At 40.4% G+C, this 144,179-nt stretch overlaps 4 protein-coding genes across 8 annotated transcripts in view; 3 read left to right on the plus strand and 1 right to left on the minus strand.

Moving 5' to 3' along the window:
• Positions 1-11,518: 11,518 nt before the first annotated feature.
• Positions 11,519-64,622, minus strand: LOC143032357 (mitochondrial potassium channel ATP-binding subunit-like). 3 transcript variants are annotated; one of them, XM_076196974.1, is made up of 17 exons: positions 64,560-64,622; positions 62,234-62,384; positions 54,095-54,167; positions 53,898-54,008; positions 51,098-51,277; positions 48,418-48,582; positions 38,545-38,690; positions 38,341-38,416; positions 35,502-35,642; positions 35,119-35,277; positions 32,707-32,910; positions 32,464-32,583; positions 31,330-31,433; positions 25,288-25,462; positions 23,850-24,028; positions 20,826-20,973; positions 11,519-20,663 (listed from the first exon to the last, which is right to left on the minus strand). In XM_076196974.1, exons 2-17 carry the CDS (start codon positions 62,290-62,292, stop codon positions 20,556-20,558), a joined length of 2,148 nt encoding a protein of 715 aa, XP_076053089.1. In that variant the 5' UTR covers positions 62,293-62,384; positions 64,560-64,622; the 3' UTR covers positions 11,519-20,555. The 3 variants fall into 3 exon arrangements, with proteins under 3 accessions (XP_076053089.1, XP_076053097.1, XP_076053108.1); XM_076196982.1 differs by having other exon boundaries at positions 64,488-64,597; XM_076196993.1 differs by lacking the exon at positions 64,560-64,622 and adding an exon at positions 64,135-64,289.
• A 156-nt stretch (positions 64,623-64,778) lies between these two features.
• Positions 64,779-73,470, plus strand: RpS18 (ribosomal protein S18). Its single transcript, XM_076197006.1, has 4 exons — positions 64,779-64,825; positions 65,057-65,242; positions 72,914-73,015; positions 73,273-73,470. Exons 1-4 carry the CDS (start codon positions 64,823-64,825, stop codon positions 73,438-73,440), a joined length of 459 nt encoding a protein of 152 aa, XP_076053121.1. The 5' UTR covers positions 64,779-64,822; the 3' UTR covers positions 73,441-73,470.
• Positions 73,471-93,921: 20,451 nt separating this feature from the next.
• On the plus strand, positions 93,922-94,347 carry LOC143027634 (protein GVQW3-like). Its single transcript, XM_076189024.1, has one exon. It carries the CDS (start codon positions 93,922-93,924, stop codon positions 94,345-94,347), a length of 426 nt encoding a protein of 141 aa, XP_076045139.1.
• Positions 94,348-98,198: 3,851 nt separating this feature from the next.
• Positions 98,199-144,179, plus strand: part of Ptpmeg2 (Protein tyrosine phosphatase Meg2) — a 520,977-nt gene continuing 474,996 nt past the window's right edge. Inside the window, exon 1 of one of the 3 annotated variants that reach the window (XM_076197078.1) lies at positions 98,199-98,335. In XM_076197078.1, the coding sequence (XP_076053193.1) occupies positions 98,303-98,335 (33 nt within the window). In that variant the 5' untranslated portion in view covers positions 98,199-98,302. Of the gene's footprint in view, positions 98,336-98,912; positions 99,190-144,179 lie in introns of those variants that run through there. The other 2 variants (XM_076197115.1, XM_076197125.1) reach the window with 2 other exon arrangements.

The following is a 144,179-nucleotide window of genomic DNA, read 5'->3' on the forward strand; positions in this document are numbered from 1 at the left end:
TCTCAAAACTATCATATGAAGAGAGACTAGAAAAACTTGAACTACAGACACTAGAGCAAAGAAGAGAGAGAGGAGAATTGATAGCTATTTACAGAATCATGAAAGGCATAGAAATTACTGATAGAGAGAATCTGATAAAATGGGATGACAGAAATACAAGAGGACACGGAAAGAAAATAAAAAAAGACAGCTATAGAAGAGATTTGAAAAAGAACAGCTTTCCTCACAGAGTAATAGACAGTTGGAACAAGTTAGATGAGAAAGTGGTGTGTGCAAAAACAATACATGAATTTAAAAATAGTTTAGATAAAATGATATATGAAGACGGGACCCCACGAGCATAGCTCCCCTTCCCGTAAAATACAACTAGGTACAACTAGGTAAATACACACACTTTTGTCAGAGGGACGGCGAGGATTAGAGCTCTGAAGAAAAAGTGAAATTTTCGTGGACCTCAACGCAAAGGAAGTACCTATTGTATTTACAGAGAAGGGGATAACTCGTGGTGTCGTGGGAAAGTGAGGAAAAAGGAGAAGGGGAGGGATTACTGAGGGAAATGGAAGGAAATGAGGAGGGGGGAAGACTTGGTCCAAGAGGACAGACGTCTTGTAAACAAACGGAGGACCGATGATTCTGGTGGGATTAACAAAATTGTAAAGATTAGAAATATAGATAAAAGCAGCACAATGGAAGGTGAAGATAATAATTTCCAGGGATTTAATGAGGGTGGGGGGGATACCAACCTCCCCCGATTGAAAAGACTAGAGGAGAAACTTGATAACATGATCGAACATTGAGAAGACAGGTTCGGTAACGTAACCAACATTGCAGAGAGTTGAAAATTAGGAAGAACTAGGGAAGGCGAACAAAAATTTAACTAATGAAATAGAAGAATTAAAAATACAGTTAAAAGAAGTAAAAGAGGAGAATGAAGAATTAAAGAGGAATAATAAAGACATAACAAAAGAAGCACAGGGTTGGAAAAAAAACAGGAAAACAGTAAAGTTGCATTTACTGACATAATCAAACACCAAATGAAAGAATAAACTGAAGACTCAGTTATCAAAGTGATGAGACAGAAGGAGAATATAGTAAGAGACTTAGCAGATAAAAAGAAATGTATAATTATATTGGGAATGGAAGAGAAACATAACCTAGATAGAGCTTCAAGAATCGTGAGGAAAAAGAAAAAGTAAACAGTTTACTAGAATTAGTTCAGGAAGATGAACCTGAAATAATGAAACAAATTGAAGAGATGTTTAATCTCGGAAAATATAGTACAGGTAAGACCAGACCAATTAAGATTAAATTCAGGTCACAAACAACAGCAGAGAATATCTTAGCAAAAACAGGGAAGCTAGCAGCAAGTGAACAATATAAAAAGGTACGGATAAAAAGATAAATGAGTAAAGAGGAAAGAGAGGAAGAAAAAATGAAAAGGCAAGAAGCTAAAGAAAAAAACGAGACCAGAACGGAGTCAGAAAAAGAGGAATTCTACTGGAGAGTAGTGAATATGAAAGTGAGGAAATGGACCATAACAGAGAGAAACAAAAAAGAAACAGAGAATACAATGGATATAACAGAAAGTTAAGAGTGTCTTACACATATATAGATGGATTTATAACAGGACTGAATGAACTGAATGAGTATCTGAAGGAAAAAGAACCGGACATAATGGGAATTGTAGAGACAAGATTAAAAGGTCCACTACCACCCAACAGCATAGGACACAATGCATATAATTATTGGAGTTATGTTCCTGAATAAGAAGGATATAAACGTGAGGTGTGTCACATATGGAAAGAATACAGTAGAGATGATTATGATAGAAATAGAAGACAGAGATAAGAAGAGCAGAAAGTTTGTAATAAACTACGTGCCCCCAAAAACAGCCTCGTGGAAAGAGAGTGAACATAAAAGTATGTTAGAAGACACAAGAATAACATTAAACAAGATAATGGAAGATGGAGGAAGAATAGTTATGATGGGCGACTTTAATTGCAAAGAAATCTGCTGGGAAGAAAAGACAGTAAAGGGTGGAGAAGACTCATGTGGAAATGTTCTACTTGAGATGATTATTGACCACACAATGACACAATGGATTCAGGAGAACACTAGGTATAGAAATGAAGAAGAGCCATCGAGACTAGACCTAATAATCACATCAGAACCTAATATAGTGGAAAATATAGAATACCAGGCACCAATAAGTAAAAGTGACCACATATTGATAGAACTAGAACTAAATGAGAAAAAATACATGAAAAGAAATGAACAATATAGAAAAGGAAGATTGATGTATGAATAAACAAATTTTGATCAAATAAGAGAATTCTTTCAAAATGAAAACTGGGAAAGAATACACAAAGAAGATACAACAGTAGAAGAGAAATTGAATATTTTGACAAAAATATATGAAAAAGGAGTGGAGAAGTATGTCCCAAGACAAAAACAAGAAAAAGAATATGTAAAGTGCTGGTGCAACAAAAGTTGTAGGGAGTTAAAAGACAAAAGAGAAAAAGCTTGGACCAAATGAAGAAAAATAAAAGACCTGAAAAATGGAAAATATATACTTGTTATAGAAATGAATATCTACAAGCGTGCAGAGAGGAAAAGAGAAAATATGAAAAAGATGTCATAGAAAAATGTAAAGATCAACCAAAACTATTTTATAGGTATGTAAACAACAAACTGAAAAACAAACAAGAATTAGAGAAACTACGACAAGGAGGAGTTGAATACACTGAGGAAATGGAAATGGCAGAAATTATGAACAAGCATTTTAAATCAATGTTTACAAGGGAGAATATACAACCGGAAGAGATCGATTGGAAGGAGAAAGTCCGCCCTATGAAAGAAATAGAAGTAACAAAGAATGAAATAATGAAACACTTGAGTAATCTTGATGTTAGAAAATCGCATGGACCAGATGAAATAGCAAGCTGGATTTTGAAAGAATGCAGAAATGAACTCGCAGACAAAATACATAGCATAATAAATAGTTCCTTGAAAGAAGGAAAAGTTCCAGAAGATTGGAAAAAAGCAAATATAGTACCTATATATAAAGGAGGAAATAAAGAAGACCCTACTAACTATAGACCAGTCTCTCTAACAAGTACAATAGCAAAAATTTGTGAAAGAATTATCAAAAGTAGATGGGTAAAATATTTAGAAAAAACAGCGTGCTAAATCCAAGGCAATTTGGATTCAGACAAGGACGATCATGCGTCACTATTTTAATATGTTTCTATTCAAGGCTAATAGATATAATACAAGAAAGAGATGGATGGGCTGATTGCGCATTTCTAGACCTAAAAAAAGCTTTTGACAAAGTACCACATAAGAAGTTGCTTAAGAAATTAGAAACTGAAGGAGGAATACAGGACAAACTGCTTAAATGGATGGAAGACTTCTTGCAAGAAAAAAAATGAGAGTAGTGATAAGAGACAAACACTCAAAATGGGATGAAGTAATAAGCGGTGTTCCACAAGGAACAGTTCTGGTCCCAATAATGTTTGCTATATATATTAATGATATGGATGAAGAAATTGAAAGTTATATGAGCTTCTTTGCAGATGATGCAAAACTATTAAAAAAAAAGTGAACACGGAAGAAAATTGTGAGTCACTACAGAGTGATCTAAATAAAGTATGGGAATGGAGTAGGAAGTGGGAGATGGAGTTCAACACTAAAAAGTGTATTATAATGGAATTTGGAAAAAGCAAAATGAGAATAACAGGATCATATAAATTGGGAGAAGAAGGAATAAAAAAAAGTAGAAAATGAGAAGGACCTGGGAGTCATTGTTATGAATAATATGTCACCTGAGAAACATATAAATAAGATTTTTGGAGAAACTTATCATTTAATAAGAACAATCAAAGTGGCATTTACATACCTGGATGAAGAAATGGTGAAGAAAATTCTAACCACTCTGATAAGACCAAGATTGGAATATGCAGCAACGATGTGGTCACCAAGTACAAAAAAAAATGTATAAAAAAACTTGAAAGAATACAAAGAGCAATTACAAAATTGGCACCAACACTCTCAAAACTATCATATGAAGAGAGACTAGAAAAACTTGAACTACAGACACAAGAGCAAAGAAGAGAGAGAGGAGATTTTATATCTATTTACAGAATCATGAAAGGCATAGAAATTATTGATAGAGAGAATCTGATAAAATGGGATGACAGAAATACAAGAGGGCACGGAAAGAAAATCAAGAAAGACAGCTATAGAAGAGATTTGAAAAAGAACAGTTTTCCTCACAGAGTAATAGACTGTTGGAACAAGTTAGATGAGAAAGTGGTGTGTGCAAAAACAATACATGAATTTAAAAATAGTTTAGATAAATACAACAAGGAAGTACCTTTTTATATTTATAGGGAAGGGGAAAGATCGTGGTGTAGTGGGAAGGTGATGGAAAAGGAGAAGGGGAGGGATTACTGAGGGAAATGGAAGGAAATGAGGAGGGAGGCGCACGGGCGCCACCTCACGGAAAAAAGAATATCAACAAGAGATCCTCAGCGGACGTGGGAGAAGTGAATAATTTCAGTAAAATCATTAAGTGTAGAAATATAAATAAGAACAACAAAATGGAAAGTGAAGATAATAATTTCAGTGGATTTAATGAAGGGAGGGATGCCAACCTCCCCCGATTGGCAAGGCTAGAGGAAAGACTAGAAAAAATGGCTCAATACTGGGAAAGTAGGCGAGGTCAACTCACACAGATTGCACAGCGAGTTGATAAATTGGAACAATTAAAGAAGGAAAACCAAAACCTAACAAAAGAAGTAGAAGAATTGAAAAAACAGTTAAATGAAGTAAAAGATGAGAATGAGGAATTAAAGAGGAATAATAGAGAGAATAAAGAGTCCATAGCAAACGAAGTACAGGGTTGGAAGAAAGTCCATGGGAACAATAAAATTTTATTTAACGATGTAGTGACACAGCAGATGAAAGAACAAACTGAAAATAGAGTTATTAAAGTAATGAGGGAGAAGGAGAATATAGTAAGAGACTTAGCAGATAAAAAGAAATATATAATTATATTAGGGATGGAAGAGAAGTATAACTTAAACAGGACTACGAGAATTGAGTAGGAAAAAGAAAAAGTAAACAATATATTAGAATTAGTTCAGGAAGATGAACCTGAAATAGGGAAACAAATTGAAGAGATGTTTAGGCTCGGGAAATATATTTCAGATAAGACCAGACCAATTAAGATCAAATTCAGGTCACAAACGATAGCAGAGAATATCTTAGCAAAAATAGCGAAACTAACAGACAGTGAACAATATAAACAGGTATGGATAAAAAGAGAAATGAATAAAGAGGAAAGAGAGGAGGAAAAAAATAAAAGACAAGAAGCTAAGGAAAAAACGAGAACAGAACAGAGTCAGAAAAAGAGGAATTCTATTGGAGAGTAGTGAATATGAAAGTGAGGAAATGGGTCATAACAGAGAAAAACAAAAGGGAAACAGAAAATACAATGGAAGTAGCAGAAAATTAAGAGTGTCTTACACAAATATAGATGGATTAATAACAGGCTTGAACGAATTGAATGATTATCTGAAGGAAAAAGAACCGGACATAATGGGAATTGTAGAGACAAAATTAAAAGGTCCACTACCACCCAACAGTGTAGGACATGATGCATATAATTATTGGATTAGAAACAGAGAGACAAAACAAGGGGGTGGAGTTATGTTCCTGACTAAGAAGGATATAAACGTGAGGAATGTCACATATGGAAAGAATAGAGTAGAGATGATTATGATCGAAGTGGAAAACAAAGATAGGAAGAGCACAAAGTTTGTAATATTTTATGTGCCTCTTAAAACGGCCTCGTGGGAAGAGAGAGAACATAAAAGTATGTTAGAAGACACAAGGATAACATTGAATAAGATAATGGAAGATGGAGGAAGAATAGTTATAATGGGTGACTTTAATTGCAAAGAAGTCTGCTAGGGAAGAGATGACAGTAAAGGGTGGAGACGACTCATGGGGAAATGTTCTACTTGAGATGATTATTGACCATACAATGACGCAATGGATTCAAGAGAACACTATGTATAGATATGAAGAAGAACCATCGAGACTAGACCTAATAATCACATCAGAACCTGAAATAGTGGAAAAGATTGAATATAAAACACCAATAAGTAAAAGTGACCACATATTGATTGAACTGGAACTAAACGAGGAAAAATACATGAAAAAATAAACAATGCAGAAAAGGAAGATTGATGTATGGAAAAGCAAATTTGAAAAAATAAGAGAATTCTTTCAAAAAGAAGAATAGGAAATAATATACAATGAGGAAACAACAGTGGAAGAGAAATGGAATATCTTGACAAAAATTTATTTAAAAAAAAAAAAAAAAAAGTGGAAAAGTATGTCCTAAGACAAAAACAAGAAAAAGAATATCTAAAGTGCTGGTGCAACAAAAGTTGTAGGGAGTTCAAAGACAAAAGATAAAGCTTGGACAAAATGAAAAAAAAAAAACTGAAAAATGGAAAATATATACTAGTTATAGAAATCAATATGTACAAGTGTACAGAGAAGAAAAGAGAAAATATGAAAAAGATGTCATAGAAAAATGTAAAGATCAACCAAAACTATTTTATAGGTATGTAAACAATAAACTGAAAAACAAACAAGAATTAGAGAAACTACGACAAGGAGGAGTTGAATACACAGAGGAAATAGAAATGGCAGAAATTATGAACAAGCATTTTCAATCGGTGTTTACAAGGAGGAACATACAACCTGGAGATATCGAATGGGAAGAGAAAGTCCGCCCTATAAGAAATAGAATTAACAAGGAATGAAATAATGAAACACTTGAGTAATCTTGATGTCAGAAAATCGCATGGACCAGATGAAATAGCAAACTGGATTTTGAAAGAATGCAGAAATGAACTCGCAGACAAAATACATAGCATAATAAATAGTTCCTTGAAAGAAGGAAAAGTTCCAGAAGATTGGAAAATAGCAAATATAGCACCTATATATAAAGGAAATAAAGAAGACCCTACTAACTATAGACCAGTCTCTCTAACAAGTACAATAGCAAAAATTTGTGAAAGAATTATCAGAAGTAGATGGGTAAGGTATTTAGAAAAAAAAATATGTGCTAAATCCAAGGCAATTTGGATTCAGACAAGGACGATCATGCGTCACAAACTTAATGTGTTTCTGTTCAAGGCTAACAGATGTAATACAAGAAAGAGATGGATGGGCTGATTGTGCATTTCTATACCTAAAAAAAGCTTTTGATAAGGTGCCACATAAGAAGCTACTTTAGAAATTAGAAACTGAAGGAGGAATACAGGACAAACTGCTGAAGTGGATGGAAGACTTCTTGCATGAAAGAAAAATGAGAGTAGTGATAAGAGACAAACACTCTAACCGGGATGAAGTAATAAGTGGTGTTCCACAAGGAACAGTTCTGGCCCCAATAATGTTTGCTATATATATTAATGATATGGATGAAGGAATTGAAAGTTATATGAGTTTCTTTATGGACGATGCAAAAATGTTGAAAAAAGTGAACAATGAAGAAGACTGTGAGTCACTACAGAGTGATCTCAATAAAGTATGGGAATGGAGTAGGAAGAGGGAGATGGAATTCAATGTTAAGAAGTGTAGTATAATGGAATTTGGAAGAAGCAAAAAAGAATAGTAGGATCATATAAATTGGGAGAAGAAGAAAAAAAGTAGAATACGAGAAAGACGTAGGAGTCATTATTATGAATATGTCACCTGAGAAATATACAAACAAAAATTTTGGAGAATCTTATAATCTAATAAGAACAATCAAAGTGGCATTTACATACCTGGATGAAGAAATGGTGAAGAACATACTAATCACTCTGATAAGACCAAGATTGGAGTATGCAGCAACTACATGGTCACCAAGTACAAAAAATATATAACAAAACTTGAAAGAATGCAAAGAGCAATTACAAAATTGGCACCAACACTCTCAGAACTATCATATGAAGAGAGACTAGCAAAACTTGAGCTACAGACATTAGAGCAAAGAAGAAGAGAGAGGAGATTTGAGAACTATTTATAGAATCATGAAAGGCATAGAAACTATTGATAGAGAGGATCTAATCAAATGGGATAGTAGAAATACAAGAGGACACGGAAAGAGAATCAAGAAAGACAGCTATAGAAGAGATCTGAAAAAGAACAGCTTTCCCCACAGAGTAATAGACATTTGGAACAAGTTAGATGAGAAAGTGGTGTGTGCAAAAACGATACATGAATAAAAAAACAGTCTAGATAAAATGAGATATGAAGACGGGACACCACGAGCATAGCTCCCCTTCCCGTAAAATACAACTAGGTAAATACACATACACATGCTAAGAAATTAAAATCTTGAAACAAGAGAAGATATGAAATGGGAAATTAATGAATAGCTAAAGCAAACCAGAAAAAGGATTTAGGTATTTTAATCAAGGATGATGTATTTTCAGAAATTCCTATAGGAAAAATAGCTGAATATAAGAGCAGGACTTCATTATATGGAATAGATATGATGATGATTATCGAAAGTTTGATTTGTTCAAGACTGGAATATGCAGCATTGGTGAGGTCAACATAGCTAAAGAAAGATATGTAAGGGAAATAGAATGCAATTTTCCGGCAACCAAGATGTTCTAAGTCTAAGCAACAAGAAATATGAAGAAACACTGGGAAAACTGGGTTTTCCCACATTGGAAGAGTGAAGAGAGAGAAACGACATCCTGATATTCAGATAAGGGAAAGTTATAAGGAAATGGGCAGAGAAAATTTGCTGGCATGGGATGAAAGACCAACAAAAGTTCATACTAAAAAGAAAAGAAAAGAAAAAAATATAGGGAGTATAGCTTTCCACACAATAGATGTGTAGATTTATGAAACAAATTGAGTGAATAAATAATCCAGACCAACAACATAAAACGACTTTAAAGATGCACATGTTCTAAGGGGAGAGAGTACAATAGCAGATCATTTTTTGGTGAAAGATAAGTTGAGTGAAGAATAGGTGGAAAAAGAGGAAAAGGGCAGAAGGTAGGGAGGTACTTAGAGTGAACTACTTAAATGAGAAAAAAAAGGAGGAGTATATGAAGAAGCTGAGAGAGGAGTGGGAGTGAGTGAAGGATAGAGTAGAACTAGGAGTGGAGGAGGAATGGGGAGGGTTGAAGGAGGGAGTCATAAGGTGTGCAAAGATGGTGTGTGGAAAAAGGAGGACAGGAGGAAATAGAAGGAAGGGTAGTGAGTAGTGGGATGAGGAAGCAAAGAAGGATGTAGAAGAGAAGCAGGTTTTTATAGATTGGTTACAAATTAGGACGAGGGAATCATATGAGAGGTACAAAGTAAAGAAAATAGAAGTAAAGCATAAGATAAAGGAGGCAAAGAGGAGAGCAGATGTGAAATGGGGTAAGAGTATGACAGAAAAATTTTAAAGTAAAAAAAAATGGAAAGGAATTGAAAGAGGAAGAGGAGGCAAATCAAGTAGAGAAGAAAAGGTAAAAGTTGCAGCTGGAGAGATGATAATGGAAGAGAAGGCAGTGAGAGGAAGGTGGGCAGAGTATTTTAGGGAGTTGCTAAATGTAAAGGAGGATAGGGAGGGAAAAGTAGTTGCAGTGGGAAGTGCTAAGAAAATGACCGTGATGGGTGAGGAAAATGGAGGAGAAATAAGGAAAGATGAAGTTGGAAGCAGCTATTAAGATGATGAGAGCAGGTAAGGCATCTGGGTTGGATGGATACCATGCAGAATGTCTGAAAAAAAGGAGGTACAGTTATGGTGGACTGGCTGGTGAGGTTATCTAATGTTTGTTGGGGAGAGGATAGAGTGCCGGAGGAGTGGAGGAGTGCCTGTATAGTTCCACTTTACAAGGAAAAGGGGTACAAGTGTGAGTGTAGTAGTTTCAGAGGGATTAGCTTGTTAAGTGTAGTTGGGAAGGCTTATGGGAGGGTCTTGATTAAGTTGATTAGGAGAGGAAAAGAGGGAGTATTTGGTGAGTAACAGTGTGGGTTTAGGACAGGTAGGGGATGTGTAGATCAGATTTCTGTGGTAAGATAGATATGTGAGAGTGCTATAGGGAAAGGTAAGGATGTTTTTTTGGCTTTTATGGAAAAGGCTTATAACAGGGTAGACATGAAGGCACTGTGGGAGGTATTGCAGATATATGGGATAGGAGGAAAGCTGTTAAGAGCCATTAAGAGTTTTTACGAGAGTAGTAGAGCTTGTGTTAGGATTAGGAATGGAGAGAGTGAGTGGGTTTGAGGTAAAGGTAGGACTTCATCAGTGATGTGTTATGTCACCCTGGCTGTTCAATTTATACATAGATGGGGTGGTGTGAGAGATGAATGCAATGGTAGTGGGTCAGGGATTGGAGATGGTTAAAGATAATGAAGAAAAGTGGAAGATAAGCCAGTTATTGTTTGCTAACGACACTGTACTTATGGCAGGATCAGAGGAGGGATTGAGTTAGTGACAGAGTTTGGGAAGGTGTGTGAAAGAAGGAAGTTGAAGATAAATGTGGGAAAAAGTAAGGTGATGAGATGTATGAGTACAAGGGGAGAAAGTGGCAGCAAACTGGAAGTGAGTATTAAGGGAGACTAGAGGAAGTGGATAGTTTTAGATACTTGGGTGTGAATGTGGCAGGAAAGGGAGGAGTGGGGGTAGAAGTAGAATGTAGATTGAGAGAAGCGAGTAAATGTCTTGGGGGAGTTTGAATGTGTTTGATAGATAGAGTGAGAAATGAGGAGATGAGGAGGAGAACAGGGGTGGAAAGGGAGTTGGGAGATAGGGTTGATGAAAGAGTATTGGCATGGTTTGGACACATGGAAAGAATGAGTGAAGAAAGATTAGTAAAAGAGGTGTGGAAGGCAGAGGTGGAAGGAGTGAAAATGAGGGGGCGAACTAGGATGAGATGGATGGATGGGGTAAAAGGGGTATTGGGAAAGAGGGAAATGTCTGTTGAGGAAGGACAGGAGAGGGCAGAAGATAGGGGTGAATGGAGAAAGGTTGTGTATGGATGTTGCTGTGACGCATGAGGTGGAGTGGGTGGGGGATGGGGGGTGAGGGAGTATGTATGAGAAATAAATTGACACACCCTGAAGGGATTTCTCCCTGTCTTCTACTTTTCTGCATGAGGGGACGGAGAGGGGGGGTCACCTAATTAATGAAGCAGCCTTGCTGTGGATGTGTTGTGTCTTGCAACACTGCTTCTGACCCAGGGCAGTGGACAAGATGCAGGGATGACCTGTCATCCAGGAGGTGCCAAGATAAGAGGGAGGGAAGAGGGCGGAAGGGAGTGGAGTATGTAGGGGATAGAATGGGTGGGAGTGGTTTCTATGCCTTTGTCTTTTGGCTACCTCCCGTGTAAGGGGGAAAAGAGCCTTTGGTAATTGTCTGTATGTATATAGATATAAATAATAAATTTTCATTCCATTATTTTTTTCATATTTTCTGTAGAAACTGAAAGGTTTTAATAAAAATTATACAGATACTTCACGAATTTTATTCCCTGATTTATCATCTTATTCTTTTATAAAATAATTAAACTACCTCTGAAAATTTGGCTATTCTCTTCTGCCCCAGGGCATGATAAATAGTTTTTTCTTCAAAGACAAGTACTATAAAATATTCACATTTGCATTCATACAGCTATACACTTCTTAGTGTTACTGGGAACATTAGCTAAGACCTGTAGTAAATTTTTATTCTTCAAATAGTTTGACAAGGCTTTTCAAGATGCATTTTAATCATGTTTTTTTAGAGTGTAATATAACAGCATGGGGATGATGATAATGATAATGGTTGCCTCAAGTTTCATTGGCTGGAAACCCATAACCCCACAATGGTTGGCAGTAGTCCCAAGGGTCTCCCAAAGATTTCTGGAAGAAGTTTTAGAATGTCCATGTGTTAATGTAAGACAGTTCCTGTCACTGGTTTATGGTAGGATTTTAGTTAAGCTACCAGAGTGAGTGTAAGACTAATACAACATGCTCTATATCTTCAATAAAATGGCTGCAATAATATCTATTGCTAGATCAATTCTGTACCGATACTGTTTCAACATAGGACAATGAGTTGAATGTATGCCAGAGAGCATGAGCCCACAGCCATATCATTGTCCACTTAAACATGAATAGACCTAGGAACTAGTGTGTAAGGACTGCAGTGGTTTGAAACAATTACCTTAAATTGTCAAATACTTGACAAGGTTAGCCCAAAGCCCTCATTTTTATGAAATTCCTCTTATAACTCCCAAGTTCTACTCCTTTATCTGTAATATAAGTTTCTTCTCTTTATTATGTACCAGTACAACAATGACAACCATGTGGTGTAGAGCACATATTGCCACCCATGTGACTAGACCCTGCTTGACTCGATCTAATCTAATCCAGTGCAATTATGTAATTATACATCACGGGTGACTACCTGCACTGTATATGTATCAGCTCCTGGCCACATGTAAAATCAATTCACTCTTACTTTACAATAAAGAAGATGAACTCACAAAACCTCTTTCTCTTCTCGCAGTAGCATCGCTACAAGTATAAGAACTATAATGAGCAATGTTCAGCAGGGTTTGCATCATATACTGTATATCTCCATTTAAATGTGAGGACCAACAACAGATACCTGTTACGAGGTAATCCTGCAAAATGGATATCAGAGAAAATCATTTCCCTGCCAGCCATCTTCAAGAACTTTCAACACTTTCCTCTATCTTAGGGTTAACACTCAGTCTCTGGATGAGGCCCAAGATCTTTATCAGCCTCAACTATTTGCCACAACCTTTTTTTCATATGGAAACCTGACAACTGGTGGCTACTCCCCTCTTCTTTGTGCTAGACAGTGACATAGAAACAAACCTACACTTATACAACTCAGGCATCAATCCAAAAAAAATTTCCTAGAGGGATCTATAGAGGACCCAAGGCCCATTACTGGTTAATGTGCTGGTTTCTAGTCATTGGAACTTGAGGCAACAATTACTATTATTCCAAATGCACCTATGTAACACAGTATGTATTTTGAAATCTTGCCAGCAATTGGATGTTAGATGTCATGAAGTTCATTGATAATTACACAACACTCAGGGATAACATATTGCACAACTAGAATAACCACTAGTCATGGCATGAATAGGTGTTGCTTATTTTTAATATCAGTTATAGATAGCAGAAGGTAAAGCAGCAAATAGTATGGAGGCACAAAATAGCCATTATTCTTAACATAATAGAATCTGAAGGGACCCTTTTTAATTTTTGTACTGTCTGACACTATATTATTCTATTCCATTGCAAGTCAGAATTGGGGCAAAATGGCATTCCAGTTTACTAAAATGCCATTTTGTCATAAGGTTGCATAAAACTGTGCATCAGTCGATCAGACCATTGCTCCTGGTCTCTCTTAAAGACTTACACCTTTCAGCTGACCAGCAACAGCCTGTGTGTATCATGGAACAAAATATGTAAAGGATGCTATTGTGGCAAAAAAGCACATTAGCTAATTCATTTAAAGGGACACTTGTTACCACTCCTTAGCATTTTCTGCATATTTAATAACAATGACATTTGTATGCCAGACCATTGCCATTTCTTCAAGCTACTGTGAGCCATTGACATAAAAACTGCTTTACACTAATGTAACACAACCATTCAAAATTTCTTATTAGAGATATATGAGAGAGCCTGAGGACTATTGCTAGCCACTTTGGGACTGCAGGTTTCCAGTCAGTGAAACTAAAGACAATAGTTATCATAAAATACAGTATTTCCTAAGAAATGGGGCATTAAATATCCTTAATCTAATATTCAACAATATATCATCTTGTAGAGTTAAATAAATTTCCCACAACTGTTTACTTAAACAAACAGTATCACTTTCAGTGTATCACTCATCATTCAATCTGGCTATGGTTCTCTCCTCCACGAGACCTGCACCCTTAAGGTATCCAGCTAGGCAGCCACAGCCCATCAATCACTGAGAAAAAGTTTGTATTTTCTGTACTGTGTGAATGTTAAACAGTATAAGATAATGTTCTGTCTTCTGAACTTCTTTGTTTCCAGGCCAATTAGGTTTTGATCCTGTTATATGCTGTATGGTGACCCGAGTGTAAGTTAATATAATTCTTGTGTCTTGAGAATATATTTTTTGAAGGTATGCATCTGAGGGTACTTAATTTATTATATTGTTTAGTTTCAAGAGAAATAAGCTGTTGTTGCTGTTATGGTCTGTACAGCAGTAGACAAACTTGCACTATCAGGGTATAGTATGTTGTATTTCACATATTGGTCTAGTTAGTCAAAGAATTTTATGGTTTGGCTAGGATCTCTCTCTCTTTTTGAAGATGTAGAAGAATGATGAAAATATTGGTGTTCTATCATCCAAGATTTGATGTAGTGCCTCTGTTATTGAAGGTAGATAGATGACAGAGTAGATGGTTACTATAGTGTTGTGTGGATTGGACATTCTAGTAATATATATAGTATTGTGAGAAGAGCCTCACATTGACAAATGAGAAGGTTATCTCTTGTCATGGACTGGCATTGTGTGAGGTGTGTGTCTATTTCTTAGGTGCACTAATGCTGTTTCAAAATCTCAGTTACATTGATATGAAGATACCCATGAATATATGGGTTTGTTTTTAGATGGTGTGCTGGGTGTTGTTCCCAGCATCTTTGATATATGTTCAGCATTGTGGATTGGAGAACTGGGTAGTGGAGTACAAGCATTGAAAGGGGTGGATGCTGGCTCTTGATCCATCTTGTCAACCTTTTATACTGATGGGGATGCCAACATTAGATGGTACTTAGTAAAAGGGTAGATTTGAAGTGGGTGGTGATTTGGATGATCCATAAATGAATTTGGTTGACCAGCAGGTGCCAGAAGTTGGAGGTGGACACTTCATGAATTTGAGATTATTATATTGGATGTCAGGGTTAGTTGTGGATAATAGGTGGGGTGGCAAGGTTGACAAGTTCAGTGGTAACCATGGAGGCAATGGGAGGGAGGGATCCAAATCTTGTTTCAGTTGGGGATACTGCTTTGTAACTTGCTCAATAGTTGGAATAGGATTTAAATGACTCAATAGGTGGAAGATATTCCTGTTAGATTCACTTGTCACTTGGGGAGGCAGAGATGTATTCAAAGAAGTAGCCAGAAGGCTCAGGTAGTGTTGTCATAGAAAGGACTTTGTCAACTATTTCAATATTAATAGTTCTGTCATTGTCTTATTATATGGATAAAGCATTATGTGGGTATCTGTCAGTTTTCTGAGGGGATGTAGAGGCTTAAATGATATGGAAGACTGGGTTAGTAGAGGTGCTCTTGATGTGGTAGAGAAATTTTAGTGATGGGAACTTTGGATGTCAAGGGGAGCCCACTTTGTAAAAATTTTTTAGTGGAGTGCTGTGAAAGGTACCTGTGCTAAAGTGCAGGCTAAAAAATCATATGGTATTTAGAGGACTGTGAGTGTGGCAGAGTAGATTTGACATGCATCTGCTTTGTATGAAGGCTTGGTATGAGTTCCAAAGTCTGTTTGCCCCTCATATTGTGTGGGGCAGCAGTTTCAGATCACAAGTTTGGAAGCAAGATGCTTTTAAATATCTAAGATGGAGAGTCCAGGTGGGTCTATTGGTGAGGATCAGACCCAGAAAATCAGAAAATAGGTTGGTTCTACTACTAGGAGGGTGGTATTTCCTATCTATGTTGATGGACAATCTTTGTAGCAATGTCATCTTCAAAAGTACACGGTGACAGATAGTGTTGTCTACAAAAATGCATGACTGTCTTAGAGGCAGAGAAATAGAATCCACGGTCTTTAGCCCATTGGCTTACTTGTGTTACAGCTTTTTGGAGAAGGCTGCTGGTATGAGTAGTTTGGTTCTGATACAGAACAAGGCTAGGTCATCTAAGTATAAGCTGACACTCAGTTTGGGAGGATCTGTTTAGATATGTTATTACATACATACATATACCAAGGACTTTTTCCCCCTTACATGGGAGGTAGCCAAAGTCAAAGGCCTAAATTCACTACCACCCATTTCATCCCCACATACTCCACTCCCTCCCTCTTTTCTTTGCTTCTCCTGGATAACAGGTTATCCCTGCATCTCCCTCACTGCCCTGGGTCAGAAGCAATGTAGCAAGACACAGCACATCCACAGCAAGGTCACTTCTTTTAGTCAGTGAGCCCACTCTCCATCCCCTCATGCAGAAAAAAAGAAGATGGGGAGAAATCCCTTTGGGATGCACCAAAATATCATTCATACATACTCCCTCACTCCCCCATCCCCCCACCCATTCCCTTCCATGCATCACAGCATCATCCATATACAACCACTCTCCACTCACCCCTATCTTCTATCTTTTCCCTTCTTTCCTCAACAGACATTCCCATTTCCCAATGCCCCTTTTACCCCATCCATCCATTTCATCGTTGGTCACCTCATATTCACACCCTCCACCTCTGCCTTCCACACCTCTTTCTTCACTCATTCTTTTGATGTATCCAAACCATCCCAACACTCTTTTATCCACCTTATCTCCCAATTCCCTTTCCACCTCTTTGTTTCTCACTCTATCCAGCCTTGTACCCCCTACCATACTTCTCAGGCATTTTACCTTAAACACATTTACTCTTCCTCTCTAATGTTCCATGTTTCTGCCCCATACAGTGCCATCAACACAATCACCCCTTTATACAATCTCCTCTTAGCATCTATTTCCAAATGTCTATTTCTCATTATACTTTTTAACCCCCAAGGCATCAGATCAGATCAAATATGTTATTGATTACCATAATAAAAAGAATACTAAAGACATTTCTTTAATGGACTCTTTCTTGTTGGATATGTGGAAGAAGTTTAGTGTAAAGAATGTTGCAGTTAGGTGTAGGTCATATATTATAGTGTATATCATCTAGGCCTGGAGATGTCTTAAAGCTAGCTGGAGAGAGAGGTATGGTATTCTTTTTTTTCTTAAGAATATTGTAAAATGGCTGTGGTTATGATTCAAGGTCTTGGAATATTAATCTAGATCCATCTTCTCCTTCATGTGGAGTTGCAGCCCTATGGTGCTGACATTTGGTGTCTGGACCAGGTCCAGAATACCTCTCTTATTAACTTCAGCTGTATTCCTCCACCTTTTCAAATAAACAGAGCTAACAGCCAGTGAAGGCTCCCATTTTTATATTATGTACTATGGTGTGTGATACAGAAAGTCACTCACTAGAATCAGTGGAGAGGAGAATGACCAAAATGATACATGGGCTCAGAAATTTATCTTACATAGACAGGCTTAGGCACCTTAACTTACACCCTCTGGAAAGATGTATAGTGCAGGGTGATCTAGTAGAGGTATTCAAATGGGTCGAGGGCTTTAACCAGGGTGATCCAGACTTCATCATATTAAGACAACGGGGCAGAACTCGCATCAATGGATTTAAATTAGACAAATTTAGATTTAACCACTTCAATACGACTCAAATTCTTGTGCACAGCATCGGCAGCCATATGTATTGCTTCACACTACTCCCATTATAAAATATAAAGTCACTGCTGTATTACTCTTTCTCTTTTACCCTGAGTAATAATAAACACAGAAAATGTGATCAAACTAGTTTACAGAATCCAGGGACAACTCATGCACCGCTACAAAAAAATATATATATAATCAAGACGCCGATGCCAGCATCCTTGTGTACCCACTTGCGCTCATGACGCCTATGTAGGCATCATCATACCGAAGTGGTTAAGAAGGAAATGGGAAAAATTGATTTATCATTAGTACTTAATGAATGGAATAGACTTAGTATTAAGTGCAGAAACTATTGGTTGTTTTAAGAGAAGGTTAGAAAACTTTATGGATGGGGATGATAGGTGGTAATGGACATGGAGCTGCCTAGTGTAGGCCTTATGGTCTCTTGCAATCTCTTTCATTCTTATGTTCTTAAATTCACTAATACAAAATAGACAACAGTGCAATGTTTAATTGCAGGTTTCCAGTTAAAGAAACTCAAGACAGCAATTATTATTATTCTGGGTCACACACATGAAGAGGGTGATCAGAGTTGTTGATACTATAGTTGCCTACAGGATAGATTCATCACGGTAAACAGAAATTATATAACTGTAAGAAATGGACAACACAGTCAGTGCATTTATTTACAAAGATGTCCAACCTTTGCTAGTCTCAACAGCAGCACAAAGCACCCTTTTCATTAAATTGTTCAAAAGGAAAAACTAATGGGTGTGGAATAGGTGAAGGGTGAGTGCATCCTTTGGCAGGCTAACCCCCCTGTAAGGGTGAAGGGGCATTGTATTATCTGTTGGTTTATATTTTTCAGCATATATGATAAAAAAACATAAGTACACAAACATACATATATATATATATATAAGTATTTGTGTTTAAAAAAAGAGTGGGATTCTTGTATGCCAGATAACTGTTCAGTCCATGATGTAAAATCTGGAGAACTGAAAGACTATGTGCAACTATGAGTACAGTTTTGTATGCATATATTAGGCTCACTTTACTACTGTATTTTACTTTGGGTGCCTTTTGCCTGATGCGTCATATCACCCTGTTAGAGTTGATTGATACCCACCAATAGAGAAAACATACAATTCAGTTTTGGTTTAACATCACAGAACATCCTCTCAAAGAGGACTCAAACATACTAGTTAAAACATTCAAATAAAATCTATTACCCATACAAATAATATGAAGAGTGAGGGGTTGAGAGAAGTAGTGACTTTTAGGTATTTGGTGGGGTATGTGTCAATGAACAGTGGAGTGGATGTAGAGATGAATTACAGAATAAAAAGGCAAGTAAAAATCTGAGTTTTGGCAGAGTTAAACACCATTTGAGGCTGAAGCCATTATTGGTTGTACAATGTTTTACTCTGAACTTTTTCACATTTACCTCAAAAAATTTGTTCTTGAAAAGGCTTTAATGAGTGAAATGTTATACAACAAATGAGGTGTTCAGAAACAGAGGGTCATCCTTGCCACTTTTACTGGTTTTAAGTTAAGTATGGATCATGAAAAGCCTATATATATGAAAAGCCTATATATACCCGTGCTTAACTCAAAACCAGTAAAAGTGATGGATGCCCCTCCATTTCTGGACACCTTTCATAAAGGCTTTGTCTTCAAAACTGCTGGCAGTTACCATCTTCAAACAAGTCTCAGTGGAATGAAGTATTACGAGAAACTGGTATTAGTGGATGAATGCAAAGTGAAGATTGTACGAGGGAAAGATTGCATCCTTGGCACTGTACAGAGCAGAGACTTGAAATATAAGGAGGGCAAAAAAGAAGAGTCTAAATGTTTCTGAAATAAAGTGTTTGAGAAACATGATATGTGTTACAAGAATGTACAAATTGTGGAGGTGTAAAAATGTACAAACTGTGGAGGTACAAAATGTGGAAATGGGTGGGAAGAGAGCTGCTGAAAAGAGCAGGTTGAAGAGTGTTGAGAAAGTTTGGGCATATGGAAAGAATAAATAAGAAAAGACTAGCAAAAAGTGTGAAATGAAAGAATGAATGAGGAAAATCAAACTAAAAGTATGTGGTAAGCAGAAGAATGAGCTTGAAAGGAAAAGAAAAATGAGGTTGATAGATGTAGTAAGGGATGAACATGGAATTTCTGTTCAGCAGGGAAAAAGGTGAGCAAAAAATAGGAGTAAATGGAAGGAGATTTAGAATGGATGAAAGGATGACTGGCCCAAAAGGATACTCTTCTCATCTGCTTTTTAAATTATTTTGCATTGATGAGGAGTAAGGGTTGTCTCAGTGGGGCCAGCTCCAGCTACTGGGTTCTGCTATGGAAGTGTTGTGCCTCTGTGCATTGTTCTTAATCCAAGTGATGTGACAAGGGACATGGTTGACTTCATCCGCAAGGTGCAGAGATGGGAGGAGTATTAAATGGGTTCTAACTGTGTATGTAATGGGTGTGTGCTTTGACTTGGCCACCCCCCTTATAAGGGGAAAAGGCCTTTGGTATATGTATGTAAACTGCACTCATATCTTTGATAAAAATAGGTAATAAATTACTCGTCAATATCCTCTATCTCATCAATGCATCTGATATTTTATGAGATTTTCTTATGTACAATATATACATTATTCCTGGGACTAAAGATGAGTACCTGCATGTGGTAGTCCTGCATGATAGACAGCAAAGCTGCCTATTTTCAAAACTTGTCAACCCCTTCACCTTCATCAGGAGGTATAAGGGGTGGACCTAAGATCTTTCCCTATCAACTTCAACTATATTTCTAACACTTTTTCACACATAGGGGGGCTGACAACTGACTGCTCCCCTCCTCCTACCAGTTTCAGCTGATGATAAAAAAAAAAAAATTGTCCCACACTAATACAGCACAGGCAACAATCAAAATTTGCTCCCTAGAGAGATTTGTGGGAGGGCCCAAGGACTGTTACTAGCCAGTGTGGGGGCTGCGGCCTTTCCACTTGGTGAAATTCAAGGTAACAATTAATCAATTGATTATACATCATCATTATTAATGCCCCCATGTCTTTCTTTTTTCCAACTGTTCTTCTTGCTGCTGCTGTTTAATCAGTGATGCATAAACACCCCCAAGCTTCTTGAGGCCTTCATGGGTTCCAAGCTGTCAAACAATACCCAGAGAGAAAGAGAGGGGGAAAAAATTAATAACAGAGCTCCCTGAGGCAACACACATTACACCATGATAAAATCTAAATGACTAAAAGAAAAGTACTTTTTATGTATACTTTATATCTGTATGCAATAATATTATCTCAAATATTACCTCCACCAATTTTCCTTTGGCCATGACTGCAATGACATCAGCATTCTGCACAGTTGAGAGACGATGGGCAATAATTAACACAGTTCGACCCACAACACATTTCTCCAGTGCCTCTTGAACCACTGCCTCAGACTCAGCATCTAAAGCACTGTGACCAAAGAAAACAGTGTTATAATTTCAATTCATCAGTGTATGGATGAGGTACACAAGGAAGTAATAGAATGCTGGAAGAATAAATATATGGCTTGGAAACTTAACTTCACACGAATTAGTGTAAACATTTAATGAACCATCAATGTACAGTAGTCCTAAATAACTGTTAACAGCGACTAGATTATAGCTGAGTTGGCGGACAGACTGAAGCAATTATGGGTGAGGTTTGGGAAGGTATGTAAGAGGAATTTGAAAGTAAACGTGGGTAAGAGAAAGGTGATGAGATGTACAAGGGGTGATGGTGGCAGTGAGTTCGTGATTTTAAGGGCAAGAGGCCAGAGGAACATGAGAGTTTTAAGTATTTAGGATCACATGTAACAAGGAGTGGAGATAATGAATTATAGAATAAGGAAAGCAAATAAATGTTGGTGGGAGATGAAAAGTGTCATGAGAAACAAGTATCAGGAGATAAATCTAAAGAGAAGATTGTACAAGGGAGTAATTTTGCCCACAGCACTGTATGGAGCTGAGACTTGGAATCTGAAAGAAGAGGGGGAAAAAAAAAAAAGCCAAGCCATGTATAAGATGAGGTACTAAACATATGTGGTAGAGGTTACAAAGACGGTTGGAGTGACAAATGAAATGTAGAGGTGAGGTGGAGAGCAAGGATAGAAAGAGAACTGGCAGATAAAGTTGATCAGAAAATGCTTGGATCATTTGAGTACATGGAAAGAATGAGTGAGGAAAAACTAGCAAAATGAAAGTAGAAGACAGAGGTAGGTGGAAGGAACATGGGAAGACCAAGAATGAGGTGGATGAATGGAGTGAAAAGGACACTGGATGCAAGATGAATGTCTTTCAGTCAGGGGAGGGAGAGGGCAAGAGATAGATACAAGTGGAGATTAACTGTGAATGAATGAGGAAATGGTGCAGCCTGAAGGGAATTCTTGTCTTCTCTATATATTTCTCAAGCAGATGAGGCAAGGGAGAGATGAAAGGTAAACCAGCTTTGGCTGTCAGGCCCTGCTGTGAAAGTGTTGGTGTCTTGTTGCATTGATTCTGAACTAAGCAGTGACTGGAGGGACAGAGTTGACCTTTCATCCATGGGGAACTATGATGGGAAGGAACAATGACTGGTTTTGGATAGGTGTAGGGTGGATGTGTGCTTTGATTTAGCCAACCCTTTTATAAGGGGGAAAGGCACTGTGGCGTATGTGTGTGTACATACATACATATATACACACGAGGGTTTGGCAGAAGTTCTAAGAGGATTATCTGTTGGCTCTCCTATTTACATGAAACAGTAAATTGAGGTCACAGGTTCAAAAAAAGTTTTTTGAGGTTATAGGTGAATATTTAGAACTAGAAATTGGATCTATTCAACCCCCCTCTCTCTCTCTCTCTCTCTCTCTCTCTCTCTCTCTCTCTCTCTCTCTCTCTCTCTCTCTCTCTCTCTCTCTCTTTCTCTCTCTCTCTCTCTCTCTCTCTCTCTCTCTCTCTCTCTCTCTCTCTCTCTCTCTCTCTCTCTCTCTCTCTCTCTCTCTCCTCTAACTCACTCCCTCCCTCTGTCTTTAACTGACTCATTCCTTCTCTCTCTCTCTCTCTCTCTCTCTCTCTCTCTCTCTCTCTTTAACTCCCTCCCCCTCTCTCTCTCTCTCTCTCTCTCTCTCTCTCTCTCTCTCTCTCTCTCTCTCTCTCTCTCTCTCTCTCTCTCTCTCTCTCTCTCTCTCTCTCTCTCTCTCTCTCTCTCTCTCTCCTGCCTTCCCCTCTCACTCTCTCTCTCTCCTTCCTTCCCCTCCCTCCTTCTTTCCTTCCCCTCCCTCTCTCTCCCTCCTTCCTTCCTTCCCCTCCCTCTCTCTCCCTCCTTCCTTCCTTCCCCTCCCTCTCTCTCCCTCCTTCTTTTCCTCCCTCTCTCTCTCCCTCCTTCTTTTCCCACCTCTCTCCCTCCTTCTTTCCCCCCCTCTCTCCCTCATTCTTTCCCCCCTCTCTCCCTCCTTATTTCCCCCCTCTCTCTCCCTCATTCTTTCCCCCCTCTTTTCACCCCTCTCTCCCTCCTTCTTTCGCCCCCCACTCTCTCCCTCCTTCCCCTCCCTCTCACACTCACCTTCCCCTCCCTCTCGCTCCCACCTTCCCCTCCCTCACTCTCCTTCCTTCCCCTCCCTCTCTCTCACTTCCTTCCCCTCCCTCTCTCTCACTTCCTTCCCCATCCCCTCTCTCTCACTTCCTTCCCCATCACCTCTCTCACTTCCTTCCCCATCACCTCACTCCTTCATTCCCCATTCCCTCTCTCCTTCTTTCCCCATTCCCTCTCTCCTTTCTTTCCCATTCCCTCTCTCTTTCCTTCCCCATCCCCTCTCTCCTTCCTTTCCCTCCCTCTCTCTCCTTCCTTCCTTCCACATCACCTCTCTCCTTCCTTCCCCATTCCCTCTCTCCTTCCTTCCCCATTCCCTCTCTCCTTCCTTCCCCATTCCCTCTCTCCTTCCTTCCCCATCCCCTCTCTCCTTCATTCCCCATCCCCTCTCTCCTTCATTCCCTATCCCCTCTCTCCTTCCTTCCCTTCCCTTCCTCTTTCTCTTTCCTTCCTTTTCTCTTCTCTCCTCTCCTTCCTTCCATTTCCTCTCTCTCCTTCTTTCCCCTCCCTCTCTCTCCTTCTTTCCCCTCCCTCTCTCTCTTTCTTTCCCCTCCCTCTCTCTCTTTCTTTCCCCTCCCTCTCTCTCCTCTCCTTTCTTCCCCTCCCCCTCTCCTTCTTTTCCCTCCCTCTCTCTTTCCTTCCCCCTCTCTCTCTCTCTCTCTCTCTCTCTCTCTCTCTCTCTCTCTCTCTCTCTCTCTCTCTCTCTCTCTCTTTCTCATTGTGTCTCAAGATCAAATTACCTGGTAGCTTCATCCAAAATCAGTATATTGGGGTTCTTCAGAAGAGCTCTGGCAATTGCTATTCGCTGTTTCTGCCCACCAGAAACAGTTACTCCTCTCTCCCCAACCACTGTACTGTATCCTTCTGGGAAGCTGGAGATGAAGTTGTGTGCATTTGCTTGTCTGGCTGCTTCCTGTACCTTCAGTTCCAGAAATAAAAATGGGTTAATCATAAGTTTAACAGCGTTAAGAACGTTAAACTGTTTGAGTCAGTGATGCCTACTTATGAATTTCTTCTGGTTAATTTCTGATGATTTTACTCAGCAGGCCTCTTGAAAGAGAGAACCAGGGCACCTGATTAACTCTGCTGAAGTTAGATATATCAAAGTGTAAGAGAAATGATAAAGAGGAACATCTTCTAGTATATTTTCATGCAGACCAGCAACAATGTAGGAAGTATTAATACATTTAGCCAGAATGTCAAATAAGGTCACTTCTCTTTCTAAAACTATGACACACCACAATGAGCTCTAAAGCAACTCTCATGATTTAAAACTAAAGTCCTGAAGAGTTGTTCTTGTTAGCGGCTGTAGTTTACCAAAACTTATCTTTGTGGATAATCTCCCACCATTGTAAAGAGTAGAATAGTGTCCCTCATCCCTTGAACCTAATGCAAGGTTTAACAAATTTGGTCTGGCAAAGTTTTATAAAATTTCATTTAGCTTAGGGATAGTGCTTGGACTTTAACCCAATAAGTTTCTTCAACTTATACATTTTAGGGGTTACATTCTGGCTAACACCAGACAATTTCATTTACCTGGACAGAGGGTAACACTGTAACTGCATAATTTGTTAGGACCATCAAAGGGCATTTACTTTTGGTGGTTCTGCAGAATGAATGTCAGAGACTTGTCTCTTTACCATCAATGAATCAATCTGTTGCCCTCATTCTCCCCTGCCACCTGCGGTCCCAGGGAAACCCACTACAGCCCATAAGTCACTCATTTAAAAAGTTTTGTGTTGTTGTGTAGAAAAAAAGAGTGTAGGATAAGGAGCTGTGTCTTCTGTGTTGTCATTGCATCTAGAGCAATTGTTATCTTTTGCCAGACTGATTCTATATTGGTACTGTTTTGATACAGGGTAGTGACCTGGATGTAGATGTGTCTATGCAATTCCTGCTTTTCTTGGAAATGGTTTCACGGCTGGGTTGATTTCTGAGAGATTTGAAAGTACAGAATTTTGTGATCTGAGTATGTATGTGAGGGGTGGAAAGTAAAAAATTAATAGAAGTTGAAAAAGATTGAGAGAAGTAGATATGGGTGGCCAAAACATCTGTATAGTCCGCTATCTTAGCAAAAAAGTTAATGATATTTTGTTAACACCTCTATACTCCTTTCTACTTTACTGGACATTTTTCCTCCACTTCACATCCCACCTTTACTCATGGCAAATTACTAACCTCTTCATCAGTTGCATTTGGTCGCCCATAACGAATGTTTTCCAGGATACTTGTTGCAAACAGGACAGGTTCTTGGTTGATAAATCCAATCACACGGCCCCTGAGCCATGATGGGTCCAGTGTCTTTATATCTTGCCCATCAATTGTAATCTGGCCTTTTGTTGTGTCATAGAATCTGAAAAATCATCCCCAATAAGCATAAAAATTATTTACATATACATACATACATACAAAAGATGCACTGAGGCGAAAGATAATAATATAGAGCAAGGCATAAATAAAAAACAAAATGATAATATAAGACATGATATTGAAACTCAAAATGTGTCAAAAAGAAATAATCAAGAGTTTCTTAAAACTATGTACTTTAATGCTCGTAGTATTAGGAACAAATTTCAAGAAATACAGGCGTATGTCAAAAGCGAAAATCTCGATATGATAGGAATAACTGAGACATGGTTGAATGGTACAGAGTTCGAAGCTGAATTTAATATTGCGGGATTTAAACACTTTCATCAGGATAGAAACCACAAGAAAGGTGGGGGTGTTCTATTGTACGTTAAAAACAATGTTCATGCTTGTGTTTTAGAGAAAGTGAAACAGGATGCATATGACAGTTTGTGGGTTGAGTTAACCCAAACAAATGGACAAAAAATGAATATAGGTGTAATATATAGGCCAAAGACATTATCATTAGCAGACGACAAACTGTTATTTCAAGAACTGTCTAGTTTCTGCAACCGGGATTTATTGATAATGGGTGATTTCAATTTTACTGACATTGATTGGATGACCCTTGAACATGGCCATATAGGTAGTCGCTTGATTGATTTTCTTGGTGACAATTACTTAATTCAGCATGTAAAAGAGCCCACAAGATATGGAAACTTACTCGATTTATTGATCACTAGCCGCGAAAGCATGGCAACTGATGTAGAAGTCGGTGAATCTGTTGCAAATAGCGATCACAACTTAGTCAGATTCAAACTCCTAAACAATTTTAGAATAGATACTTGTGCTTCTAAAATACCCGATTTCAGTAAAGCTCAGTTCATAGAACTACATCAGGAGCTTCAGCTTACAGATTGGGAGGCAAAATTAAACGAAAGGCCTGTAGATCAGATGTGGGAAATATTTCAAAATACGCTCACTAAGATGATTCAAACTTACATTCCTTTTAAGGACAGACGTCCCCCAAATCAGGCTCGCCCAAAGTGGCTCGACAAAGAAACTGAAAAAAGTATTGCTAAAAAGAGACAGGCTTATAAGAAATATAAGTGCTCGGGTGCATCTAATGACTATGAAAGTTATGTATCAATACAGAGAGATTTAAAAAAGACAATAAGAAAAAGAAAACGACAATACGAAATGAACATCGCTGAGAAATCCAAAGAGAATCCCAAAGAATTCTATAGTTACATTAGAGATAAAAAGGTTGTTAGGAATCACATTGGTCCACTATTATCTGCTGACGGTCAACTTGAATATTCAAATGAAGGAATGTGTAATCTCTTAAACAATTATTTTAGCCCGGTATTCGTAAACGAAACACCTCAAAGTGAATTCCAAACTGAAACCTGTGAAAAGTCTGGGGTAAACTTACTCACTACGGTAAATATAACAAAAGAAACAATTAAAAGGTGTATAGACAAACTCAAAGTTAATAAAACACCAGGGCCTGACGGTTGGCATCCAAGAATCTTAAAGGAAATGAAAAATGAGATTGTTGTTCCATTAGAAATTATTTTCAAGAAATCCATCATATCCGGAGATGTCCCAAGAGAATGGAAGCTAGCTAACGTTACTCCCATATTCAAAAAAGGTGACAAAAAGAAACCAAATAACTATAGGCCTATTAGTTTGACTTCAATCGTAGGAAAAATAATGGAAACTATCATCAGAGATGCTATCGAATATCATTTAGAAAGTAACCGTTTGATAAATGATAGCCAACATGGTTTCAGACGGAAACGTTCTTGCGTGACTAACTTACTCGAATTCTACAACACAGTTGTCTCGAATTATGACAAAAGAAACAATATAGATTTAATATATCTAGACTTTGCAAAAGCTTTTGATACCGTCCCACACGAAAGACTACTTACTAAATTAGCTTTGCATGGAATAAGTGGTAGCCTATTAGGTTGGACTAGTAATTGGTTGAAAGGTCGAAAACAGAGAGTTGTTTTAAATGGAAAAACTTCTGGATGGAAAAGTGTTGCAAGTGGAGTTCCTCAGGGTTCCGTTCTTGGGCCACTTCTATTCATAGTATATATAAATGATATAGACCATGGACTAAAATCTACTGTTTCCAAATTTGCTGATGATACAAAACTGTGCGGAGTGGCAAATGATCACTCAAACCAATTAGATATTCAAGAAGATTTAGATCAATTACAGCAATGGTCTGAAAAGTGCCTAATGAAATTTAACACAAGTAAATGCAAGGTAATGCACATAGGTAAAAATAACAGCAAGTACGATTACAAGTTATTTGGAAATTCGTTAACAAAAGTGGATAGTGAAAAAGATCTCGGCGTAATTATCAGTAACGACCTCAAATCATCCAAGCAGTGTATTTCAGCCTCTGAGAAAGCAAATAAGATTCTGGGACTGATTGCGCGATCTTTTGATTTCAAAAGTCCATCACTCATTAACAAGCTATATAAATCGTTAGTTCGTCCACATTTGGAATATGCTGTTTCCGTATGGTCACCGAATCTCATTAAAGACATTGACAGACTGGAAAAAGTACAACGGCGAGCCACAAAACTGATTCCAAATATCAAAAATAAATCATACAAAAATCGACTTAAGCACATGAATCTGTTTTCCCTAAAAAAGCGTAGACTCAGAGGTGACTTGATACAGGTCTTTAAGATTTTAAAGGGAATTGACAACATCAAAAGTGACAAAATTTTCACATTGAATGAGAATCAGACAAGAAACAATGGTCTCAAACTGTCCGGAAATAGATTCAATTTGGAAGTAGGAAGAAACAACTTTGCCAACCGTGTAGTTAATGAATGGAATAAACTTCCTGCACAGGTAGTGCAATGTAGTTCAGTTCGAAGCTTTAAGAATCATTTAGATAAATACCTAAGTAAGATGCTGTAATTATTATAATTTATGTTATATTATTTGTTTTTGTTTTGTTATAATTTGTCTGTCTGATTTTCATTTATTATTAGTTATATGTCAATTTATTATCATTTACTATTTACCTGTTTGTTTGTTATTCAACTATACCAATGCATTTATTTATGTATTTTAATTGTTATTTACATTGTTATAGTTTTAATTTTTTTTTTTTTTTTTTTTTTTTTTTTTTTTTTTTTTTTTTTTTTTTTTTTTTTTTTTTTTTTTTTTTTTTTTTTTGCATCCGACCTAGATATGGATCAAAAGGTCTCCTGTCGGCATGCTTTGCCTTTGTAATCCTTTGTAAGATAGAAGAGATAAAGCTTGGAAAAAATGGAAAAAAATAAAATCATGGAAAGTGGCAAATCAACCACAGAAATGAATATGTAAAAGTGCACAAAGAGGAAAAAAGAAACTATGAAAAAGACATCATAGAAAAATGTAAAGATCAACCCAAACTATTCTATAGGTATGTGAATGGTGAACCTAAAAATAAACAGGAAATGATGAAACTATGCCACAGAAATATAGAATGTACAGAAGATTTGGAAATGGCTGAAGTTATAAACAACCACTTCAAGTCGGTTTTCACTAGAGAATAAAGTACATTGGGACAAAGGAATTGAACTGCACAAACCTTGATGTCAGGAAATCACACGATCAGACGGAATTGCAAATTTGATACTAAGAGAATGTAAAGAAGAATTAATAGACAAAATATATAACATAATAAGTTGCTCACTCAAAGAAGGAAAAATACCAAAGGACTGGAAAACTGCCAATACTGTACCAATACATAAAGGAGGATACAAAGAAGATGCAACAAATTACAGACAGGTCTCCCTTACAGCACTGTAGCCAAAATTTGTGAAAAAATGATCAAGAATAGATGGATAAATCACCTGGAAGAAAGCAATATAATAAACCTGAGACAATCTGGATTCAGACAGGGAAGATCATGTGCCACATACTTAATCTGTTTCTCCTTAAGATTAAGAGATATAATACAACAAAGGGATAGATGGACTGATTATGCTTTTCTACTTACAAAAGGTCTTCAACAAAGTACCACACAAAAAAAAAATAAATAAATAAATAAAAAAATGGAAAACATAGGAGGGACACAAGGTAAATTACTAAACTGGATGGAGGATTTCTTGCATAGCAGAAAAACTAAGAGTAGTGCTCAGAGAAAAGAGTTCAGCTTGGGAGGTGATTAGTGGAATTCCACAAGGATCAGTATTGGCTCCAATAATGTTCACTATGTGAATGACATAGATGAAGATGTGGATTGTTACATGAGTTTCTTTGCAGATGATGCTAAATTGCTGAAGAAAGTGTATATTGAAACAGATTGTGAATCACTACAGACAGACCTAAACAAGGTATGGAAATAGATCCAAAAGTGGGAAGTAGACTTCAACATAAAGAAATGTAGCATAATAGAGTTTGGAAAAAGTAAAAAAAAAAAAAGAATATCAGGACAATATAAAATTGGAACTAAAGAAGTAAAGAAAGTGGGATCTGAAAAAGATCTGGGAGTAATCTCAAATGACATGTCCCCTGATAAGCAGATAAAAAAAAATTCAGAGAATCTTACAACTTGCTAAGATCAATAAAAGTGACTTTTACCTATTTAGACAGAGAAATGGTAAAAAAAAATTCTAGTCACACAAACAAGGCCTAGACTATTGTACCAAAAAGAATATAAAGAAAAGTGAATGAATCCAGAGAGCAGCCGCAAAAATGCCCCCAACACTTTCAAATCTGTCACATGAGGAGAGACTGGCTAAATTGAAATTAGAAAGAAGCAAACTGCTGACCATTTACAGAATCATGAAAGGCACAGAAGTCCTTTATAGAGAGGACTTACTAAACTGTGGTAAGATAAATACAAGGGGACATGATAAGAAACTCAAAAAGTGTAGTTATAGAAGAGACCTGAAAAAAAAAGTTTTCCATACAGAGTGGTGGATATCTGGAACAAACTGGATAAAACAATACTGTGTGCAAAAACTATACATAAATTTATGAGTAAACTAGACACAGTGAGATACAAAGACATGACACCATGAGCATAGCTCCCTTTTCCATAAGATACAACTAGGTAAATATACCAAGGGCTTTTTTCCCCTTACAAGGTAGGTAGCTAAAGACAAAACCCATAATTCCACTCCCACCCATTTCATCCCTACTTACTCTACTCCCATTCACCACCCCTCCCTCCCTCCCTCAATAGTGTTCGTTCCTTGAACAAATCAGGGGCATGTTTAACATCTCGCCTCACATTATTCCCCTAATACCCATGGCCAGCAAAATTTTAAATATCTAAACCACCCTTTGTGGACATTTTGCCCACGGACAGCATTCTCATCCTTTCCCAGTGTTCAATCCACCCCCCTTCTCCTCCTCTTCCTTCCCCCCCCTTTTCTCTCCCCGTTCCCTCCTTTCCCCTTATTTAATCTCAAGCATTTGTATCTCAACTTGTACTTGAAAAAGCTGTAATAAGCGAAACGTCGTACAAATAAAGGCTCCGTCCTCATATGGTGTTTAACTCGTCAAAGTCCATTAATCATAACTTGTTGTTGTGGCTATTTGTTATATTATCTTTTTTTGATAGTATGCATCTAGCAGTGTAGAGGTGTGGCAACCCCCACCCTCTGAACACCTCATAACTCATGGCATCACATGGCAGTCAGAAATGAGCCAAGGTAGAGGCTAGCCATCCTGTTACCTCCCTGTAACTAGGCAGTTAAGTCTTCCATTATATAAATATATCCCAGTGCTCAATGCCTTTCCTAATAACCCACACAGGCAGGAAGACATTATTGGTCCTTGGCTATCTTAATGAATGTGTATTCAAACATCTTTTCTATCCATCTCTCCATTATGTCCTGTACTCACCTTTCCATGAGTTGTGCTATTGTAGATTTTCCACCCCCTGAAGCCCCAACCAATGCCACCACACGTCCAGCTGGGATACGAAGGTTAAAGTTGGTCAGCACATCCTGTGTGAAAAATATCTGGTGAGACATAACAATCTTCCCTACTGGTACATGAGGATGCTGGCATTGGCATCTTGATTATACATTTTTTTTTGTAGTTGTACATAAGGTACCCCCAGATTCTGTGAACTAATTTAATTATGTTTTCTGTGTTTATTATTACTCAGAGTGAAAGAGAACAAGTAATACAGCAGTGACTTTATATTCTATAATGTGAGTAGTGTGATGAATCATACATATGACAGCTGATACTGTGCACAAGAATCTGACTTGTACTGAAATGGTTAATAACCTGAAGACTACTAAAAAGTCACTTTTTTCCTATCTCTTTCAATGATGGTATGTCCATTGTTAATTTTTCTTTGTATCTTTAAGATGGTGTCCCTGGAGGAGTGCAGTAGATATACAAAAACAGCCAGAACAAGGGAGAGTGAAATTTAATATGTGGCTTAACATTCCTCTGAGTGGAGATTTGTCTCTAAAATATCAACTGCATATAACTATGCATCCAATACCCTAATACAGAGATCTAGTTTCCTTTAAAGGAACTCATGATAGATAAGAAAATATAATTGAAAAAATAAACCAAATAAAATCAAAACCTACCTCAACTACCCATTTGTGAATGCTGTATTGATTGATAATGGCTGATTCAGTTTAATGTCGCAGGTTCCCCCTATCCAAAGGCTAGGACTGTGCCCCTTATGAAGGATTTTGTAGTGTGAAATTTAATTAACCATGCCCTTGATCCAACTCACTTGTGGCAGGATTCGAACCACCATCACCTTGACCTCCATCACAAGTAACAACACTCTAACCCTCTTGGCCAGCAAACATCAGAATGTTGTCTTAGTTACATATCTATTCTGACTAGTGTTGGATAATTTTATTCTGCTGAAAGAAATGCTCTTGCTTCTAAAAGGTACTATTTTTCAAATTTATTACGCTGATAATGAACCTAGCTGTTTGACTTCCTGAAAACTCTCAGAAAAACTGATCACTGCTGCAAGGCGACTTGTACTTGTATTCTTACCTGGTTTGGCCTAGATGGGTAGCTAAAGGAAATATTGCGAAATTCAATGTGACCCATTAGGGAGTGGTATGGGATGATCTTTCCACCCTTGACTGGAATGCTTGGATCAATGCTGATGTACTGGAAAAATAAAAAATATTAATCAATATGTATTTTTATGGCAACATATGAATATAATGGCACTAATTTAGATGTAAGGTGAACACATATCTTAATAACATGTTCATACTGCAAAATTTGTACCTCAAACACTCTGGCTCCTGCACTGATACCCCGAACAAAGTTTCCAAACATGATAGAAAGTTGTGCAAGTGATCTTTGGATAGTCTGTGCTGCCACCATGAAGGACATGAGGTCCCCTGCCTTTAGTTGACCTGATGACAGTAGAGATCCACCAGCATAGAGAGTTGCCATCACAATACCATTCAAAAACAAATTTGATCCTGCCTGAAATAAAGATACAAAAGAAGGTACTTCCTCTTAACACAGACAAAAAGAAATGAGATGACTTGGTGTTTCAATTGCAACAATATAATAATAATTTGCAATGAATTTCACTGACTAGAAACCCACAGCCCCACAGTAGCTGGCACTGATCTCTGAGACCTCCCATAGATACTTCTATGAGATGTTGGATAGTTGTCTGTGTTGTATTACTGTGGGCTTATTTCCATTACCAGCTTATAGTAAGAGGAGGAAATACAATCATTTTTGAAAGAGATCTTATGTCCAATTCAGAGACCTAGTGTCAGCCATTCAGGGCTGCACCTCTAGTTGATGGGTTTTGAAGACAGACATCAAGGAGATGTCATTCATCTTCCAAAACTACTATTTACAGGTCCAGATCATTGGTACCATTTGACCATAACACTGGATTATTAAATATTTTTCAGACATAACATGGAGGGTCAATTCAAACTACCCATATTCACTAGATAAACAACAATTAAGGAACACAACACACAACACAAAGGTAGAATCTTAATATCAATTCACAACAATATACCATTCTCCAGCAAAAGAAACTAAACAAATACTAACAGTCAACACACATAATCACTATCCAAACATAGATAATGTAAACTACTTACATCACAAATATTTCTATGGCACCCACCACATCAGCTCCCTCAATTCTAACCACTCAACTCAAAAGCCATGTCTGAGGGAGTTTGGTGATCAGTCTTGAAAATCTTGTCCTGTGATCTGAGTGTGGATATGTTTTTTGTGTAGATGTATTGTGTGTTACAGGTGGTAAGTCGTGTGAATAGCTGAGTGTTTTGCTGTTGGTGCTTTGTTTTGTTTTTCGATATGGTTTTGTTTAAGTAATGTAATAAAGATGGTGTGTAGAGTTCAGGGCTCTTTCACAGAAATGTGTCCCTATCACAAGTTCTTCTCACATAAAACCTTTTGACTGCCCTTAACAACTTTTCCCCTATCTCACACCTCTTTAACACCTCCCACAATCCCTTCCTGTCCATCCTGTTGTAAACTTTCTCCAGATCCATAAAAGTCCAACAGACATCCTTACCTCTTACCAAAAACTTCTTGCACATCTGCCTTGCTACAAAATTTTTATCTATATATCCTCTACCTTTACTAAACACATACAGTTCTATCCTAGTTACTCCATCTGCTCCCCTATAATCCTCTCACCCTCCCATATTTTCCCTTTTTCCTTTGTAAACTTGGACTTATGCATTCTTCCAGTTCTCCACCATATTCCCCTCCCTTAGGCACACATTAAACATTCTCACCAGCCAATCCACTATAACAGTTCCTCTCTTTGTCAGACACTCCAAATGGCACTAATCCAACCCAGGTATTTTACCAGCTTTCACCACTTTCAATGCTCTTTGTAACTCATCATTTCATATAACCCTGTCATTTTCTTCTCCCATCAAAGTCAATTTCTTTGTATCTCCCACTGCCACAATCCTAGTGGCAATAAGAGAGTTATCATAGAAACAGACCTCTACAACAAAGAGAAATGGTTAATAAACTTCTCAATCTATACAGAGCAGAATAACCTAACACAATAAAATTTCTAGGACTAAAAGAATGTGCAATGGAGCCCCCCTTCTCAAGACACAATATTCTCACCTACATTATTCAATCTTTTCACATATGATCTTCCAATACTAGATTCAGAACATAACACCAAAGTCCTCACCTATGCAGATGACCTAATGACTATAACCCAGCAAAGCAACAACAAAATAGCTGCTAGGAGCACTTAAGTGTATTTAGACAAAGTAGAACACTAACTCACCACAGCCATACCCAGACAACAACACAATATTTCTTCCTTGAGTGACTTGTAGACTAATCCAGAGGCTGTGGTTTTTTATCTAGATGTGGGTCTCCTCCAAGAGAGACTGAGGCAATGGATTAATTGATTGATTGATCTTAAAGATAGCAAGGGATTGGTATAGCAGTTAGAAGAACAGAAGAGAAGGTTAGTTGGACTAGTGGAGCAGGAAAAATTACCAATTCATGGGAAAATTCAGCAGTCTGATCAAGATCAGTACTCTCTCTCTCTCTCTCTCTCTCTCTCTCTCTCTCTCTCTCTCTCTCTCTCTCTCTCTCTCTCTCTCTCTCTCTCTCTCTCTCTCTCTCTCTCCTGCTCTCATTTAGAGTAAATTAAAAGCTCACCTGGAAAAGTCCAATTCCTGTTCCTAACATTTCATTGAGTTCTCGGGATTTTTCCACTTCTCTTGAAAACAGCTGAGCTTCAGCAGGTTCCATAGCAAAGGCTCTAACTGTTCGCATGTTGCCTAGGCACTCATCTGCTACACCTGTTGCCTTGGCAACCTATAATGTAAGAAAAGAAGCCATAGAGTTCTACATCCAAAGGACACTGAAGTCTAGAATAAAAACATATTACCATAATACGGGATCTATACTTTTTTTCATCAAATTGTATTTTTTATGTCTGCTCTCATATCTGAAAAAGTACATTTTTGCACTTCAATCTCCTCTGGCATTAAATCCCTATCAAAACACACCAAATGAGGTATGATAATTGTCCAGCTAACCTGATGTTGGGCAGCCTTAGAAAGTGCCCTCAATAGTGTTCCTAGAGCAGTGCCTACACCAATGATAGCAGGCACCACTAAAGCAGTCATTCCAGCCATCTGGGGTGATATAGTATATATGGAGATACCACAACCGATGACCTGTAACAAATATAAGGAGGGATTCTAAATGTTTGTGCCACTTACTGGTATCAAGAATATATTTTCAGTATCTGTATTGATCAAAACAGTGTGCAAGAGGAGAGAGTTGAGAGCAAATGTGGATGAAAGTAAAGTGATGAGATGTACAAGAAGTGGTGACAGTGGCAGGTTGGATAAGAGCATGAAGAATGAGAAGCTGAAGGAAGTGGAAAGCTTTAAATATGTAGGGTCATCTGTGGCAGTGAATAAAGAAGTGAAGGTGGAGGTGACTTAGAATAAAGGAAGCAAGTCAATTTCTGGGTGAAATCATGAGTATTATGATAAATAGATACCTGAAGATGAAAACAAAGAGAAAGTTGTATGAGGTAGTGACTGAACCTACAGCAATGGATGTAACAGAGCCTTGGAATTAATGATGGGCAGACAGGAAGTTTCCGAAGACATACGAGATGAAGTGTTTGAGAAATATGGTTGGTACACCTAGGTCTCTTAATCCAACACTCACTAACTGCCATTTGTGCTGATGTTTGGACCCAGAACATAAACCACCACCAATTCCAAAAATGGGTTAATGTCCTGGGCCCAAACATCTTCACAAATGGTGGTTGGAAAGTGTTGGATTAAGAGACCTAGGTGTATTACAAGAATGGATAGAGAAATGTGGAGGTGAGGCAGAAAACAAGGGTGGAAAGAGAGCTGTTGGATAGGACAGATCAAAGACTACTGAGGTGATATGGACATAGGGAAAGAATGAGTAATGGAAAACTGGCAACGACAATTTAGAAAGTGGGAGTAAATTAAGGAAACTTTAGAGAAAGATCGAGAATAAGTTGAATGGATGGGGTAAAGGGAGCCTTGAATGCATGAGGAATGTCTGTTGAGCAGAGTAGAGAGAGTGCAAAAGACAAGAATGGATTGAAGTAAACTGTAAAGGGATGAGGATGGTGAAGCCTAAAGGAATGTTCCCCTCTTCTGTTCTGTAAAATATCTTGAATGAATGTAGACATAGAGAAGGTGGGGGTCACCACATATTGAAGCACTGGAGATAAACCAGCTCCAGCTGTCAGGCCTTGCTGTGGCAGCACTGTATGACATCAGTGCAATGTGCTAGAGTACATGAATGACTAGTTTTCCAAAAGGTATTGAGATGGGAGGGGCATTAAATGGTCTTTAATGTGAGCTTTCATGAACTTGAAAAAGGTATATGACAGGGTTGACAGACAACTTTGTGGAGCATATCACAAATATTTGAAAAGGGGAGGTTGCTGAAAACAAAAACTCTTACATGAATAGTAGGTAGAAGGGAAGTGGGAGGTGAGCCACTTATTTGCTTGTGGTTGACTATGTGCTTGTAGATGATTTGAAAAACAGAATGAGACAATTAGTGGTGGAATTTGGGTGAGTATGTGAGAGGTAAAACCTGAAAGTAAATGTGAGCAAAAGTTTGGTGATGAGCTACACAAGAAGGTGGTGATAAGTTGAAGGTGAGCTTAACCACTTCACTCCAGGCCAAAATCTCGCGGGCAGCATTAGCTGCCAGACGTACGATGTTGCGTCATAATACTCGCATCATAAAAAATAGTCACCGTTTATATCGATCGTTCTCTCTTTCACCCGTGAATTTTGATAACCATAGAAAATGAGATGAAGCCAGTTTAGAGAGTATGTCAGTTACGCAGGGACAACTACAATAAATATAATCAAGACTCCGATATGGCATCCTCACGTATCCACTTGCTCCCCATGCCGCCTACATAGGCGGCACCGTATGGAAGGGGTTAAAGGGTGAAGTGGAAGGTTTTAACTATTTGGGGTCACATGTAGCACAGAGTGAGAGTGAAGGTGAAGGTGCATTACAGAGTAAGGGATGCAAGTAAATGTCTGGAGGGAATAAAAAGTGTCATCAGAAATAGGTATCTAGGGATGAATGCAGAGAAGAATGTACAAAGGAGTGATTAGACCCACAGCACTGTATGGAGCAGGCTTGGAATCTGAGAGAGCTCGAAAGAACCTGAACATGCTTGAAATTATTTTTTCAAGAAGTATGGTGGAGTTATGAGAATGGATAGAGTGAGACATGTGGAGATAGGTGGAGAGACATGGTGCATAAAGAGCTGGCAGATAGGGTTGATCAAAGAATGCCAAAATGGTTTGGGCATTTGAAAAAAACAGTGAAGAAAGACTAGCACAAAGAGTATGAAAAGCATAAGAGGTTGTGTAAGGTCAGAGATTTGAGTATGTATTCGTATGTAATAACCAATTAGGAACCTTAAATTTAGGAGAAAAATTTCCACCCTCCAGTTCAGGATTCCATTAGAAGAATATTTTTAGGATTTTTAGCACATAAATGTTCCATCATGATACGAAGTAGCAGAACCTTGCCTCCCTTTGCAGTGACTTGAGGACTGTAACCAGGGCTTCCTACAACTCTGCAAGAAGTACAGCATCATTGGCAAAGACAAGGTCAGTGACCTTGGCATTGCCAACGGATCCTGCACAATGACAGTGATCAACAACTCCACTCAATATCCAGTTTACACAGGTATTGAAAAGTGTTAGAGTGAGGACACACCTTTGCCTCATTTTGGAATTAACAGGAAAAAAGCAAAACATAACTCCATACCAGTGCTTTCAGTTCCAAAATATAAGCTAGATATCAGATCAATAATCTACTTTCTTGGCTATAATTTCTACTTGCCTGTGTTACACTCCTCATTCCTTGAGAGATACACATTTTAAATGAACTTTTGAAGTCTTGTACATCTGCAGTTAGTCTGTTGGCACAAAGCATTTGTTTAGTTGCTAACATCATTCATTTAAAAATGTGATTTGAAAATGTGTTTATTACTAAACAGTCTTTAGATAGCTCAAATTCAAACATTTACATATGTCCATTCCCTACCTATTTACAAGTTCTCCAGTTTTATGCTTATCATAAAATGCAATGTCTTGAACCACAAGTGCATTGAAAAGTTCTTGTCGCAGATCACTTGCAATTCTCTCACCCATCCGAGTAAGAAAGGTGATATATGAAAATGTGAATACTGCCTATAAGAAAAAAGTTATAATTAGAAGCAAAGACCAATATTTATGATAAATATCATTGTTGTCATTCTCTTAAAAGTAAATAGCACTGATCTCATATTATATCAAACTCGCACATTATATTTGGGAAGAAATGAGAAACACATATACCAAGGCTCTTTCCCCCTTACAAGGGAGGTAGCCAAAAAGGGAAAGGCATAAAATCATTTCCACCCATTCCATCCCTGAATACACTCCACACCCCTCCACCATCCCTCTTATCTGAGCACCTCCTGGATGACGGGTCATCCCTGCACCTTGTCCACTGCCCTGGGTCAGAAGCAGTGTTGCAAGACACAGCACATCCACAGCAAGGCCGCTTCATTAAATCGGCGACCCCCTCTCTCCGTCCCCCCATTGCATAAAATGAGAGGACGGGGAGAAATCCCTTCGAGCTGCGTCAAATTTTGCTCACACATACTACCTCACCCCCCACCCATTCCACCTCATGCAATCACAACATCATCCATATACAACCGTTCTCCATTCACTCCTGTCTTCTGTCCTCTCCCATCCTTCCTCAACAGACATTCCCCTCTTCCCCAAAGCCCCCTTCACTCCATCCATCCACCTCATCCTAGGACGTCCCCTCATGTTCACTCCCTCCACATCTGCCTTCCACACCTCTTTTACTAGTCTTTCTTCACTCATTCTTTCCATGTGTCCAAACCATCCTAATATTCTTTCATCAACCCTATCTCCCAGCTCCTTTTCCACCCCTGTTCTCCTCCTCACCTCCTCATTTCTCACTCTATCAAGCCTAGTAACCCCTATCATACTTCTCAGACACCTCATCTCAAACACATTACAAAGGATTACAAAGGCGGAGCATGCCGACAGGAGACCATTTGATCCATATCTAGGTCGGATGAAAAAAAAAAAAAAAAAAAAAAAATCATATTAATAATAAATTAAAACTATAATATTGTAAAAATAACAAATAAAATACATAAATAAATGCATAGGTATAGTTGAATAACAAACAAAAAAGGTAAATAGTAAATGATTATAAATTGACATATAACTAATAATAAATGAAAATCAGACAAATTATAACAAAACAAAAACAAATAATATAACATAAATTATAATCATTACAGCATCTTACTTAGGTATTTATCTAAATGATTCTTAAAGCTTCGAACTGAACTACATTGCACTACCTGTGCAGGAAGTTTATTCCATTCATTAACTACACGGTTGGCAAAGTTGTTTCTACCTACTTCCAAATTGAATCTATTTCCGGACAGTTTGAGACCATTGTTTCTTGTCTGATTCTCATTCAATGTGAAAATTTTGTCACTTTTGATGTTGTCAATTCCCTTTAAAATCTTAAAGACCTGTATCAAGTCACCTCTGAGTCTACGCTTTTTTAGGGAAAACAGATTCATGTGCTTAAGTCGATTTTTGTATGATTTATTTTTGATATTTGGAATCAGTTTTGTGGCTCGCCGTTGTACTTTTTCCAGTCTGTCAATGTCTTTAATGAGATTCGGTGACCATACGGAAACAGCATATTCCAAATGTGGACGAACTAACGATTTATATAGCTTGTTAATGAGTGATGGACTTTTGAAATCAAAAGATCGCGCAATCAATCCCAGAATCTTATTTGCTTTATCAGAGGCTGAAATACACTGCTTGGATGATTTGAGGTCGTTACTGATAATTACGCCGAGATCTTTTTCACTATCCACTTTTGTTAACGAATTTCCAAATAACTTGTAATCGTACTTACTGTTATTTTTACCTATGTGCATTACCTTGCATTTACTTGTGTTAAATTTCATTAGCCACTTTTCAGACCATTGCTGTAATTTATCTAAATCTTCTTGAATATCTAATTGGTTTGAGTGATCATTTGCCACTCCGCACAGTTTTGTATCATCAGCAAATTTGGAAACAGTAGATTTTAGTCCATGGTCTATATCATTTATATATACTATGAATAGAAGTGGCCCAAGAACGGAACCCTGAGGAACTCCACTTGCAACACTTTTCCATCCAGAAGTTTTTCCATTTAAAACAACTCTCTGTTTTCGACCTTTCAACCAATTACTAGTCCAACCTAATAGGCTACCACTTATTCCATGCAAAGCTAATTTAGTAAGTAGTCTTTCGTGTGGGACGGTATCAAAAGCTTTTGCAAAGTCTAGATATATTAAATCTATATTGTTTCTTTTGTCATAATTCGAGATAACTGTGTTGTAGAATTCGAGTAAGTTAGTCACGCAAGAACGTTTCCGTCTGAAACCATGCTGGCTATCATTTATCAAACGGTTACTTTCTAAATGATATTCGATATCATCTCTGATGATAGTTTCCATTATTTTTCCTACGATTGAAGTCAAACTTATAGGCCTATAGTTATTTGGTTTCTTTTTGTCACCTTTTTTGAATATGGGAGTAACGTTAGCTAGCTTCCATTCTCTTGGGACATCTCCGGATATGATGGATTTCTTGAAAATAATTTCTAATGGAACAACAATCTCATTTTTCATTTCCTTTAAGATCCTTGGATGCCAACCGTCAGGCCCTGGTGTTTTATTAACTTTGAGTTTGTCTATACACCTTTTAATTTTTTCTTTTGTTATATTTACCGTAGTGAGTAAGTTTACCCCAGACTTTTCACAGGTTTCAGTTTGGAATTCACTTTGAGGTGTTTTGTTTACGAATACCGAGCTAAAATAATTGTTTAAGAGATTACACATTCCTTCATTTGAATATTCAAGTTGACCGTCAGCAGATAATAGTGGACCAATGTGATTTCTAACAACCTTTTTATCTCTAATGTAACTATAGAATTCTTTGGGATTCTCTTTGGATTTATCAGCGATGTTCATTTCGTATTGTCGTTTTCTTTTTCTTATTGTCTTTTTTAAATCTCTCTGTATTGATACATAACTTTCATAGTCATTAGATGCACCCGAGCACTTATATTTCTTATAAGCCTGTCTCTTTTTAGCAATACTTTTTTCAGTTTCTTTGTCGAGCCACTTTGGGCGAGCCTGATTTGGGGGACGTCTGTCCTTAAAAGGAATGTAAGTTTGAATCATCTTAGTGAGTGTATTTTGAAATATTTCCCACATCTGATCTACAGGCCTTTCGTTTAATTTTGCCTGACGTAGTTCTATGAACTGAGCTTTACTGAAATCGGGTATTTTAGAAGCACAAGTATCTATTCTAAAATTGTTTAGGAGTTTGAATCTGACTAAATTGTGATCGCTATTTGCAACAGATTCACCGACTTCTACATCAGTTACCATGCTTTCGCGGCTAGTGATCAATAAATCGAGCAAGTTTCCATATCTTGTGGGCTCTTTTACATGCTGAATTAAGTAATTGTCACCAAGAAAATCAATCAAGCGACTACCTATATGGCCATGTTCAAGGGTCATCCAATGTCAGTAAAATTGAAATCACCCATTATCAATAAATCCCGGTTGCAGAAACTAGACAGTTCTTGAAATAACAGTTTGTCGTCTGCTAATGATAATGTCTTTGGCCTATATATTACACCTATATTCATTTTTTGTCCATTTGTTAGGGTTAACTCAACCCACAAACTGTCATATGCATCCTGTTTCACTTTCTCTAAAACACAAGCATGAACATTGTTTTTAACGTACAATAGAACACCCCCACCTTTCTTGTGGTTTCTATCCTGATGAAAGTGTTTAAATCCCGCAATATTAAATTCAGCTTCGAACTCTGTACCATTTAACCATGTCTCAGTTATTCCTATCATATCGAGATTTTCGCTTTTGACATACGCCTGTATTTCTTGAAATTTTTTCCTAATACTACGAGCATTAAAGTACATAGTTTTAAGAAACTCGTGATTATTTCTTTTTGACACATTTTGAGTTTCAATATCATGTCTTATATTATCATTTTGTTTTTTATTTATGCCTTACTCTATATTACTATTATTTGGTTCTTCATTGACATTCAATGCCTCATTAACATTTCTCCTATCAAAATTAAAATTAAAATTTCCCCCATCACGGACATCTGGTCGATTACGGTCATCCGATCTATTTTGTACATTTTGTCCCCCTACGTCCCCGTGATTCACGCCGGCCTCCCATCGTTCAGTGACATTATGTCCGGCATCCCTTTCTAAAATTATATTTTGTCCTCCAGTGACATTATATCCTACCGTGATATTTTTTCCTCCACTATAATTACATCCCATCGTGATCTTTTGTCTTCCACTGTCATTACATCCTATCTTGATATTTTGGCCTTCATTGACATTCTGTCCGGTATCTCTTCCTAAAATTATATTTTGTCCTTCACTGACATTATATCCTACCGTGATATTTTCTCCTCCATTATCATTACATCCTATCGTGATATTTTGTTCTCCACTATCATTATTTCCCATCGTGATCTTTTGTCCTCCACTGTCATTACATCCCATTGTGACATTTTGTCCTATGACATTACATCCTAATGTGTCATATCGTCCTCTAGCGACATTACATCCTATCATGATATTTTGGCCTTCATTGACATTCTGTCCGGTATCCCTTCCTAAAATTACATTTTGGCCTTCAATGACATTATATCCTACCGTGATATTTTCTCCTCCATTATCATTACATCCTATCGTGATATTTTGTTCTCCACTATCATTACTTCCCATTGTGATCTTTTGTCCTCCACTGTCATTACATCCCATTGCGACATTTTGGCCTATGACATTATATCCTAATGTGACATTTCGTCCTCTAGCGACATTAAATCCTAAAATTATATTTTGTCCTATACTGGTACATTGTTCTACATTAATGCTATACTCTACACTGTTTTCCCAAGTACATTCTATTTCCCCTTCCCTTTGGCCTTCTACCCTAAAAAAGGAGCTAGTTCATTACAAACTCCCACAATGAGGTTTGTAAGAACATCTTTGCCTCTGCGGGTAAGGTGGATCCCATCAGAAGCGTAAAGGTCATGGCGCCTAGAAAAGAGATACCAAGGATCAAGAAAGTGGTGTCCCAATTGTGTGCACAACTGCGATAGCCTATCATTGATCCCTATGGCTCTACTGTTCCAACACGAACCTGCGTAGATCCTCGGGAGGATCCCACAGACTACGTGACGGCTCCCACGTTCCTTCATCTCCTGAAGGAGGACCTTGTAATTCCGAAAAAGCTCCTCTGATCTCACCCTACCTACATCGTTACTTCCCGTATGAACAATCGTAACCGTGTTCTTCCGTCCTTGCTCCCTGATGGACCGGGTACAATCAACGATCCCACGGCCCGGTTGACATACAAGCTTGCAACGTCGCTTAGTCTTTCGCTGCAGGATGTCGTCATAGCCTCGAACCATGGAGTCCCCCACCACCAAGAACTCCTGGTTTTCAGCCACTTCATCCTCCAGTAGAGCAAAACGATTGACTAGAGCCAGCGGTTGCTCCACAGGGCACACGTCTACCGAACGTGGGCTCGACAAACGGGACCCCACGGAGCGCCACTCGCTCCTTCTCTCTTCCTCTCTTATGTTCCATGTTTCTGCCCCATACAGTGCTGTTGGCACAATCACTCCTTCATACAGTCTCCTCTTAGCATCCATTCCCAAATGTCTATTCCTCATTACACTCTTTAATCCACCAAGGCATTTACTCGCTTCTCTCAATCTACATTCTACCTCCACCTTCACTCCACCTTTTCCTGCCACATTTGCACCCAAGTATCTAAAACTATCCACTTCCTCCAGTCGCTCTCCCTTAATGCTCACCTCCAGTCTACCGCCACTTTCACCCCTTGTACATCTCATCAACTTACTTTTACCCACATTTATCTTTAGCTTTCTTCTATCACATACTCTGCCAAACTCCGTCACCAACTTCCTCAGTCCCTCCTCCAATCCTACCACAAGCGCAGTGTCGTCAGCAAACAACAGCTGGCTCACCTCCCACTTTTCTCCATTTTCTTTAACCATCTCTAATCCCAGGCCCACTACCCTTGCATTTACCTCTCGCACTACCCCATCCATGTATAATTTGAACAGCCACGGCGACATAACGCATCCTTGACGAAGTCCCACCTTTACCTCGAACCACTCACTCTCTCCATTTCCAATCCTGACACAAGCTCTACTACTCTCATAAAAACTCTTGACAGCTCCCACAAGCTTTCCTCCTATCCCATGTATCTGCATAACCTCCCACAGTGCCTTTCTGTCTACCCTATCATAAGCCTTTTCCAGATCCATAAAAGCCCAAAAAACATCCTTCCCCTTTCCTATAGCTTTCTCACATATTTGTCTTACCACAAAGATCTGATCTACACAACCTCTACCTGTCCTAAATCCACACTGTTCCTCACCAATTACTCCTTCTCTTCCTCTCCTAATCCTCTCAATCAAGATCCTCCCATAAGCCTTCCCAAATACACTTAACAAGCTAATCCCTCTGAAACTATTACATTCACACTTGTCCCCTTTTCCCTTGTAAAGAGGAACTATACAGGCACTCCTCCAGTCCTCCGGCACTCTACCCTCTCTCCAGCAAACATTAAATAACCTCACCAGCCAGTCCACCATCACTGTACCTCCCTTTTTCAGACATTCTGCATGGCATCCATCCAGACCAGGTGCCTTACCTGTTTTCATCATCTTAACAACTGCCTTCACCTCATCCTTCCTTATTTCTCCTCCATTTTCCTCACTCATCACTCTCATTTTCTTAGCATTTCCCACTGCAACTATCTTTCCCTCCCTATCCTCTTTCACATTTAGCATACATACATATACCAAGGCTTTTTACCCCTTACAAGGGGGGTAGCCAAAAAGAAAAAGGCATAAAATCATTCCCACCCATCCCATCCCTGAATACACTCCACACCCCTCCACCCTCCCTCTTATCTTAGCACCTCCTGAATGACGGGTCATCCCTGCACCTTGTCCACTGCCCTGGGTCAGAAGCAGTGTTGCAAGACACAGCACATCCACAGCAAGGCCGCTTCATTAAATCGGCGACCCCCTCTCTCCGTCCCCCCATTGCATAAAATGAGAGGATGGGGAGAAATCCCTTCGGGCTGCGTCAAATTTTGCTCACACATACTACCTCACCCCCCCATCCACCCGCCCATTCCACCTCATGCAATCACAACATCATCCATATACAACCGTTCTCCATTCACCCGTCCTCTGTCCTCTCCCGTCCTTCCTCAACAGACATTCCCCTCTTCCCCAAAGCCCCCTTCACTCCATCCATCCACCTCATCCTAGGACGTCCCCTCATGTTCACTCCCTCCACATCTGCCTTCCACACCTCTTTTACTAGTCTTTCTTCACTCATTCTTTCCATGTGTCCAAACCATCCTAATATTCTTTCATCAACCCTATCTCCCAGCTCCTTTTCCACCCCTGTTCTCCTCCTCACCTCCTCATTTCTCACTCTATCTAGCCTAGTAACCCCCATCATACTTCTCAGACACCTCATCTCAAACACATTCAAACTCCTTCTCTCTTCTTCTCTTATGTTCCATGTTTCTGCCCCATACAGTGCTGTTGGCACAATCACTCCTTCATACAGTCTCCTCTTAGCATCCATTCCCAAATGTCTATTCCTCATTACACTCTTTAATCCACCAAGGCATTTACTCGCTTCTCTCAATCTACATTCTACCTCCACTTTCACTCCTCCTTTCCCTGCCACATTTGCACCCAAGTATCTAAAGCTATCCACTTCCTCCAGTCGCTTTCCCTTAATGCTCACTTCCAGTCTACTGCCACTTTCACCCCTTGTAAATCTCATCAACTTACTTTTACCCACATCTATCTTTAGCTTTCTTCCATCACATACTCTCCCAAACTCTGCCACCAACTTCCTCAATCCCTCCTCTGATCCTGCCACAAGCGCAGTGTCATCCGCAAACAACAGCTGGCTCACCTCCCACTTTTCTCCATTTTCTTTAACCATCTCCAATCCAATCCAATCCCTTTCACATTTAGCAACTCCCTAAAATATTCTACCCATCTTCCCCTTACTGCCTTCTCTTCCTTTATCATCTCTCCATCTGCACCTTTTACTTTTTCTTCTCTACTTGATTCGCCTCCTCTTCCTCTTAATTTCTTTCCAAAACATCTTTTTATTACTTTCAAAATTTTCTGTCATACTCTTACCCCATTTCACATCTGCTCTCCTCTTTGCCTCCTTTACCTTTTGCTTTACTTCTCTTTTCTTTTCTTTGTACCTCTCATATGACTCCCTTGTCCTATTTTGTAACCAATCTGTGAAAGCTCGCTTCTTCTCTTCTACAACCTTCTTTGTTTCCTCATCCCACCATTCACTACCCTTCCTTCTATTTCCTCCTGTCCTTCTTGTTCCACACACCATCTTTGCACACTTTGTGACTCCCTCCTTGAACCATCCCCATTCCTCCTCTACTCCTAGCTCTACACTATCCTTCACTCCCTCCCACTCCTCCCTCAGGTTCTTCTTGTACTCCTTCTCCTTTTCATTTAAAGAGTTCACTCTAAGCACCTCCCTACCTTTTGTCCCTTTCCTCTTCCTCCATCAATCCTCCACTCTCAACTTACCTTCCACCAAAAAATTATCTGATATTCCCCCACCCTCTCCCCTTAGCACATGTACATCCTTAACTCTTCTTATCATAATCCTATTTACTACTACATAGTCCATTAACGCTTTATTTACCACCCTTCCCTCCACCACCCTCTCCCATGTGTACTTATGCTTGACTTTCTTCCGAAACACTGTATTTGCTACCATCAACTCTCTTTCTAAACACATTTCCACCATCAACTCTCCACTACGATTCTTTCCTGGAACTCCACATTTCCCAACCACTCCATCAATTGGATCATTTCCTACCCTAGCATTAAGGTCTCCCAGTACTATTACATTGATATTTCTCCCTAAATCCTCTATGCACTCATTCAAATCTATCCAAAAATCCTCCCTTTCTTCTACGCTCTTCTCACTGCCAGGCCCATATGCACTTACAAAAACCCACATCTCCTTTCCCAGTTTCACCTTCATCCACATTATTCTTGAGGAAACCTCCTTCCACTCCACTACTCGTTTACTTATCTCTTCACTTACTAGTATAGCCACCCCTTCCCTCCCTCGCCCTCTCTTCACTCCTGATAACCTCCCACTTACACTCCCAAACTTACACTCGCCTTTCCCTTTCAGCTTAGTTTCACTCAAAGCCAGTACATCCATCTTTCTTCTCACAAACATACTACCTATCTCTTCCCTTTTACTCTCATCTGTACCACATCCACGCACATTAAAAGACCCAAACCTTTGGGTGCTGGTCGGAAAACTCCCAGACCCTCTTATGCCTTTGCTTTTTCTTTTAGGAATGTCCCCTGTGGGGCTACAAGGAGAAGGATGCCTAGTCCCAATCCCCGTCCCTTTCTTCTCACCTCTTACAATCCAAGTGGAATTATTTGGTGGCAGTATTCTTTTCCCCCACCACAGGATGAAGGTGTAAAATGTTACATGAACTTCTCTGCAGACAATGCAAAACTACTAAAGAAAGTAAGTACCGAAAAAGACTGTGAATTGTGGAAGAGAGACCTGGACAAAGTCTGGGAATGGAGTCAAAAGTGAGAAGTGAACTAACTCTATAATTATGCTGTCATAACATTTTATTTAGGAAAATATCATAGGATATTCATGTAAAAAAAATTAGCATAAACACACCTGAACCACGTAAAGTTTGATGATCTTGAAAGCAGGTCCACTGATTTCTTGTGCAAAATTTCTTGCTTCATTACCTGCTTCCTCTGTGAATTTGGCAACAACATTAACCACATCCCCAAGGAGCAATGGAATTTTAATGTTGGCCAACGCTACTACCAGAGCACTCTGCAAAATATGCAAGCTGAATTTAATCTCTCTTTACAAAAAGAAAGTCTTAGGCAAATCCTTTATTTTCATTCAGGGAAGAGAGCAAAGGATTGTCAGATCATAATCTAGTAAAGGGGAAACTGAGAGTGGAGATAAAGTGGAGGGGGGAAGAAAAGGGAAGAAAGCAGATGTGATGAAGTTGAGCAAAAAAAAAAAAAAAAAAGGCAAAGCTGGGAGAAGTATGGGAGGTAACGAAAGATAAAAGAAAAACAGGAACAGAGGAAGGTTAGTATGTTTCAAAGAGAAAGTGTTAGAGTGTATAAAGATGTGTGAGATACGGGGTAAGAGAGGAAACAGGAGAGGAAGCAAATGATGGAATGATGAGAAGGTAGTAATGGTAGGAGAGAAGCGAGTATATGAATGTTGGATTGGCCCATTAATTACTCATGGAAGAAATATTGTGTTGTTGTCAAGGTATGGTTATGGCGGGGCAGTGTAAGATGAAGTGTTATGTGTATTCTGTGTGATGATTGCATCTGGGGCAGTTTGTTTCTATGCCCAGGCCCATTTTGTGTTAATACTGTTTCAATGCTGGATGGTGACCTGAAAATAGTTGCGCAAGTAAGGATCTGTTAAAATAAGGGCTAAGGGTATTACAAAGCCTATTGTTCTTGTTTGTCAAGCTTGGGTGTTTTTAGACACTATTTCGTAGTTGCTAAATGGGTTATTGTTGTCAGGTCATCTGTGTAGGTGAGTGCTACAGTGTTATGTTCTGCATCTGATGTTGGGAGATCACTTGTGAGGAGATTGGTAAGAGTACTGCCCCTTGGGGGACTCCATTGCACAGTCTCTTAATCCCAGAAATTTGGTTGCTTTGGATTATTTTGCATTGTCAGCCAGCTGAGAAAATTGTTAGACATTTCTTGTAATTGTTGTGGATAGCTGTCTATGATTTTTATTATAGTGTCTCTTAGCTGGGCCACCCAATTTACAAGGCAAAAAGGGCCTTTTGGTATATGTATGTATGTATGTATGTATGTATGTATGTATGCATGTATGTATATATGTATGTATGTACATATATATGTATGTATGTATGAGGAAGACCAAGAATGGGATGGATAGATGGGGTGAAAGAGGTCTTGGGTACAAGGTAAATGTCTGTCAGGCAGGAAAGGGAGACAACAAGATATAAGTGTGAGTGGAGAGTGGTTGTGAATGGATGATAAACTGACAGACCAAAGGAATTTCTTTTAGTTTGATCAGTAATTTCTTGAGCGGATGATGGGGAAGGGTCCCCATATAATGAAGTGGTAGGGGTGAACCAGCTTAGGTTGTCAGGGCCTGTTGTGTTTTGCTGTATTTTTCTCCTGACTCAGGCAGTGGGTGGGGGGCCAGGGATGAACCTTTATCCACAGGGAGCTAAGACAAAAAGGATAACAAATAAAAAATGGGTGGATGTGGGATGAGTGAAGGGTGGGTATATGCCTTGGTTGGACTATCCCCCTAATAAATGGAAAAGGGCCATTTGATATATGAATGTATGTGAATCTACATGTATGTCTATATGTATGAGTCTTGAAGCTTTATCAAATGTCTTGCTTATGTTTATAGCTACAATAACTATTTTTTCTAATGGAGGTGAATGGGAGTAGAGTATGTGGGGACGAAATGGGTAGGAGTGGATTTTATGCCTTTGTTTTTTGGCTACCTCCCTTGTAAGGGGGAAATAGTCATTGGTATATGTATGTATGTATGTACTTTCTTGTTAGATCCCTCCATCACTTTTTGTGCAATGTTTGTGAGAAGTGTATTAGTGGAGTGTCTTTCCTTGAATCAATGCTGGTGTGAGGAGGTATGTAGATTAATTATATTTCTTTCTGCTATTAGTCTTTCCATTAACTTGGATATAGTAGACAATAAAAAAATTGGTCAGTAAAATGTTGGGTTTTCTGATGATTTGCTTGGCTTTAATAATGGCTATGACATGGGCTCTTTTCCATACTTGAATTTTTGTTATACATCCAGAAATGAAAGGCTTAAGTGTGACAAAAGTGAATGGGATGAGGATGTTCCTTGTCCATGCCTAGCCACTATATTTGTCAGAAAAGTCCATAAACAGGAAATAGAATTATATGAGGGAAGTGATACTATTTGATTTTCACTAATACAGTCAGAAACTTCTGGAGAGTACCTTGCATTTGGTACATAAAAAATCCCAAATATACAATCATTGCAATAAAGGTGTGGTGATCTAAGCTATATGTAACTTTATATGTATAATTGCCTGGTGGGTTACACTACATTATTTTGTCTACTTGTAACTAATTGTGGTTATTAACCTGATCAGAATGGGTATGTTTACTTATATGGTTTCTGTTTTGTTTTCAGACTGTATTGATGTTTTGTTAGTTGAATAAAGCCTAGAAAAAGGTTTCAACTCTTCTTTACAAATACCACAAAAGGTCCTATAATTACAAGTCACTGAATAGTAAACAGGAAAATTTAGGGAACAATTGCTTAACAAAATTACCAAAACAGCTGCTAAAAAATTTCCAAGCTGAGGTTTGAGAAGCTCCCAAAATCTTAGCCAATCAAATTTTGGGTCTTTGGTTTCTGGTATAGTTCCCTCCAGACGATCATGCTCAAAGGACAAGGCATTATTGGGTTGTTGACTAGCTTCACAATGGGCAGTCAGACGTAATGAGAATGCCTGTTGATAAAATACATCCATATTAATTCTATAACTATGGTAGAAAAAATTTATAAAGATGAACACTAGAAATTAAAATACTATCATAAAACATCCATCTAATATACATCATAATAGTCCTTCAATAAACTTTTTTTCAAATAAAATAAAATCTCTTTTCTCTCTTCTTTAAAATACAGAGTAAAGAGGGATGCATTCACTTTTCCATAATTACTTGGTCAAATGCTGAGGCTACAAGCATGTGGTTAACCTTGGTCTACATTAAATGAAATAAAATTTGTGACCATTCAAATTGTATTTGTTAGTATTGTATATTTTCAACTTTTCTCTCACTACACTTTGTGCAATGGTAGAATGTCACAATGCCTGTTCAAGGGTTAGAAACTCTTGTGTAGTTGCATTTTGTCCAATGATCACACAATATATGAATTCACTTACTACATTTCAGTACCTGCTCATGAGTTACATACTTCCTGATGCTGAGAATAAAGGTAAAATATCACATGTATTCACACAGCTTACCCATATCATGTAAATAGTACATCCTTTTTATATGTATACAATACATCTAGGTCTCTTAATCCAACACTTGCCAACCACCACTTAAGCCAATGTTTGGGTCTAGGATATAAACCCACTTGGAGAATTGGTGGTGTTTTATGTCCTGAGCCAGTTTCCAAAGTGTGCTTATGTCCTGGGCCCAAACATCTGCACAAGTGGTGGTTGCCGAGTCTTGGATTAAGAGACCTAGGTGTACAGTCACAATACATTCAACCCCGGTGTGGAAAACTAACTACATAGGTTTTATGAGATCAATATTTTATGGAATTAAGTGACATTCCTTCAGATCAGTCATACAGCAATGCTGAACACTATTAGCTTCTACTATCCCTCATTTTTACTGCCTTCCTTATATTTCTCCTTCTCTATTGTAATGCCAGGATTATATATGTAGGTTTAGAGGGTTTGGAGCATATCATGAATCTAATTAGACATATCAACCCTCTGGGGCCCCTCCCTTATGTAACGCATACATGTAGAAGTCCTTGATAGAGACAACTTACTAAATTGGGATAACAGAAACATAGGAGGATATGGAAGGAAACTCAAAAAGGACAGTTATAGAAGAGACCTGAAAAAAACAGCTTTCCTTACAGAGTGGTGGATGTATGGAACTTACTAGATGAAACAATACTGTGTGCAAAAACAATACAAGAATTTAAGAGCAAATTAGATATGGCTATATACAGAGACGGGACACCATGAGCATAGCTCCCCTTCCCATAAGATACAACTAGGTAAATACATGTACAAGACCACCCAAGCATGCCCAAGCTGGACGAAGTAGATAATCCAAATCTGTGAAGACAGAACTAGAGTCTGGTTATCAACAAAAATTCCGTATTGTTAAGCAAAGAGTGGAAATTGTACATGTATACATACATGTATTAAATTGTACATGTATACATACATGTACAGTATGTATGTATATATGTATGTATACAACACTGGGAATGTAGGGAATTAGGAGACCCCAATTCAAGAAATTCGATAGGGGTAGTTTCAACATGCAAATAATTAGAGGGACGAAGCCAGTTCCATAGGAAAAGATGTGAAACCGATTTGAGGGAAGACTCAAGAAGAAGGCATCATTACAAACTGGGCTTCTTGCTGTATAGGTTGGTTCCTTTTCATGCTCCTCACCCAGAGGAAAAATGTAACATGTTGATACTGTAATAGTGATCTACTATTGTATATAAAGATTAGTGCTTTTGGTGGAGAACTGGGGAATTTATTGAGAAATCTAAGTGATTACAACCTGGGCTTCTTACCGTACAGGTTGCCATACAGAATGCCAAGCATCCCCAACACAAAACAGAGTAGTTAGGTTTAGAGTTAGTACAGTTGCGGCCTCTGGTTGCCCACTGGTTAGTTGTGGATTAAGATATGGAGTTGTAGAAGTTCCAAGTGTGTATTATATGTCGAAGTTCCATGTGTTTATTACATATAAGTGGTTAGGTTTAGAATAAATCCAATGTGGTCTCTGGATGCCTACTGGTTAGTTGTGGAATAAGATATGAAAGAGAAGGAGTTCTGTGTGGGTATATAATATTTTTTATTTTTTTTCATTACAACCGGCAGATCACACTATAGCATAACGACCCACATACTCATTCTTCTTATTATTCACTTATACTTCTAAATTGTACATTCTCATGCTAGCTATCTACCCATATTCTTCTACAAGTGTTACCTTATAGGTTTACCTGTAAGACTGGGATTCACCCCGAATTTCTGTGTTTGAAATAATAGAATAAAGGGCAATTCAAAAAGCCAGGAATTTGTATCTCATATATATATATATATATATATATATATATATTAATATATATATATATATATATATATATATATATATATATATATATATATATATATATATATATATATATATAAAATAAAAATAAAGCCCTGGGTATTACACTATGACTTCACCTTTTCAGCATAATATTGTCTCCAAGGACAGATGTGCTAATTATCACCGACAAAATCCTTAAAACTATCATTAAACTTTTCCACAGTATTTATACAAATATGCTTATGAATGTATGGTGCTCACCTTAGCTCCTGTTAAGGCAACTCCTCCAAGGCTGAGTTTTAGAAGGAACTTCAGAGGCCGTGCTTCAGATTTTCCATTACTTTTAATTTTGCACACAGTGCCATGTACAAACTGGAAGTAAATCCTTGGCATTAGTTCACCTATCTGCAGATCAATTTCTTCCACTGTGCAATATTTTGCAGTACCTTATACCTTACCTTGCTTGGCTGAAGAGCTACCTTACGAAGACTGCCATGTAGAGGTAGATGATGGTGAAGCAGCTGAGGAACACTGTATAAAGATAAGGAAAAAAAAAAAATTGCAATCAATCTGTACCTTTGTTTCTGTTGCAGGAGACACTAGGTACCTGGTCCGGAGACACCACACCCACTGGGTTGGACTATAAGTCACTCAGAGAAGAAACATTGTATTGTCTATACTGTATTGTGGAGACCAATGACAGGTACCTGCTTGTGGTGGTCCTGGAAGATGGATAGCAAAACTGCCCAATTCAAAACCCATCAACCCCCTCACCCCCATCAGATGGTGCAGCACTGATGGGGCTGACATTTTATCACTACAATGGGCCCAAGATTTCCCTTTATTAACTATTTCTTACACCTTTCCAAACATGTAGTGCTGACAACTAGTGACTGCTCCCCTACTCCTATTATTCTAAGCCATTGATATAGGAACAGTTCCACACCAATACCACACAGACAACAGTTCAAAGTTTCTTCCCAAAGAGATCTGTGTGAGGATCTGAGAACCACTGCCAGCCAGTGTGGGGCTGCAGGTTTTCCACTAAACTCATGGCAACAATTATTATCATTATACCCATCCCTCAATTTAACAGACAAATAGGGAGGGGTTATTGGGAAGATGGGTTCTTGATATGACATGATAATACAGTGGGAGATTAAAAAATTTATTCCGAGTCACTGGATTTTGTCCAACACCTTTGAAATCTGTTAAATGGGAGCCCATTAAAATGCAGCCTGATGTACTATTATCAATTGTTAGGTGGTGTATGATGATTTGTTCAATGTTTTCTGTGTGGTGTCTGCATCTGGATACAATGCCTATTGCCAAGCTCATTTTGTGTTGGTAGGAGACCTGTGTCAAGGTTATTTTTGTTCCAGTTTCTTGGAAGGGTTTTCTCCTGGTTTAAATTGGAAGAAAGGGGTTACTTCATTTCATATGAACTTGTTTGATTTTAAAAATAGTACTGTATTTGTTTAGTAATCTGTATACACATTGGCAAGTAATATGAATGTACTTTTATTTATATCATCTATGTACTCTTTCTATTTTTTCTTTTTTTTTAGTTTATGAATGATCTCTTTTATGAGGGTTGTACAGGGGGTCACCGCAATTTGACAGGGATGGGGTGGTCTATCATCGGTCGAACCTGGGTTTTGTCGAATCATGATGCAGTTTTTTCCATAGGAATACATTGTAATTAGGGGGGATAGGGGCCAACCTCCACCCCAGACCCCCCAAAATATCACTATGACTTCTAAAAACACTTAGACTAAATCAGTAATATTAAAGGCTTCATTTATATCTAATTTTGTTTATTAACCCCTTCCATACGGTGCCGCACACGTAGGCGTCATGGACTTGGATCTCGGTGGCAGCAGCCAATGCCAGCCGTACGACGTGTCGTAATAATACTCGCATCATAAAATATAGTCACCGCTTATATCGATCGTTCTCTCTTCACCCGTGAATTTTGATAACCATAGAAAATGCGATTACAAAAGAATTAGAAAGAATGTCATTATGGAGGGGCGACTACAATAAATATAATCAAGACGCCGATATGGCAACCTCGCGAATACACTCGCTCCCCATGACGCCTACGTGTGCGGCACCGTATGGAAGGGGTTAACATTAAGCTGCTGTGGTGGATGTTGTGGCTTGCAAGTCCTCCCACAGTGACAAGGCACGCTCCTGCACGAGCCCCATGCTGATCGGCATCTTGCGTTGTGTCCTGTCCTCTATCCACTTGATCAACATGTCCTCCATCGTGTCGAGACAGGAGTCCCTTGAGCCACGGAGAACAAGGGAAGTCGTGGAAGATGTTGATGCAGCGGCCTGGCGGTACTTGTCCCTGTTCTTCTAAATCGTTGATACTGTTGATCTCGGGACACCCATTTCCACTGCAATGGCAGAGTGAGCCATACCTGCCTCACACTTTCTTATAAGCTCAAGCTTATCTTTGAAAGGCAGGAAAGTGTGTTTCTTAGGAGTGGGGCCGGAGGTGGATTTGCGCGGCATGGTGGAGGTGGAACAGCGGAGCGTGGCTTGCCTCGACGATGGCTGGGGCAAGAGTGAGACAGAGTGGCGCATCGGAAGTGGCAGCAAATTCGACTGGGTGGGTGGCGCGCGAGATTTGAATGTCGAATTGTCGAGTCTGGCTGTCGAACCTTGAGGGTCGGGTATAAATTAGCTACTGTTGAATTTGCAATAATTCGAATTGTGAATGGTCAAATTGCGGTGACCCCCTGTATTTTCTAATTATATATTAATCATTATGGGGAAATATCCTCTTCAGTCTGCTGTGTATGTGTTAAGCAAGATTGGGTGATGTGCATTCAGATCACCTGTCAGTTTATGGTTTGTTAACGAGTTGAGTGATTGGAGTTAAGGGATAAGTCTTTGGAAGGTTGATGTAGTGGGTGGTATGTACAGTATATGTTTGTAATGATGCAAGTTGTATTCTTTGTATTTGGATTGTGATTATTTCAAATGTGGTGTATGTGAGTATTTGTTTGGTTTCCCTTGTTGAAGAAGGGTATGTTGTTGTGTATTAGTTATGAGTCTACCTATGTGTTTTGTGTTGTCTTCTCTTATTCTTGTGTAATCAGTGAATGTGGGTAGTGCAATTTGTGGTGTCAGTTTCATTTCTTGAATTAGTGTTATATAAATGTTATGTTCATGTAAGGAGTGAAGAAGCTCCATATGTTGTTTATGATTCCTTTTAGATTAATTTATAGTATATTTAGGGTGTATTTTTGCTTTACCTATTTGTATCTTACGGGAATGGGAGCTATGCTCGTGGTGTCCCGTCTTTGTATCTCGCAGTGTCTAGTTTGCTCTTAAATTCATGTATAGTTTTTGCACACACTATTGTTGCCTAGCTTCAACTTTAACAAACTCCATTTTCACTACCCATGTTTGCCTTCCAGCCAAAATCCTGACAGAGATATAGTTAGGATTTATTTGGTAGGGTGAATAGTGCAATCTTCTAGACCTGACCTAGAGACTAGGTAGTGGTCCCTCAGGTCTGCACCTCCTTCTGGATCTGGGGAAAGTGTGCCACTTTGGAGACATACATACATACATATACCAAGGCTTTTTCCCCCTTCCAAGGGAGGTAGCCAAAAAGGGAAAGGCATAAAAACACTCCCACCCATTTCATCCCTAAATACACTCCACACCCCTCCCACCCTCCCTCTCATCTGAGCACCTCCTGGATGACGGGTCATCCCTGCACCCTGCCCACCGCCCTGGGTCAGAAGCAGTGTCGCAAGACACAGTACATCCACAGCAAGGCCGCTTCATTTAATCGGCGACCCCCCCTCTCCGTCCCCCCTTGCATATAAGGAGAGGACGGGGAGAAATCCCTTCGGGCTGCGTCAAAATTTACTCACACATACTACCCCACCCCCCCGCCCATTCCTCCTCATGCAATCACAACATCATCCATATACAACCATTTTCCACTCACCTCTGTCTTCCGTCCTCTCCCTTCCTTCCTCAACAGACATTCCCCTCTTCCCCAAAGCCCCCTTCACCCCATCCATCCACCTCATCCTAGGACGTCCCCTCATGTTCACTCCCTCCACATCTGCCTTCCATACCTCTTTTACTAGTCTTTCTTCACTCATTCTTTCCATGTGTCCAAACCATCCTAATATTCTTTCATCAACCTTATCTCCCAAATCCTTTTTCACCCCTGTTCTCCTCCTCACCTCCTCATTTCTCACTCTATCTAGCCTAGTAACCCCCACCATACTTCTCAGACACCTCATCTCAAACACATTCAAACTCCTTCTCTCTTCTTCTCTTATATTCCATGTTTCTGCCCCATACAGTGCTGTTGGCACAATCACTCCTTCATACAGTCTCCTCTTCGCATCCATTCCCAAATGTCTATTCCTCATTACACTCTTTAATCCACCAAGGCATTTACTCGCTTCTCTCAATCTACATTCTACCTCCACCTTCACTCCATCTTTTCCTGCTACACTTGCACCCAAGTATCTAAAACTATCCACTTCCTCCAGTCGCTCTCCCTTAATGTTCACTTCCAGTCTACTGCCACTTTCACCCCTTGTACATCTCATCACCTTACTTTTACCCACATTTATCTTTAGCTTTCTTCTATCACATACTCTCCCAAACTCTGCCACCAGCTTCCTCAATCCCTCCTCTGACCCTGCCACAAGCGCAGTGTCGTCCGCAAACAACAGCTGGCTCACCTCCCACTTTTCTCTATTTTCTTTAACCATCTCCAATCCCTGACCCACTACCCTAGCATTCACCTCTCGCACCACCCCATCCATGTATAAGTTGAACAGCCACGGCGACATAACGCATCCTTGACGAAGTCCCACCTTTACTTCAAACCACTCACTCTCTCCATTTCTAATCCTGACACAAGCTCTACTACTCTCATAAAAACTCTTGACAGCTCCCAAAAGCTTTCCTCCTATCCCATAAATCTGCATAACCTCCCACAGTGCCTTTCTGTCTACCCTATCATAAGCCTTTTCCAGATCCATAAAAGCCCAAAAAACATCCTTCCCCTTTCCTATAGCTTTCTCACATATCTGTCTTACCACAAAGATCTGATCTACACAACCTCTACCTGTCCTAAAACCACACTGTTCCTCACCAATTACTCCTTCTGTTCCTCTCCTAATCCTCTCAATTAAGATCCTCCCATAAGCCTTCCCTACTACACTTAACAGGCTAATCCCTCTGAAACTACTACATTCACACTTGTCCCCTTTTCCCTTGTAAAGAGGAACTATACAGGCACTTCTCCAGTCCTCCGGTACTCTACCCTCTCTCCAGCAAACATTAAATAACCTCACCAACCAGTCCACCATCACTGAACCTCCCTTTTTCAGACATTCTGCATGGCATCCATCCAGACCAGGTGCCTTACCTGTTTTCATCATCTTTACAACTGCCTTCACCTCATCCTTCCCTATTTCTCCTCCATTCTCCTCACTCATCACTCTCATTTTCTTCGCATTTCCCACTGCAGCTATCTTTCCTTCCCTATCCTCCCTCACATTTAGCAACTCCCTAAAATATTCTGCCCATCTTCCCCTTACTGCCATCTCTTCCATTATCATCTCTCCATCTGTACCTTTTACCTTTTCTTCCCTACTTGATTCGCCTCCTCTTCCTCTCTTAATTTCTTTCCAAAACATCTTTTTATTACTTTCAAAATTTTCTGTCATACTCTTACCCCATTTCACATCTGCTCTCCTCTTTGCCTCCTTTACCTTTTGCTTTAATTCTCTTTTCTTTTCTTTGTACGTCTCATATGACTCCCCCGTCCTCTTTTGTAACCAATCTGTGAATGCTCACTTCTTCTCTTCTACAACCTTCTTTGTTTCCTCATCCCACCATTCACTACCCTTTCTTCTATTTCCCCCTGTCCTTCTTGTTCCACACACCATCCTTGCACACTTTAAGACTCCCTCCTTGAACCATCCCCATTCCTCCTCCACACCCATCTCTGCTCCATCCTTTACTCCCTCCCACTCCTCCTTCAGCTTCTTTTCATACTCCTTCTCCTTTTCCTTTTCATTCAAGGAGTTCACTCTAAGAACCTCCCTACCTTTTGTCCCTTTCCTCTTTCTCCATCTATCCTCCACTCTCAGCTTACCTTCCACCAAAAAATGATCTGATATTCCCCAACCCTCTCCCCTTAGCACATGTACATCCTTAACTCTTCCTATCATAATCCTATTTACCACTACATAATCCATTAGCGCTCTATCTACCACCCTTCCCTCCACCACCCTCTCCCATGTGTACTTATGCTTGACTTTCTTCCGAAACACTGTATTTGCTATCATCAACTCTCTTTCTAGACACATTTCCACCATCAACTCTCCACTACGATTCTTTCCTGGAACTCCACACTTCCCAACCACTCCATCGATTGGACCATTTCCCACCCTAGCATTAAGGTCTCCCAGTACTATTACATTGACATTTCTTCCTAAACCCTCTATGCACTCATTTAAATCTATCCAAAAGGCCTCCCTTTCTTCCACGCTCTTCTCACTACCAGGCCCATATGCACTTACAAAGACCCACATCTCCTTTCCCAGTTTCACCTTCATCCACATTATCCTTGAGGAAACCTCCTTCCACTCCACTACCTGTTTACCTATCTCCTCACTTACTAGAATAGCCACCCCTTCCCTCCCTCGCCCTCTCTTCACTCCTGATAACCTCCCACTTACACTCCCAAACTTACACTCACCCTTCCCTTTCAACTTAGTTTCACTCAAAGCCAACACATCCATCTTTCTTCTCACAAACATACTACCTATCTCTTCCCTTTTACTCTCATCTGTACCACATCCACGCACATTAAAAGACCCAAACCTTAGGGTGCTGGCCCGAGGCCCTCCAGCACCCCTTATGCCTTCACTTTTCTTTTTAGGTTATGTGCCCCATGGGGCTACAGGGAGAAGGATGCCTAGTCCCTCTCCCCGTCCCTTTCTTCTCGCCTCTTACGATCCAAGTGGGACAGGTGCAAAATTTAGGTGTTCACCAGTTACCCACTCAGTCTAATGCTTTCCTTCCTCCACTGACCCACTCCATGGGGTGATGACAGGTACATCCAGCATCCCAAAATGATACTATAGTACCCTAATAGTCACCATACAAAAGTCACTGAATATATTATATCATATTGCCCCACACTCACCCACTTCAGTCAACACTACTGTACAAATTTCTTCCTTCAGTCACCTATGGATCAACCTGGTGACCATATCCAGGCTTCTCAGAGCCTATGCAAGAGACTGAATGATTAATTACTTCCTGCAACATGACAGTATACTTCTTTAATTTTTACCAACTAGAGACAGATGAATTCATATAGCTGAGAGAAAGAATTCATAATGAAAGGAATTTGAGCTAACTCTTCATGGAGTCTGCCCCTCAGCTACAAAAAGTTGCCAATTCTTAGCTAGAACAAAATCCATGAATTATGTCACATTTTTGGAAAGGTTCACAGGATTAAAAAATAAGTCCTTAGGGGATAATACTGTGACTGCACTTCTACAAACATATATATACCAAGGGTTTTTCTTCCTTACCAGGAAGGTAGCCAAAATCAAAAGGCATCATTCCACTCCCATCTGTTTCATCCCCACCCTTTTAACTCACATTCACCACCCCACCACCATCTGCACATCTTAACACAATAAAAACTTTTAGTCCCATCACTATATTAAGACTTCACATATACAAATTTAAAAACATCTTTTACATTTACTTTATACAGTAGTATGGTAGGAGAAAGGGTGGCCCTTCACTTATCTATCTACTAAGAATTTCTTCCCCCTTATAAGGGAGGTAGCCAACTCAAAGGCATATCCCCACTTCCACCATTCCACTTCCCTCCATCACCCTTTCCTCTCATCTTAGCTCCTCATTGATGATGGGTCATCCCTGTATCCCACACACTGCCCTGAGTCAGAAGCAATGAAACAAAACACAGTGCATCCACAGCAAGGCCACTTCCCTTAATTGGCAACTGGAGTATTGGCTCCACTCCAATCTGGGGTATTGGCTGCATGTTATTGTATGGTAAAAATCTGCTCAGTAGCATACAGTTAGTACTTTAGGATCTATATGGGGCACCCCTATGGACCAGAGTCATGCATCTTTTTGCCCATGTTTTCCCACTTGGGCCAGGAAAGGCGACTAAAACAGGACAGAGGATGGGACTAGGCACAATGCTCCCTGTAAGGTATATTCCTACAAGAGGTCAGGTCAAGTCAAGACCCTTCACTTATGAGGTACTGAAATGGGAGGTGAGGTTGAGTAGGTATTCTTTGTTTAAGGTATGGGTGTGTGCTGTGATTCACCCACACCCTTACAAATGGGAAAAGACCTTTAGTACATAATGCATATGAAAAAGTAAGGACACATTAGGAAAAAAATCTGACATGTTTAATTAGAACTACAGGGAAATTCTAAAGAAGGAAGAACTGCACAATATAAAGTGAGGATCCCTACATCACGAGTAGATTTTGTTCAATAAGGAAATTTCCTAAATTTATGAAAATAAAGAAAATAAAAATTACCTTTGGGTGCACTTCTTGGAAGCTATGGATCGCCAACATATATTAAAGAGCATGCTCATGGTTTCTCCCTTATGCAGCTACCTTGGGCTTCCTGCATCAGACCTTGTCGGTCTTATTGTCAAAATGTCTTGAATGTCTCACTTGAAAAGACCTGGAAAATACAAATTACATTCAAGTATTTTCAAAGAAAACAAAAATCAGATACTAATATCCACATAATCTAAACTTCTTTCCATACATGCATTACATGATATACACTATATCTATTTTAGCATGGTTTATTAGTGGTCAACTATATATGCTGTGTATATATATATATATATATATGTATATATATATATATATATATATATATATATATATATGATATCTTATCAATCAAATTGTGTTATTATTTATCAGCAGTAGCATTCTATTGAGGAAGAGTTAAACCAGCTTTGGGTGTCAGGCCCTGCTGTGGAGAAGTTGTCTTGCTGCATTGCTTTTGAACCAGGAAGTGGGTGGGAGACAGGGATGGTCCTTCATCCACAAGGAGCTAAGATATTTTTTAAAAGGGTTGGATGGGTCTGGGATGGGTACAGGGTGGGTGTATGCCTTGGCTGGTTACCTCCATTGTGAGAGGAAAGATGTCTTTTGATATATAGATAGATAAATATTGAGAATAAATTTCATAGAAAAAAATTATTAAAAAAAAAAATGTGTATGAAAAAGTATTTGTGAACTTTACCAATTCTAGTTGAAATTATTATACTAGTGTAAATCTAACATAGAAAAAGAAAAAATATTTATCATACAAGGTAAAGGGACACCTCCATAATATACACCTATATTATTATTATTTTTTTTTAAGTCCATGCCTCCATGATATAGCATTAGAAAATTAAATAATAATTTTGAAAATTATAATACATCAATGTAATATATGTTTTCTTGGCAGAAATCAACAACAAAAAAATAGCTAATAGCATATACATAACCAAACGAAGCAGCGATCATAGGATTGTGATCCCATGTTGTCTGTCCAGTCCTGCTAAAAGCAAATACATTACCAAATGAAGCTGTGACCATAGGATTTGGAGTACACCTTCAGTGCTTCTGTCAGTACCTTGCATGATGCATGTTTTTTTGAGTGCTACAGAGCTGAGAGTCATGTATTTCTTAAAGCTAAACAACTCCTGTACACCCCACAGTCCAATTGATGGCCTATAGAATTATAGGTATTGCATTACTAAATGCAGGTTAGGTCAGAATAGGCAAATTTATCATACTTTAATTTCTTCAACCACTGCCTCTATCAAAACAAAGATGGTGTCTCAAAAAGCCCCAGTAGCTCCGTTTGTAGGTGTATCACTTTTAGCAACCTTTTCTGTTATTGATTTCCACCAAGGAATACTTATATTATATGGCTGTATTATAATTTCCAAATTAATATTTAATTTTCTAATGCTATGTCGCATAGGTATGCACTTCTGAAAATTTACCTATTATTTTCCCAATACATAAATTTACCCCTCACACAATGAAAACAAGAGTTCTCAGGTTCTAGTTTAGCTAGCTTGGAGATATTTTGGTAAATCTATATTAAATGAAATATTACAAACACTCCCAGAGTACAGTGGTCCTGTCTAGCAACACAATTTCCTCCTCTATCCCTCCAATCCTAAACACAGCAGTCAAAATATAGTAGCCACAACCATTTTCATTACCAAAAATTTATACTACCTAAGTATGAACATAGAAAGATATAATGATAATCTATCTAATCATATTCAGATTACGAATGATGTGGAGGATATTGTATTGCTAGACAGGATCACTTGCCTGGCTACTTCCTTTGACCCTTATTTATTATAAGGGGGAAAGAAGCCTTTGGTACATAGAAATAGACAAAGTTACTATACTTCAGGACATCTAAGTTGCAATAAGTAGTCCCGATGTAAATGTGTTTCTCCACTTGAATGAGAATTTTTCCCCAGGTTGTTTCATTGTTATACTTTTATAAATTTATTGTATTGTGATTGTGAAGCTATGGTGAAAGTTGTTGATGATGAATATACACTCAATTGTGTGGTGTTATATTGTACAAATACAATGAAACAAATGAACTAAGGCCATTTCAGAGGGAATCCTGTTTTCCTGAGGGAGGGTTTTAACAAAGTTTCAAGTTCTGCTGATTGTTCCAATATTGTCAACTTAATATCCTTAAAACGCCAAATAAATTTCACTACGACCTCTTATGGAATAATTTTGCTACCTAAGACTATTACAAGAGTACTGAGAGTATTTTAGCCTCGGAATTTCGGGCGATAATTAAGGGTGAAATTACTTGTTAACATCTTCTTGCCCGATGTATTTCGTAATCTCCAGAAACCAGCTGATATATGTAAACACACTGTGAAAGGTATTTTCCATAAAATATGAAACATTAATAAACTACCATACATTTTACTCAATATATCCTTAATATATTTACTTTTATTTAAAAGTTATTATTCATTACACAAAATAGTATCATAATACCATTTTAAAACAAATGTATATTTCTTTATAGCCCTTAACGGATTTGATATCCCTTCACAGACATCCAAGATGGTGAGTAGGGTCGGCCTGGGAGGTTTTGTGTATATATCGATCATTTTCTTATAGATGATAAATCATCTACTAAAATGAAAAGGTTTAAGTGTTAGATTGCCATCTTAATATTAGAGCTGTGCATATTTAATGACAGGGGTGAAATATTTTATGGTATTTTGAGGGCAATTGATGTTTGTTTACATGGATCAAGACAACTGTAAAATGTGACATAATTTCACGACATTTCAGTCGCTCGTGGTACCAGAGAAGTTTCAGCATATCCTGCGTTTAATGAACACAAACATCGATGGACGTCGAAAAGTAATGTTTGCAATGACGGCCATCAAAGGTGTTGGCCGTCGGTATTCAAACATTGTCCTGAAGAAGGCGGACATCGATCTAAACAAGCGCGCAGGAGAAATGACTGAGGAAGAGGTGAGTACGATTAAAGTGTGAATATCTGCACAAATTTGCGAAACCTGGCTCCCGCAGTGATTCAGCGAAAGTGTGGTAACTTTTAAAGAAAATTAGTTGGCTACCTTAGGCCCTACACACAACCCACGGCTGGGTAAATGTCACCTCGTCATATTCACCCGAACGAACAAACCGGGCAACTACACATAAACACTAACACCAATTTACATTCTCCTTACATAAAAATTGGTGGTATGTAACTCGGTAGACGTGAGGTGGGCTACACAGTAGGCCTTGGGCTTGGCCTAAAGGACTGGGATTCCAGTAAATTTCCAGAACTCTGCAAACATGATAGCAACTAGGTCAACATGAAAACGGAATTCCTAATATTTGAGCTGAAGTTCTCATGGGATGCAGAAATTTGCTATGAGTACAATGTAATTTGATATATCCATCTAGCTGTCCTAGTTCCTGAGATATTGCATTTTGAAAGGTACCAAATTGGGTCTATTTTGTCCCTGGAAATCGGGACAAAGTGTGTAGCCAAGTCCATGTACATAATATTGTTTGTGTAAAATTTTACTTTCGACCATTGTAGGAATATAGCAATACAAAATTAAATAGTAATTTTGTAAATTAAAATTCATGAACGAAATATGCAATTTTGTGTGCTGAAATGAAAATAAAAAAGTTGCTAAAACAGATTTCTAAGTAACGAAGTCGTGTACGACGAATGGTACGCCATGTTTGTTATGGTAGATGCCGACGTCGGAGAAATGAAAGGACGATAAATTTGTCTAAACTAACCTAACCTAACCTGTGTTTAGGTACCCCCACAAAATTTTCAAAAAACAAATAACCCTTGAATTATTGTTGCGTATGAAAGACAACTTTATTAGAAACAAAATGCTTTTTAAATTTTTGAAATAGCTTGAAAAATAAGGGAGATACGATTTTTTAAATTATTTTTTTAGCCCGCATTTTTGGCTAGACTTTACCATAACAAAGTGTTAGAATTAAGGGTGGTATTTTGTAAAGATTTCGGTAAAGAAATACACATTAACTCTAAACCACTGGTCCAATTTAATTAAAATTCGGTATACTTGGGTTTTAAGGGTTAACAAATCACATGAGCATGTCAAAAACAATGTGAGACATCTCCATCATACCATATTTGCCTTTTCATGGCAATCATGAAGCTGTCAATGGTGGGTCTCGCTAAGCGCCGACCGAAGTCAACCAACGCTGACCAAAACGACACAATAACGGTTTTTGCTCAAATGCATAATATATATATAAAAAATAGCATACGGTTGCATTATTTGACCTATTTTCTTTAAAATGTGTGATTTCCATGTAAAATGATCGAAGAGAAGTTACGCTTTTATCCTCTGTAAAATTACCAACCGGCAACCAACGCCGACCAAACCCAACCAATGACGGCTTTTGCATGACAAAAACGTAACTTCTCTTTGATGATTTTACATGGGATTCACACATTTTAAAGTAAATATGTCAAATAATGCAATCATATGCTATTTTTTATATATAAATTATGCATTTGGGCAAAAACCGTCATTGCGTGGTTTTGGCTTTGGTCGACGTTGGTCGGCAGTTGGCGGTTGGTAATTTTGTAGAGGATAAAAACGTAACTTCTCTTTGATGATTTTACATGGAAGTCACACATTTTAAAGAAAATAGGTCAGACAATACAACCATATGCTAATTTTTTATTTAAAATTATACATTTGAGCAAAAGCCAGCGTTTTGGTTTGGTCGGCCTTGGTTGCCGGTTAGTAATTTTGCAGAGGATAAAAACGTAACTTCTCTTCGATCATTTTACATGGAAATCACACATTTTGAAGAAAATATGTCAAATAATGCAACCATGTGCTATTTTTTATATATAAATAATGCATTTAAGCAAAAACCGTCATTGTGTGGTTTTGGTCGTCAATGGTGGTGTAAACAAAATCAAATACGAACTGGACGCTTAAGATTCATGGGTGATATGCCTATATGTGCGGACCCTAAGCTCAAACATTAAGTGATCAACGCTCTTAAGCTTCTCATATCCGGGAGAAAATAGGTTGATAAACACGTTTATGTACATTTAAATAATATTTAGTGATACCTTACCTTAATATTTTTACTCGGAAAACTATGTTACCGAGTTTGATAACCAAATTTCCGTTCGAATCGCTGAAGACATTTTCTATTTAAAGAATTGGGCATATACTTGCAAAACAACAAGGTAATTTTAATTATATTGCGCATCCGCTGAACGCGGGAAGCATTCAAATGAACTAAACAGAAGCTGGTGGTCCGCAAGAAATGGCGACGTAAACATTACATGGTCGACAGTGGCGCCGCGCGCGGATTCCGGGGTACCTACTGTGTTTAATACAGTCAAACCTCGGTTTTCGAACATAATCTGTTCGAGAAGGCTGTTCGAAAAGCGATTTGTTCGAAAACCGAAACAATTTTTCCCATTATAATCAATGTAAATAATTCTAATCCGTTCCAAGTCTAAAAAACTTTTAATATTTTTTTTTTTTTTTTTTTTTTTTTTTACTATTTTACACCATAAACTGCACTTGCTGCTTCCCTATGACGAACAATGGAGTGTATCCCACTTCTTTTCTTAAACTTTTCAAACCACCCTCTGCTTGCTTTAAAATCAAACCCTTCCGGAATAATGCTAGGATCTTTTTTTATCAAATCTTCATACAATTGTCTTGCTTTGGCACAAATTGCATCTTCACTAAGAGTATCACCTGCTGTTTCTCATTTACGAAAATCAGCAAAAGTTTCTCCACTTCCTCCAATACCTGTGGCCTTTGCTAAAAACACTTGATCCTTTAGCCACATCACTTGCTTTAACCTGGTCTTTATTTTTTAGGATGGTGCTTATCGTCGATTTCGCCATCCCAAACTCCTTAGCCAACGCAGACACACGAACGCCAGATTCATATTTCGCTATTAATTCTTTTTTAAATTCAATAGTTTTGCGCACTACTTTCCTCTTTTCTTCACCACTTGAACTTGCTTTCTTTGGACCCATGATTAGGGGCTAATACACGATGCAAAGATGAAAAAAAGTCAGATTTACGTAAATAAGAACGAACACGTCTGCTCGGAATGAACTTTGATCGCAAATGCGCTACGGAGGAAGCGTCCTTAGCGTTCGAGTTCTCTCGGCTCGCGAGTGAGCCGCGTTCGGGTACGCTCGGCTTCTTTCGGTTTGTTCGAGAGCCGAAATTTGGTCGAGTTCTGAGACGTATATTTCTCGAACTTTTTGGTCGAAAACCGATTTGGTCGAGAACAGAAGCGTTCGATAACCGAGGTTTGACTGTATATCATTACCTGCAAATTAGATATCGTCCGGCTTGTCCTCATCGTCGTCGTCGTGAGAGACGTTGGCGGGCTTTTCAACCACTCAGCTTTTGTATGCTATAATCCTCCAATGGTCGAAAGTAACATTTTACTGGTTAGGTTAGTTTACTTTACTTTAGACAAATTTATCGTCCTTTCATTTCTCCGACGTCGGAATCTACCATAACAAACATGGCGTACCATTCGTAGTACACGACTTCGATACAAGAAATCTGTTTTAGCAACTTTTTTTATTTTCATTTCCGCACTCAAAATTGCATATTACGTTCATACATTTTAATTAACAAAATTACTATTTAATTTTGCATTGCTATATTCCAACAATGGTCGAAAGTAAAATTTTACCATTGTTTGTAACAACACTTTTGGAAATATAGTGCCAAATCGACCTGAGAGGTAGTGCCCTATACTTCGTTTTTCAACCATCAAAGTTGGGAGAATTATGAAATAACTTACCTTGATTGACCAATATGGCGGCCCAAGGAATGACATATCAACAAGTACAATTATTCACACTGTTCAATAGCAAGATACAACTGGATTGTACTACCTTACATTAGGTTAGAGTACCAGTATAGATCATGATAAAGCATGCAAAGATGATTCGATGGACATGTCTGCATCGGCGGCTGAGATGCCACATTACATATAACGTCATTACCTGACCTAACAGAAAAAACTCGTTTTCTACTTGCAATTTCTCAGCTCACCCATGATACTTTGCCCTGGTTTTGGTGTCAGAATAATCTGCAAGAATGATAGTTTCTGTTTATTTAAGTCTGTTCCATTTATTGGAGTTTTCTAGCTCATTTTCTCATTGAAACGTGAAAAAAATTATTGCTGAATGCAGGCTGCCTTTTTTTCTTCTTTTCTTCTATGTACTGATTAGTAAAAGAAGTGTGGAAGGAGTGAATATAAGGGGGTGTCCTAGGATGGATGGGGTGAAAGGGGCAAAAGAGAGGAAGGACGGGAGAGGACAGAAGGTAGGGGTGAATGGAGAGGGGTTGTGTATAGATGATGCTGTGACGCATGAGGGGGGGTGATGAAGTATGTATGAGAAAAATTTTTATGCAACCTGAAGGGATTTTTCCCCATCTTCTCCTTTTGTGCATGAGGGGGGGGGGGTTGCCGAATTTATGAAGCTACCATGCTGTGTCATGTGACTGCTTCTGACCCAGGGCAGTGGACAGGATGCAAGGATGACCCGTCATCCAGGAGGTGCCAAGATAAGAGGGAGGGTGGACTATATAGGAAATGGAATGGATGGGAGTGGTTTCTATGCATTTTTCTTTTTGGCTACCCACACCCAATTTGGAGGGGAAAAGCCTTTGGTATATGTAACAGATGGTGTGATTGGTTGAAATATATATTCTTTCAAATTCAATGATGAAAGCAGCATGGTTGCCACACTTAGATTGTTGTGCATCAGTGATAAAATCAAGATCATAGGAAATAAGAATTGAGATTAGTTAGGCTTTAACAGATTTACTAGTCGAACCAATGGAAACAGTGACTAAATACAGACAATAGGTAATTGAAAAAATCCCAAAACATTGACATTAGAGAAATGTGTTGATTGCATAACCAACTTAAGACATACATACATATACCAAAGTCTTTTTCCCCCTTCCATGGGAGGTAGCAAAAAAACAGAGTGCTTTGCTTTTCCAATAACTTCACCAGTTATATAAACTGCATGTGCACTTGATCAGTTGCCCCTGAACTGTTGCAGAAGACCTACAGCCTTTGGGAAACTGGCAAGCTTCAAAGCAAGACTGCAGGTAGCTTTAGGAAAATATATCTATCGTTGTTCAGGCCCATGTGATCCAGCATTAGTCCTTGCACCTCTTTTCAAGTCTTCCATGTTAGCATTTTTTATTAATTTCAAAATAGAGAGAGTGCGTGGTTTTATGTAAAGGTGGGACTTCGCCAGGGATGGGTTGTGTCGCCGTGGCTGTTCAATTTATACATGGATGGGGTTATGCAAGAGGTAAACGCTAGGGCAGTGGGTCAGGGATTGGAAATGGTCAAAGAAAATGGAGAAAAGTGGGAGATCAGCCGGTTGTTTGCTGACAACATTGCACTTGACAGGATCATAGGAGGGATTGATGAAGCTAGTGACAGGTTGGGAAGGTGTTTGGAAGAATGAAGTTGAAGATAAATGTGGGTAAAAGTATTGTGATGAGATGTGCAAGGGGAGACAGTGGTAGTAGACTGGAAGGGAGAAACTGGAGGAAATGGATAGTTTTGTGGGAATGTGTCATGAATGTAGATTGAGAGAAGCAAGTGGCCTTGGGAGATTAATAGTGTAATGAGAAATATACATTAGAGATTGGATGATAAGAGGAGATTGTATGTAGTGATTGTGCCGACAGCACTGGAGTAGTAGTATGAGATGAGGTGCCAAAAAAGTATGATGGGGGTTACTAGGTTGGATAGGGTAAGAAATGGGGATGGAAAAGGAGTGGAGATAGGATTGATGAAAGAGTATTGGGATGGTTTGGACACGTGGAAAGAACGAGTGAAGATTTAGTAAGGTGTGGAAGGAGTGAACATGAGGGGGTGACCAAGGATGGGGTAACGGGGCCATTGGGAAAGGAAATGTGTTGAGGGAAGACAGGAGATGACAAGATAGGGGTGAATGGAGAATGGTTGTGTATGGATGATGCTGTGGTGCATGAAAGGGAGTGGGTGTGAAAAATAATTTGACATGGCCCTAAGGGATTTACAGATGAAAATAACAAAAATGCTAACATTCTTGCTGCATTGCTTCTGTCCCAGGGCAGTGGACAGGGTTCAGGGATGACCTGTCATCCATGAAGAGCTATAATGGGAGGGATTGGAGTGGGTATATGCTTTTTGCCTTTGGAAATGGATGCTAAGGGGAGATGTATGAAGGAGTGATTGTGCTGACAGCACTATATGGGGCAAAAAACATGGAACTTAAGAGTTTAAATGTGTTTGAGATGAGGTGCCTGAGAAGTACAATAAGGGTTACTAGGCTGGGTGAGTGAGAAATTAGGTTGTGGGGAGAACAGGGATGGAAGGGGAGTTAGGAGATGGTTGATGAAAGTATTGGGGTGGTTTTATCACATGGAAAGAATGAGTGAAGAAAGGTGAGGGAGTGTGTGAGAAATAAACTGATGCAACCCAAAGGGATTTCTCCCCCATCTTGTCTGTATGAGGGGAGGTCGCCAATTTAACGAAGTGGCCTTGCTGTGGATGTGCTGCTTCTGACCCAGGGCAGTGGGCGAGATGCAGGGACCTGTCATCCAGGAGTTGCCAAGATAAGAGGGAGGGGAGCATGTTGGGGATGGAATGGATGGGAGTAATTTTTATTCCTTTGTGGCTACCTCCCTTGTAAGGGTGCAAAAGGCTTTGGTATATGCATGTATTTATATAGATATGTGGGTGTACATCTTGCATTTTGGCATTCTCAATTTGTCCACCCATCCCATGCTCGTCCAGCACCCTTTAATTTTCCCCTTTATCTTGCCTACTTAATGAAGGTTTGTCCCATTTAACCCCTTCCATACGGTGATGCCTACGTAGGCGTCATGAGGAGCAAGTGGGTGTACGAGGATGTCAGCGTTTTGATTATATTTGTTGTAGTCGCACCTGCGTGACCCACATACTCTGTAAACTGGCTTCATCATATTTTCTATGGTTATCAAAATTCACGGGTGAAAGAGAACGAGCGATAGAGAAGTGACTTTTTTTTTTATGCGATTATTATGACGCAACATCGCACGTCTGGCAGCATTAGCTGCCAGACGTGCGATGTGGCCTGTATTGAAGGGGTTAAACTTGATCTGGACCAACAGGGCATCCAGCAGACACAGTATAGCAATCCTAATTTATCTAAAACACCAATTTCATTTGCAACCAACTGATCACTAACTTCGTTTCACTCGTGTCGACTCTAAACGCCTTCCAAGCACTCATGTTTATGCTTTCCCTCACCGCCCCATCCATATACACATTGAACAACCATGGCAACATGCAACCCTTGTTTTCCAGCAAATTTTGAGACTCTACCAACTGTACATGTGTAGTCTCAAATGGGGAGACTTAACTTGTTTGCTTAGTTGTGTGCACAAATTAGAGCTTGAGTAGCTATTCCACAGCTGCTCAGGTGTCGGAACTGTGCTAAAGAAACCTGAAGAATCACTAACACCACAAGGGTTTACCCAATGAATGGCGTTGCTAGTAGACTTCAGAACAGTAAACTAAGAACTTGTGGAATTATATTTGCACATTGAAAATTTCAGATTAACAAGTATTATTTTCTTATAGGTTGAGAAAATTGTGACCATTATGAGCAATCCAAGGCAGTACAAGATCCCTGACTGGTTCTTGAACAGACAAAAGGATGTTAAAGATGGAAAGTTTGGACAGGTGAGTCTTCTTCCCTCAGGATAATGTATTCTGTCTGATAAACATGTATTTAAACATAAGCACACCCTAGAGCCTGCATGCTGTAACATAATATGCTGGTGTAGAATGTGTGCAAAAGCAAAATGGAATGTTCACAAATCCTTTGAGGGCCTGGCCCTTTGAATTGGATTCGATAAAAGCTCCAGATAATGTATTTTGTAGTGAGTGATGAAAGTATTATAGTTTGCTATGTTGTTAATGCTTTTTTATTTTGTTAGGTTATGTCTAACAACTTGGACACAAAACTCCGTGAGGATCTTGAACGTCTAAAGAAGATCAGGGCCCATAGAGGCCTTAGGCATTACTGGGGCCTGCGTGTGCGTGGTCAGCACACAAAGACGACAGGACGTCGTGGTCGCACTGTTGGTGTGTCCAAGAAGAAGTAGATGTATGTTAATAAACTTCTCGTGCAAAAATTCTTTCATTAGCCAGTAAATTTGAAATAATTGGTGATACTCTTTAAAAATATATGTAGACAGTTGGTGTTGAAGAAGTACATGTACACATATGCAGAGGCAGACTGTAGTGGGTGTCTGTTAAGTTTCTTTCATTGTAAACCATTATGCATGCCATAAACAACTTCTTGGGGTTGGGGGTGGTAGGACTGCAAAAGACCAGAGACAGTAGATGATTATTTGTTAGTCCCAACATGAAGTTTCACAACAGTTGTACACGTGTTAAAAGTACCTCCCCATTGACAGAAAGGGTTGATAGTCTTTGTGCCCATCTAAAACCTGTTTAATAACCCTTCTGATTATCTAGGAAAATCATCCCCATGCCTCGCCCTTAGCCCTGACCAGACAATGCTACAAGCCTGAATTGATCTATCTCCCACTGTTTCATGGCACGAAAAAATAGTTTGGAGCAAGAATTGTTTTGCATTACTTTAACAAATTACAGCTGTTATCTTGCCCTCTCCCATCTCTGGTTAACTTACATTCTTCATGCACTCGGTGCCACTTTTATTCCATCTATCCACCACTGCTTTCCATATGCTTTTAATTTTTTTTGTATCTTTTCTTAATCGTGTTGTCAAACCATGCCACCATTTTTGATGGACATAACTGTGCTCGCTCTAGATGGCCAGAACTCTAGCATGATAGTGAAATAGAATGGTGAAGCCCTTCCATTGCAGTAGAACCCAAATTTTGGGCCACACTTGATTTTTCCCATGTAAGAAAGGTATATGGATGATGTTGTGACTGCATGAGGAGGAATGGGCGGGGGGGTGGGGTAGTATGTGTGAGTAAATTTTGACGCAGCCCGAAGGGATTTCTCCCCGTCCTCGCCTTATATGCAAAGGGGGACGGAGAGGGGGGGTCGCCGATTAAATGAAGCGGCCTCGCTGTGGATGTACTGTGTCTTGCGACACTGCTTCTGACCCAGGGCGGTGGGCAGGGTGCAGGGATGTCCCGTCATCCAGGAGGTGCTCAGATGAGAGGAAGGGTGGGAGGGGTGTGGAGTGTATTTAGGGATGAAATGGGTGGGAGTGTTTTTATGCCTTTCCCTTTTTGGCTACCTCCCTTGAAAGGGGGAAAAAGCCTTGGTATATGTATGTAAGAAAGGTGACCATCAGAATGAAATAAATACTATAATGATAAGTTTATTTGCCATAGAATCAGTATACATGAAGTGCAGATAACGACAAGAACACCTAGTTCGAAATAATTGCAATTGCCAAGGATAATGCAAGAAAGCATGCAAGTTTATTTCCATTGTGGTCCTTCAGACAGCAATGGAAAAGTTTTCAATCTGGAAAATGTACTTTTCAGCCTATATAAAACGAAACCCATTGCTGTGTGAAAAATATTTTGATGCAGCCCAAAAGTTTTTCTCCCTGTATTCTTTCTGCATGAGGGTGTCACTGATTCAATGAAGTGGACTTGCTGTGTCTTGTGACGCTTCTTCTGACCCAGGCCAGTGGGTGAGATGCAAGGAAGACCCATCATCCAGGAGGAGCCCAGGTAAGAGGGAGTGGAGTATGAGTGAGAGTAGATTTTTTTTTTTTTTTCTACCCTTGTAAAGGGGGAAAAGATTTTGGTATATAAAAAACCTGAATAATTGGATGCACCAAAAATATCCCAATAGGACACCCTTGCTATGATCACTGGTGAGAACATTGTTATAAATGTCCCGACTTGGCTGACATGTTTCAACAGGCAGGCATGGGCTGACCGTGTAGATGAGACACCCCCCCAAATTAGACCAAGGACATTTTAACTGGACATCCTTATCTGTATAATCTTTCATACCTCTGGTCATAGCATCCTTGCTGTGGTACTGTCTCTTGTGCATTGCTTCCAAGCTAGGGCAGTGGGTGGGAGATGGGGATGACCCTTCATTCATGAGGAACTAAGATGAGGGTGGTGGATGGTAGGGCTATGTGCCTTATAACTTGGCTGCCTCCCTTGTAAGGGGGGGGGAAAGCCAATGGTATATAGATGAAGTAAGGGGGGGGCAAAGACTGGTAAATAGATGAAGTAAGGAAAAGCAATTGGTATGTAAAGTGATGATACAGTTTAATGTCACAAGCTTCCCCCCTATCAAGAGGCTAGGATGGTGCCCCTTAACCCACGTCCACACGGTCGAGCTGTGCCTGGCAGGGCAAAGTCTGCAGACTATGCCCGCGTGAGATGTCCACACAGCTGTCTGTGGTGGTTGGAGGGCAGTCGGACGCCAGCAGTTGCTGTGAGCGAGTGGTTCATTACGGTACGATCACCATGGTGCACTCCATACTTCGAAAGAAGATAGCACTATATTCTATCATAATTGGTGCCTGCTTAAACAGAGACGTGTCTGGTGCCGGGAGTGGTTGCAGAGACGTGAAAGAATGGGTAGCTCTGTGACAATCCTACGTGAATTGCAGGAGGAAAATTAAACTTTGTTCCGCAATTACGTGCGGATGGACATAAACAGTTTTTATATTCTTGTGTCGAAAGTGGAGAGCTACATTCAGAGGCAAGAGACAAATATGAGGCAAAGCATTACACCAGCAGCACGTTTGTCTCTATTTCTGTAATCAAAACACCTTACATTCCACAGACATTCATGTGACTTATATATATCAATCAAAGTTAGTGTCTTGTCATGACCAATATGCGCTAGCACTCGGTGTGGACATGGTGTACTAATAACGTGGTAGTCAGTGGATCTGCCTGCACCTTACCTCGTGCGTTTGGCAGTGACGAAAGACCTCCATCCACTGCCCTCTATTGGCGCCGGGAGCGGACAGTTTGATGGTTTGCCCGCTGAAACTGCTCGTACAAGGGCAAAGCCTTCGTGACCGACGGACACTGCTCGACCGTGTGGACGTGGCTTAAGAAAATGAAAAGATAGTGTATAAAAGAGGGCTTTTGCCATTGGGCGATTGAGCGAGCGATTAATTGGCGGTCTGTACTTAGCGGGTTTGCTAACTTTGCTCGCACCTCACCTCGTGTGTTTGGCAGCGATGTCAGCCCTCCATCCATCCACTGCCCGCAAATGGCGCCAGGAACGGACAGTTTGATGGTTTGCCCGTTGTCAAGCAAAGCCCTCGTGCCCAGCGGGCAGTGCTCGACCGTGTGGACATGGCTTTACAGAGGACTTTTAAGCATGGAATTTAATGAAACAGGTCCTTGGTTCAATTTTGCCAGTGGCAGGGTTCAAACGGCCATTCCCTCAACCTTTGCTGGAAGTAATGACGCCCTAACCTGCTAGGCCAGCAAGTTTACCGTGAAATAGGGGGATCCCTTGGTGGATGTTAATAGATCTTTGCTAGAGTACTTACTACACACCAACATGCTAACATTTTTAAGGACTGATTTGAAGCATCCCTATGAGCCAGAACCACAGCTTTGAAGTTAAATTTCAATTTTCATTAGCAAAGGAATTGTTTCATACTATTTCCATGGTGGTACCGCAAATATTTGAGAAAGTGACTAGGATGGAGTGGGATCTAGGGACCCCTGCTTCCACTCTATTCATTACCCCTTCCATCCTCATATTTTGTGAATGGTCCCTGTCCCAAACCACAGTCCTGGGGTCTTGTTTCTATTTTGCACATTTCCTTGTTGCTGCTTCATCACACTGAAGATAACAAACACCTCATCATACCTGTCCCATCCTAGCCATACCCAGACAATACTTTTTCTTCCCTAGGTGATCTGAGTGATCCATAAGAAGCTAAGATGAGAAGGAGGAAAGGGTGTTCGATGGGAGTGGGTAATGCCTTTTGACTTGGCTACCTCCCTGGTAAGGGGGGAAAGCTAGATATAGTAATTTAGGCCAAGCTGGCGGCTGTTGCCAGTTATCAGGGTGCCATGGGTTGCCTGCAAGAGATTGATATTAAATCTTTGTTGATGGTTACCTGGATAACATGGGTGTCATGCAAGAGGTCTGGGACAAGAGATTAGTTCCTTACTGGATAGACAAGTTATTTCCCAACCCCAGAATCAGCACAACAATGTACTCCTATGCAAGTGATCTAACAGTAGTTCCTAGGAAATTGCAGCCAAAAATCACCCAAGGCACAAATTAGAACAGTGGCTCAAATGGAAAAAGATAAATGGCCAAACCCCCTTCTGTTGGAAAAGAATCTTAAGAATTTTAGTCCTCACATTTAGTACTTGTATAACCTTCAGCCCATTTGTCAAAGGTCTAATAGTGATGATGAAAAAAAGAAACCTAAAAGCTGTTGCAACCATTAACTTGAACACCAGAAACAAATGACTATATGCAGCTCAAAAGAACAATCCTCAACTAAGCTTCCATGGTATAGTTCCACACTATCAGCAAGACAAATTTATGAACTACTATTTTTGGTGGAAGATAAGTTGAGAATGGAGGATAGATGAAGAAAGGGGAAAAGGACAAGATAGGGAGGTGCTTAAGAGTGAACTGCTTAAATGAGAAAGAAAAGGAGGAGTACAAGAAGCTGAGGAGTGAAGGATAGAGTAGGAGTGGAAGAGGAATGGGGATGGCTCACGGAGGGAGTCACAGGGTGTGCAAAGATTGTGTGGAACAAGGAGGATGGGAGGAAATAGAAGGAAGGGTAGCGAGTGGTGGGATGAGAAGATAAGGTTGTAGAAGAGAAGCAAGCTTTCACAGATTGGATACAAAATAGGAAAAGGGAATCATATGGGAGGTACAATGAAAAGAGAAGTAAAGCATAGGATAAAGGAGGCAAAGAGGAGAGCAGATGTGAAATGGGGTAAGAGTATGACAATTTTTTTAAAGTAATGAAAAAATGTTTTAGAAATTAAAGTGAAGAATAGGAGGCAAATCAAGAAGAGAAGAAAATGTAAAAGGTGTAAATGGAGATATGATAATGGAAGAGAAGGCAGTAAGAGGAAGATGGGCAGAGTATTTTAGGGAGTTGCTAAATGAGAAAGGGAAAGGGAGTCGGGAGATAAGGTTGATGAAAGAGTATTAGGATGGTTTGGACAGGACATCCTAGGATGAGGTCGATGGATGGGGAAAAGGGGAATGTCTGTTGAGGAAGAACGGGAGAGGACAGTAAACGGGTGAATGGAGAATGGTTTGTATATGGATGATGTGGTGCACGAGGTGGAATGGGCCCCCGGGGGAGGTAGTATGTGTGAGCAAAATTTGACGCAGCCCAAAGGGATTCTCCCTGTCTTCTCCTTTTATGCATGGGGGGTCGCCGATTTAACGAAGCAGCCTTGCTGTGACTTGCGACACTGCTTCTGACCCAGGGCAGTGGACAAGGTGCAGGGATGACCCGTCATCCAGGAGGTGCTAAGATAAGAGGGAGGGTGGAGTGTATTCAGGGATGGAATGGGTGGGAATGATTTTATGCCTTTTCCATTTTTGGCTACCTCCCTTGTAAGGGGGAAAAAGCCTTGGTAAAGGAGGATAGGTAGTTACAATGGGAAGCACTAAGAAAATGACCATGATGAGTGATGGAAATGAGGAAAGATGAAGTGAAGGCAGTTGTTAAGATGATGAGAGCAGTAAGGCACCTGGGTTGGATGGATGTCATGCAGAATATCTGAAAAAAGGAGGTACTGGCTGGTGAGGTTATTTAAAGTTTATTTAAGAGAGTAGATTGCAGGAGGACCTGAGGAATGCCTGTATAGTTCCATTTTACAAGGGAAAAGGGAAGAAGTGTGAGTTTCAGAGGGATCAGTTTGTTAAGTGTAGTCAGGAAGGGTTATGGGAGGGTCTTGATTGAGAGGAGCAGGGATGATCCATCATTCATACTTTCCATCTTTGTAACCTCCATCATATTTCCTAAACACTTAATCTCAAGCACATTTATTTTTATTTTTTTTATCTTTAATTTATTCATTATTATTATATATATATATATTTTTTTTAGTCTTTCTATACAGTGTTGTGGACAGCATCATTTCTTCATACTATTTTTTCTTTGCATTCACCCCCAAATACCTACTTATCAGACTTTTGATCTCCCCCAGATATTTACCTGTGCCACTACATTATACGGTGACTTTCCCCATCATTATCTTAGGAATTTACAGAGCAGACCAGAAGAAATCACTTCAGGCTGCATCAGCTTCACGTCTATTCACAACCACTCTCCACTCACACCTATCTTTCACACCTACATTCTCTCTTCTCTGTTCAACAGACAATGCCCTTGTACCACTCCATCCATCCTATTCATGGTCTTCCCTTCAAATTCATTCCCTCCACCTTAAACCTCCACACTCTGCTAGTCTTTTTCACTCGTACTTTCCATATATTCAAGCCATCCCAGTATTCTCTGATTAATCTTACCTGCCTCTTTTCATCTTCACTCTGTGCCTCACCTCATTCTACACTCTATCCATGATTGTAACCTTAATTTTTTATATGTACCAAATGTTGTTTCCCCATAATAGGAGGTGAGAGTCAAAAATACACAAATTTCATACATAGTAAAACTTATTTTCATTAACCAAAAATTTTTAATGGAGCAGATTGAAAGAACATCCCTTCAGGCTATGAGCCATGATGTCCATTCATTTATCTAAGACCCTCCTCACCCTATCCATCTACCTCATTCTTGGTCTTCCTCACAAGTTTACTCCGTCCACTTCTGCTTTGCACTATGCTAGTTTTACATTGATCATTCGTTGCATAATCTCAAACCACCTCAGCACATTTTTATATACCCTGTCCAACAACTTTTTCTATCCCATTTTTTGCCTCGCATCCACATTTCTCATACTATCCATTCTTAGCAAAACAAAGGATCTTTTCCCCATGTAAGAGAGGTGGCAGAGTCCAGGATTACTCCCACCCTACACCCATTCATTACACCTCCCCTCTTAACACTGTGAAGAAATCATCTTTGTACCTCATATGGGTCATGTGCAATGCAATGAAACAGTGTATGTACACAGCATGACCTGACAGCTAGAGTTTGTGTATTACAACCACTTCATATGTAAATGTAAATATATGTATAGTTAAACTAAATTGTCTAGCTCTTCCACTGGAAAAAAAAATTGGGCCTTGTATGGCTTTCAGTCCATTTATCAAAGATCTAACTAAAAATCAACAAGAAAATAAAACCCAAAATCCATCACAATCACTGACTTTGAACAACAGCAAGAAACTAATAACCATCTCCCAAACAGTTCATAAAAGAGCACCCTCAACTACTTTTCCATAACATGGTTCTCAACAATCATCAAGGTGAACTCATGTATTTTATTTGTTATTTACATTATCATAGTTTTTTATTTATTTATTATTATGATTTTTTTTCGCAACCGACCTAGATATGGATCAAATGGTCTCCTGTCGGCATGCTCCGCCTTTGTAATTCTTTGATATAGAATGGAGCTCTGAGAATAATAACAGGATGCACTAAAACCGCCCCAATTTAGGCACCTGCACACTGAAACCAAAATCCACCCCCTAAACACCACACACTCATCTTGCAACATCTCTCAAAGTACCACCAATAGAATGTAAAAGAAAAAAATCCAGCAGCATACAACTCTAATATTTGCAACAATCTGCCACCTCAGATTTATATTACACCAACACAAAAACACGCTCATACCCAGATCACTAAATGAGCTCTCAAAGACAGGCTACCAAACTCAATACTCTGCCAACACCCCCAAAACATAAGACCCACAGAAAAAAAATCCTACATCAGGTGAGAACCACATTAGTATGCTTGTGTTTAGGACACCATCCAGCATTGAAATAATACCAACACATAATACACCTGGCCACACATTCAAATTGCTTCAGATGCAACCACCACACATAAGGCACAGAGCACTTCACACTACAATGTCCCACACTGACAATTCCTAGACTACAAAATATATCTTCCCTGAATGACTTATAGACCTGTCCAGAGGCCATTGCTGGGTACCTGAGAGCCACAAGCCTTTTGCAAAAGATGCATTCAATCAATCCATTGTCCCTAGTCTCTTGCAGAAGACACAGCAATCAGGTAACCAGTGACAGCTTCTGGGCAAGACTATAAGTTACTCAGAGAAGATATATTGTGTTGCTGTCTAGGGATTGTTATGTGGGGCATTATTGTATGAGGTTTTCTGTGTCCTCCGTGTGGTAGTTGTATTTAGAGCAGTTTGTATGTGGCCAGGCCTAGTCTGCATTGGTACTGTTTTAATGTCAGATGGTGTCCTGAGTGTAGGTGTGGGAAGGTTTTCTCTGGGGTTTGTTCATGGAGTATTGAATATGGTGGTCTGTCTTGAAGGGCTTGTTCAGTGACATGAGTGTGCATATTTTTTGGTTGTTACAGATGTTTGATTATTTTTTTTTTTTTTTTTTTTTTTTTTTTTTTCCTCCATTCTGTTGGTGATCCTTCTGAAATGTAGTGAGAAAGATATGTGGTGTTTAAGATTTTGCCATAGAATTGTCCCTGTCATTTTCATGTACTCTGGGGAGGATTTTGGTTTCTGTGTGCATGTGCCCAATTGGGGTGGTTTTTGTGCATCCTGTTATTATTTTTAGTGCTTCAGTCTGTAAACTTTGTAAGTTGTTTGTGTTTTTCTTGCTGATTATTGGGAACTATACTGTGGAGGCATATTCAAGGGTAACTCTTAGGAATTGGTTGTAGATGGTTATTTGTTTCTTGATGTTGTCCAAAATCAGCATTTGCGATGGATTTAGATAGGTTTGTTTCATGCTGATTTCTGCTGTCAGGTCTCATATGTAGGCTAACAGTTATATGAATATAAAATATGGAGCCTAAAATTTTGGTGTTCTTTTCCAATGCACACGTAAGTTGGAAGTGTACATGAATTTGAGGCTAGTTATGACAAAAGTGGAGAGTAGGAGACAGGACCCAACAAGTGTTCTCCTTTCCTGTATGCTACAATTAGGTAAATGTATCACAAGTCCAACATGTGATTCAAAGCCATGGTGAATTGGTCATCCATTCAACATATTTATGGAATATCACTTCTTCACCCATTGATAACCACTCTCCCTTTACTATTATTTTTTGCAAGTATCTTTGCCCAACAGACATTGTTCATGCATCCAATGCTCCTTTTACCCTGTTCCTCCACCTCCTTGGTTCTCAAGGTCACTCCATCTACTTTTGCTTTCCACATTTTATGATATATACATATACCAATAGCTTTTTTTTCCCTTACAAGGGAGGTAGCCAAAAACAAATGCATAAAATCTACTCCCATCCATTCCATCCCCACATACTCCACTCCCACTCACCCCTTTTTTCCCTCTTTCCCTCCTGGATGATGGGGTCATCCCTGTATCTTGCCCACTGCCCTGGGTCAGAAGCAATGTAGCAAGACACAGCACATGATGCACATCCCATATTTTATAGTACCTATTATATTTCTTCAACACTATCACAAACACAATCAGACTTCCTTTCTGCCTCCTTTCTATCCCAAGTCTACTCCACACAATGGCATGGATCCAGTCACTCCATACAACCTTCTCTGCATTCATCCCTAAGTACCCATTTTTCATGACACTTTTGATTCCACCCAAGTATTTCCTTGCCACCTTTATGATTTGCTTCATCATCACTCCGTTAACTGCTGGATTTACCTACTTGTGGGCCTTAGGCCAAGCTAGTTCATCAGTGGGTCCCCAGATTTATAGAAATATGGCTTGTTATCCAATATGTGTATGTGTGTACATTATATATATATATATATATACATATATATATATATATATATATATGCTGGTACATTGTGACAAGTTGATGAAGGTGGAAAAAGAAGTCATGGGTCTAGTTCCGAGTTCCTGAGTTTATTCCTGACCGGTTTTGCTCTATGCTTCTTCAGAGGAAGAAGCATAGAGCGAAACTGGTCAGGAATAAACTCAGGAATTCGGAACTAGACCCGTGACTTCTTTTTCCACCTTCATCATATATATATATATATACATATATCATGGTTACTTTTTACTGAAAAAATGCTTGTTGCACTTTAATACAATAGCTGACTAATGACATTCATATTTTGTGAGTGTTTTATTTTACCATTATTGCATGACAAATTAGTTTCAGTGGGCCCCCAATTACTCATGGGCCCTAGGCCATTAGCCTATCTATGCCTATTGATAAATCCAGGCCTGGTCTTCAGCCTCACCTATATTCAGCCTGCTACTGTCATCATTACATATAATCATAAAGAAACAGTGATATTTTTGTACTACTGCTGTCCCCTTGAATATGTCCTCTACCACTTCTGTGACTGTCTCTTCCAGATCTCCCTGTGCAGGGTGAAGGAAAACATAGTTCTTCAACACTGACTAATATCATTTATATTTTGTGAGTGTTTTATTTTACCATTATTGCTTGACAAATTAGTTTCAGTGGGCCCCCAGTTACTCATGGGCCCTAGGCCATTGGCCTACTATGCCTATTGGTAAATCCAGCCCTGGTCTTCAGCCTGCTACTGTCATCATTCCATATAATCATAAAGAAACAGTGATACTTTTGTACTACTGTGACTGTCTCTTCCAGATCTCCCTGTGGAGGGTGAAGGAAAAATAATTCTTCCACACTGTTCTTATGTCTGCCATAAAAGACAATTAAATGGTATGGAATGAAAGGGCTAAGAATCTTCCACTGTATTTTCCTCCTATGAAAACTTAAGGCACAGGAGGAAGTGGGAGGACTCCAACAAGAACCCAATATATTGGGACCAGTCCAGCAACTTATTGTTAGTCCCTCAGAGCTACACCTCCTGATGTATGTGAGCAGATAGATGGGTTTTCAAAATGGGCAACCATGCTGGTGCTGTAAGACCACCATAAGCAGACACACACATTTGGTCCCAATATGATTCTTGAAAACTGTTTGTATACTGTGTTTGGAGTTTCCTTCTGCTTACCAAAACCTGTGTTAACTACCAATTTTTGTATGTTCATATATGGAGAGATTGCAACTAGTGAGTACTCTCTTCTTCATTCTTCTTCATTCTACTTCATTCTTTATCATTTTTCTTCATTCTCCTTCTTTCTTTAACAGCATTAAAGATCAGAAATATCCAGAAGGAAGATAATGATCAAATATGAAAGTAGGACTGTTGCATTCAAATGGTTTCTTGTCTTGGGGCTTCTCTATAAAACTAGTTCAACCCTTTCATTTCTCTACTAGGTGGCTGCTTCCTTTCTTGATACTTAATTCCCACTTAAACAATTTTTTTTCCACAGGAGTACAGCATTGTCACTGGAATGGTCTTATTTGAATTCATACACTATACACCACAAGGGCCAAAATGTGTGCTGAAGTAAAAATAATTGGACTTAAAAGTAGTATCTGCCCAAGGTCTCTGCCAGTGGGCAACAGAAAAGAAAATCACTGCCTCATTGAATTTAATGTCACCCTTCTGCAAGAGGACAATCCTACCTCACCTCTGCAAGGAGATATGGCCAAGAGTTGACAACTTGACATAGTGGATAGGCTTGAATATCTTAATGACTATAAAAACTATGTCCATAGAGATGAAAATCTCTGCTGGTCACCCGTGTCAAACAGGTACTGTATGAAAGATAAGACAGAGCAACTTACATAAAGATGATGTGGACCATTGGGTACCCTATGGATATACGTGGCTTCACCAAATATACTGAATAAGGTGGCACCAAACAAACATCTCACCAGAAGCTGGTAGGCAGGGAGGTGAGGTTACTGTCACATTCCTTAGTAGCAAGCATGACTCAGCAAAAATAAAACTGGTCACTCCTGTTGGATCATGGTCTCATGAAGATTCAACTGCATTGCCCTGTGTACTTACAGGTACTCTACCACCAAATTTGAGTAAGCACTGTCCAAGCATATCTAAGTCTTGGATATCAAACAGTTTGAACAAAATTACGATCTACAGCTGCAATGTCAGAACCCTCTCAGAAGACCATAGGGTGGAGAGTTTAATGGAAGAACTGGAGAACATCAAGTGGGACTGAGTGAAGTCTGAAGGGAGAAAGAAAAGCTGATGTAGCTACAATATAGTCACCACCTGTTCCACTATAAAAGTAAGGAGAAGGAAAGTAGAATTCTTGATCAATCAAAAAGTTGCTGGTAATATACTGAAGTTTAGTAGTACAGCATATCAGATAGGGTAGTTTGGATTGTGATAAGGCTGTGTAAAAGGTAAGCTCTAAAAATAATTCAGGTTTATGCACCAACTTCATACAGTTCAGATAATGAAATCAAGTCCTATGATGATTTATGTCGGGTAATGGATCAAGAAAAAAGTAAATACACATTGGTCAGAGGTGACTTTAATGCTGAAATGGAGAAGAAAATAGGAGATTAATATTGTTCATGGGGAAGTTTAGAGTAGGTTGAGACATGACAGAGGTAAGATGCTGGTCAATTTTGCAGAGAACCACAGCATAAAAATAAAGAACATTTTCTTCCAAAAAGTGTATGGGTCATAAATGGACATGAAGAAGTCCTAATAGAACAACAAAGAATGAAATAAATTTCATATTAGGAGATGAGAGCAAGAATTTTAGCCTCAGGTGTCTAAAAGAAATTTTGTCATGAGGGAGAATTTCTGTAGGAGGGCTCAAAATTGAAAATATTATCTATATATGGTTAATGGTATAGGAATAAACAAGATACACACTTCAAATTTTCTGCATAGGCACATATTTACCTTGTCTACACGAGTTACATTTTCACTCTCATCATACATTTACTGTAACTTAGAATTTTAAAGAAATTATATGTGACAACCAGTAAATTTTCAAACACACCCTAGATTTCTAGAGTGGGGCAACAACAACAACCCCCTCCCCAACTCCAGACGCCCATGGTGTTAGCAATATTACAGTTGTAAATAAAATAAATATAGGTAGTGACCCATAAGTAGTGCACAGCAAAATTCAACTTTAGTGCCAAGAGAAATAAACTAGATTTGAAGAAGAAAATAAGCCTTGAGAAGGGGTTGCCAGAAGGAATTTTAATTAGAAATTGAAAATAAATGTTAAGTTCTAAGAAATAGGAAGGACACCATCAAAGGTATAAATTTAAATTTAGTGAATATCATTAGAGAATCAGCAAATAAAGTAGGAAGTATAAAAAGCTTTATAGAAAGTAAATGCTCCTAAGCTACAAATGACCTAATAAAAAGAAAAATTATTATGCTGATTAAAAGCAGGGGGTTGGAATAGAGAGAGTAGAACTAAGCAACCCTACCAACAAAAGGCAGATATCAGAGAAAAAAAAGCATGGGTGAAATAGAGGAAACCATTCAGAAAGGTAAATGTATCAAAAGGGCAAGTACAGACTGGGAGTCAGCAAATGATATCTTCGAGAGAAAGAAATGGAGAGATCATTGGATGCAAAGACAGTGGTACATACATATACCAAGGCTTTTTCCCCCTTACAAGGGAGGTAGCCAATAAAAGGAAAAGGCATAAAATAATTCCCACCCATTCCATCCCTGAATACACTCCACACCCCTCCACCCTCCCTCTTATCTTAGCACCTCCTGGATGACTTGGTAGGACAATCACAATACCAAACATGCTATGCAAGCAGGCTGCAAATGAACACATTTTGAGGGTTCTAGAAGAGATTTATGCAAAAAATACTGCTGTAATTCAACTATATAAAGATACAGAAGAAATTAAGATCGAGAAAGGAGTACGGCAAGGTGATACAATTTTACTGAAACTATTTACAGTTTAACTGGAAGAATTTTTCAGAAGGTTGAGTTGAGAAGAGAAACGCGTGAAGATAAATGGTGAATATTTCAATCATCTAAGATTTGCAGATTACTTGCACGATAAGCTGAGTGATATGAACAAGGAAAGTCTCAAAATAAGTTTGGAAATGAATAAGAGTAAAAACAAAGTAATGTTCAACACGAGAGTTCAAAATAAAGGGTGAAATCAATGGTGAGAGTCCTGAAGAAGTTGAGGTGTATAAATATTTAGGTCAGACTAAAGATCACGATAATCAAAATGTGTACAATTGGCTGGTAAATATAAGATCATGAGAGGCTCTCCATCTCTATGTTTGAAAAGCAAAGTTTACATTCAAAGTATATAGCCAGCCATAATCTATGGGCATGAAACTATAAAACTAATAGAAGAGATGGAAACAAAGCTAAGAAGTCCACAGGGGAGAGAACTGAGATCAATGACGGGAATAACGCTAAAAGACAAAAGGGAAAGTTGAACGAGAGAGCAGACAGAAGTGAAATATGTTGTGGAAGATGTTAAAAAGAGGAAGTGGAACTGGGCAAGTTAGTCCAGACAGGAGAGACGAGACAGAAATGTTTGCAGGAGTGACGTGGCAGATGTTGACACAGTCCTACGAGTCATGGAATAATGTGAGGGAGACATGTTCAGCAGTGGACTCGAAATGGCTGAATGGTTGATTAAATGATTTTCTCCATTTATCTACTCCTCTGTTATTCCCTTTTTTTTTCCCAAATAAGGATGTCAATGCCCCAGCACCTGCTGTCCCACATCTAATAGCCGGACACATGGAAACCAACCCAGGCCCATACAAATGTACAAAACCAATAAATTTTTCACCGAATGCAACACTTGCCACTCATAGACACATCCCACATGCAATACATTCACCAACACAGACCAATACACAAAAAATTGGAATTGCAACCATCATGCAACTCGTACACTCAAAAATACGCCAACACAGAAACATACTTCAAGGAAACATAAACAGAATCACAATCCAACCCACGTAGCTGCTTCAATTTTTATATAAACACGACATGCACATACCTCTAATTCGGGGAAGAAAACTAACACTACAGTCTACACTACCCACATTCACAGATTACACCGCGGTAAGATAGGACGACACAAAATAAAGGTGGGCTCAGAAACACTGATCTTTGATTTTTGCCTTTCTTAGGTTCCTCACCTGAAATATGTAAACATCTTCTTTCATTCAAAGCCATGACCCGCTCAAATTACTATCCCACACAAGTTGGGGAGCTGACAGATAATACCTTTGGAATCTGTCAGAACCTTATACCAAGCAAAAATGATTAAGGATGTCAAAGAAATACTTCCCACAGCTCATCAAGTGTTCGAGTTCGATCTATCGATTTACGCTTCATAAGACATTTTCCCGCATACCCTTGTGTATCTACATTTACCCATCTTATTTATACACACAGTTGGAGTGCACTGCGAACCGGCGCTCCAGCTATGGTGGGCTAGAAGTTGTGTGCGAGATCACAACATTACCCATAGATCGGGCCGAATATGAGGCTCTTATCTGGGAGGGTAGTAACTATCGATCACGAGTCCAGCATGTGATCCAAGACCATCATGAATCACACGCGCGCGAGATATGGATATGGAGGGATTATATATATATAAAGAAATCACAAAACACACGTGATAAACTATTTTTGCAGAAACCTCCGAGAAATTGAAAAAACAGATACCGAACGTTTTCGTCTATTTAGACATTTTCAAAGGTACAAAAAAGCAATACAGAAAGAAACAATAAATACATAAGAAGACATGTTACATCAAGATTCAATAATATTTCTTTCTATAATATTATTACAAGAAGTAATTATTTTAGAATTTCCCCAGTCAATATTATGACCATAATCCCTTTGGTGGACAAATAATCCACTGGACACTTGCCCCGTTCTAATACTATATTTATGTTGGCCTATTCTTTTTTGTAAGCCTTTGCCTGTTTGGCCTATATAAATAAAATCACAGTTTTTACAAGAAGTAAAGAAGGATGTATTTATAATATACCATGTAAAAACTGTGATTTTATTTATATAGGCCAAACAGGCAAAGGCTTACAAAAAAGAATAGGCCAACATAAATATAGTATTAGAACGGGGCAAGTGTCCAGTGGATTATTTGTCCACCAAAGGGATTATGGTCATAATATTGACTGGGGAAATTCTAAAATAATTACTTCTTGTAATAATATTATAGAAAGAAATATTATTGAATCTTGTTTTATTAAAAAGAAATTTTGGAAATAACATGAACTTTTAGTTTGGGTTTATTTAAATTGGACAATTTTATTATTGACAAAATTGTGTGTGATAAAATGTAACATGGGACCTCTCCGAGTATCCTTGTCTTCTTATGTATTTATTGTTTCTTTCTGTATTGCTTTTTATATATATATGTATATATATATATATATATATATGTATATATATATATATATATGTATATATATATATATATATATATATAAACCCATGTCCGAACCACCATTATCCGGCCCGTCTGTTCCGATTTTGCTACCTGCATATTCATGGCCCTTCCATCTGCAAACGGAGACAGGAAAATGTGCTGGAGTGGCAGAATGGAAACTGGGGATTGGGGGGTAATTTTACCTCGCGTATCCGAATATTACCCAAATCCGAACACTAGCCCAGCTTGTTCGGATATTCAGGTGTGAGAGGGATTAATATATATATATATGTATATATATATATATGTGTGTGTGTGTAACCTGGTAACTGGTACATTCAACCTTTCACACGTCCTAGATTCTGGAAAGTACATTCCATTGGATGACGACACACATAATCCTCAGCGGTATAGGCTGTTGCAATCTGACTAGTTAAGTGTACTGTGAAATGATGACAAAGAAAGCCTTCAAAGACGGTTGTTGAACAGCTGCTTTTACTTCATTCTTTTAACCAGTGGCATCCGGTTTCTGGACTTAGTTCAAGATTCTGTGTATTCATATATCTATAAATCTGTCTACGTGCCTATTTGTCTATCCTACCAGCTGCAACTATTCCCCAATTGCTCACATCAGGGAAAATGACGGCTGTCAGTTGTTCCATACTTCCTTTTGAATGGCACTGGCATGGAAACAAATCCACTCTAATGCAACGCAGATAATAATCCAAAGTACTTCTCAGAAAGACCAGTGGGAGGGTTCTAGGAATATTATTCGTTGCTCTAAGGCTGTGTTTTCAGACAGTGAAATTTAAAGCAGCATTTATGAACTATACTAGATCCCGTCCCCGGTGTAGGCAAGAACCGCCAATAGCGTTCTCATGATTTGATATGAAACTGATTTAGTCTGTTCTGTTTAAGTTGTCTTCAATTTTCCTTGGACAGTTAGATAAAATAAAATTGAAATTAAAAACAAATTAATAATTCATGCACGATGTAAATGGAAATATTTGATAAATGAGTGAGGCAGTCAGCGTAACATACGAGTATACCAGCGAAAGAATAAATGACGTAATGAGTTTGGCTTTGAATTGCTTTACCGCAAATAATAGAAAAGTGGAAAATACAAGTGAATCCCAGCAATTATTTCTGCAATTCACATATAACTCTGTGCAATGAACTGCTGTGCTTCAGATGAATATCTTTCTGGGTGTTGTTTTACAATCAATTTCATGAGCCCGTAGGTTGAACCACATAAAGACCAATATGAATTAAAAGGGCAATTGTCGACAAAATGGTCAGAGTAGACAGCGTATGAGAATGAAACCTTTATTGAAAGTACAATTTAATTTCGTTTGTTGAAGCCTTTTCAGGTACTTGAAAAAGATTCAACAAGCGAAACGTACTTTCAATAAAGGTTTCATCTTCTCAAGGCGTCTACTCAAACCAAAAAGAAGACATTACTTTGTTTTCTCCCCACCTGTTCTACCTCTGATTTCACTATATTTCAGGCAATTCAAGCCTGTGTTTCGTCTGTAGCAATTTAAAAGTAACAGAGTGAAAGTAGTGATGGAGTATGGGTTTAGAACTAAGTTTTACCGAAAGTTCAACCACCTTTTGAAGAGAAACAAAAAAATAAATGCATTTGGCTGCTCTTTGAAATGTCAAAAATATATGTTGCAGTTCACTCTTATGTTTATTGGTTACGTCGGAGAGTCTTAGTAAATTTATTTTATTAACATAAATGAGATTTGTGTGAAGAGATAGTGGATGGGATCAATATACAATTTTTATGGTGAGTTTATGGAACGCATTGCCTGAACACAAAGATGAAAGTAAAAAATAAACAGGTTGGCGTAGGTCTTATGTTTGCAGAATTTATTTTGGTTAACGCCAGATAATCTTACCATATTAGGTTACGTCATCGTAACAAGAAGGGTTGAAGACCAATTGACTCATATATTCATGACGTATATATGATGGGTTACACCATGAGACGTTTGGCTGTGACCGAAGCCTTTAACTTTTTTTTTTTTATAAATGTTCACATTGTCGGTAGAACCTGGACTCGTGTTGGACAAAGTTATATCGAAGCAACCGCCCTATGGATTATTACAAATTTACTCAGACGAATGTAGTACATTATTCCGGCTGACGCCATGATGTGGCTTCTCCTCTTTGGCAGAGAATAGGGCCTGAAACCTTGGTGCCTATGTTCGAGTCTGGCCCATGCCAGTAGATTTTACAGATTAGCCAAGGGAAGCCAATACAGATGCATTTATTTATTTATTTGCCTATCTATTTATTTATTCTAATTCTGGCCACCTGGTCGCCAAACAATTTAATTTCGGCTGCCGTCAGACGATTTTACTCTGATTGCTGCGGACAATTTTAGTGACACCGCCGCTGGCTGAATATATCTTTAATTTGGTTGCGGTCAAGGTTATTTCACTGATCGTCCCGTCACCACCTCGGCTAGGAAGTGGCTGCATGCACATACAGGGATGCGCCAACACGGTGATAACGAGTAGTGTTGATGTAGGTGAACATGCAGCACCACGTATAATGCCAAAGGTAATTTAGATTTAAGAGACTGTGCTTTGGCTTAAAAGAATGGGTCCAGCGTTGCCCTTCATTTTATACTACCGTATTTCATTTTTCAAACCTCATTTTAGATTTTTCAATTATTTATTATCTTAGTTTAGTTTACCTGCAACAACTTGATCACACAACTCATTCTTCGACTACCGTTGCTGGTTTGTTATGTTCTTCCTCTCCTTTCCGTTGTCCTAGCCTCTTTTAAAAATGTAAATAACAGGATCTGTGGCGATCAAAAGTGTTGAACAACCTCGTTAATCTTAGTGTTAATTAACCCATTTTCTGCGATGAGGTGGGTATTCTCTTGCCTGAGTAAAATAGTTTACCAACATCCAGAACCAATGTACGAGGGGTGATTGAAAAATTCATGGCCTATGGTAGAAGGACACGAGATACAGGATTGTAGTTTTTTTCACACAAAATCTAATCTTTCATAAGCCGGTATAAAAAATTTCAAGCCTTTGACGTAATATATATATATATATGTATATATATATATATATATATATATATATATATATATATATATATATATTAACAACTACAATGCACTTAAATTCTTAGCCATCAACATCGGGAGACCGAATGGAGGCCGACATGCAGAAATTGAAATGCGGTACTGCCGAGGACTCGAACTCAGCAATCACATGACAAGTGCCGTAGTAACTTAACAACTACACTATCAAAAGAGATGTTGGTTTAGAATTAAAATGCATTGTGGTTGTTAAAATGTATCTCTAATCACTGGGACCCATTCAGTATTGTATATATATATATATATATATATATATATATATATATATATATATATATATATATATATATATATATATACACGAAGATAGGAAGGTGGTAAAGAAACACACGAGTCAGAGCTGAGTTTATTCCTCTAACGTTTCGGATTTACACCCTCAGAGAGACTATAGTCAGCGCAACGAGAAGTGATCGCTAAGGCGGGGTTAGGAGATTTCCCAGTGATGCCACATCTCCACAGATAACACGGCCCGCACGGCTCACACTGAATGCAGTGTGAGGGGGGCGGGGCTAGAGAATAAATGTAGGGCAACGTCGCTCTTCCTTGCTCATATGCCATGTCTGACTCGAGGAAACGAAACCTTTGTATAGAAAACATTGCTTTGATTTTTACCTCAGTGGTGGTGTGTGACAAAAAAAATTGGAATATGATTATAAGTGGCAACATTATAAAAATATATAATAAAATTATAGAATAAAATAAAATAATAAAATAATTATATGTGGCAACACAGGGGGACTCCCAGTGCTCCGCCCTAACGGCCATTTCTCAATGCAACGAGTATAGACAATACATGGGATTACAAGATTATATATCATCTGGAGGGCGTCTCCTAGTTGTTGATCTGGCGGACGATTTGTCCGCTCTAAGCCCCGCCTCCTCATTTTCCCGTGGCCAATCGTTTATTGTTAATTCCGCCCCTATTTTAGACCAGTTGTGTGTTTCTTTACCACCCTCCTATCTCCCTCTGTCCAGATGGATAATACATATATATATATATAATATAATATAATTTTTCACATGTTTATTTGGGACAGTAAGATATTGTAGAGAAAATGGACAAAATTGGTCATCGGGCAGTCATTCAATACATCCACATCAAGTGCTTAACTCCAGAGGAAATTCACGAGGAAATGGTGGCTACTCAATGAGACAATGTTCCTTCATACAGCATAAAGAATGGTCAGCTGATTTCAAATGGGGCACGGGCAGCCTGGAAGATGACCCTTGTCAAGGTAGGCCTGCCACTGTCACCACTCAAGGAATTATTGACAAAATCCATGACATATTACTCACAGATCGACGTTTGTCTAAACGTTTTATTGCGACAGAGTTGGGCATCTCCCAGGAACGTATTCATGCAATTATCCACAACCATCTTGAAATGACGAAGATCCCAGCTCGATGGGTTCCAAAACGTCTTGGACTTGATCAGAATTGGCTCCTATGCAACATGTCAAAGAACAATCTTGCCATTTTTTTTTATACTGATCCACAAAGATTTGTCTGGCGACTTGTGACCATGGATGAGACTTGGGTTCACCACTTCCAGCCTGAGTTGAAAGAACAATAAAAAAATTAAGCATCATGGATCTCTAGCTCCAAAGAAGGTCAAGTCTGTGATCTCTGCAGGGAAGGTGATGGCTTCCATTTTTTGGAATTCTGAAGGGGTACTACTGGTGGATTATCTGACAAAGGATGAATCCATTACTGGACCATACTATGCCAACTTAATAAGGCAGCTGAGAGAGAAAATTAAAAAAAAAACGGCGTGGAAATCTGTCATTAGTGGTGCTTTTCCATCAGGACAATGCGCCAGCACACATCCGCCATGACTCTTGCTGCCATACATGATTGCGGCTTCCAGATAGTTGAACATCCGCCCAATTCACCTGATTTGGCTCCCTCAGACTACTATCTATTTCCCAAGATGGAAAAAAAAGAGCTCAGTGGTCAACATTTCACCACGGATAATGACGTCGTCGATGCCGTAGAGGTGTATTTGGAGGACCAAGACTCAAGCTTCTACGAAGAGGAGATCCATAAACTCCACGACCGTTGATATAAGTGTGTAAACTTGCAAGGGGATTACGTTGAAATATAAATGTATCAATTTATCATGAAATAGTTTTTTACCTTAAACCACGAATTTCTCAATCACCTCTCGTACATGTCAGAAGATTAATCAAAATAGGTTTAACCTTTCCGCTACCCAGGTTCCCCTAGGCTCAGAATAATTGTCTAAGTCAGTCATAACAGTTGTATAAACCGCATACAGAAGTGAAAGGGTTAGAAAAATAACAAATTTAAACCTAGCGAACGGCTATGATCGGACACAAGTGAACAAACATACACATAAATAAATAAAACAGCGTTCAGACCTTCCGATACAATTATCTTCGGTAGAGGCAGTTTTCCATCACATAATCACAAAGAAAGGATATGCATGCTCCTGTTTACCTATGCCTGTTCCCATGCTAGGACTGAACGTGCCACAAGAAAATCTGTTTTCTCTGGCAGTTCTATTAATATTAAAATTGGCCTTTTTCTATGAAACTGTGAAATAGAATTAATAAGCACGATTCTACATCCTACAAGATACTTTTTTTTTCATCCTCTTTTTAATTAATAAGTTCGCTACCGACGGGACACCACGTGCATGAATATCCTACCGGTAGCTGGACTTTGGAATAAAAAATATTTTTTCCATTTGGCACGGGAGGGAACGATCGAGAAGGCTACAACCTAGTGGTTTCATCCTGGGGTCGAATGGACCTCTGGGGAGTCCACAGAGTTTACGAATGGGGCTTGAAACTGAAACATAATAGCAGTTGGACGATTCTATCCAGTGTTGAAATGGTCTTCTCCAGAGGGCTGAAGAACATCAATGTGAAGGATGGGATACTTGAAAAGAGAGAGAGAGAAACCTTACCCTAACTCCTTAGCTCCCGAAGAATAAGAGTTTGGCAAAGGTAAGAAAAAAAGGCAACCCGATTCCAAAGGAGTTTATACAGTTTAAACTCATACACAGGCCCAAGCTTGGCCTCTTCCAGAAGACTACAGTAAGGTATTCCTTACTCAAAGCTCCCTTAGCTGAACAAAATCGCCCAGCATTGATTTGAGTGCAATCTCTAAAACGCAATACATGTGCGGATTATTTAATCTAGATAGCTCTAATTCGTGCTAAGAAATCTCCCTCAACTGAATATCAACGCCTTGCGTTGGTTAAGATAAATTTCTTAAATTCCATCAGTCTCAAGGGTTCATCCCTAAGATGACCATTGCCGTGTACCGGCTAAATGAGCTGTGTTCTGACCCATAAACGAATAGGGAATCCTCATAGCTGTGTACAAATGTCTGGCGGGTGCCACACGAAATAAGATAATCAAATCATATGCTAGACCATATAATTTTATTAAAATTCAAAACCATAACTCAACCTATTGTTATAGTAATGCCATAGTATAGGATTAGATATTTTAGTATCAGTATTTAGTATTAGGCAGTATTTTAGCATTAGCATAGTTTTTACAGCCATTTTTCATGATGACATCTCTTAATAATTCTAAAATTTATAGTTATACGTTAACTTCCATGAGGCTACTGTCGCACGATTTTAACCGACAAAAATCATCCTCTTACTGGGTTTGACCTCTCAGTATCGTACCCACGGGTAGGCTATGGGAAGCTTATCCCGCCAAAAGTGCTTAAGAAATTAATGACAATGATAATATCTTAATGAAATAAAATATCTATAATGAAGTCAATAAATATTATATATGTACTATCATATTTTGTACAATTAACCAGGAAAAACATACACTCTTTACAAACTATATAGAAATTAACAGAATGCACCAAAACCGCCCCATTAGAACATCTACACTCATTAGTGAAAAAAATCCTCCCCACAGAATATCACATTAAATTTATAAGTACACAATTCTACTGAGTCTACTGTATGCTAGGCCCTAACCCTGCTCAACCATCTCAAAAGTACGACCAGTTGAACGAAAAAATAAAATAATAATGCACGACTTACCAAACTATACTAAAAAAGGAAGTAATCACACCAAGATCACAAAAAAAAAAAAACAATCAATACAGACCCCCAAACACCCGACATGAGCCCCACTGAAAATCCTTTCCGTGATAAGTAAGATTCACATAAGCATGTTTATGTATAGGGAATCATCCAATGCAAGGAAAGTCCCATCACAGAACAGGGCCACAGAACCATACTGGTGTATATGCAACCATCACACAGAGGACACTGAGCATTTTTTCCATTGTCAGACAATAAAACAATTCCCAAACACAATATTTCTTCTTTGAGTGACCTATGGACCTATCCGGTGGCCGTTGACGGTTTACCTGGGAGCTGTACTACCGTAAATAGGCAAAACGCATTAATTAATTAAAAATATATATATTTTTCACAATTTTGTTATCTATGCAGACGAACCATATTCTTCAGGTGGGTTAATCTTGTCTCACCATTATATCAGGGTCTCAACAGGCAGACTGCATTAACTCGACATATTTTATACATTATTAGAAGGAATAACGCATTGACTACTTGCGGGAATCTAACGCCATAAAGTAACAATTCTGATGTCAATCCCCAGGTTTGCAAAACTACAAGATGCAGATGAGCATTGAACCCTTTACCATCGAATATCTCAAAACAAGGATTTTAGAGTTGATGCGGTCACGACATCGTGGATCTACAAGAGACATGGGGCAACGAATTATTTGATTGATTGTACAACAAAATTATATTGCATGTTTGTACAAGACGTTGTCGTAGAAATATCCATATAAAGAATAAGATCCCAAACGAAAGAAATACCCTCACCCCTCAAAAATGTCCTGGCTTTGGGCCCGCTTTTGTTAACAATTTCGCTGCGTTTTATTGCGTCTTGAGCATTTACGAGTAATAGGCTACTACAAGGCGAATTCATTCACTTGAGGGCAAACCCTTCTCACATCTTACAGGTGAATGGCCAATTAAAACATGTATTATTCTGAATTTGAATGGTTGATGATAATATGTTAGACGAATATTTAGATAAAACTACTTGGTTGAGACGTACGGAATTGGTGGGTTGTGATTCTACAATGTTCAATTTGGAGTTTGGGTTTTTCATATTTTCATCATAATTTAGAATGTCAGTTTAACATTCAAATCAGATTATTTTACACGTTTATTTCTTGCTTTGCATGAATAATCATGCAATATTGCAGAAGAACGAGATTACACTCCCTTGCAGTATCATAATTATAAACCTGCACTATTGAGTTCAACATGCCAGTTTATAGTGATTTTTAAAAAAATAAAATACAAAACCCGGTTTACTATACTGTAAAAAAAAATGCACCGTATCCTTCTTATCTCTGATTCTTTACAGATTTCGGATTATGAGAACCAAATAAGAACACACCTGAAGTAGACGAAAGGCTGTACGCACGGAGATTCCCGCAGTTCTTTTGTCTCTCAGTAGTTTCCGACGACAGGATGCCCCAAGATGGAAGCAAACCTCTCTCCTGAGGAGGAATTGGTAAGTAAGACAATATCATACATTAATACTCAACGTATGGGCTTGCAAAAAGTTTATTAGTGTGTCGTATCAAGGTTGTACATGTAGTCATAGCTCAGGTTGAATCTAGACGAAATGTTTAGGCAAGTGTCATCGGTGGAGACGGGGGTAGCTAACCCTCGGAGTTACTCCACACGTCCCCCCCACCCACCCCTTCTTGTACTTTTCACTTATGTCATTTCAAGCACAAAGTATAATCGTGTTTCAGGGGTGGCCATCATAGTCTATCATTCATCTGAATCGTAATGACATTTTTACTTTATCAGACGGGCAAGAAATTTAAGTGGGTATAGTTATGTATTTAATGTTAGTGATCACAAGGCGCCCCTGTCCACTCTACCAGATTCTATGCTGATACTTCCTGTTAATTATTTATCTTTATTTTTTCGATAAGCCCACCACTTTTTTATATTGTTATCTCGTGCTCCATTGAATGAAGTGCCAGATACTCTTTCTTGTCTTTATTTTCAAAGGTGTAGGTGGTACATTTATTGAATAATTTAGCAGTGGTACGATACGTACGGATGTGTAAAGTTTAGTACCTAAACAGCAGGAAACGTGAATGTTAAGTAGAAACGATGAAAAACTAATAGTTAACAGTGGGCAACGTTGGCAGCTGAAGTTGGGTAGATAAAACCACCCTGCCAGTTGCTTTAACAGAATCAGTCTGATATGGATAAGTTACAGTGGCTTAAATGAACTCTAGTGCAAAAGAAATAACAAAATCAGTGTGGTAATTGATGGTGGAAACATAACCTAAGTCGATAGATGAGTGAAAGGTACATAACCTTTCAGTGCACACAGAATGTGATCAGGTAATTATGTAATGTATCAACATTTGGCATGGCTAGAGTTTTGGTGTTTCTGATAGTAATTGATAGTTCTTGGTATTCCTCAAGGTTTAGCTTCACTTAGCTGTTTCAAAACTTGTTGGAATTGAAAGTATCAAAATATATTGTTTACTTGCAGCTGCTTAGTAAAAAGACAATAAGGTTAGGAGGCATTTTCATTTTGTTGTTTATTATATTACAAGTTGGTGACAATGTGCCCCATTTGATGAAAGTCAAGGCCATAATTATTACAACAGTACCACACTCAAGTCAAAAGAAGCTCTTAGTGTAGAGGTGGGATGACAGGAATTGGAGATGGGCAACAGGGAGGTGATTATCTTTGTGTCTTGCAAGATCACTACTATAGGCCTCATCCTTAACCTCTGTGTGTCTTTTTGTATGAATGTGTTGTGGGGCTGGTTATTATGGTATGTAGTTTACTGATGGTTCTAACTGTGGTCAATCTTATGCTGCTGTTGTATTTTATCATTTCATTTTTATTATGGTGTACCAGTGAAAGTTATTGCAGACCAGCTCCAAAATGCAAGGCTTGGGCAGAGGTGTGGGAGTGGTCTGTCCCCAGACAGACCATGGTGTTGACACCTGAACTTGCCTACAAGACCTAAAAGATATCTGTGTAGGACCCAGGGCCTTTTTCTTTCTTTTTCCTTTTAAAAGGTGGGGGGGGGGCAGAATCAATACAATTAGTACCAGTATGAGTATGACTAGGGAGGCCAGACATGTCCCAGTACCCCATACAAGACCCTTGGATCAAGATTACATACATATACCAAGGCTTTTTCCCCCTTACAAGGGAGGTAGCCAAAAAGGATCAAGATTAGATGAAAAAAAAATTGTGAAATGGATGTGAACCGTGTTCCTCGTACCATTTATCATACATAAATGATAATGTGGCAATAAACTCAACCTCTGACACCTATCTGGGCCAGTTCCAGGCAGACTTGAGCATTATAAGTTATGCTCTTAACATTAATGATGGTAGGTTTCACTTAAAAAAGTTAGGGTGGAGGTCAAAATAAAGCCCCAGGCTCCAAACCAAATAAAGCTCATGAGTAGAACACTTCTGAGGTTTTCATTTTGTCAGGTGGGCTGTTCTTGTGTAATGTGAGGGGTGAGTGGACTTTTGGACTTTCATAGAACTGTGCTGGTCTATGAGGAGGATTTTGGTTTGTGTGTAATGGTCTTGTAGTAATATTTGGAGCCTTATTTGTGGTGCATTAGTGACATAATTGTAATCATACTGGTCTCACATTTGCTTAGTTGAGTTCAAATCCCCCACTCCTCTCAGATTACCAGCAATGACCACCACCTGCCCCAACAGCCCAAGTGCCTAGGGCAAACTAATGATGGCTCCACAGCTGTGCGCCTCCTAGCTGAGGCTCCTCACTCATATTTTGTGGGGTTTACAGGATGCCATGTTTTCTTTATCACAAGATACCATGCACTGGGTGCATAGACAATTATAGATTCTGTGAGGTGTTTATATACACAGTGATAAGTGTTTCAGCAAGCCAAATCGTCTACCAGCTGCTGTTCTAATCGTGTTCAGTATATTTGCCTTTGCTGTTTGGTTATCAACAGTGAAGGCAATATGTATGTCAAGTGAGTCACTAGTCCAAGTATAGTAGGGTGTTTGTCCAGTTGGAAAGGTTAAGCATGTAATCTGACCATTGGGTGCTTCTTGGATTCATGCTTGAGAGGTAATCTTGTTACTTAGGACTCTTTGGGGAATGGAAACCTTCTTTTTTGTGTTGGACATAATCCTAGCTTGTTGAGGGAGATTTGTCTTTTCAGCTGCTATTTTGTTGTGCTGGATTTACATGAATTAAGAATATTACTTGTGCCCTTTTGAAACTCCACAAGTCGCTTCCTTACATCCTGACATCATATCCTGTACTACCTTCTTTGTGAATCTGTCTTCCAGGAAATCCTTTGCTCAGTCCAAGAGGGCCCACCAATATGCTCCAGTTTTTGTAGTTGTCATTTGATATACCAAATCAGTGGAAAGGTAGTTTTCAAATACACACTTGTTTCAAGCCAGCTGTGGTGCATAAGTTGTGAAAGTATAAATCAGTCCCCCTCCCCTTCCCTCCTATCCCATGATAGGGGTAGTTCAAACATTGCCAGTTTTGTGCCTAACATACTCTGGGTTGCTTGAAATTACTTTATTCAGAAAGATGCACCTTTACACATAGTCCTCTCAGTCCTTGGGCCCTCCCAGAGATCTCTTATGATTATTGTGTGTGCATATTTGTCTAGGACTGTTTCTGCGTCAGTGGCTCGAAATAGGGAGTAGTTGCTGGTTCTCAGCTATACATGCATGAAAAGGTGCAAGAAATTCAGCTGAAGTTGGCAGATATCTTGGTGCCCAGTCCATAAATCGTCAGTCCCCCAGGGCTGCACCTCCAGATGGAGATATAGGGGTTGACATGTTATGGGCAGCTCCACTGCCCATCTTGCAAGACTGCCACAAGGTGGTACCCATTATTGGTCCTTCTTTCTTGTAGCACATCAACATCTCTTGAATAGAAGTTCACCAGGTTCAGTATACATGATCATCCAGTTCAGAAAACAAATTGCCTGCCAAAATGTTCGTGCTCAAGGTACCCGTCGTATAATCCTCTTGTATAATTTAGCTTTCATGCTGGTCAGGGTCACTAGTCTATCAGTTTTAGGGTTTCTCCTTTTTGGAGGGATGTGAAAGTGATATTAAAACTTGTTAGACTGAAATTAGGAACTGTTATATAAAAAGTAATTTTCCCAGTTTTAATGACTGTACACAACACAAATATGAAATTTCAGGGAAAGAATATAAGATGTGGAAAGTTTTCATAGGGATGTGATGAAATAAAGTGAAATTCGTAAGGGTGAGTATCATGGCCATCTTCACAACAAAATTTCCTTCCACAAAAGACACCACATAAGGCTCATACTTAATGTTACATTGAATGTGTACCTTTGCTCCACAGCTTTTGGATGCAACAGACAAAATCTTGTGGTCTGGATATGTTTATATTTTGACATTCCAACTCTGAGCAGAGTGACTCCTGATTCTAAAACAGACAGTTACCCCACGGCAGCATAGTTTGTGCTTTGTTTAAATAATTGTGTACACTTTCATTGAGCTGTTCTAAACTTGCTTAATTTTTACTGAAGATTTTGCAATTGTGATTGTACAATTTATAACTGCTGTATAATTGTAATTGTATCCTCCAAGGGAAGTGTTGGTGTAACGAGAAAGAGAGAATATACATGTTGCTCAGATATTTGATCCAATTAAGAAGTGAGTAGGGTCTCTCAATCTCTATCTTTCTCTCTCTCCCTCCCTCCCTCTCTCTCATCTCTCCTCTCTCCTCTCTTTCCACAAAGTTTGCAGCAAAAATAATTTTTGGTGGTTTTGCAAACAAATCTGCTGCCTTTAAGTTGAGGAAATGTATAATGTGTGGTTGAGAGCTTTAGATAAAGCTCTCTAATAGCACATAGAGAAATGATTATGGAGTTAAGGTGTGTGGTTTTGATGTTATGCCAGCTGCTGAGAAGCTTGCACAGCATCATGATTCTATAATTGACAGTGTGTATGTTGATGTGGCTATGTCACCACTGTTTTTGTTGTAAATATGGCATATGCCACCACATATTTAAACTAGGATAGTTTGAATCTAGTAACCAAGAGTTCCCCATTTGGTACTTCAAGTGTGAGTTGCGAATACCTGTATTGAATTAAACAGGGATTAAGTTGAATAAGCATTCTTTTGAAACTAATCTTATCAAATAATTAAAAAATCAACAGAATACAGTATGTGAAACTGACATTGTCAGGTAAACGAATATCACATGATACCCATACTGAATGGGTAAACAGATATAATGTGGCAATGTATCTGTGGCTTGGTGACCAGATTGATCCAGTGATACTCGAGATGCCACTTCACATTTCCCTCTGTTGGCCCAGCTCCATCCACTGAGCAGGGTCCTCACCAGCATGCCCCATTTTCCTCTAGGGTATTTCTCCATCTTTTGTCAAGGACCTCTGCAAGGACATCTTCCTTCAGGTTGTCCCAGAGTGGCTTTCCTAAGCCATTTTGAATCTGTACCTGCGACATGCCTTGCTGATCTCGCCTTGTGACCTATTTTTGCTTCAGTAGTATAAGGTTCTTATTATTGAGACCTTTGATGGTCTTGCAAAATGGATTGCACACTAATTTAAGCTGGTGATGTAGAAACATTCTCACACATACAATACATCCATCCATCCATCCAACATTTTTCTCAGATATCTGTGGAGCTGTAGATTTCCAGATGATGAAACTTGATGCAACAGTTGTTGTTATTGTTATTGCAAGGTGGCTGTGTCAGTTTCCTAAGCTCTTTTGTATTTTCTCTACTCTCTGCTTTCCATAGTGTACGAGACTGTTATTCTTCTTCTTGTGGTATTTTTATATACTACCAGCCAGCATTTTCCTTAGTCTGTTAGTACCCAGGATTCACAGCCATACAAACAATTTTACCTGCTGTTTGTTTTCTTATCCAGCTCTTTCCCTTAATAGGATATTGCCAATGCATCCCTGATGGACCGGGCAAATGGGACCAGTGGTGCGGGAAGGAGATTAAGTAGTAATAGTAGAGGAACTACAAAAGTTGTAGAGAATGTGAGAAAACGAAATGTGATGCAAATATCAATAAAAGGAAAGTACATATTAAAAATGTGGAGGAAAAGGAGCCAAGGAGAAGTTGTAAAAATCAATAGAGAGTGAAGATAGGGTCTTTTAGATATTTAGTCTCTTTACCAACAGACGTAAGCACAAATAAGGAAATGGAGCACAGAAAGCTGAAAATGAGTAGCATTATGAGTAAAATAAATGTGGGAGGGTAAGAAAATGACAGTTGAGATAAAAGTGTATTGTTTATAGAGAGATCATACTTGGTTATGGAAATGCATTTTGGACATTGGCACCATTTCTACAAAAGAAGGTGATAAGAGTTAAATGCATTGTGGACATCAGTACCATTTCTACAAAAGAAAGTAACGAGTGGAGTCAGTTAATCTAATATCCGGAGTCTCTCTTGCAGGAGATGCAAAACTCTTAGGTAACTGACAACAGCCATTGAACTGGCCCACATCACTCAAAAGATTTTGTATTGTCCTGATAGGGTGAATATTATTATTAGAGCAAATCAGACAAGAAATAATGGTCTCAAACTGTCAGAAAGTAGGTTTAATTTGGAAGTGGATAGAAACAATTTTGCCAACCGTGTAGTAAATGAATGGAATAAACTTCCTGCAGAGGTAGTGCAGCATAACAGTTTGAAGTTAGAATCATTTAAATAAACACCTAAGTAATATGCAGTAATGCCTGCCATTTATTTGATTTTATTCATTATTATTTATTTATGAATTGTTTATTATAGTTTCTTATAATTTATCTGTTTGTTTACTATTATCTATTTATTTAATTTTTTATTATTATTATTATTATTATTATTATTTTTTTTTATTTTTTTTTTTTTTCCACATCCAACCTAGTTATGGACCAAAAGGTCTCAAGTTGGCATGCTCTCCCTTTGTAATCCTTTGTAACTAGAAAAGAATGGGAATGTACAATAAAAAAGATACAGATTGAGGAGATGGACAGAGCCCCCTAATATGGGTGGGTGAAGAGAATGGAGGGGGCAAATGAGTAAAGAATTTAGAAGGCACGTGTTGAAAAAGAGGAAGACTGAAAACGGGATGAAAGAAGATCGTGAAGTGGTGAAATTGTGTAAGAGTAAATAATAAACAAGAAAGGAAGTTGTAGTAATGGATTTAAATTTGACAAATTTAGATTTAAGAAGGAAATGGACAAGAACTGGTCAACCAGTAGAATGGTTGATGAATGGAATCAACTTTTAACCATGTTGTGAGTGCTGAAGCTATTGGTTGTTTTAAGAAAAGGCTAGATAACTTTATGGGTGGGTGGGCATGATAGGTGGTAATAGACATGGAACTGCCTGGTGTAGGTCTTATGGTCTCTTGCAGCCTCCTTCATTCTTATGATAGAAAACAGTATTAAATGAGAGCTCTCAATCAAACCCTTGTAATTAAATGTTTGAGTTAGGGGGGAGGGATTTATATGTACACATGGGATGCACTAGTTACTTTTTCCTGCAGACAAATGTAATCAAAGACTTGTCATCCTAAGCAGTGTGGTCTTTGGCAGATAGGATGTGTCTAAACAGGTGCCTTTGGAATACCACAAGACTACCCAAGATCTCTCTCTATAAACTTTAACCGTATTTCTTACACTTTTTCACACATGGGGAAGCTAACAACTGATGACTGCTCTCTTAGCCTACCACCTTCAGCCGGTGGCATTGAAACTATTCCTATGTGGAATAGCTTAGGTGATATAGCTCTAGCTCAAACAATACAGGAGTTCAAATCTGAATATGATAATTGGAAACCAAAGATATAGATTAAGGTGGAACCGTACATGAATTTGAGTCTCTGTATGTTAGAAAATTAGAGAATAGAAGACAGGACCCAACGAGCATTGCCCCTTTCTTGTATACTACAATTAGGTAAATGCACTCATACAACACAGACAGCAATCCAAAGTTTTTTCCCAGAGAGGTCTTTGGAAGGTTTCAAGAATCATTGATAGCCATTGTGGAGCTGCAGGTTTTCCACAATAATTGATTGAATGGGAGAGAGCAACAGCTCCCAAAACCATCTCTGTTGCACACATGCCCTGCAACACTTACTTCCAAATAAAATGAAGAGCCCCCCCAACCCCCTAAAACTCTAGAACAATCTACAATGGTAACATCATATCAAATACCCTCTCTCCACAGAAGGTAATAGTTGGCACTGTCAGCATTATCAACTGGTCCAAGCACCACAGTCAATAACTACAATCTTAGCTGGAATAAGAAATATTGCATTCTCAAGCCTACAGTCTTGCTAACAAACTTGATCCATATCTAGATGAAGTGGACCCAGATTTAGACTACCCAAGATTCATTGTCCTGGAGTCTGACCAAAGTAAATGCAGTACCCCAGGCTCACTGAAGCCATCACTTTATTGGGGTTGTTTGTCCGAATGGAAAGACCAGCTGCAGTGAGATATGCGTAATTGTTCAAAAAAGATAGTTTGTGATAGTGCTTTGGCTTCTAGAAAAATGTGTAATATGGTGAAGTTGTTATCTGCTGTGCATTACTCAGCCATCTTTGGATGCACAACCCCAATGTAGCGCCTGGAGTATTTACTGTAATTGATGACTGCACATACAAAGTTTGAGGACAACTGTGGAAATTCCAATGATTGTTGCTCCAAGGAGAAACCTTAAATATAATAGAACTAGAATCAAGAGCTCAATATGGCAGTCAAAGCACTAAGAACCCTGGCAGACACCACAGTTCAAACAACACCATAGAGAACATTTAACACCAGTGTGGGAGTAGTCCATACATCACCCTTGTAATACTACACAGAAGAAGAAATAAAATAATTGAAAGAATAGCGAGACAAAGCACTAAAAGTATGCAGAGTTAATTGAACCATGAACAGTGCAAAGACCAATCTCTCTCTCTCTCTCTCTTCTTCTTCTTCTTCTTCTTCTCTGAGAGCTGATCTGACTTTAGAATTAATCTGTTTCATAATTATGTTACTGGGCTTTGTTAACTGGTATGTTTGAAATTACTGCAGTGTTTTGTTCATTAAGGAAAATAACAATAGCATGACCATGGCTATGGGTAGCAGCGGTAACATCCTATCCATTAAAAAATGTAGATATCTAAAAATACTGTATATAAAGGGGATCCTTCAAATCTGAACAGAGGGCCTACTATCAAAAATAATATTGTAGTGCTTCTGTCTGTCATGGATAAAACTGATACAACTTATTACAGTAATATGTTTTTAGGGCTAAAGATATGGGCTATATATTTATATATTGTGGGATTGTAACTCAGGGACTTCTTTCATAACTGCAGAAAACAAAGGCAGTTTGTAAGATTGTCATCACTCGTGTATAGGGAAGACTTGTTTACATCCACCAGACCTGATTATGAATGAAGCAGTCACCTGGATTTCTAATCTAACTCTACCCTTCCTTACCAGAGGAAGAGAGCTTAGCATCTGCCACATTGAAAGGACAAGTGCCACCTTGTACAGGAAGGGTTAATCAAGATGGGTTTAAACCCTTTGTTGGCATACATTTTCAGCTTCCACTCACAAACCCTCCCAAACTACAGCTTCATTCCATCTTCAAATTCAGCTACGAGTGCAGTGTCATCACAAATGACTGACTCCTCCCACTTCCCTCTACTCTCACAAAATCCAAACCCCTTCTTAGCACCTTCACATTGATTTCCCTTACTGCCCCATACAGTGATGATGATATTACACAAGTCATGGTGCATCCCCACCTTCACCTCGTACCTCTCACTCTCTCCATTCCCTACCCTCACACAAGTTCTATTACTTTAGACTACCCTCAATATACTTACCCCTATCACACGCATCTACAACATCCCATAATACCTCTGTCAACCGAGTCATACACATCCAAGAAATCCCAGAATTTGTACTTGCCTTTTGCCAAAAACTTGCAAAATCTTGCTACAAAAAATAATGGGCAATTGTGGTAGATTGGAGGTAAAATTAAATGGTGAAAGGCTGAAGGAAGTGAGTTGTATGAAACCAGGAAAGGAGGACGAGTGGGTTGAGATGAATTATAGAGTAAGGGAAGAACATAAATGTCTAGGGTGAAGGAAAAATGTGGAGAGAAATAGTTATCTGGAGATGAACACAAAGAGAAGACTGAACAATGGAGTTATTGTGACCATGGCACTGTATGAAGCAGACTTGGAATTTGAAGGAGACAGGAAGGTTAATATGTAAGAGATGAAATGTTTAAAAAGTATTGTGGGTGTCGTGAGGATGGTTAGAAAGGTGGAGGGGAGCCAGGGTTGAAAAGAGAACTGGCATGTACCCACCCTTCACCCATCCCCATACCCATCTAACACCCATTTGTTGTCCCTTTTATCTTAGCTCCTCCTGGATGAAAAGCATCTCGGTTCCCAGTCCATTGCCCAGGTCAGAAGCAGTGCAACAGGACACAGCACCTCCACAGCAAGGCCTGACAGCTGAAGATGCTCTACCCCCACTGTTTCATTACATGGTTATCCTCTTGTTTCATTTATTAAAAGATTTACAGAGACAAGAATAAATTCCTTTGGACCATGTCAATTTATCATTCATAACCACTCGCACCTCTTCCCCTCTGTGCCTGAGACATTCCCTTAATACCAAATGATAATAAAGTTAATAGTAATGATTATTGTTACCTTGAGTTTCACAATAGAAAACCTGCAACCCCACACCCGTTGGCTATAGTCTTTGACCCTTCCAGCAGATCTCTCTGGGATGAAATTTTGGACCGTGTTGTTTTTGTGTGGAACTGTTTCTATGTCATTGGCTAAAAGTAGTAGGAGTGGTGCAGTTGCCAGTTCCCCATATGTGAAAAAGCATGAAAAATAGTTACAGTTAATAGAGAGAGATCTTGGGCCCAGTCCAGAGACTGTGTCAACCCCTCAGAGCTCCACCCCCTGACGAATGTGAGCGGGTTGACAGGTTTTGAAAGAGGGCAGCTTCACTGTCCATCTTGAACAACCATCACACACAAATACATATTGTTGGTCCCACAGTCATTCTACTGAAAGAGGAAAGCAGCCTTGGGTGGCTATGTGCTTGACTCCTGTGAATTGCGACTGAAGTCTTTTCGAGACGAAGCAAGCTGAAATGTACCTCACTAAGAGTAACATATCAAGACTGGACTTCAGTTGATCCTTTTTTGAAAAGACAGAATGCAAACTTGTTGGCACTAAGGATATGCCAGAACTTTTCTCAACCCAGAGCATCCATCATTGGAGAAGCTTTTTTTTTTTTTTTTTTTTTTTCCCAAGGTGATTTAGGATGGTGTACCTCCTGAAAACCTGGTGAATCATGATGAAACTAACTTAATAGATGGACTAAAGTTGTGGTATTTTGTAAATAAAGCATCTGGAACATGCAAGGACCCTAGCAATCTATTTCTACGACACAAAAGTATTCCAAGTTAAAGTGTCATTCCGTGCCTTTGATAAAGGAAAGCTTAGGTTAAAAAAAGTTAAAGTAAGCTTGCATAATCATACATTTTTGGTTACAATTATAAATCTATTCATACATGTTTTGATTTTTTGTCTTTGTAAGAACATTTACAGAGCAAATAATTTTTTCCACTATTGTAAAGAAGATGAGGTGACTCATTGACACTAAAATGTCACAATGAAGGTTTTGTGTGAAAAAGATACTTTGGCTTCTGGCAGTACATGCCCATTTATTCAGGGTGCCAATATTCATCTCTATGGCATCCCCATAGAAGCAAACCGGTTCTGTTCCTGTTCTTTACCAGGTGGCACCTTTAGTGTGATAGTTGCCATGTTATGTTGTTCATCACGTTGTCACCACCCCTAGCCAGTAAAGAGGTATTGCATTTACTTGGTTTTTTTTTTTATCTTCATTTTTATTATATATATATATATATATATATATATATATATATATATATATATATATATATATATACATATATGCAATAAAAACAGTAGGAACGTGTGTTCACAAATGCCTAAGTAACCACTAACGAAGCAGAGCGCTTTCGTATAATTACATCTTCATTGCTGGATGCAATTATACGAAAGCGCTCTGCTTCATTAGTTTACTTTTCCTAGTGGTTACTTACGCATACATACACATATACATATAAATATACATATATATATATATACATATACATATATATATATATATACATATATATATACATATATATATATATATATATATATACATACTCTCCCTCTTCCCCTCACCCCCCCACCTCCAACCACACACACATCGCAGTACTCTTCCATTGAGTCATTTGAATCATTGTGTGCAGGCCTTCTTATGGCCAGGGAAACTTGTTCCTCGTATGGATATGTGAACTTAACTACCGCGATATCGGTACACATGGACATTGTGCTCAAGCGCACGCGCACACGGCATGCTTTTGTGGATAGCATTGGGCGCGGAAAGCTTGAACTTCACTGCAAGCTGTCACTGCCCCCCATGAGCAAGGAGATAAGTGTGTAGTGTAAGGAAAGTCTCGCCATTACCCGTGGATCGAACAGCACGAGCTCTCTGACTCTTCGGGGAAAGAAATGTCAGTCACGAGTTCAGCACTTGATCTAATATAATGGTGGTGAGGCGGGCGCGCGCGCGCACACACATACACACACACGATGTAATGGTGCCTTGCACAATGTAAGCGTTCAAATAACCTGCGGTTAAGTTTAGAAGTAAATAAATTAAGAGAGAGGATGCGTTAGGGTCGTTCCCGTAAAACCTGTGAACGTTAGTGTGTGTGTGTGTGTGTGTGCGTGCATGCGTGCGTGCGTGTGTGTAGGCAGAGAGAGAGAATGAGGGGAGGGCGTGCCAGTTGAATTTTCGTCCACAAGGACGTCTTCATAATGGAGCTGCTTCTTCGATTTGGTAGCAGGGGGGGGGGTCTGTCAGTGCGCCCCAGGTTGCACCTGACCGGCTATATTCCAAGAAGAGGAAACGAGCAGGTATTTTAAGGTCAAGGAAAGCTGCTCCTCTGCTATTTTAACTCGATGCCAAAGGCTTTTTGCGCCATGCAGGTGATGGTGATGAAGTGAGGAGGAGGGGGGGGGGCGCCCTGAGGGAAGGCTCGGGCAAACCAGCTGGCTTTAGAATTGGGGGCATTGTTGCCGCTGTGGGCCGGATGGGATTCATCGCATTGGCTCTCTGCAAATGTTTAGTGTTCTTTCGTGGAGGTCATTTCCCTTGCACGCACACACGCACGCACGCACAAACACATAGTTTGGATTTCTGTAGAGATGCCCACTGAGGATATTTCGTCGATCCACTCGTTGCAGGTCGGCCTGTGCCGTGGTGCCTTTTGTGGCACTTTCCTCGGCGGTAGGCCGGTGATGGTATTAGCGGAGGCACGATTCCTTTGGGATTACGCTCTTAGGGTCCGAGGGCTTTCCCTCGTTCCCTCCTCATATCTCACTCACCCTCTCCCCCTTCTCCCTCTCCGCCTTCTCCCTTTCCCCCTTCTCCCTCTCTCCTTCTACCTCTCTCCTTCTCCCTCTCTCCTTCTCCCTCTCCCTCTCCCCCTCTCCCTCATTCTCCCTCCCCCCTCTCCCTCATTCTCCCTCCCCCCATTCTCCCTCTCCCTCTTCTCCATATCACCCCTATTTCTTTCTCCCCTTTTCCCTCTTCCCCCCACTTCCGTCTCCCCCGTCTCTCTCCGCTCTCCCACCCCCACGCTTTCTCCTATACCGTATCTCTGCCTCTCCATCTTTCTCCTCTTGTCTCTTTTCCTCCTTTTATATTGCTCTCGCTCCTCCCCTATCCCCGTTCTTTCCTCTCCCTGACTCCCCTCCCCCTCACTCCTTCCTGTGCTCTACTGCATCTCTGCCTCTCCATCTTTCTCCTGTTTATCTTTCTTTTATCGTGCCACATCTCTCCCTCTCGCTCTCTTCCTCTCTTCACACACACACACACACACACACACACACACACACACACACACACACACACACACACACACACACACACACACACTCACTCACTCACTCAACCTCTTACTCTTTCCTCTCTTCTACTGTATCTCTGCCTCTCCATCTTTCTCCTCTTGTCTCTTTTCCTTCTTTTATCTTGCCCTTGGTCATTGTCTCTCTCGATCTTCCCGTTCTTTGCTTGTATTCCCATGGGAGGACGTGAAGTTGAATCCCAAGTCCATCCTCTTGAAATTTGCGTGGATGGCTCCTCCTCGGGCTATCCACTTGAAGGCGCGTGGACGGGTAACCCCCGGCCCGGCGGCCCACCCACTCAGGCCTGCCTCTTGATTGGCTGCCCAGGAGCCAAAGTGCAAAGTGTCAGTGGCGGTGCGCAGAGGTCCGATGTGGTGGGAAGCTCATCCGAAAGGCGGAGTGCGTGGTGATGGGTCGGTCGGAAGCGAAAGTAGGGTAGAGTTGGGGGGAGGTGAAGACTGGGAGGGCGTGAACGTCATTTGGCGTGAGGAGAGCGGAGAAGATGACGACTTCCCACTATGAAGACTGATGACTCTTCGCCGAATCGTTTGGTTTTATCTGAAGGACGAACGTTTTTAAACATTTGTAGTTTGAAGTATTTCGAGTATATATTTCACAGTGTAAAGATTTTAAACCACACAGAGCTTAATAATAAAAATAATGATAATTAGTAATATGGATTTGATATTCTTTCAACGAAAGGAGGAAAGAGGACTTCTGGAGGGAGAACATAAGACTGACGTCTTTGGGAGTGGGGTGATGGCTGTAGGGGAAAGTCGCTCGAAATAGGCGTCAGCAGCCATTGTTCTTCGCTGCTGACGCCACTGAACCCAAAGAAGTATGACACCCGGCGCGGTTGACAGCTCTTTATACGTGTAAAAAAAAAAAAAAAAAAATCGAATTGGAGAAGTGGAATTTGAGATCTTGGATCCTATCCGGAGATCGAGTATCGGCTCCACGGGGCCGCATCTCCAGATGGAGGCGAGGGTGTTTGTAAGTCTTTTAGAGCCCCTGTCGTTAGTCCCGGAAGGAACCTAAATATAAAAGAGGATCGTCTTGGGAAAGGAGATGGGATCACCTTTTGGGGAAATGGGGAGTAAATTGAGCTCAAAATATAGAGGGAGGAACTTGGGGGGGGGTAACAGCATAAGGGGGGAATGTGGTGTCTTGGAGGACGGGAGCGCTTCACTGCAGCCCAGACCACCACCATTGCCCAAAGTGTTTGGCTGTTGGGTTCGAACGTGGGTCTTCATCGGGTCAATTACGAAAGGAACCAACCCTGCTTGGGTGGAGGAGGAGGAGGAGGAAGGGAGTGGAACAGGGTTGGGAGAGGGAAGAAGGAGATAGAAACGAGAGGTAAAATGCAGATGGAGGCTGAAGATGTCATAGAAAGATAGGAAGTGGGCGAGGGGGAGAACGTGAAAATTGGGAGGGAGGGAGGGGAAAGGGAAATAACGCAGGAGATGAGGAAGAGGAGGTACGAGGCACGATGGTAAGAAAAGCGTGCACGCGCTCGGATGTGGGCGTGCACACCTACATGCTTGTATGCGTGCGTGCGTGCATTTACTGAAATGTACTTTACAGAAAATCTATGCTCGTGAGGTCCTGTCTGTTTTCATTGGTCAGATTTACCTGTGGATCCCCTTATAATGTGTACGTGCATTATTGCTCCTGTATTTGCCAAAATTGCAATTATGGAGTACAATCCCCTTTCCATGTATCAGACTTTGCCTAAAGTTCATTTGTGATTTTCTATTGGACTTCTATGAACGTTCTACAATTCGCATGTGTACGAAAAACTGTTTCTTGAAATCCTTCTGGTAATAGACGGGTTCTCGTGTGACGTCATTACGAAATGTAAACAAGGTGTGCGCGCATCCATGTAGTCAGAAACGCGTTTACAGGTACTCGGAATCAATTTTTTGCCACGTTTTAAAGGTTTACAACATGATCATTCCTCCACCTTGCGTTTGTGACTACATAGGTCCGCGCGCACCTTTATTTACATTTCGTAATGACGTCACAAAGGAACCCGTCTATAGTCCTCAGAATTTTTCCCATGACTTTGTGATGATCTTTCCACTCCATGACCTAGGGATCGCAGTCATGTCGCGTCGCTTCTCTTCCTTCTAACGATGGCAAACCCGATATTTCGAGTCCTTCCTTATGATTTGTATGCTAGACGTGGTATTAGTTTTGTTCAGGAACCACACCATTGCGACATATATCTCGGGTGTATAAGGTTGTCATTGATTTTTCATCTCTGTCCAAGTAGGGAAAATCACTTATGTATTCAGTGGTCTCTATGCCTTCCACAATCTTGGTATGTTGGGTGACAAATATCCATGGCCAGCACTTGCAGATTCTATTTTCTTTCGCTGTTGTGATCAAGTGGAAGGCTTTTTACAGCTGGCATGGGAGAAGGACCAACAGGGTGGTGGAGGTTGAGAAGGACTTGTTAGAAACGAGTAAGAATTGGTTGCTGTGGTATAGGTTTGTGATTTGATAATATATAGTAAGATTTTGAAGGTAGACTGTAGGTTAGGTGTCGGGGGGGGGGGAAAGTAATTAACTTGTTTTGCCTACTTCGTGGGAGTGACCATGTTTATCTGAAGGGGTGTCGGGTAGCGAACACGAAGCTCAGCGTTACGCAGAGGCGCGCATGTGGGGGGGGGGAGGAAAGAAAGGAATTTGTTTAAAAAAGAAAGAGAATAGAGGTGTGTGTGGGGGAGAGTAACTTTGGTCCCCTTCGAGGAAGCCGGACATTATGGCTGACTAACAAGAGGGACGGTGACGGGGGAAAGTGCCCGTAAATTTTAAACTTGACACGTCTACTCCCAGAGTTGAAGCACCACAAGATCCTTTGGGAGCACGTTTGCGCGCCCGCACACTCCCCGCGGGAAAACACTCATGGGAAGGTATTCGTGACCAACGTTCCCTCTAAGCTGTGCATATATGCGCACGCACGTTTTACAACTACCGCACATAATGAAAAAATGTGAGCACACAAGATTTTCAAATAATATTAAAATCCATTCATTAAAGAAGCTCCACCCAAACATCAGCTTACAAATTCTTTAAAAATATGGTAACTTGCCAACCGTCAAACCAACATTTTTTTCCTCCTTTAACTCTAGCGCTTCCATTGCAAACGAAATGACTTTGCCGCCATGGGTGCTCTAATACTTTTCAGAGAAGAAAAGTTTGCACACAAACAAATTTATGTTCACACGCACAGCAAAAAATTAGAGGGAACATTGGTCGTGACACCCTTACGGCCCAGAGTCGCGTAGTTGTGAAAGTACACTATTTTTCTTCTTCTTCTTCTTCGGAAGGCTAATCCGCTGTTGGCGAGGATCCCTCTGTTCTGGAACTTTAATTTTCCCCAGCCCCTTTACCACCACCGACATCTTCCTCGTCCTCCTGAGTTTCCCATTGGTATTTAATACCACCGGGACCTGGTGGGGCTGTCATTGCACGCGTCATGGGAATGCGTGTAACGAGACAGTGGGCAGGGCAAGTTGGAAGTGTGCAGCACGGGCAAATGGACGAACCATCCTCGTTCGCTCTCTCTGTCGAAGGACAAGGTGAGTGTTGTTGAATGTTAAGATAGGAGACAAGGTGGGATTAGCTCTGGATGGGGTTAGAGGCTGGTTTAAGGAAAAGTTAAGTGTTTAACGAAGGTTAGGGGTACTGGCCAGGTTAGGCCAACTGGAATAACATGCATGTGTCTCAGTCCACTTCTCTCTTCTTCCAACCCCCCCCCCCCACACACACAATCTGGTAGTATAGGAAACTTCGCCAGATCGAGATGTTAGGGACATCTAGGTGTCTTTGAGGTCCGAGCACAACGGACCCGTATAACAGACAAATTAGATGCCCAAACTCGTTCAAACGGCACAGCCCGTAGAGGCATGGAAGCTTACAAGTAAGGCGCTAGCCAGAATAGAATTCTCAAGAATAACATCTGTCTTCAACGGTTCCAGACATCCCCTTTGAGGATTGGGGAAATTTTTGCCAGCTGAATAAAATCGTCATGCGAAATCCAAAATAATGTTACTTAGTGTGACTGAATTGTCGGCAGGTTCACACCCCAAAATGCTGAAGTCCCCCCCTCACACATCCTCACCATTCAGCTGAATAAAATCGTCCGACAGCACACATAGTGAGTGTACAATTTCAGTAAGCTACTCACGTTTGAGTTTAGAGACGAGGCAGTTCAGAGTGACTCTGAACGTTTGAATTGGGCGCAGTTCTAGTCGTGAATGCACTGCGGACTGGCACATAACCTTTAAGCTATGGCCACCCGGTCATGTTGCGCGCCCAACGTTTATGTTCCAGGCGGCTGTGTGGGGCGCTCGAAACGTTTGCTTCGCAGTCGTGTGACGCACAGAGTTCCGTGCTCGGCTGACGGTGTAATGCAGTCTGCGGGGTCTACTGTATTGCACGCGTGCACACACACACACACACACACACACACACACACACACACATGCATATATAGTACATGTATATGCATGCACATACACCAATATACTTGCACATATACTCGTGCACACACACACACACACACACACACACACACACAGAGAGAGAGAGAGAGAGAGAGAGAGAGATGGGATACAGCCCAGTGAAATGCTTTGCCTCTTTCAGGCCCAGGCTTCCGGAGGATCAATACTGGAAATAATGTGCCACGGAAAAAAAAAAATTGACTTGATGGTGGCAGGGCGTAGAGACCCCCCACCCCCACTTCTCCCCTCTGGTGATGCACCAGCCCAAACAGCCCATTTCAGTCCACTTAGTGAAGTAGTGGATGCCATGAAGAAACCATTCGAGATGGGAGATAGAGGGGATGTTTAGCTTCAATTTTAAGGCGGAGGAGAGGGAAAACGGGACGGAGTGGGCGGGTCCCAGTGGGTGGTGATGTGCCTATCAGTCGTTTACATTTACGTGATTGTTGAATATTTGTATTTTCCTGGTTTGGTATTGTTTGTCCTCTCGTTTCATTTGCTTGTGTATTTTAATCTACATCTGACCTGCCATGGGAGGAGAGAGAGAGAGAGAGTCATGTCGGAATGCTGTGCCCGTGCATTGTGCCATGTTGCTGAGCTCGACGGAGAGACGCGTTGCTACGTAATTTCCAGCGAGAAGAGTAATACAGAGATAGGCTGGGGAGCTTGTTAAATGAAGCGAAGGCAGGGACTTGTTGCCTGGTTCTGTGTGTCATGCAGGACTTACTGCCAGGACGGGGTGGTGACCGCTTGTTGCTGAGTTAGGGCGAGGGTGGGGGACTGGTTTCTTCCGCGTTTATGGCGGGGTGAAAACGTTTTGCTGATTTCAATTGAGAGTGGGACTTGATGCTGACGTCAGCGGGGTGTTAGGGGATTGTTGCCGAGTTGAGAAGACCTGAGTGGAGTTTTGTGCTGAGGTCAGTCTGGTACCAGGGAATGCGTTTCTCATTTAGCAGGATGGTTGGGTTGTTGCTGTAAATTTATACACCGAAAGGTGCGTGGGGGTCAACATGAGCAAAGGGTGATTAAAACCAAAATTAACGGATTGCTGGATATGAAACCCGGGAGTTAGATCAGCTGTTAGGGGCTTAAGCCAGAGAGGTCACATTAAGGCTGAATAAAACCGTCTGGTGCTAGCTAGAATAACATTTTTGAAGGTTGCACTAAGCTTTGGTAAGTTTATCGAGACTGATATTGAGCATTTCGGGGAGGAGGGAGAGGTGACCGTGGTTGATAGAGGATCTTTACCGAACACAAGAATACGTAGAGGTCACTCCAACGTGGGTGAAATAGTGTGACGATAGCTTGAGCAAAATATTCAAAGGTCACACTTGGGTTTGAAGGGTCAAGGGTCATCTTGATGATTTTGTATGAAGGTGATGAGTATCATCGATGGTAAACCTTTTGTATTAAGCCCTTGTCACGCATTCGCGACTCTTCTGAGTTCGTTCGAGTAGAAACGACTTGGGTCACAATCTTTGGGTCTTCGGATCTCCAAATGTCAAATCACCTTTGCGTCATAAATTGAGAAACTGAATACTGTAAGCGAAGTCGTCTTCCAGATTTTCAAATTCACTACATTTGACGAAGATTTTGAATGTGTGACCGGGGCTTTAGTCAGATGATGAGGACGTCAGGTTAGTCAGTCTCAGGTTCACAAAACCTCTCTCATGTGCAAGAGGGTGCGGACTGGAGGGTGGGGGGGGCTTGGGTGATGTAATCGTTCAGTCCACGTCCAGTCGTAGAATGTCTAGGACAACGGGGAGTCCGCTCCGAAGTTTTATCAAATGTGTGTGTGTGTGTGTGTGTGTGTGTGTGTGTGTGTGTTGTATACATGTACGCACACGACTCGATGGCGCAGTGGTAGCGTTCGCGGCCGCCACTACGGCGGTCCTGGTTCGAATCCCGCCAGGAGTGACATAATTTCAGTATTGCTGTGGTGAGTCGTTACTCCAACCCTTGTGGGCGGTGAGTTGGGTGTGTGTGCGTATAAGGTCACAGCATTACCCGTAGATCGGTCATATATGAGCTCTGAGCTCTCATCCACGTGTTGGATCACGAGTCCAACACGTGATCCAAGACCATGGTGAATCGCACACCTACACACACACCTACCTACACACACACACACCTACCTACACACACACACACCTACCTACACACACACACACCTACCTACACACACACCTACCTACACACACACCTACCTACACACACACACCTACCTACACACACACACACACCTACACACACACACACACCTACACACACACACACCTACACACACACACACACACACACCTACACACACCACACACACCTACACACACACACACACCTACACACACACACACACCTACACACACACACACACACACACCTACACACACACACACCTACACACACACACACACCACACACACACCTACACACACACACACACACCTACACACACCTACACACACACACACACACACCTACACACACACACACCTACACACACACACACACACACACCTACACACACACACCTACACACACACACACACACACCTACACACACACACACACACACACACACACACACACACACACACACGTATTCTTCGCAGGTTAATCTTGTTGCCAAGTAAGAATAGTCTTTGTGGCTGAGCAAGCGGAAATGGCGGGATATCGAGCCGGGGTGCCGGAGGCGTGTCACTCACGCAAGAAAACACGCCGAGGTTTGAGCCGCTTCCAGTACTCCAGGGACCTGAGGTCCGTCTTCCAGGGAGCTGTGGGAGACTCCGAGGGTTACGGTGCGGGTTTTATGACGACCTGATGACTTGTTGTATGCATCGTAAGTGCCTTCTTGACGTTCGAAGAAGTTCCTCAGCTTTGTAGGGGATGCCGGCAGACGCTCTTGTACTTGTTAGTGATAGCCTTCGTGTAGGGGGGGGGGGATTGCGACCAATCAGAGGCTCCTTGGCAAAGCGGGCAAATATTCTCTTGGTTAAGATTGGCTTTTGTCAATGTCTGTATGTAGACAAATGGATCGGAATAGTATTCGTGCGATTTAAACGTCTTTGTTTTTACCTATTTATTTACTTGTTTCTTTACTCTTGTATGGCGAATTCCAACGTATATCTTGTTTGGTTGTCAGTCAATCTCTGTTTAGGTAGTTCTTTGCGCAGTGTACAATACCATTGCGGACACCCAAACCTGACCCAGACAATTTCGTCTTTTGTTGTTTTGGTATTTGCGTATATGGTAGTTTATTTTCTATTTTGTTTATTTATCAGTAGTAGTTTTTTTTTATGCAACAGTGAAATTGTGTTTACATATTTTTGATATACCAGTGGTCAGGTTCAGGCGTTCCCAGTAGTAGTACCCTGTATATTTATCTTTGTGCGGTCCGGCGCAGTGCATCGGGAGAGGGCCCTGTGATAAATGCTGTAAGGGTGGGGCTTGTTATCGAGCACGATGGATGGGCAGGTTGCTGAATACGATGGAAGGGCTCGTTTCCGAGTGTATTGGTAAGGGCTTGTTGCCGAGTACATTGGGAAGGGCTTGTTGCTGAGTACATTGGGAAGAGCTTGTTGCTGAGTACATTGGGAAGGGCTTGTTGCTGAGTACATTGGGAAGGGCTTGTTGCTGAGTACATTGGGAAGGGCTTGTTGCTGAGTACATTGGGAAGGGCTTGTTGCTGAGTACATTGGGAAGGGCTTGTTGCTGAGTACATTGGGAAGGGCTTGTTGCTGAGTACATTGGGAAGGGCTTGTTGCTGAGTACATTGGGAAGGGCTTGTTGCTGAGTACATTGGGATGGGCTTGTTGCCGATTACACTGGGAAGGGCTTGTTGCCGAGTACATTGGGAAGGGCTTGTTACTGAGTATATTAGGAAGGGTTTGTTGCTGAGTAAGTGAAGGTCATTTTGCTGAGTGCATTGACAAGAACATTGCTGAGTAAAGGGGTGCTGCCGAGTGTAATGGGAAGGCCCTACTGCAGACGACACGAGGCGCAGCTTGTTGCTGACTACTGTTAGTGGGAAGGGCGTGTTGCTGACTCGATCGGAAAATGCTTGTTGCCAGCTACCGAGGGAGGAGGCGCCTGTCGAGTGGAGGGCGGGGCGAGGCTAAACTGGGGTTGTAGTCGCCGGCCGCGGGGGAATAAAGGGGCAAGTGAGGGAACAGGTTGTGTACGTTCGTGTTTGGTATGCGGATGGGTACCCCGGATGGGTATGTACTACTCAGCGTGGCCGATTCGGACGCGTTGTGACTGCGTGTGGTGCATGACCCCACCCACCCCTCTGGTTGATGATCGATATATAATTGGCGGAGTACAGTACGTACTGTTATCAATGTGGTCATTGACAGGACAGAGGTGTGTGTGTGTATGTGCGTGTGCGTGCGTGTGCCTGGGTCAGGTAAACCGTTTCTACCTGGAAGTAGGGTAATCGGAAGTCTGCATGGGATCAGAGATGATTCCAAGGGTTGGGAAATAAGCCCGTATGCTGTCGTGACGTTTTTCTTAGTTCACCAATGCGTGCGCGCGCGCGCACACACACACACACACACACACACACACACACACACACACACACACACAGTGGTGGATGTATGGAACAAATTAGACGAAAAAATAGTGTGTGCAAACACCATACAAAAATCTAAGAACAAACTAGATGCTGAGACAAGGACGGGTTACTACGAGCAAAGCTCCCCTTCCCGTATAATGCAACTAGGTAAATACACACACACACAAACAAGCACACACACTCGTGTGAAATACTCAAAAACAAATTCCATTGTTCACAAAGTAGATCATGGAAGGATGAAATACAATATTTTAATTAGATGGTAGGAACTTCGCACTGAGAAGAAGTCAGCGGTTTTACTACCGAGGGACCACGGAGGATAGAATATCGTTGTGGTGGACAATAGAAGGGGAAGTTTCTTTCAGAAGCAAAGGGGGAAATCGAGACAGGTTATGACTCCTTTGCTACCTGATGACAGCCAGAATAAAAGGAAGAATTTTACCCAACGTTGAGGAGGGTAACAAATGTTCTGCATCAGAGATGGTAAAGTAATGTAAGGGAGCCCTAGAAATAATATGCTTGGGACACTTAGGGTTGATTCACACTATCGGTCCGGTCGCGCTCCAGTCTCGCTACGCTCCGGTTCTGAGGTATTCAGGGTTGATTCACACTATCGGTCCGGTCACGCTCCACTCTCGGTTCTGAGGTATTTATCGGTCCGCTCTCGTTCCCGTCATCCCCCCTCCCTCGACACCAGTAGAAGTCTTACCATCAGTTACGAAGGATATGTGACTGTAGTACAGCGAAGTTAGGTCATAGAGCTCTGGATTACCTTTGACTAATACTATTAGCATTACATCTGAAACCAAAAAATTAAAGTAAGTTTTGTAGGTTATATTTTATTAAGATGTAGATTATGTATATCATAGAAGTGAGAATTGACATTGTATCAGTGATAAATATAAAGAAAACGTATTTTTATCATTTATCTACCTTTCGCATGATTCCATTGTGGTGTTTTCTTTGGATTATCCATGGTTTTGGTAGGACAGAAGGAAACACTATTTGCTTAAACGAAGACTGAATCTCGACTGGAGTGGAGCAGTAGGCAGGGCTGCAGCGTTTTCTACACTGCCGTGTAGAATGGGAGTGTTGCCATACCGGGGTATACATTTTTCTCGGGCGTGTGCAGACTTTCATAGCAAGATATACTTGTCAAACTTTGACAAAATGTTGGTTCTAGTTTTTTTATTCTTGAATGTATATAAGGCCCCCATGCCCTAACATATTCAGTAAGATATGAAAATTCTTTTTTATTATTATTATTATCGCTAAAAGAAAGCTGAAACTTTAGCGTATATTTTTTTTACTACACCGTGAAAACGTATCTAGGAGGTGCTAAGATGGGAGGGAGGGTGGAGGGGTGTGGAGTGTTTTCGGGGATGGAATGGGTGGGAAGGATTTTATGCCTTGTCCTTTTTTGGCTACCTCCCTGGTAAGGGGGAAAAAGCCTTGGTATATGTATGTATGTAAAAACGTATCTTTTGGGGTACAATATTTTATAAGTAACACAATTACCAATTAAGTCATATTTTGATGTACAATTTATTATTTGATAACAGTTCTATGATTTTTAAACAAAAGTTTGAGTTTTTAAATGTTATGAACAGCCCGCTGATATGTAGAAAAAATTTCCTCATATCCTTGTGCAGTTGCCACATGCCGCTATTTGGTACAAAATTCTACGAAACGGCAGCCCTGGCAGGTGCAGGACCGTGGCAACTGAGTTCACACTGGCGCTCACGGTTCGGTCACGGTCCAGTCTCGCTCCAGTAAAAATATCTTTTGACGGAACCGTGACCGGAGCGAGACCGGAGCGAGACTGGAGCGAGAGCGCCAGTGTGAATGCTTCCATTGAAATTAATGAGACAATATTGGACCGGACCGAGAGCGTAGCGAGACTGGAGCGCGACCGGACCGATAGTGTGAATCAACCCTTAGTGTTTTGATGGCAAGGTCGATGGATCTCGGATTTTTTGAAGAACTCGGGGCGGATCATAAGTTTCGAATCGAACACCCTCCTACTGGTAACTGTTCAGTCATTCCAGGCATTTTGGAGCAAAGGTGATGATGGCCTTCGGTTGCAGTTTAGAACTTGGTGACTCAGGCTTCTAACCTCGTATTGCAAGAAGGAATGGGATGGGTGTGCTTTGTTTGTGTGTGGACCTTAACAAAGTGGTGGAGTATCACGGGTGGAAAGTGTTCAAGTTGGGACGCTTCCACATGCGTCTCCAACGAGCACAATTACGTATACAACTTTGTGTGTGTGTGTTCGCGCGTTTGAAATAGCCGGTCTTATTACGATTTTTCCACTTGTTCTCGAGTCGACTGTTTCACCGTTTTGGGCGAAGAACTGCGGGAGGTTCTAACAACTCCCGAAGGCAACACAATATTATGGTTACCCTAAAATAATTATTCTAGTGTAATGATGCGCTAGTTTTTAATTAATTGAATTAGTGACATTTGAAGGTCCTTACATATAAATTACCTCTAAGTACAGTGTTATGTTCTATACACCAATATTCAAATATTCATCAACATCTCTTTTCAGTACATTCTATTTCAATGATCAGTGTTTCCATAAAAAGGCTGATGAGAAAGATTCTCCCCCCATCTTTCGTTTCAAAATTTCACAAAGAATTCGTTTTTTTTTTTTTTTTTTTTTTTTTTTTTCTCTTGCTTCCTCATGGCGTTCTGCAATTATGATACGGTTGCGAAGTTTGGCTACGTCATTGGTGATTATACCAGTGTGCAATTAGATTTAATGAAATCCAGGATGGTTGGGCGGGGGATCCAGTAGTGCTATCCAATCAAGTTATCCCCCCCCCCCCCAAGATTTCTTTGGACGCCCGTTCTCTGCTGTCATTATCCACATATCCTGTTTTCTGAAGTTTCGCTAACAACAGATAATTTTTTATTCATAAATTTACTGTTTTTAACTATGTACATCATTGTCACCATAGCATTTAGAAAACTTAAATTCACAAAAATATTGACCTTTGTAACTGCAAGTGTAGATAGCAACGTCAGACTGGTGAGCTTCGAAACTGGGTTGCATATGCTTATGCTTAACAAAATATTTATTGTGGTTATGTCTAGGCAGTGGGGTGTTTCGATATAGGAGATTCCTGTCAGTGTGTGAGAAGACAGTCATGAGTTTCATCACGTGAAACATGAGAGATACAAGGACACTCGGGACTTAAAAGCGAGAGGGTTAACAGATGGTTAGTGAGGGTTGAAAGACGTGGGAGGTGAGTCAGTTGTTGTTTGAGCATGATACTGCACTTATGGTTGGGTCTGAGGCAGCTAATGACGAGGTTTAGTCGGGTACATGAGAGAAGATAGCCGAAAGTTGTAGTGGACAGAAGTAAAAATATGTAAAGTGAGAGAGAGTGGCAGTGAGTTGGAGGTAAGTCTTAAAGGAGAGAGGCTGTAGGAATTAGATTTTTAAGTATTTAGGGTCACGTGTAGCAGGGATTTGTAAGAGTGGGGGTGGAGGTAAACTATAATGTGGAAAGCAAGTGTTTGAGGGAATGAAAAGTGTTATGAGAAAAGGGTATCTGGGAATGAACACAGGTAGAAAGGAGCCTAAATATTATTTGAGATGAAGTGAAGTAGAATGTACTTAATACCCATCAAGGTGTTACGAGGATAGGTAGAGTGAGAAATGGGGAGGTGAAATGGAGAGCGGGGCTAGAAAGGGAGCTAGCGGATATGGTTATTCGAAGAATACTGTGATGGGTTGGGCATACATAAACAACTAGTAAAGGCAGACAAGCAAAAAAAGTGTGGAAGGCAGAGGTGGTTGGGGCGAACTTGAGGAGAAGACCGAAAATTGGATGGATGGAAGGGTTGAAGGGGAACCTTGGGTACAAAGTTAATGCCTGTCGAGCAGGGTAGAGAGGGCAAGAGATTGGATTCAAGTGTGAGTGATTGTAAATTAATGATAAATTGACGCGGCCCGAAGGAATTTTATGTCTGCTTTGTAAATTCTGGGGTAGATGAGGGGAGGGATGGCCGCCATGTAATGAAGCGGTTTGGATAAAACAGCTTCGTTTCCCGGGCCCTGCTGTGTAAGTGCTGTTTTGCTGCATTGCTTCAGACCTGAGTAGTGGGTGGGTGCCTAGGAACCGTCCTTCATCTACAAGGAGCTATAATAAAAGGGACAAATGGGTTGGGATGAGTGAAGGGTAGATGTATGTCTTGGTGGCCCCATCTTATAAAAGGAAAGAACATATATATATATATATATATATATAGTTTGTGTGTATGTACACATATATGTGTAATTGCTTGTGTAACTTTGTATATACGTATATAACGTGTGTATACGTTTTATATATTGTATATTTGTGTATGAACATGCAGAAATGTATATGTACAGTGTGCAAATGTGTATATATATATATATATATATATATGTATATATGTATATATATATATATATATAAAATATGGGGTGGTCCACGCTGTCACGATCAGGAATTGACGGAAGGTTGTCCCCTAGACGTAAGCATATATGCAGTACATTGATGTACCATTTATTTGACGAAGGTTACCCCCTCCCCATCTAATGTTGCCAGGTAGTTGTGCGTTCTTCACCAGTTTCCATAAAACAAGTTTTCTTCATTTATTAATTATGTGTTCGTACGATGATGATGCTGCAACAAGTTGTCGGCGTTAGTGACCTTGCCAGTTGTGACAAGACGTCAGTATACGTGACTCAAGTGGCGTCGAGGTGCCGGTGTGTGGCATACTGCTAGTTATCCCCGGGTTTTAGTGAAATTACACCTCCTAGTTTTGTCTAGTTGTGCCTAGTTGCCGAGGAAAGGTTAGGAATATGGAGGGACGGAAATAACCGTGAGGCCTTCGCTGAAGCCAACCGGTCCAACCCACGCAAACTCGTGGCTCTTGGCGCCGCTGCTACAGCACTGACTGCGGCAGGGTCGGGCGGGCGGGCGGGCGGAGAGGCGAAACAGGTGGATGTACTGAAGATAAGGAAAAGACTGTGTCAGATGCTCTAGAGTGCGGAGAACCTGGCGGTGTCATGGCTCAAGATATATTTCCAGGTAAAGGGGATCAAAGTCAATTTAGAAACCTTTCGGGCAAGGGTCGGTTTGAAAAAGGTAACCTTGTTTAAAACAGGGCAAGGCATTGAAGGGGATGTTTATGTGATGATGGTGATGCTCGGCCCTTTGTGGAATGGAGGCTTCTTTCGGCTGACCGAAATCGTCTGGCCCTGGTCGGAAGATCCTTTGTGTAACGATATTTTTCGACGGGTGAGCCAGAATGTTCTTATTTCTTTGGGAAACGAGGGGTCGTACTAATGCTCACCATTGCACAAGGAAAGGGAACCGGGACTAGTAGTTTTGCTGCATTGCCTGGAGTCGCGTCACCCTGGGATTGACGTGGGTTCAGTTAAGGTCTTTCTGTCCCTTGGGGGGGGGGGGGATTCCTGTGAGAGAATGTCTCTTGCCACAAGCCCTGAGGTTGGTACCAGTCCTGTGGCGAGCAGGCTTTGACTTGACTCATGAGCCTATGTAGGGGGACCCCTCACTACAGTCCACCTTACCCTAAAGAGCCTCTCCTTACCACAGTCATTCCGCACAAAGTGTGTGTGTTTAAGGTACTACGATAATTGATTACACATCTTTATGTGAGCATTCATACATAGAAAATATTCACGTATACATTTTTCCTCCATGCATCTTCCTCTTTAATTCATTTGCCATGCAGTTTGAGTTTCACCATCCACCCTTTCTTTCCGCTCTACCTCTATAGCACTTCCATTCCCTCGTTTTCCTCATTAGCAAGTCTGCTTTTCCCGTGTTTGACCCCCCCCCCTTCAAGCAGCACAGTCTTCCACAGCGCCAGTTCTTCTCTAACCGTGTTTCATATATATATATATATATATATATATATATATATATATATATATATATATATATATTCAGTCCATCCATGTTCTCTCCACATGCCCAAACTCTGCGTTCTTCCTTCAGATTTGGGTCATCCCAGTCTTGCCCATGCTGCTTTTTTTTTTTTTTTTTTTTTCCCACGTTGTCCTCACTCACACTCTCCACATGCCCAAAACCACCCCAGAAATGCTCCACTTCTATTTTCTTTCCAGTGGAGAGAGAGAGAGCAGGGGGGGGAAGGGGATGCAAGAACTGCAGACAAGTTGACGTTGAGGGATGGGATTACCTGGCTGGAGCCGTCGGCGGCCCAGTCTTCCCGGTGGGCGGCGGAAGCAGCGTTCCGAATAGCGGAGGCGGAGGCAACGAGCATCAGCCGGGTAATTACGCAAGGGTTGCATAAATCGACGGGCTCGCGAGTGGGGCTGAGGGGATGGTAAGGAGATGGCCTAAGTCAGGGATTCTCGACCTCTTTCCTGTTACGTACCCCGAGAGTCCTCAGACCATCGACCCGTACCCCCATTCAACCGACACAGAATATAGAATGGTAATATAGTAAGACTAATTAAATATACAATGGCACCGCAATGAATGTCAAATGGTTCAAATTGTAATGAATTTATTCATCAGTTAAGCATTAACATAAAAAAAAAATGCACAGTGTTTCCTCTCGGGATATTTAAATGTTTAAGTAATCTTTCGCTAGTCATCAAAGTACCCCCTGCAAACCGTCCCGAGAACCCAGGGGGGGTTCGCGAGTCCCAGGTTGAGAACCCCCCTGGCCTAAGTGTTGCAACGAGACACTGCATCCCGTCCCCCTTCAACTGAATGAAATCTCGTGGTATCTGGCAGAATACTAAAGAAGTACGGATCGGAAAGGTTAATCGCGATGGAGAACTTTTCCCCTCGGCAGAATGAAATTTCCTGGTGTGATGGGACCTGAAGAAATGACTAAAAATCGTTAAAGGCAGTGAAAGAGGTCCAGACTCCACGCATTACATACTCCAAATCGACCCGCCTCCATATCCTCCCCTACTGTCTTCATTGATTCCGTTCGTCCCCAATGATGCTTTTGATTTGTTCATTAATTCGTTTATTTTTTTATTTGTTCATTACTGTGTCCGGCCTCGTTATGGACCGAAATGTCTCGTGGCGCCTCTCGTGCTTTGTCATTGCAGTGTATTTTTTAGTGCAGGCTGCCGCCAAGGCTCCGTGGTACAGTGTCGGTAGGGATAGGTTAAGGAATTGTTCTGAAGTATTTAGTAATGGTGGTAGTGGTGGTGGTTATAATGAGCAAATTTGTGTGTATGTACACACACACACACACACACACACACACACACACACACACACACACACACACACACACACATATATATATATATATATATATATATATATATATAATATATACTCATATACACATACATACGAATGCAAGAGGAAGCTATTTCTTTCTCATCTTTCCTCCTTTCACTTTGTGATTTCCTTGTTGCAATTTCCTCTTCCCTCCCCCATCCCTCGTCCCCCATCTCCGCTCCTCCTCCTCCTCCCATCACCCCTTCCTCCGTCAATTGCCTTGCGTCTCCCTTCCCCCATCCCCCGTCCCCTTTCCTTCGCCCCCGGTTTCCCTACCCCCGTCTTCCCTCCGCCTCGTCTCCCTTCCTTGTACCTTATCCCTCCCTCTCCATCGCCCTTCCTCCCTTTCTCTCCTTCCTCCTCGCTCCTCCTCTCTCCTTCACTCCTCCTCTCTCCTTCACTCCTCTCCTTACCTCTTCCTTCACTCTTGTACTTTCCCTTTTTCCCTTCCCCTTCTCTCAACTTCCCATTCTCCCCCCCTTTTCCTCTTCTCCCTTTCTCCCCATCCCTTTTTCCCGTCTCACCTTCCCCATCACATCCCCCCTTCCCTATCCCTCTTTACTATAACCCCCCTCTCTCGTGCCCCTTTCCCGCTCCTATTCCCCCATTCCCATTCACCCCATCCTATTCCCCATTACCATTCCCTTCTTCCAACTCTCCCATTCCCACTCCCCATTCCACCTTCCTATTCCCCCTTCCTATTCCCCCATTCCCATTCTCCCGTTACTCAACCCCCATTTTCCCTTACTTGTCTTCCCCCACCCGGGATGACCTAGGAGGCACTCCTGTGGACAGAGTACGGGAGCCCTTCTCTGGCGCAGAGGGGACAAGGTAGCCCGTCCGCAGCCAGGATGAAGGGACGGACACGAGCCACACGGTGCCGAGGGGATGAGCGCGGCGGCGGCAGCAGCAGCAGCAGCCGGGACGGGGAATGTGAAGGCAAATGCACTCTTGTGGTGGTTGCTGTTGTTGTTGTTGCTCCTAGCCCCACTTCGGCCACCATAACCGTGGACGTTGTTATATGACACCGTTGGCGATGTCATCTCGGCAACGAATGTCGTCATCACGGAGTTCTCTCTCTTCTCTCTCTCCCTCCCTCCCTCCCCCTCTCTCCCACCCTCCCCCTCTCTCCCTCCCTCCCCCTCTCTCCCTCCCTCCCCCTCTCTCTCTCTCTCTCTCTCTCTCTCTCTCTCTCTCTCTCTCTCTCTCTCTCTCTCTCTCGCTCTCTCTCTCTCTCTCTCTCCTCTCTCTCTCTCTCTCTCTCTCTCTCTCTCTCTCTCCTCTCTCTCTCTCTCTCTCTCTCTCTCTCTCTCTCTCTCTCTCTCTCTCTCTCTCTCCTTTCTCTCCCTCCCTACCTCTCCAATCTCTCTCTATACTCTCTCTCTCCTCTCTCTCTCTCTCTCTCCTCTCTCTCTCTCTCTCTCTCTCTCTCTCTCCTCTCTCTCTCTCTCTCTCTCTCTCTCTCTCTCTCTCTCTCTCTCTCTCTCTCTCTCTCTCTCTCTCTCATTTGCCATGGACTATATGGTCTTCGGCAGTTACTTAGCCTGGTCTTGCCCTGTTTGCTCTCATTTGACTTTGCTTGCTCCGTTGAGCCTTATCTTCAGTTTCACCATACTTCCCCCTTGACCTGGTGTGCCCTTTGACCTTGCATGCCCTATGACCCAAGGTTATTACTTAACTGCATATAATGTAGGTCTTGCCCTGTGGTTTTCCTTTCCATGACCTATTCGTAAATTAAACGGGTCTGGGGTGACGTCACATTCACCACAATCACTACCACACTCATCACCACCACCACCACACTCACCACCATCACCACCACACTCACCACCATCACCACCACCACACTCACCACCATCACCACCACCACACTCACCACCATCACCACCAACACACTCACCACATTCACCACCATCACCACCAACACATTCACCACCATCACCACCACCACACTCACTACCATCACCACCACCACACTCACCACCAACACACTCACCACCAACACCAACACACTCACCACATTCACCACCAACACACCACACTCACCACCATCACCACCAACACACCACACTCACCACCACACTCACCACCACCACACTCGCCACCGTCACCACCACACTTACCACCACCACTGCACTCATCACCACCACACTCACCACTACCACACTCACCACCATCACCAGAAACGCTACTGTTACATCCACCATTACCAACCACCACTGCCACAAATATCACCATCGGTGCCACGCAGCAACCACCACCACCACCATTTTCGCCACCATTATTTCCGTCACCTTCGTCATTACTTGCCATGCCGGCGCCACCACCTGCACCATTACTTTCATCGCCACCACAGCTGGCAGGTTGCACGCCCTCTAGTCATTGTGTTTGTACCGCCTGTAGTTCTGCAGGTTCGTGACGTCACTTCCTGTGTTACATATTTGTTTTGCTGTCCCCCACCCCACCCCCCGGCACCCGCCCTCTTCACGAATTTCCTTGTTCGCCGTAACGGTTCGAGTGTGCAGAGGCGATGGTGGAGGGGGGTATCCTTTTCAGATGAGAAATTTGCCTGCCCAGAACTAGAATGAAATATTGTAAGATGTCACCCAACATAATCTCTCTCTCTCCTTTTTTTTTCTTTTTCTTTTTTTTTTTTCTCTTTAATTCCTTCAGCCCCATCCCTTTTTCCTCCTTCCTTGACGTGTAGTCTGTTTACCTACATTTAGCGTGGATCTGTTGTAGACAAAGTTTTATATCAGCCGTTGGAGCAAGCTAACAGTCTTAGCGAAAACCGCTATTTAAAAAAATAGACTCGTATGTATAGTTAAATTGATCCTTTCTTTGCCGTAGTGGAGGTGTGTGTATATTAGCTGAATAAAAATCACCTGACACTAGGTGGATTGAACGAGTTTCCAAGCGAAAGTTTCGATCGAGATGACAAGTTCGAGCAGGTTTTTGCTACTTGAATGAAATCACCGGATAGAGCTGGAATAAACATTAAAGCCGCTAAAGGCAGCGGAGGGCTGAATTGAATCCAATAATTACAAATCAACTCTTCAGCAAGATTAGGAAAATCTCCGTAAGGTTGAAACAAATGGAACGTGGAAATCTGACCAGAGACGGCGGATATGGGTCCGGAGTCGGCCTGGGAGCTTGTGCGGGGTGACCCCCCCCCCCCCACACACACACAGGGCTCAAGAAGTGTTGGTGTGGCTTACATCGCCAGTGATAGTGAAGAAGGTCTTGAGTATGGCTAATGGATCTATGACAGTGGTCGGCAACCTGTGGCTCCAGAAGCTTCTTAAAAAAATACTTTTCCATCAAAATAAAGACGTGATATACTATAAATTTGTAAAACATTCCAGGCAAATTTTTATGTATATATTATATATGTGTATATAATATATATATATAAATATATATATATATAATTGATTCAACATCGAAAAGATCTGTAGTAATCAACTATTATGATTTGTAGAAATGTCTTTCCTATTTTTTTTCGGCCTCGACAGCACACGAAAATATTAACCTCTAAAAAATGTCTCTTCTAGCTGTAAGGATTGCCGACCTCTGGTCTAGGAGTTACGATCTATGAGGAAATGTTTTACCTTCTCGCTACGGTAACTCCTCACAGCTTTTGTTTTGACCGACACCAGACCATTCTGATAAGGGGAGGTGGGGGGGAGGGCAGACTCGTGGCAGAGTGGAATATTGATCAACACAGACTTTGATTTTGTCCCCGGATGGTGCTAGTAGTTTTGTCAAGTGGTTACAGAAGTAGTACTGCAATTTATCAGGTAGTCGCTGGTAGTAACCTTGGTCATGCCATGCAGGTAGACTGTACCGAGTACCAGAAAAATATTTCGGTGCATAGGTGGCAGTATTACAAGTAATGATAGTTGGTTAATTGAAAGGAAGAGCAGTGGGTGGACGATCAAGCTTGATGTCTCCTCGAACATCGCTTTGCTTCGCTATGGTTCGCTTCGCTTCGCTTCCCGAGTGGTCACCCCGACATGCGGCGTAAGAGAATTCAATTCTGTATTGCACTGATGATGGCGGAACTTATTGTTGGCTTGTGAGTCAGGTGGAGGGCTGAAGTGAACCTGAGGCTAGTGTAGGGGGCGAGGTGGAACGGATAGACAGGTGGAATGAGTAAGTCGAGTTGGGTGGATTCAATCATGTAGAAATGTTAGGCGGATAGAGGTATTTGGAAAAGGTAGGTGGATAGAGACGGATGGAATGAACAAGATGAGTTGGGTGGATTCAATCAGGTGGAAAGGTTAGGCGGATAGAGGCATGTGGAAGAGGTAGGTGGATAGAGAAAGGTGGAATGAGTAAGATGAGTTCGGTGGATTCAATCAGGTGGAAATGTTAGTCGGATAGAGGCAAGTGGAAAAGGTAGGTGGATAGAGACATATGGAATTAGTAAGATCGGAAGGTTGGCTGGATCGAGTCAGGTGGAAAGGTTAGGAGGATAGAGGCAAGTGGAAGAAGTTGGTGGATAGAAACAGGTGGAATGAGTAAGATAGGAAGGTTGGGTGGATCGAGCCAGGTGGAAGGGTTAGGCGGATAGAGGCAAGTGGAAGTGTTAGGTGGATCTAGGGAGGGTGGGTGAAAGGATCGGGTTAAACGGACTGGTGGATGAGTGAGAGTACGATGGATGGAGATGCCATTCGGGCGAATGGATAGGTGGTCACAGAACCGTAAGGTTGATATGAACGTGAGAGCAGGTGGAGTCTTCCGTGAGATGTAGAGGGAGACTGTGTGATGGAAATATCTGAACGGAATTGTTGGCATTCGGACAAAGGCCTTGGCGCAACCGGGAGGGAGCACACACACAGTCACGACGCATGCGCCCACGGATTTGTCACCGGTTTGCAAGTCAAGAAGGATGTTGTAAACATAGGTCATATATTTTATTCTGTGTGTGTGTGGTGTATGCGCACGTCTGTGTGTATATATGTATATATATATATATATATATATATACACATATACACACGTGAAGCGTGGCAGGAGATTCTCAAGCATATTTTGTTGAAAACGACAGCAAATGCATTAGAAATTCATTTCTTTCGTAAGCTTTCTAGCTTTTGGAAAATAAATTTCTGTGGGAAAGAGAGGGGAAGAATCCAGTCTGACCCTGCAATTCCCCACTTTCAGGGCTATAGGGAAAAGAAAAATTAAATCCGAAGCTGTAGTCCTGTGATCTGGCGGTGTCTGCGCGCGTACCGTAGATGCACTTGGAATTTATACGTGTGAATGAGCTCTGTGTATATTCGCGAGCTGGTGCTCGTTTTAAGCGTACGCGCCTGCACATGTCTACTTAGTGTGCACACTCTCTCTGTGTTCATGCTTGCTCGCTTTGTTCCCCTTTTTTTTTTCTTTCTTAATATCACTTTCTTCCTCCCTCCTCCTTTCTCTCATTTTCTCTCGCAGTATCTCTCTTCCTCTTTCTTTCCCTCTACTTCTCTCTCTCTCTCTCTCTTTCATCGTTATCCTATATCCTCCCTCTCTCCCTCTTTCTCCTCCGTCTCTTTCACTTTCATTCCGCTCTACCTTCCTATTTCCCTCTTCCAATCTTTCCTTTTCCCTCCCTCTCCCTCTTCCTCCTATTCTTTCCCTTTCTATCTCTTTCTATGTGTGTGTGTGCGCGTGTGGCTAATTTTGCACTGGTGGAGAGATTTTATATGCGCATCCCGTCTCACAATACATTTCCGACCCCCCCCCTCCCGTTCCCCCTCCACCTCCATTGCCCATCTGTCAGAGTTGGCCTTGAATGCAGGAATGCCCTTCGCTCACACTACCTCTGCAGGCAGACGGTTACTTGTGCCCATAGCTTTGTTTGGGAATCTGACTGTTTTCTCCTAGCTTTAACACTGCATTCGTGTCTCTCTGATCTATGTATTATCTCTTGTAATTCGGCTGCTTTTTAGCAACAATGGGAAGAGTGCCCTCGGGGTACCGCTCCCGTAAGAATAGAACAGACAAATTAGTGTGAATTCAAGTGCCGGTGTAGTTTTCGAAGAGTCAAGTCATAAACATGAGGAAAACCTTTCATAAACATGGAGGAAAACAAGAGTGCGCTTGTCGAGCCTTGCACAATGTAATTCCATAAAATGGGGTAGAGATGTGTCAGAAAGTCCACTAGTGTGTTCTTGTTAACTGTGCACCCTGGCATACGCCCATTCCCACCACAACGAATGCCATCTGCCAGTTGCGACCCCAAACACAGTCTCCCCGTGTAGGATTTCACAAAACGTGCTAATTCGTTTTTTTTTTTTTTTTACTGATTTGATGTCTGCATACGTGTTTCTATAACTTTGTGTTCTTTCAGCCACGTCATTTATATCCACGAGAATGGTTGATGTCAACACTGATTCCTGTGGCACTACGCTCGTCACGTCTTTGTATCGTGTTGCGTTCTCCTTCACTCGCTCTCACTCTGAGACAATCTTTCATTCTGTACAATATTTCCACTCAAATGTTTCCCGTACTTCAAACCTCTCGCAACATTCTCGGGTGGTGTTCCTTGCCGAAATCCCTTTTTGTAATCCAGACATATAGAGTTGGCCCAGTCCACTTTGCCATGCACAAATCTATGACTTTCGTAGTAGCGATGGATACTTGATGCGATTTTCCTGCTGTGAACCCAAATTGCTTTTCTGATATCAGTCCATGTTTGCATTCGGGAAAACTCTACGCACGCACGTGTTTATTTGTGCGTGTGATGCAAGTGGACTCGCTGGTCAAACTAAGAGGACGTGGTTCGAATCCTGGGCACGGGTGAGGGGATGTTTCTGCCATCGACTCGAAAGTGATTCACTGAAGTGATCTGGAAGTATTCAAAATGCCGGTAGGAGAATGGTTCCGGCCTCCCTATCACTTTGGAGCCCAAGCTGCTTTCCTCAAAATTATCACTCTAGGCTATGGAAAGCCACCAGAATTGATAAATATGGGTCTGTTCGTGTAATATGTAATACATGCAAATGGTATATATCTATACATATATTACAAAGGAAGAGCATGCCGATAGGAGATCTTTGGGTCCATAACAAGGTCGGATACGGGAAATAAAAAAGAGAAAATAATTATAATGAATTAAATAAGTGATAATAAATAGATGATAATAATAATTTATCATGAATAATGAATAATAATAAACAATAATAATGAATACATAGAATAGAATAAATGGCAGGTATTACAGCATATTTCTTAGGTGTTTATATAAATGAATCTTAAAACTTCGAAATGCACTACATTGCACCGCCTCTGCAGGAAGTTTATTCCATTCATTTACTACGCGGTTGGTGAAGTTGTTTCTACCCACTTCCAAATTAAATCTACTTAATGACAGTTTGAGACCATTATTTCTTGTCTGGTTCTCATTCAGTTTGAAAAGTTCGTTACTTTTGATGTAAATTCTCTTAAGAATCTTAAAGCTCTATATCAAATTACCCCTGAGTCTACGCTTTTTTCGAGAAAATAGATTCATATGTTTTAGCCGATTTGCATATGATTTGTGTGTCATATTTGGAATCAGTTTTGTGGCTCGCCTTTGTATTTTCCCAATCTGCCAATGTCTAACGAGATTCTGACCATACATAAACAGTATATTCCAAATGTGGACAAACTAATTATTTGTATAGCTCGTTAATGACAGATGGACTTTTAAAATTAAAAGATTGCACAATCAGTCCTAAAAATTTATTTGGTTTCTCTGATGTGGAAATACACTTAGATGATTTGAGATCATTACTGATAATTAGAGATCTTTTTTCACAACTTTTGTTAACGAATTTCCATGTAACATGTAATCACACTTACTGTTATTTTTACATATGTGCATAAACTTACAATTTTCTTGGGTTAAACTTCATGCATTATATATATATATATATATATATATATATATATATATATATATATATATATATATATTTAAACTTAGAACCCACTGTCGGTGAAAATAAAGATAAAAAAAAAAAAGTAAGATGGTTGTTCCTGTATATTTCGACCACTCTCTGTGGTCCTGCTGAAGAGGACCACAGAGAGTGGTCGAAATATACAGGAACAATCATCTTACTTTTTTTTTTTTATCTTTTTCCACCGACAGTGGGTTCTAAGTTTAAATTTTACCAATGTGTTACGACATTAGTGACTATATATATATACATATATATATATATATATATATATATATATATATATATATAATATACATTATGTATACATGTCTGTATTGTGTGTTATACACACGAACACGTACATGAGCACGAAGGGACAAACGATGGGAACTTGTACGTGATGATCCCGCCTCCCGTCATCATTCTCACCGGACGGACAAGTTGTATCATCCCTGCCCCCTTCGACTTCCTCCACCTATTCACACCAGGAAATCTTGTCGACAACCGGCGACAGCTCCCTTCCTGGAGCGACCCACCCCCACAGCCTTTCTTTTCGGAGATCAGTAGAAGGTTCCGAGGAAGTTTCCCACCCAGCTACTGGTGGCGTCATCGGAAGCGTGCTGGTCGCGCACTCGCTTCATTGTGGTTTTGAATCCCACACTCCTTTCCGATTCCCAACAGTGATAGTCACTCGCCTCGGCATTCTCAGCAGTTCAAGCGCATAGGACAAAGGTGACGGCTTCAGCCGCAGGTACGCGTCTCATAGCGTAGGCTCACCACCACGTGTGGGACAGTGGGCAACGTGCGTGTCCATGAAAGGGAAGGAAAGGAAAGGGAAGGGAAAGGAAATGGAAACTGGAAAGAGGAATAACATTTGCAGCTTAGGCTAGTGACTAGATATTCGGCTCGTCGAAGTTTTTTTTTTTTTTTTTTGCGCCATTTTCCTTTTGTCTACATCACCACTTCCCCCCACACACACACACACTAACGTTTTTACCGTCCTCCCAACAGCGCTGTAAGGCGCGTTGGATTCAATTCTGAATTTTGTCTTTGGGTCCTATTGGGTCTGAAGCTTGAATTCAATTCAGCGTGGAATGGGAATGTGCACCAATGAGCCCGTTCAGATTCTCTCTCTCTCTCTCTCTCTCTCTCTCTCGCTCTCCCCTCTCTCTCTTAACGATATATTTTAGTTATTTTACCTTTTACTTTAAATTGGTTTACCGGTTACTGTAGAATAAGACTTTTTTTTTATTATTATTAACTCAGGAAGATCTCTTTATTGTCGCGACTCTGGCAGTTATTTTTTAATTTTATTTTTTTATTTTATTTCTTAGTTACGTATTATGTGCAACGTCATGTCGTTCCAGAGAGCGAGAGAGAGAGAGAGAGAGAGGTTATTGATATTTCTAGGTACCCGTCTATCCGCCGTCCGTCCGTCCGTCCGCCCGCCCGTCCGTCCATCCATGTATGATTGCAATTTCCGGATGTGAGGGTATTAGAATTCGAGTCTCGAACTCGCTGCGTAAACCTTTTAATATTGGAATTGAGCATCATTAGCCATCAATATTGTATCGGGAGTATTTTAGGTTTAGCTTTGACGAGCCCTCCCCGAAAGGAGAATGGAGTGGCCTGGTTGGCGGCTGTAGGTGTTCTTCGTTTTTCTTCTCTTCTTCTTTCTTTTTTCTTCCTTTTATTTTTCTTCTTTTTCTTCTTGTCTTCTTCTTTTTATTTCTTTTTCTTTCTTCTGTCTTCTTTCTTCGTGTTTCTACATGAACGCAGGAGACGTTGCATCCACGCCACTGTGTGATGCCACTCTTGCTGTGACGATACCCGGAGGAACCTGATGCATCTCACACAAACGCAGTGTGATTTCACCAAGTCACCTCAGATCCGAGTTGTGTAGTGGTCGAGGGCCTGAATGTAATCTGTCCTTTGTGGTCTAAAAGTTGTGGCTGGACAGATCGGTCTAAAGGGCCATTTACACGGTCAAACTGTCTTTCAAACATGTTTGAAGTGATGTTTGACCGTGTGAATGGAGTATTTGTTAGTCAAACATCACTTCAAACTCTTGTTTGACAAACCGTTTGATCGTGTAAGTGATCCTGTGGTTGTCTCTTCCCTACCGAAAAGGGTGGAAGTTTGTCACAGAGATGAGTAGAATAGACTGGCGCTAACCAGAATAGAATGATGAATGCTGTCGGTGTGGAAGATCATCCTAGTTCGAGCCCCGGCCACTCTTTCAAGATTCTCGTAAAATGTTGTGAATTTGAAAAGAAGCTGGAAGACGAGTTCGCTTACAGTTCTAGACTTCCCTAAGTCTGCAATTCAACAATGTGTATAATATTTGTATTCTAGGTTTAACTTGGTTCGTTATTCAGCTTATCAATATAAGACGCAAAGGTGATTTGACATTTGTAGATTCGAGAGATAAAAGATTGTAACCTAAGACGTTTGTACTCAAACGAACTCTCTTCAAGTCGCGTAGGCGTCAGAGAAGGGGCTTTATCTGTGCAGATGAGGCTGACGATGTTGGAAAGGTCTTCAACAGAAGATTGAAATGGGCTTTTGACAGTCAGGACAAGAGGGTAAGTTCCAGCTGGTATGGAAACGGTCAACCCGAGTGGTCACCTCGGTCGGGACGCATTCGAAACCAATTTAAAGCCTCAGGTGCCGAGAGGGAGTTTCGTTGAATAAAATTCACCTGACACCAACTGATCAAAGGACTGGAATCGAAAAATGCGGGGAAGGAAGGGTGGAGAACCGTTGACGTATACAGTCACATGTGACAGCCAAGCGTGTCTCTCCGGAGGGTGGGAGGGGTTGCGTGAAGAACCCCCTTCCCCCTCTCCCCAACACACTCCCCCAAACCTCCAACACCGACGTGTGGCAGTGGGGACCTCCCACAAGGATCGGAGGGAAAGTGAGCGTCGGCCCCTCGCACCCCTTGGGAATTGGGACCAGAGACCCGAATGGGCCAGGAGAATTGGGACGGAGGGAACGTAGGGGAGGAGCTTTGGCGAGACATAATTAGGTGGGGGAGGCGTTGAGGAAAAGAGGGGAATTAGAGGTCGTAAAAGGGGAAAATGTGATGGGAGGTGGTGAGTCATAGAGGAAGGTAATGGTAGTCTTGGTGGTCATTGGAGATGGGAAGAGTTGGGAGTTAATGACTGTGTGTAGGAAGGAATGGATGTGGGGTTAATAGAAGTGTGAAGATATCCGGTGGTCGGGTTAGTTGATTTTCATTAATCTTCAACTGAACCCATACAGTAGACGGTGGCAGTCGCGTTGTTTATGTATGTGTTTATATTTTTATGTTTTCATTATTTAGTTATATGTATGTATATATATATATATATATATATAATTTTTTTTTTTTTTTTTTTTGCGGGCGACGGGGACGAAAAAGACCTTTGTTCTCCCTGGAATCCGCACCTCGATGGAATGAAATCTTCTGGTACTAGCCGGAATATAAATATTTGATATAATTTTATCGAAGAGGTTGGTCGATTTGCCACCCGATCCCGAGCGGCAATTCTTGATAATCGCAACATATTAGGGGTAAGGCCAGCAGCAGCAACAGCTCTCGTTTCGGAAATAGTAGAGCCTGAAGACTTCTCCCAGTAGATTAAAAGTTGGCTCAGTATTTTGGCAGGTAGTCACTGGAGGAAATTTCTCAATGGATACATTGCACAATTTATTGTAAGAGATTACATAACTTTATAGATGAGGATGAAAGTTGGTACTGCAAAGTGTAGGCCGTATGGTCTTTTGCTGTGTCCTCCATTTTTATGTAGTAATCAAGGAGTACGGCCAGTTGGTCATAGCCAAGTTTTAAAAACTATGGTCAAGGGGAAGCAAGACTAAAGGTTTGTCAAACAATTGTTTGAAGTTATGTTTGACCGTGTGAATAGGGTATTTGGTTGCGTTTGACAAACATGTTTGACAGCCATATACCCCATTCACACTGTCAAACATCACTTCAAACATTTGTTTGACAAACCGTTTGACCATGTAAATGGCCCTTAGTCGTAACTAAGGAGTACAGTCTCGAACCCAAGTAAAACCGTTGCTGCAGACTTGTACGAAGATGGTGCAGAGTTCGAAGCCCAATTTCCCTCACATGTGGCGTGATGTGACGCTGGTGAGGTTGTTCGAGTGTCATTGAGCTCGTTGGCTGACTGCACAGACAAGTGCCGTTCAATTGTGACAATTATCAGATTGCAAAATGATACATACGTTCAGTCCCCCTGGGAACTGGCGACCAACGCTTGGGAGAGTCATGTTCAGCACCAGTGCGGTGACTTCTCTTGATGGAATTTGTTCTGGTTAACACCAGGCGATTATATGCGTGCATGTGTGAGATTATGATAATGGTGTCTTCACTGAAATCCTGTCAGAGTTGAGTCTGGCCGGCCTCAACTTGATGCAACTGTCTGGAGTTGGAAGAAGTTTCGGCGAACGGCACCACCTTACTGGCGAATTGGCGCTTTTTCCTCGTGCACACTCTCTCTCTCTCTCTCTCTCTCTCTCTCTCTCTCTCTCTCTCTCTCTCTCTCTCTCTCTCTCTCTCTCTCTCTCTCTCTCTCTCTCTCTCTCATATATATATATATATATATATATATATATGTGTGTGTGTGTGTGTGTATTGCTATGAAAGTAAGACGGATGAGTGGAAAAGGTGGTAGAGAAACGCGGATTGGAGCTAGAACACTATATTCCTGACGTTTCAACTAAGTCTTCTTCAGACTCACCTCTGAAGAAGACATTTAGTCGAAACGTCAGGAATATAGTGTTCTCGCTCCAACCCGCTTTTCTCTACCACCTTTTCCACTCGTATATATATATATATATATATATATATATATATATATATATATATATATATTAATTGTGTGTGTATATGTATGTGTGTATATATATATGTATGTGTATATATATATGTGTATATATATGTATGTGTATATATATGTGTACATATATGTGTATATATATATGTGTGTGTATGTGTATATATGTATGTGTGTATATATGTGTGTGTATATATGTATATATATGTATGTGTATATATTTGTATATATATATGTATCTGTATATATTTGTATATATATGTATGTGTATATATTTGTATATATATATGTGTATATTTGTATATATGTGTATATATTTGTATATATATATATATGTGTATATATATATGTGTGTGTATGTGTATATATATGTGTATATATATATATATGTGTGTATATATATATATATGTGTGTGTATATATATATATGTGTATATATATGAATATATATGTGTATATATATGTATATGTGTGCATGTATATGTGTATATGTATGTATGTGTGTATGTGTATATATATGTATATGTGTATATATATGTATGTGTAGCCAAAAAACAAAGGCATAGAATTCATTCCCACCCATTCCATCCCCAATACACTCCACTTCCCTCCACCCTCTACCCTCCCTCTTTCCTTGGCACCTCCCGGATGACGGGTCATCCCTGCTGCATTGCGTTTGACTCAGGGCAGTTGGCGGATGCAGGGATGACCCGTCATCCATGAGGAGCTGAGATGGGAGGGGTGGAGGGAGTGGTGGAAGAGAGTGAAATGGGTGGGAATAGGTACGTGCCTCTGACTTGGCTACCTCCCTTGTAAGGGGGAAAATGGTCTCTGTATATAGATAGATGTCACTTGTGTGGTGATTTTTGTGTCTGGCATGTACCAAGCTGGATCATACGGGGCTGCTAAGTCTGGAATGAGTGAATCTTTCCTCTCATCGTAGGGATTGCTGCGGAGGTGAGTGATAGAGCTGCAATAAAGGGCAGACATGGGCATGGTTATGATTACTAATAAAAAAAATGGTAATCCATGGCGCTCATTACGTAATCTTAATCAAAGCCTAATAAAAAAGTAGATAACTCGTGTAATCGTAACCAAATCATAATCGGAAATTACTCTGCGGTGATAACCAATCAGGTCAGTCATGTTTTTCATGATAATGATTAATGAGATTATAATCATAATCTAATGCTAATCATGCACAAAAAGAAAACAAAAGAAAATAATGATAATTGAATTATAATCAGAAAAATGAAAAACAATCTTAATTTAATTGCATTAAAAATATTCCAGACCATAATCAGATTTTTTTTTTTTTCTATAATAAAAATTTCCATGTTTGGTAAAAGGAAAGGTGCCATCCGGTAAGGAAGGAGATGAAATCCTGAAAACCGTAAGGGTGATTTACTTTTTACAAAGCACCAAGCGATCCTTCGTCACTGGGGTTGGCGGACCCCGCTATGAATGGGTCACGGCCCGTCAAGACTCCAAGGGGACTCCACTACCCCCTTCTCCGAACCAAATGTTTGTTGAAGTTCGTTAGCGGAATCTGGAAGGCGCCGCTGGAGTGAACGAGGAAAGGAGTGGGTAGATAAGTGACGGTTGAGTGCGTATTGGACGTGACGCACCGCACGAGCATGGCAGGCAGGCATGTACTGTATGTGTACGTAGGTGGATTCCAGGAGGAAACACGCAGCGATGTTCTGCGTATTGATGGACAGCAGATCTGTTTGTATATTCACTGTATGCATTCCATCAAGGCTCCCACCGCTCTATTCTCATCTCATCTCCCTCCCTCCCTCCCTCCTCTCTCTCCATCCTCTAGGATAACGGCCCATTCATCGCTTTGGTTCCTTTGAAAGTTATGGCCCGGCCACGTGATGATCATTCGCTGCCGATTTTTCTCTCGTTTGAGGTTTTGCTCTTGTTTTCGGACAATTTCCCACCGCGGTGCCGGAGCGATCATTACCGTATTCTGGTGCCAGGGTCGTATGGTGTCGTCAAGCAGTGGGTCCAGTTAGGATAAAAATGACCAGGCATGCTCAAGACCGAAGCAGTAATCGTTTTCCCGGGTGTTACCTATTACCAGAGCCGTCACTTTAACCCAGTGAGCTTGGACTGCCAGGGCAAGTAGGAACCATCCTGTAGGCGTTAGATTCGAACCCGAGTCGGCAACCTGCGGCTCTTTCGTGTCACTTGTGTAGCTCCAAAAGCTTCTTACAAAATATTCTATCAAAATGAAGACGCCATGTACTGTAAATTTGTAAAACATTCCAGGCAAAAATATATGCTTATATGTATTTATCAAACTTTGAAAAGATCTGTTGTCATCAGTTATCATGGTTTTTAGAAATGTTCCTAATTTGAATTTTTTTTATTGCGCCTCCGACACCACAACATTTTTATTATAGTTAAAAAAATGTCTCTTCTTGCTGTAAGGGTTGCCGACCACTGGCGTGGGAGGAGAGGTCATAATCAAAATGGCCGAAGAAGCACAAGAATGTTTTAATGTTGCATGAGTTGACCCGTGCATTCTCAGGACCACATCACAGCAAATGCAGTGTGTAAATATATATATATATATAGATATAGATATAAACATATAAACACGATGGCATGAGACATAATAAAGTCTGTGCGAAGAATACCAAAGTTTGACCACATGGTTACCGAAGTGTTAAAAACACACACACACACACACACACGCAGATAAATAAAACTGCCTAGCGGCATCTAGACTAAAGACGACCTGATACGGAAAAGGGTTAACGAGTAAACTCATTGCGTTGGTAAAAGTAATTGTAGAATCACGGAGAACTCGTGCCACAGTCGTGATTGTACAATCACCTTCGGTGGTGAGTGTAAGGGGGTAATAGTAATGATGAAAACAGAATGTATTGTATTGTAAGGAAAGTACGATTTTGTCTCCCCTGCATGTTTTACGGTGGATAGAGTTGGCTTAGTTTACTTTCAGTGATTGCAAGACTGAAGCCATAAGCACTATATTGGGGGACCACCGATGCAAAGTTATTTTTACTGCACTTGATTGTAGATGGAAGCCACAAGGACGCGCGCACGCACACACACACACACACACACACACACACACACACACACACACACACACACACACGACTCAGTGGCGCGGTTGGTAGTCCCCGGCTGTCACTACGGCGATCCGGGTTCGAATCCTGCCCAGGGCTGAAAT

This window comes from Oratosquilla oratoria, chromosome 1 (genome assembly GCF_046742065.1).
Source record: "Oratosquilla oratoria isolate Oo_2021 chromosome 1, ASM4674206v1, whole genome shotgun sequence".
Lineage (NCBI taxonomy): Eukaryota > Metazoa > Arthropoda > Malacostraca > Stomatopoda > Squillidae > Oratosquilla > Oratosquilla oratoria.

Bases quoted from the DNA above. Each gene is read 5' to 3' on its own strand.
- LOC143027634 (XM_076189024.1), top strand. From the start codon at position 93,922: ATGAGACAATGTTCCTTCATACAGCATAAAGAATGGTCAGCTGATTTC.
- LOC143032357 (XM_076196974.1), bottom strand. From the start codon at position 62,292: ATGAGCATGCTCTTTAATATATGTTGGCGATCCATAGCTTCCAAGAAG. The intron at 51,278-53,897 runs GTGAGCACCATA...TTTTATCAACAG, and splicing joins TTGCCTTAACAGGAGCTAAG to GCATTCTCATTACGTCTGAC. The intron at 31,434-32,463 runs GTAAGAATACAA...TTTTTCACACAG, and splicing joins ACCCATCTAGGCCAAACCAG to GATGTGCTGACCAACTTTAA.
- RpS18 (XM_076197006.1), top strand. The intron at 65,243-72,913 runs GTGAGTACGATT...ATTTTCTTATAG, and splicing joins GAGAAATGACTGAGGAAGAG to GTTGAGAAAATTGTGACCAT. The intron at 73,016-73,272 runs GTGAGTCTTCTT...TTATTTTGTTAG, and splicing joins AAGATGGAAAGTTTGGACAG to GTTATGTCTAACAACTTGGA.